This window comes from Calonectris borealis, chromosome 3, assembly GCF_964195595.1.
Source record: "Calonectris borealis chromosome 3, bCalBor7.hap1.2, whole genome shotgun sequence".
Classification (NCBI taxonomy): Eukaryota; Metazoa; Chordata; class Aves; order Procellariiformes; family Procellariidae; genus Calonectris; species Calonectris borealis.
The window spans coordinates 101,773,975-101,918,153 of NC_134314.1; the positions used below are offsets into that span (position 1 = coordinate 101,773,975).

The following is a 144,179-nucleotide window of genomic DNA, read 5'->3' on the forward strand; positions in this document are numbered from 1 at the left end:
AAAGTGTAGCTTTAAAAATCTATAGATCCTGCTTATGAACAAAAAAATTCCTTATACAGCTGTATTGTGTTGTTTCCACATTTGTTTAAACACAGGAGTCTGGCTAAGGAATATACAAACGATTCATAAAAACATGCCTATGTTACACATGTGTGAACCACATGGAGAATAACATGTGGATTTCAAACTCAGGGCATGGGCTTCCCCTTTTATAACTATCCCAAGTAAGAATATTCTAAGTAGGGACATTTTTTCAATAACATTTTTGAAACCTTAACCTCAGAGGGTATCAAAAATGTCTCTCATGAGATATGGGGCCACACATATTGCAGACAGCTGTTTGGAAAAGTTAACACCCGCCTGAAAAAGCAAAAGGGATGAAATCTCCACAGGTCATTCCTTTCAGTAAGCGAGAACCATACCTGGAAGATTGAGCAGATGTACCCTCCATTTACCTCCATATCTATTAACTGCACTTTAAATTCCTGATCAAAATGTAAAAGTTAGCTTATTCTGTTGACACCACATTATATAAAGTCAACGAGGAGATAGAAGTAATAATTCACACAGTCACGGGCAACAATGAGGATCCCCATTTTCACATATGGAAACATTGGGTTTGAGCCTCAGTTCACTAAAATCAGTGCAAGACTTTCCACTGTCTTTGGAAAGCATTGGGTCAATTTGTCTAGCAAGATTAATGTGCCAAAGTTACATGTTTGAAAAATACAACCTTTCAGACTAGTAGTAATTGCTTATATCAAAAAAGGTGCTTATTATTGCCCAAAGAGGTAACAGACAGTTGCTGACTAATAATTCTACTCTCATAGGCTAGGATGTAAGATTGCTCTGTTTATCAGTCACACAAGCATGCAAGGACATTAGCTCCAACACAGCTATGCTCAATGCTCAACCGGTAGAGAGGTCAAATGAAGCTTTATCCTGCTTCGCATGCAGTCTCTGGCACTCTGAGGCCAGGATAGCTGAAGTGGTGGCTGATCCCATGTCCAGAGCTGCCCTGCCCTGTGTCAGCAGACAGGAGACTGTGTGTGCTCCAGTGGAGACATCGAAAGTGCAAGCCACATACGTAACTGTTATCATGGAAAGTGTATATTCCCATTGGCTCCACTGTCAGATACTCTGAAGCCATGGAAAATGCCACAAAAGATAAGCCATACACCTCTTTGTTCATTCCACTTGTTTAAATTGTTGTCTGCTCTGCTCTGCGGGGTCTTTATCAGAGCCATTCGTACAAAAGGCATCAGTCTGCTTCTGATAAGTACTGCTGATATCATTACTGCTGAAGGATTGCTAGGGGCATTTATTTCTGAACAATGAACAATGGGCCATCGACAGCATGTAATCAGTGATTTATCCACTTATCTATTAAGATGCTTACTTAAATTTGAGGTCCCGCTGCCTCTTTGAATTTGAATCAGAACTCCATCTGGTCATAAAAACACTACAGCTTGGAGTGGCGGAGCACTCTGGATCCCACTGCCTCGAACGCAGGACAGCCCAGGACTCAGCGGGGCTTAGCAAGCTGGGAAAACTCTGGTTTTTCCTCTCAGGCTTGGCACCACTTGCAGTGGAGGGCCAAGCAGCGGGAGGAATCCTGGGATCATTATTCATTTTAACAGGACTAAATTTTTATAGCACAAAATGCTGACTCAGAGCAACGTCACTGCATACCTGATAGCAGAAATACTTTTTTGACTTGAATGCCAGCAGAGCAAATAGAAAGAATTTCCTTGGCCTCAAAGGGGAGGGGAGAAGAGGAAGAAGATCAGATCCTGTGTTTGCCGAAGAAGAATTAAAGAGAAGGTATCTCTGCCAGTCTCTCAATGATAGACAAGTACGATATTATCTCAAATACACCAAAGTCACAGACACGCTGTGAGATTCATCAAAGTCAGACTATCTGCTATCCATCTGAATGTTTTTGAAAACTGTAGCTGCAGTGTCATCAAAGAAAAACATTTTTTGTCTGTTCTTTGCTAGCTGGTATAATTTTGAAGAAAATAAAATGGTACTGGAAATTCCCACTGAGCCAATCTGATTATTAAGATGATGTGCCACTTGGTTTCCTACAGTTGCATTAGAGATATCTGGCAGAAAAGGTTACTTCTTGATCTGTATTTAAAAAAAGGTTTTCTCCTCAACCTGCTTCATTAATTTTCAGAGACATTAGCATTAGCAATACTTCATTTAATGTATTTCAAAAATAAAAGTTGAAAAATGATCGGTGGGAGAGTATTTTGTTGATAATTACACAGTGTCAATAATAGCTCTGTAGCTAAAGCTGTTGTAATAAGCCTGGTTTTTAGCTCTTCTTAATTATCCAAGGTAACACAGTTCACTAAGCATGTCACTTGGCACAACTCCTTGCAAAGCAGAATTTCCCTGAAAGGTTTGTTTATAAAAGAGGGAGGGGAAAAAAGGGGGCCTGAAAGTGAAAGACCCAAAGCTGGCAAGCACAATTGCCCATTGACACACCGGCCCTAATCCTACACTGAACAGCTGAGGTATTGCTAGATGAAGCCGTCCGGTTTAGAGCCACGAGACTCTGCCTGGCTTAATGGCAAGACACCACGCTCCCCCACAGTGCGTGGCTCCGAGCTGGGGAGCCATAAAGGACAAGTGCGACTTGGAACTACGGCATTTTGCAGAGATCTCGAGGTTGCCCAAGATAATTTCCTTGTAGCCGGATCGAACTTTAACACCAGACAATATAAAAATGCCCAATCCATCCTGAGTGCACCGTGAATATTTTTGTTGAGTTCACTGAGTTTTGAATCTGATCCATTAAATATGATGAAAACGAACCTGCTACTACCTGTGATAGCCAGGTTTAAAAAAAAAAAAAACAGTTTTACTTCTCTGTGATTGGCACTGCTATGCTTACTAGCGAACATATGCTCGCTGCATGAACAGGTGTAAGAGCAAATAAAATCTTTAAACTTTGCCTTTGTTATCAAGAGACCATCTAGTACTGCCTGCACTCAGAGATGTTTAATTAAAAATAAACGTCTCAGTGTTTAACAGAGCACTCCAATGTTATTATCCACAGAGCTGTATGGGACATAAGACTCATTTAAATACATCTTCCCTCTGAAAGGTTTTTAATTTTTTTTTCTGATGCTAAACGTTTCTTTGACTGCAATTGCATGATACAACAGAGGTTTATACATGTCATCAGTTTGTCTGAATAGTAAAAAATCTTTAGGAACAAAAAAAAAAATATCAGAAATGTTGTAAGAACATTTCTGAATTTCACATTTAATTTTTACATGGGACATTTTCAAATTTAAACAACTTCAACCACTCTACCCAGGTGAATTTTGAACGTGAAATTTTACGTGTTGTAAAATTAAAAAAAAAAAAATTAATGAGTATATTGAGTTTACTATTTAATTAATATTTAGAAGCATTAAATGAGTCCTTGTGACAGGCACATGAATTGAAATTAAAGAGTTTCTACCCAGAATCAAAGATGTGCATCTGATTTTTGCTTTTTTAAAATCTAAGCAGTTTGAAGTAATATGGAGTTAGCAATGAAACTACAGCTATTTCTAATTATTACTGTGTCTGACAGGATGCATATGTTTATGGAATAATCTATGCATAACATGAAAAAGCTCTTTTTTTCTGTTTTTGAAACAGTGTTTACATCAAAGTAAAACATATGTGTGATAAAAGAACAAAGCAGAAATCCCTAGTTGCTAGTCCTATTTGAGAACTATATATAGGATATTTACAACATTTTTTGGTGTGGTGGAACTCTGTGTGTCAGGATGATTAATTCACAGACATGAAAAATTAAAGGACCGTGAAGGGCTGAGGAAGATATAGCATCTCCTAAACTATCAGGATAGGTAGAAAGGAACGCTAGGATTTGTCAGGGGCTTGCTAGGAAGTTTTATTATTACTCAAAGGCACCTGGGCCCAAAGCATCAAGTGGAAGCAATTTTACAAATCAAAGGAGATAAACTATGTGAAAAAATTATGATTAACTAGTTTACTCAAAGGACTCGTAACAGGATCTGGAGCTTTCATCCCAGCCCAATTAACAGTGACCAAGACTAAGTCTCATCAGGAATAAATTGGGCAGATGTTCCCATCACAAAATCACCACTACAGCTGACACCAATTGACTTTCTTATTGGTCATGTCAACAAAGAGCCAATGACTCTGAAATATTGTCCTTCCAGAACGGCTTTAGGATGGCTGAAGAATGATGTCTAGACTGTGTTTAAACTGGGAACAGACATTGCTTAGGCTCCTGTTCAATTACAGAAGAACTGTAATTGGCCTGATTCTTTTATTGGACACAGATATGGTAAATCAGGATTGCTGATTTACAGCAGCTTCAATAATATCCATAGAAATAGTTCAACATAAAATTTGTGGATGGAAAGATCGGGTTGGGTCACTGGGTAGAGGGGGCTCTTCGCCATTTTTCTCACCCAATAAATTGCACACAGTGTCACCTGAGGAAGGAGAGGCTTCCCTGCTGTGCACCCCTTCTATTAAAAGCTCAGCTGGTAAAGCTGTTGAGCAACGAAAGAAGAGTCTGACCAAAACATTTTGTTGGCAAATGGGAAATGCTTTGCTAATGAGCCTTCCAGTTCCTCGATGGGGTAAGAAACACAATGATGAGTATGCCTCCTCTTGCTCTCTGATGACTGGTTTTTAGCCATTCAGATATAAAAAGGCCTATTTTGAATTACTTTAATTTTCCTTCACTTTTTCTTTCATGTTTTCCATACCTTCCATTAGTTCTATAATTAGAATAATATTTAGTTAGCTAAAATGACATGGTTTAAGTGTGACTACTGTGCCTGGAGATAATGTGAGCAAACGTTGGCATAAAATTTATAGGTACAGAAACATAAATAATTCCTTAATGAGTCCTTTCAATCTTAACATAATCAGTGGGAAACTAAACCAGTTGGTTGTGTCCCCCCCCAACTACGGAAATATAAACTCACAGCAGGATTGGCTGATTGCTGAAAAACTTCAATTTGGATAAGAGCCATTTTTAAGCAAAGAGCTGTTTACTTAGCCAGGGAAGTTTGGCTGTAGGGAGTAGACATCAGAATTGTTTATTATTGGAACCCAGAAGCACATTAATTATGTGATTTGAGTGACTGGGTAGCATCAGCCCCGCCGGTTTTGCACGTCAAATGCCCTCATCTCGCATGGCGTAAACTGACCCCTGAAGTGCGCGTCTGTGCACCAGAGGTTAGAGGAGGACTCTCCTCCATCCCCACCCAGGGTCTGCCAGGGTGGCTTGCGCTGCAAATTTATGTTTTGGGGAGATCAGAGCGCTTTGATATACTGCACGGGGCAGCAGCGTAGCTTCAATTTCACTTACATGTTGTGATTTCCTATGAAAGATCATCTGTCATTGGGAGTTCTTGTAACACATTTGCAAATAAGGTCAAACAATTTGTTCAGAGGTGAACACGGTAAGTATAAACACATTGTAAATATTTGAGTATGAGTTTAATGGTGTTTGAGAGGCTCGCACACAAAACCTCACAAATAAAATCTCTATATTTAAAAACAAATTAGAAACTTGCACATTATTTTAGCCTTTGGTGGGCATTCATCATCATTACAGACACTTCTGTTTATTTTGGTTTGCGTTGGGGAAAAGTGAACGTTTAGAAAGGCCCAGCGAGGGCGGGCAGGGCGGTACGGTGATGCCGGCCGGGCCCCGGGGCTCCAGCCAGCCCCTGCAACTAGCAGCTGCCTCCGCAGGCCCGCGCCCGCCGCCGCGCGGGGGACCGGCCGTGCCCTCCCACACGAAAAACCATTAGGCTCACCCGAAAATTATTTTTGGAGAGCGATTATGGCGTATGGGAGCAGCAGCTCTGGTTTGGTGACACTCTTGGGTGGGAAGAGCCCAGCAGTCTTACATCTCCAGCTACTAAACTCTTTGAAACAGAGAACTATGGGTATGTGGAACAGTACCTAAAGCATCTGGTACCTTTAGGGGCACTATAATAGATCATAATTATAATTGTGTATAAATATGCAAATTGCATTATACAAAGAATGTAAAAAACAATGGATTAAAATATAAATATATAGGTGGGACTCCTAGCACCAAAAGCGACCTCTCTGTCCAGTGAAATACTATAAATGGTATAGGTAAAGAATTCCAGTTCATTAATCTTACTTTTGATCTTCTTGAGTGAAATTCACCCCAGGGTTTCATTTGGTCTCTCCTGAAGGCATCCTATAAATCACATGATGTATAGCACACAAAGATAATTATTTTGCTAAGGTTTGGGTTAAGTATTCCACTGCCATGTTGCCATTTTTAAGATTCTTTTTTTCTTTTGTGGCATTATAAATTGCAATGCTCAGATACGCTTCATATCTGTTACAGGGTATGGTTAAAAAAAAATGGATTCTAGGTGCCAAAAAAGCAGGGAGCGCCGGCAGCTGCTTTGGGACCTCTCCATCAGCAAGCCTGTGTGTGGATAGCCCATTTCCTTCATGGCTGCGGCTGGAGGAGCGAGCGCTGCACAGCCTTTCACGGCTCCTTGGGGAAGGGCGAGCTATTGCGTAGGGACTGACCTTCCTGTCAGCCCGTGAGACACCATAAACCAAAACTGGTGGAGGACTGGACTTAAACTGTTTCTTCTCAGCCAAGATCACACCCTTCTGGAGATTGCTTTGTCCCAGCACAGAAGTGTGAGCTGCTGCAGTAATTCTGCCATGAATGAGAGCCTTTCTTTTGAGTCATATACTTTTGTTTCCAGTCTACGGTGTCTTGGCTTACTACTGTGCTGGGGATTATCCCTGCAAAAAGCCAGAGCCTGGAAAATGAGCCATTTTCAGCAGCTATGAAACTTGGTTTTTAAAAAGTGTTTCCCTCTTTATATATATATATAAAAATATACATATAAAAAATTGGTTTCACTACAGTGAAACTAAGTAAATGATTGTAATAATAAAAATAATATAATAACATATTTTAATACTATAATGTAATAGGAAAATGTAGTACCAATAATATTATCATTAATATTATCATTACTAGTAGTAGCATAATACACTTATAGTTAAAGCTTCATTTTTCTGGGTGCCAGTCAAACATAATGAATTAGACGGTCTTTTTTCCAAGCAGCAAAAGCCCCAACCTTAGAGCAAACTCCATGCAGACAAATCCCAAATGAGCACAGAGGGGTCCCTGGCAGCTTGGGGAAATGACCCGGCAATGGCTGCAGCAGGACTGGGATCCAAGTAAGGGCCATAGGAGAACTGATGCGGAAGAAAAGGTGGGAACCATTGCACATGTACAAGGAGATGTTTATATCAACAGTCTGGATTCAGTTCTCTCCTCTCCTACCCTCAAAATCCTACCAAAACTACTGCAGGTAGTAGCAGACTCATACAGCTACAGAGTATAGCAGAGTTTGGCACAGTGTGTTTCTCCATTCCACTGAGCTGGGGTCCCTCAAAAGTCTGATCATCTAATTCATAAATGCCTTCTGTAGTTATATTGTCCTGTATTAATGTAAGTGAGATAATATATTGTTATTGCTTCATAAGATCTAATACAAAGTTAATGAAAAAAAAATCCTTGGCACTGCAGAAGCTGTGAAAGTATACACACTTAAAAGAACAGACTGTAACACAGAGCAGCTCTGAACTCTTTCATGTTTTTAAAAAATTCCTTCAGTCCTGGAGGGTCTCTGGAATTTCTTTCATACTGGAGCACTCCAAAACATTACATGTCACGCACCAGAGACTAGGCTGAAATCATGTCCTTTGCTCATCTTTTTAATGCCTTACTTGTGAGTCTCCCGTGGTTGTACTTTTTTCATCAGGCCCCCTAAAAGAGGACTGACAATGGCACAAACAGATATACCTCTGACTACATCGAATGTTATGTTTCAGCCTTTCTTCATCAGAACAAGACATTTCAGGTTTTGCATTAAATCTTGAAATGCTGTGCCCTGGCTTACAGATATTAGCCCTCCCTCCTCCCCAGCTGCCTTTTAGTAGCACCCTGAAGTGCATGTCAGGCTTAGGGCTCTGTTAATACTCGTTTAACTCACTATTGGCTACAGAAATCCTTAAAAAGCCCCATTCTGCAAGAATATGAACTTTATACAGATGTATCAGACTGAGTGGGGCAATGGGGCTGAAGTGCCAGCAAAGAGAGCAGAGTTCACGTCCGTGAAGATTTGTTTTGCTTCCTTTCTCAGATTTGTTTCAAGCATATGTATATCTGGAGCGGGGGCCCAGAAGAGATGAGTCAGTGGGGTATGCAATTTTAAAAAGGGAAGGAAGGGAAATATTTATGGAAAAGCCAAATGGAAATAAGAAGGAAAGACAAACAAAGAAAGACCACAGGGCGGGGAGAGTGACGGTGCAGGAAAGCCATGAGGAAAACCTGAGGCTGGAAAGAGTATGGAAGCAGGAAGAATGGCCATGCTCTAGTAGGCACAGGACAGTCAAACTAAACTTCCGGAGGTATTACCGCCCCAACTGTTTTCCCTGAAATGAGAGCCAGCTTAAACAATCTGGCTTGAAAAACTGCAGCAGGTCAGCAGCTGAGTCACAAACTGGTCTTTCTTGCTTCAGGATAACGATTCATGACACAAAGGTAGAGTGACTGGTATATCTTCATCCATCCAAATCCAATCCGATGCTGTAAATCTGCCCAAAATCTAGTCTAACAGCTGCACTGAGGGAGGACAAAAAAGATTCTGCCTTTTCTGCCTCAAGACGAAAATGAACTTAACAGAATTAGCTATCTCATGTGAAAAGAAACCCTGCTTGCCAGAATTACATTATTTAAAGCTTTTGATTGACCTGAGAGACTTCCTAAACTTTCTTTCCTCTGCCTCCTACTCCCCACACTATAAGAGTTTATTTTATTTTTAGATGTATCATGACAATAAATTTAAAACTCCTGGATCTCTCAGCTTACTCTTCCTAGTTGGCGCCTCATTTGAGTAATGGGTCATGAAGTTGACATTCCTCCAGTGATGTATTGCTTGTTAGAGTGGCGCTGACCAGGAAAGGCAGGTCAAATAGTCTTTTAATTTAATCTTTTACAGCTAGAGATGAGAACGCTATAAAAAATGCCAAGGAGGATATCCATGTGATACTCTCGCTGGGGAGAGTATCCATGGGGGAAAGAGAGAGAGAACATCAGGAGCCATGGAGAGCTATATCTCAGGAAACATGGCTTATTTTGGGGACGAGCCAAAGGCAAAATAACAAGTGAGAGGGAAATGACGGAGAGGTTCTGGGGAATTTTTCACTAGCTGATTACCTTCTGTTTAAAGGTTTGGCTCCAACTTCTTTTTAGGTGGCTTCATCCAGAATACCCTTCACAGCAGAGGAAAACTGTTACTTCTGGGAAGTTAACACTGAGTACACTAAACCTGGGTTTCTGTCTGTGATTTTGATTAATAGTGTTTCTTAAAATATGTGTTGTTTCTGTTGGGCCATTACTCCTGATGGCATGGTCCTGAAGTTTTTGAGATTGTTGCAATTTATTGCACTGTTTCTTAAAGTGTGTCCTCTTAACTTCATGAGGAACTGGAGTCCACACAAAAAAAAACAAGAATAAAAAAAAAAAAGAAAAGGAAAAAAAAAGTGGATTGCTTAGCAAGCCACTACCACGTTGCCTAGGATTATGAGGCTATGTTAACCATTTAAACAGCCAAATTCAGGATGACATTATTTGTTTTTACCAGTTTCCACTCCACTTGATGGAGTAAAGTTTGTCTGATGCAATTCTATTTGTTATATAATTTGAGTAGACATTCCCCAAAACCAAAGAAGAGACAGTGTTCTTTTTCAAAGTTCTGAATCCCTTCTCCCATCATTACTTTGCCATTTTATTATTCCCTAGGCTGCATACAAGATATGTCCTTGGTTTTTAGCTCCTTCTAGCTTTCCAGTCTCTTCGTCTCTCTTTCACTGAAACACAGTTTTGTAAAACCATCATCAGGAAGCCCATATACCAACACTTGTCTTGAATGAGCAGAGACACATGTGCTTGTGCTTGCTAAGGATATTGCTATAGTTTCAGCAATCTGATTCCAGAAAGGAGATTAATAGTTCTGACAACTGTCATAGATGAAGAGCCATATTTCTGCTCAATCCATAATAGTACTTTTTGTTGTTGTTTCAGCCCCACATATTGTTTATGCTGATCCATCTCTTCATGCAGAAAACCAAACGTCTATATTTCATCTTTGCTGAAGTCACCCTATAACATTTTAAAGTTTGAGGAAGAAATTCTGACACTGCTATTCATTCATCACTGACACTGGAAAATTATGAGATATTATGAGAATGTCTCAAGAAAGAAAAATGTTTATATTTGACTTCTCGTTTCTTGACCCTCTGAGGTTATGTGCTTCATATTTTCAACTTTTATCCACATCCTGGAAGGCTAGCAAGTCGCTCTATTTAATGCAAGCTTAGATTCTCATGAACTTCCCTTATTCCAGCAGCTAGGGCACAGAAAAAAACAAGTATCACAAGACTTTGTGATAAAATTGAAAAACTTGGCAGCACTTTTTCCTCCTGCTGATTAGCTCTTTACTCCGTGAGTAACCTGATATAAACCAATGGAGTAATATCACCAGTAGATAGTATTCACTGTGAGTAAAACTGGCAAAAATATGTCCTGTTTGAAACAAAACACGCTGAAGAAAGCTCCCAACCTGATGGTCTTGGTTATAGGACATACACTGTCTAAAATGTATGCACATATATACACACACATATCCATATACACACATATACCTACACTGTTAAAAACAGTGCACCAGGCTCCGAACTAAATAGAACTACCTGGGTTATGGTTCCAGTATGATCACACCTTGTTAAATAAAACACCAAGCGATTATTTCTCTGTTAATCTTAAATCAAGTGAACTGCATCTGTATGAAAAGAAATGAATTTGTCTCTTAAATGCCAAGCTGCCACAGAAAGAGCACATCTGCGTGATCACAAGATGATACACAACATGAATTGTCACATATATACCAGGTTGGCTAAAGGAAGCTTTGCTTGCATCTTATAATTACAAAATCCTGTTTTTTGGAGCATTTAGATTTCTTGGTTGCATAGATTCCTTGATGTATAATAAATACATGTGGCAGCCTCTCCTTTAGACAGGACTCTTGAAAAACCTCTTTCTCTCTCTTCTACTTGATCACTGATTTTGACACTACTTGCAAGAACTTAATTACCTTTTAAACTTCAGCTGCCTCTTTCAAATCTACTTTGAAAACAGCTAGTGTTGTAAAAAAGATTATTGTGGGGACAGAGAGTATGACTGCAAAATAAGAAAAAAGAGGCATGTATTCAGCTAAAAGAAGTAATTCTGGCTTATTTCTGTATTCTGTCACAAATCCCCATGAGAAGCACTAGCTGGCATTTGTAAATGGCAGCTGCTGCCTATGAGCTAGCGCAATCAATCTTCATGCTACTGCAGCTATCCACGTAAGAATAATTAGTGACTGTGAGTCAACAGGCTGAAGCATGTACCCTTTATTCCTATCCACTTAGAATTATCAAAACAACAGCTCACCAAGGCAGAAAAGAAGGCAGTAGCTTCTTATTTTCATGTCATATCTAATATGAATACAGTAGTTTAATACAGGGCACTTACAAAGTCTCACCTTACACATTTATTGGTTTGATATATTCAGAGACAAATGAAACCAACCCAACGGACAATATTGCATTAATGTCTTAGTTATTCTGAACTTTGATATCAACTGCACTCTGGAAAAACAGTGATTTATAAACTGATATTTGGTTCCAAACATATGATCTTATTTATCAGTAAAGACCAGAGTATGAATTCTCCAGAGCATTTATACTACTGACTGTAGGACAAAGTTCTGCTAAATGATATTATGGAATTGCCATCACTGGTAACATATTTAAGGATAGTTACATGTATGTAGGTTTAGAGAAGATATCTTTCTATTGGGGATGAAAAACAAAAAATAAAGGAAAATAAATAGATGGTAGAATCCTTACCAATCACAAGACTGTATCATTTTGTCAGGAAAAATTGAGGAATTGTCCTAAAACTTAAAATTTCCTGTGTAAATTTGAAAAGCTGAATCAATCCAAACCTTTGTCTACTCAAATACCACAGAGGACCCATATTCAATTTTGAATGTTACGCCCATGTTCTGGCAGTTACATGTGCCAATGACTACTATTAATATTAGATAAAGTAGTGTTTTCTTTAATTCAAATGTCCTAAATGCATTGCATCTGAGTTCAATCAGATGCCTTGATATGTTTATACAGTGGGGCAAAGAAGAAAGAAATGGGTGGCTACTCTTCTCATTGATATTCATTATTTTGTGTTTGAAATCACGTTTTAGTCTCACTTAAGCCAGTCATTTTCAGCTCATGGGCACATGGACTACTGTGTAAAAAGCCTGCAGAAGGTAACTGCAAAAAACAACGTCAACGGCTCTCATGAAAATGGATTCCCATCTCTCATGCTGAAAAGGAATGACCATGCAACTGGTAAGCATATGCTTACCTTAAGCACATAAGAAACCCACAAATTTGAACGTGGGCATTCCAAAGCTTAAATTTAAGAAAGCAAATTTTACCTGATATTTTGTTAACTTTGTCTTTTGGATGTCAAATATCCATAGTCGAAGTAATCATTCATGTGAATCTTCACGTAACGTTGACTGGTTTTGTTATTCTTCTCCAGGCGCTTTCTATACATAGCATGTCCTTTTCTATTAAGGCATCCAAAACTCAACTGTGGTGCAACTGGAAATGTATCACTCATAGTTTTCTATTAAATCATTATTACAGTGAGATATAACTTCTGTAAAGTATTTCTCTAATCCTTTTCTTTGTTAGTTTATTTTGGAAAGGCACATTCATTAAGCTGTAATACTCGCAATGATTCATATCTGTTTCCTCAGGGAACCGTGTTAGATCAAAGTCCATTATGATAATGAGAAGTTTATTATATTTTCTAACACATACTACTTTTCATTAGAGCTGCCAGAATGCTGATAGATGGATGGAAGAATGAATGCTTTGGATGAATACAAGTATTTCTAGGAGTGTCTAGTGGTCCTCTTTAGTTGTTACCGATCCAGAATAATTTGTTAACAAATTGCATTAAATCTCTTTTTCCAAAATAATTCAAATAATAAACAGCAGCCCAACATGTTTTCTCATTGCTCTTTTAGTTTAAAATTGGCTATTTGCTATGAATTCCAGACACCCTATAGGTTGGCAACATGACTTGCTATTTATTTTATTTCAAAGCCTCTCATACAGGTTCCTGTCAGAAGCCTTTTGAAATTCCACATAAATTATGTTCGAAAGATACATTTCATCTCGTACTTTATGCACTTTTTCAAGGAATTCTTGAAAGACAGAGCAGCACAATTTGCCCTTACAGAAGCTGTGTCAGTTGGTCCTTATCGTATTATGCTTATCTTAATGTGTAATCTAGTCTTGAAGTAGATTCCATTTGAGGCCTTATCTTTCCCAACTAGAGTAGATTAAAGAGGAAAGTCTTTGTTCATTGAAGTGCTGTGAGTCACTTGCTCTCAAATCCTTGGAATTCAGAGACAGAGCCCTGCAAGACCGCTGTCTAGCAAAAGGTTTTACGCACTTGCTGAACCCCGAGCACAAGCAGTTCACTGCAGCCAGCGGCCCTCTCTCTTGCCTAAAATTACGTGTGTGATCAAATACCTTCCAAGCTGTATTGAGCAAGTAAAAAACCTGAACTTTGGGTGAAGAAAAACAGCAGAATGCAACCATCTCAGGCAATTAGGACTTTTTTCCCCTTTTCAATATAGTTTTCATAAATCATATTCAACACTCGGATCATTCAGAAGCTTTCTCTTTAAATACCCTGTTTCAGTAGTTCTAACTTCTTCAAACATAGTTTCTGTCATACCTGAGGAACTGCCAAATGTTTCCAAAAGAAGCACATGATGAGAACATTTATTGGTGAGAAAAATGAAAAGAAAACATGTGCCTGACTTTTCCAAAGGCTGTTAGGAGTTCTGCCTAAATTTCTGTTTTCCTCACATGTGCAGCTTCGAAAAGAAGCCTACACCTAACACCAAACTGACAGAATTAGCCTTTTCAACATTTTTCTAGTGACTAGCAGAAAATATGCGCTCTCTACTCCACCTTCTGCTATATCTCTTACTGTGAGGTTGTTTAGTTTCGCTGTGTTAGCATCCAATGCAAGTAATTTTTGCTGCGTGTAACTGGGTCTTTTAACTGTTGTAAACCCTTTGAAGTTTCCTCTTTCTGCCAAGAGGTCAACGCGGTCTTTCTTTTGCCCTTTCAAAAGGACCTTTCATTCATTCCTGTGTTTGGTCAAGTTGTTGTGGGTTCTGCTCTGGCCTGGCACCATGAGTCCTCCCTACACAAGCAATTGCTGCTTTCGTTGCTACTGCTGTTTGTACTCCTTATTGCTTCTTTCATTTATCTTCGCTGACACACCAAAGGAAAGAGGGGGCTGAAAGGGGAGAATTTGGCTGTAAGCTAAATTGATTGCGTGTTATATTTCATGGAAGTCTGGCAGGAAGAGTTGAGTGATCTCAAGAGTTTCAGGAATATTTTCGTTCCTATTGTGCAAATCAATCAAAGCGCGGCTCAGCCGAGGCTGCCCGCCCCCCGGCAGCCCATAGCAGAGCTTGCTGCATTGTCAACAAAGGTTTGAATAGAACAAAAGTCTCCCAAGTGGACACTGCATTCACTTGATGGGGTCACATATTACCCAACATTTAATAAAACTCACATGAATTTGAAAAGGATTCCCAGATAGATAATGACTGGAAAAAGTAGTAAATTTAGCTGGCAGAAGGGATGCCCTAAAATCAAGGTGATGCTGTTACATGTGGCAGTTACTCTTCTGTTTAGATATTAAATGTCATCGGTGTCTTGGGACTATTAGAATAAATTCTTGTCAAATAAACATATCTACCAGTTTCCTGTGATGGTTCCACCCACCCTGGATCTGTCATGGAGGAATTCATTTAGGGTGAGTTGCTTTCTCCCAAGCCTTCATCCGCAGCACCAGCTGAACAGGCTGGTTTGGATCCTCCGCAGCTTTACACGGTTCTCTGTGGCACAAGCGTAAATCTGGCAGAGCTGGCAGCTTCAGAAATGATGAGGCTCAAGCAACGCCTAAGCAATTGTCCCTCTAAATGCTTGGGCAAAGATGTCTCCAGTAGATCATGCTCCCCCCCTTTTAATGCCAGAGCACTGTCTTAACCTTTTCTGAAAAACACAACAACTCCTGCCCTGCCCGTCTCGTCCTGCCTTCTCCTTTTAAGCCCAGGAGATACCCAGGCTCTCCTGAAAGTTATAGCCGCTCTGCTAAGGTAGTCTTCCACCAGAGCCTGATAAAAAGGTAATCTTAGTAATCCTGGTTGCTGCTAAAGTAATGAACTCCTAAATTCTGACACAACGTGTGAGATTTTAATTTTGTGCCTGAAAACAGAGAGTGAGAAATAATGACTCTGCATTCTTTCTTAGCGAATGCACAGCCCTAGGCTATCTAAAGAACATAAAGCCATATGATGTGTCACTGTTCAAAAATTCAAAAGGAATCCAAAGGAGTACCTTGGGCTTGTTCCTCCCACCTTATCTAGTTCACCACTAGCCTTGGCAATCACTGTCACAAGTTAGAGCTGAGGGAATGCTGAGTCTGGAGTCATCACTCAGCTAACAAGTTAGGGCTTCTGCAAGATAGATGGCAACTTGCTGACTGCCAGCACCTTATTTTGGACACAAATCAGACTAGAAAGAGGAACGGATGCCAGAGCTTGCAAAAACGCGTGGCTCTGGGCAGGCCTCCATTCTGCAAAAAATTTCATCCATCCAGTTTGGGTTTTGAAGGGCAAAGCTTGTAAACCTATTTGACAGAACCTCTTGCGTATGGGGGTCATATTAATCACCCCTCTCTGCAGCATGCCACAAAATACATAATTCATTTGGGATGTTTGCTTTTTAGTAATTCATTTTCTCAGAACAAATACATGTCCAATTAACATATTTATGAAAGCAGGACTATGCAGGTACAATTTTAAAGCAATATAAATATGGAATATGGGGAACATAAAGATCAGAAGAAAATCCCTGAAAAGGGACATATAGGGATATACTCTGAATATAAGAAATATTTTCATACTGTTTTCTTCTTTGTAGAATCATAGAATCATTAAGGTTGGAAAAGACCTCTAAGATCATTGAGTCCAACCGTCAACCCAACACCAGCAAGCCCACTAAACCATGTCCTTAAGCGCCTCATCTACACGTCTTTTAAATACTTCCAGGGATGGTGACTCAACCACTTCCCTGGGCAGCCTGTTCCAAGGCCTGATCGCTCTTTCAGTAAAGAAATTTCTCCTAATGTCCAGTCTAAACCTCCCTTGGTGCAACTTGAGGCCATTTCCTCTCGTCCTATCGCTAGTTACTTGGGAGAAGAGACCAACATCCACCTCGCTACAACCTCCTTTCAGGTAGTTGTAGAGCACGATGAGGTCTCCCCTCAGCCTCCTCCTCTCCAGGCTAAACAACCCCAGTTCCCTCAGCCGCTCCTCATAAGACTTGTGCTCCAGGCCCTTCACCAGCTTCGTTGCCCTTCTCCGGACACGCTCCAGCACCTCCATGTCCTTCTTGTGGTGAGGGGCCCAAAACTGAACACAGTATTCGAGGTGCGGCCTCACCAGTGCCGAGTACAGGGGCACGATCACCTCCCTGCTCCTGCTGGCCACACTATTTCTGATACAGGCCAGGATGCCATTGGCCTTCTTGGCCACCTGAGCACACTGCCGGCTCATGTTCAGCCGGCTGTCAACCAGCACCCCCAGGTCCTTTTCCTCTGGGCAGCTTTCCAGCCACTCTTCCCCAAGCCTGTAGCGTTGCATGGGGTTGTTGTGGCCGAAGTGCAGGACCCGGCACTTGGCCTTGTTGAACCTCATACAGTTGGCCTCGGCCCATCGATCCAGCCTGTCCAGGTCCCCCTGCAGAGCCTTCCTACCCTCCAGCAGATCAACACTCCCGCCCAGCTTGGTGTCGTCTGCAAACTGACTGAGGGAGCACTCGATCCCCTCATCCAGATCATTGATAAAGATATTGAACAGGACCGGCCCCAAAACTGAGCCCTGGGGAACACCGCTCGTGACCGGCCGCCAACTGGATTTAACTCCGTTCACCACAACTCTCTGGGCTGGGCCGTCCAGCCAGTTTTTTACCCAGCAAAGAGTGCACCTGTCTAGGCCGTGAGCCGCCAGCTTCTCTAGGAGAATGCTGTGGGAGACAGTGTCAAAGGCTTTACTGAAGTCCAGGTAGACCACATCCACAGCCTTTCCCTCATCCACGAGGCAGGTCACCTGGTCATAGAAGGAGATCAGGTTGGTCAAGCAGGACCTACCTTCCATGAACCCGTGCTGGCTGGGCCTGATTCCCTGGTTGTCCTGGACATGGCTCATGAGCACCCTCAAAACCAACCGCTCCATGATCTTCCCCAGCACCGAGGTCAGGCTGACCAGCCTGTAGTTCCCCGGATCCTCCTTCCGGCCCTTCTTATAGATCGGCGTCACATTGGCAAGCCTCCAGTCGTCCGGGACCTCTCCAGTTAACCAGGACTGCTGGTAAATGATGGAGAGCGGCTCGGCAAGCTCCTCCGCCAGCTCCCTCAGTACCCTCGGGTGGATCCCATCCGGCCCCATAGACTTGTGAGCGTCCAGGTGGCGTAGCAGGTCGTTAACTTCTTCCTCTTGGATTATAGGGGGATTATCCCATCCCTGTCTTCCAGCTCAGGGGGCTGAATACCCTGAGGATAACTGCTCTGACTATTAAAGACTGAGGCAAAGAAGGCATTAAGTACCTCAGCCTTATCCTTGTCCTTGGTGGCAACGTTCCCCCCTGTATCCAATAAAGGATGGAGATTCTCCTCGGCTCTCTTTTTGTCGTTAATATATTTGTAAAAACATATTTTGTTATCTCTTATGACAGCGGCCAGATTGCGTTCTAGCCAGGCTTTTGCCTTTCTAATTTTCTGTCTGCATGACCTAACGAGATCCCTGTACTCTTCTTGAGTTGCCTGCCCCTTCTTCCAAAGGGGATAAACTCTCCTTTTTTTCCTGAGTCCCAGCCAGAGCTCCCCATTCAGCCAGGCCAGTCGTCTTCCCCGCCTGTTCTTCTTACGGCACATGGGGACAGCCCGCTCCTGCGCCTTTAAGACTTCCTTCCTGCAGAACGTCCAGCCTTCCTGGACCCCTTTGCCCTTCAGGACTGTCTCCCACGGGACCCTCTCGACCAGTGTCCTGAGCAGGCCAAAGTCTGCCTCCAGAAGCCCATGGTAGCGGTTTTGCTGGGCCCCCTCCTTACTTCACCAAGAATCGAGAATTCTATCATTTCATGGTCGCTAAGCCCAAACCGGCCTCTGACCACCACACCTCCCACCAGTCCTTCCCTGTGAACAGCAGGTCAAGCGAGGCACCTCCCCTGGTAGGCTCCCTTACCAGCCGCGTCAAGAAGTTATATCTTCCACACACTCCAGGAACCTCCTCGACTGTTTCCTCTCTGCCGTGTGGTATTTCCAGCAGACATCCGAAAAGTTGAAGTCCCCCACGAGAACAAGGGGTAGCGACTGTGAGACATCTGCCAGCCTTTTGTAGAATATTTTGTCCGCCTCTTCATCCTGGCTAGGTGGTCTATAACAGACTCCCAGCAGAATATCTGCCTTGTTGGCCTTCCCCCTCATTCTTACCCATAAGCACTTGACCTTATCATCACAATCGTTGAGCCCTATACAATCGAAATTGTCTTTAAAGAGAAATCATTTATTTTTAGTAGAATATTCAGGATTAAGTTTTCCAGCTGGCTGCCCAAATTCTTTCCATCAGTGCCACGTTTCTGCAGCCAGAACAGCAATAGTGCACAAAATGTGCATAGGCTTGCCCTTTACCCGTTGTTATGCACAGTTACTCTGTAGAGTACTTTCATCTAGGCAGTTCAGAAACCCAAATTTTTACTTTATTGGAAAGGCTGTGATTTTCAGAAGAGCTTAGGGATTGACTCCTACTAAATATAGGTGACAGTTTTTGTCTGGCTGCAATAATCACTTCAAAAATCTCAGCCCAAAAAGCCCATGTGACAGCTATCAGTTCAAGGATCTAGCAGAAAAATTGTATTCTTGCTGGGACTTTGCAGAGGTAGTGAGAAAACCACAGTTAAGAAACATGCAAAAAAACCAGAACAAAACTTTACTCTCTTGCAAAGTGAGTACTTTGATGCCCAGGCATTTCATAAACACTGAATGAAAACGAGATCTTTGAGCAGCATGCACTTTTCCAATATAAAGCCCGCACACCACCACAGGGCAGCCCGCTGTTTGAAGCCACCCGATCCATCCCAGCCTGGTGTATTACACTATAAAAGAAAACGTTATTTCCTGGCACACTTTGGCATTCCAGCAAGGATGTTAACTGTTGAATCCATGGATGCTAAACTAAATGTTGTTACCAAGCAAATGTAAATAATTCACCTAATGTGCACAGCTGTTTTCAAGCTCTTGGATCTATAGATAGAAGAATAAGTACATGGGATATACTTTTACTATTAACCTCAGAGTTAGTTGTTCACTTCTCTGCCTGCACCATCAGTTATCAAACCAACTTTGTTGACTAGTACTGAAGGAGCTGCTATGTACCAGGATTCAAAACAGAGGCGTGCTGATAGGAAAAAATGTGTACCTAAAACTCATCTGCTGTTGAAAAACTTCATGGCATAAGGTAAATACTTCTTTCACTGTGTCTTAAAAGCAATTTATGAAAGAAATATACAAATAAATTATGAACAAAAGATCATGAAAAATATATTGATATTGCATCAACGCATTTTAAAATATTTAAACCTGCTTCTGATTATCTTACGTGCTTGCCATTTGGCATTTACTGTTCCTAATTATCTTACATGCTTTCCATTTAGCATGTAACAAACCCTCTTGAGTCTGATTAAATGTAAGCTAAAATTAAATACTTCCTATTTCCACCAAATACTATTCTGATTTGCATTGTTTTGTTCCTTGGTTAGTTTGGTAACGGAGGTTGGTGGATAGTTTAAAATCTGTTCTCACCAGGAGCTGGAGCACCCCATCAGGGGCAGGAGCAGGGCGAGGGAGCACAGGAAGAGGGGGGAGGAGACAGAGGCAGGCGTGGGACGCACCCATGTCCTGGAGTGCAAACCCCGCAGGAGAAATTACCTTCAGCCTCAGGCAGGGCTGGGGCAAGCCCATAAGAGTTTGTTTGATGAAATTTGCCTCTTTTCTCAATACATGCAAGTCAATCACAACTCAGTCCACTTAATCAGATACGCTTTCAATTTTTGGCTGGAGTCACTGATAAGCACGTTTGGGTTATGCTGCTTAGGGGAGATTGGCCAAAAGGCCTCGGATCGATTTGGCTTTGCTTCTGCACTGAATGTGTGAACGAATACATCCGGAAGGAATCATTTCATGTTTACGTTGAAATCTGTTTCCTCAAGTTTTCCGGTAATCCACTTTCTGCAAATATTTGAGCCAGTAAAGTCTGATCACACAAACATTATGGAAAGAAAACACCAAACAGCTGTGAGCCAAATAAATTAAAATTTAAAATCTGGAGAGGACATTTGCAGAATTCAACTGATACCACTATCTACAGCTCCTGAGAAAAAGAGAGCTCAGTTCCTCTTGCTGAATGTGTGCTATTATTTTGTGTAATTAACTAAGAAGTTGATGGATGAAGGATGTGAGCCCCAAATCTGGGATATACCGTAAGGGCTGAGTAGTGAGGATATTTCTGTCTACTTAAGCTTGGGCTTAGCCTGCAGTGCAACTGTAGTCTCACAGGGCTTTTATGTGTAGGCACTGTGCTGAATCTAGAGCTGTGCAATTATAAAATATCATTATACAATCATTTAAATGTGAGTAATTTAATCTAGGCCTCTTGGTGGTTCCTACACTTTTCCTCCTTTTTTTTTTTTTTAACTTTCTCGATTTAGTTATTTTCTATTAGAATTCTGGAATGTAATCAGCTGGAAAACCAGGCACACAGAAAACAGCGTTGTGGGGCTTCCAGCCAGGTCCTGCGCTGCGCCAGGAATCACTGGGGCACCTTGACTTTGGCTGGTATCAGGAGGCACTCAGCACCTAGCATGGCTGGACAATGTACATGAATGCTGGCAGGAGATTGATACACTGGGATTAAAGGTGATACATAATTAGTCCATATGACTTTTGTTGATAATTATTGCAGGTAACTGGCTGCATTCTGCTAATCCAGATGACTGTCGCTGCGCTGGGGGCATATGCTATCTGCAAAGGTTTCATATTTCGTTTCAAACAAGGAGTTATCCATTAATAAAACAGAAAGCGATTACATTAATGTGCTCTCTGCCAAGCCTGCCTAGCAAAACACGTGCGGAGCTTTTTGCCAGTGCTTCCCCGCTGAGCAGCGCTGCCCCTGCGCCTCCCCTCCGCAGCACAGCCAGGCACGGGAGGGCTCCCAGGGAATGGTAGAAATGCCCGAGTAATTCACTGCGGGGAAACGCAACAAGTAAATACTTGAACGGTGTTGTCCAGTGAAAAGGAAACAAGACCATCTTGCGGTGGGAGAAGGGGCATGAAAAGATGTTAATCGCATGAGCAGTAATCTCTTTGGCTGTTCAGTGTGCCACGCTTGGGCTTTGTTTGCCTTGACTTATCTGGCTTACTTATCCCAATCTGTGTGATCATGGAGGCGGTGGAGGGCCTCTTTAAGTGTGCACGAGATCAGCTACTGGAGAAGGGCAATGAAACGTTAAGGAGGAAAGGTGGTATCATAAAAAAAAGCAACCTTCAAGGCCACCTATCTAGACAAAAGGGCTCAGACAGGCAATAAAAGCAGAAAATCACTGAGACAGCAATGAATTATGAAGGCTATTAAAACCCACAAGTGAATTTACAGAATCAGCTTCCCCTGATGTATTATAAAAATGCTTTTCCCCAGGAACTGGAGATACCAAAATTTGTATTGCAGATTAATTACGGCTTTATTTAGCAGAACCGGGGAGGGGGAGTTCAGCTCAGTCAAAATAGTATGGATATTAATAGTGTTAAACTTTCTGAATCTCAAATACTGCCAGGAAATCATTAACATTACATTTAACAATTTCAGGTACTTCTGGTTTTGAACTCCAATTTTATTATTTATGGAATCTTGATTGCAGAAAAAACATACCGAGCACTTGTATTTAGATTCTGTTTACAAAGGAGCTCTGTGTTCTCCCTGGAACTTGTATAAGAACAGAAAAGTAGATTATGTGGTTTCTTAATAGTTCTTCACAAAGAGTCTTCTGTTTCTTACAAATGGTTTATGCAAATGTATTCTCTGTACTGCTTCAAGCAGTACTCATGGAAAAATGACATTTTGCAATAGGGAACAATGAATATTCAATGCGTCATTTCTTAGGTGAGCTAATGGACAGCTTGTATTCCACGGCCGCTGCCATTCTCTAATTTTGAAATTTTGACAGAGGGCAGGGAAGTATTAACTGGCAGTGGGAACTGAAAAGCACTGGCTTTCAGCCCTTCCAACAGTATTCCAAGAAAGGCAATTTGGGACTTTAAATTGCAGATTGGAAGAAAATTTTCAGTTTCTGCATGCTAAACTGAAGGGCTGGTTTACAAAGGGGCGGTATGGATAAAAATGTAGCTGCATCCTTGAAGTCACAGCTACTGCTAGACTTTGGAAGGGCAAGAAGGTGAAGGCTTCACAAAAGCCTCCCACAGATATTAATCCCTGGTGTGAATGGCACAAAAAAGAGGCAATTTGGAATGTAGAGGCTGTATCTTACAGGCCGTATTCATACAAGCAGGCACACCGAAGTCAATGGCTTTGTTTGTATTGGGCTAGGACTGGCCTGAGAGCAAAGGCTGCATGAGAAGCCCTCATTTTGCAGTCCAGTTCAGAAAGGATGAGTTGGCAGTGGGAATTTGACCTTTTTATGACAAAAGAGACTTAAGTCATCAGTTCACATACAACTGTTATATATGAATGATAGTGTAACACGACAGAGAGCAAGAAACTGAAAGGAGTAAGAAAGGCAAGTTAAGGTAGCCATAATGTAAATGTTTTAAGCCTCCTTTGCCTCTCGTGCACCCCACGTGACAGCAGTAAGCTTTTTGAGTTGGGTCCCATGAGTGAACATAACAGTTTAGGGAAAATAGACAGGCTTCACTCTCTCCTACTCTCTGCTCTGCCGTTTTTCGCAAACATTTCTCTGGTTTAGGAGACAGGACATGAGTTGTTCTCAAGAGTTGTTCTCAAGAGTAAGGGAATCTCAGCTTTTCCAATTCCTTAGCCATTTGTATTTTGTTCTTAGTAGTCTTCTATAGTTACCAGAAAGCTGGATAACTCTATCTTTGAAACTTAGACATTTGGAGATAAAGAATCATTCATAAAATCTTCATGCAGATTGAAAAGAGGATCAGATCTCTTATGTTCATTTACAGCAAAGGTATTCAGTGTATGAAACAGAGTAATTAATACCTTTGATCACTGGGCTTTTCAAGTTTATCACATTAAGTGCAATTGGAGAATGGAAAACAATAACGATTTCACGCATATAAATGTCTTCTAGTAAGTACGTTTGATTAACAGGTGACCTCAAAAGAGAGATTTTGGACATGCTTTAAAACTTGCATTCCAAGCAGTGAATTTAACAGCAATGTTGTAAAAAAATAGACACATTAGATATTTCATATCCACACAGTCATCTCAAGTTAATAGCCCAAATTCAGTGTTCAGTTACCTAACCATAATTTCTGAATTAGTTCAACCTATAATCCATTCATTCAACAAGGTAATTGTGGACCAGAACTCAGCAACTGAGGTTGGAGATCCTGCACTACAGGATCAGATAGCATTGAATCTGCCTCAGCTGTTTTTACAAACTATATGCAGAAAAAGCAGAAACTTAGTCCAGATCTATATAATAGTAATATATGTCAAAAAGAATGCAGTATTGCATGTTTTTTAGTTCTCTCAGCAGAGGTACTTTAAGAAACTTTCCTAACTAACTGTTCAAGAAGTGAATAATAAAAAAATTCCAATCTACACCTAGCAATATTGTCTGCTCCTAGAGGTTTACATTAATTTTCAAGAATGGTGAAAAGCCCTACCTTCTTTGTGGAGCTGAAGTTTTGCTAAATATATGTTTTTAATGGCCTTATGTGGACAGTATGTGCTAATATCAAGATTCTAAGCTGAGCATTGTTTCCAACTTCCCTTGGACCGCATTTCTGGCTGACGAACAAACAAATATTGAAAGTAATTCACAGAGGAAAAAAAATTACTGAAAACACCAAAGACGTGTTCCATTTGTAGATTTAATTAAGATATCATGTCAATAGAAAAGCACTCAGTCACAGAGTAACGATTTCCTGCTGCTATATACGCACCAAGCCAAAGCTGAGGAGTTTATTTTCAAAGGAGGAGATATTGGTCCTGCCAAGACAAGTGATATGACACTCTTGTAGATAATGACTGGAGTTGGTTTAATAATTTAACCTCGTGGAAATGCTGAACTGCTGCTTGACAGAGCGGAGGAGAGTGTCAGAAGAAGGGTCAGGTCCGTACTTACTCTTCCTTTGGGGTCAGTTGCTGGCCACTGTCAGACATCGCAGCCAGGGAGACTGGCTTTTTGGTCAGTCCCATCAGGGTCATTTTGGAGCAGATGAATGTTGCCTGGGTGACAGACTCTCAGTGGGACCACAGTTTTGGATACCTAACTTCATGTGATCCTTTGCAAGCCAACAGGACCTTTCGAAAGCTAATTGCTGCTCAGTGTGGGGGAAGGTACTGGAGTTTGTGTCATCTGCCCAGTTTGCTTACTCGGCCCCATTCAGGAAAAGTCCAACTTATTTCTAAACATAATTTGCGTGGTGAACCTGGGGCTTTCTCACAATGTAAAACCATGGCCAAGAAGCTGCACTGCTCGCAATGGGTCACAGCTGGGAAAGAGAAGGCAATTAGAGAGGGTGGAGAAGGTGGATCACTCCAAAAACCTCCCAGGGGTCCTCTGAGACCTGTACAGAGCCCAAACAGGTAATGAAGGCCTTTCACAACATGTATCTAGGGCCAAAGTGAAAGACAGATTCGGGATGCCGAATCCAGTCCCGATCACTCTTTCCCTCACTGGTGCATTCGGCTCAGGCTACGCACAGCAGAGGCTTTAGACCAGCTAATCTATTTTTAGCAAGTAAAAGGCCAGCTAGGTAATTTTCAGCAAATAAAAATGAGACGTTATTTTGATTTGCGATTTCCAGGGACTATTCCCTTCTGATGAATAAAGAAATGGGTATGTATGCCTCTTAAATACTAAATGGAAGTCCTCAGTTTGCCCAAATTATTGCACGCTTAGTCGCAGCGAAAAAGGCAGTATTCTCATCTCTCCATCAGGCTACTTCATTTGTTATAAATAAAACCTTGATGCAGACAAAACCAGAAAACACTATGTCCCGATAACTTTCCCCAGACAGGCACAGATAGGTATTATTATGTTTGCAAATCACGTCTGACACTGAGCCTAACATGGAGAGAAAATGGCTTAAAACTTGACCAGAATCAATACCAAGACTGTAACAGAAATTGGAGTGTAAATTCAGGCTCCTATTATTGTAACCTCAAAGTTTCTCTCAAATTCCTTCTTGGAAGTCATGCTTGCCCTACTTAGAAAGATACTAAAATACTTCTTGTATAACTGCTCAGGAAAAGCTGTACGTAGGGAATAAACTACTGAGCTGGCATTAATTTCATTTTACTCTAGTGTTTTGCAATATGACATATTTTACATCAGCTCCACTGCGTAAGGTTCTTCTATCTATCAACTTAAAGAGAAAAGTTTGACATTAAATTTATTTCTTGGATAATATACTGGATGCTTCTGAAGTCTACACTGAAGCATGAAGTGATAGTGTCTGTTGAAGCCATCAGTTCTTATTGACAAGTCTGGTTAAATTATCAGGTTGTATGTAATTTTATTTGAGTGTAGGAAAATGAAGGTTATAGCCAAGAGCTTGGTGGGGTTTTCTTTCCTGAGATGATGATTTATTCATTTTGGCTTCAATAGCTACGGTGTCAGGCGTATTTTATATTTTTCCAACTTTGACACTTCAAACATTTGATTTCCCTTTGCAACTTCCAACCTAAAACATGTTTCCCATTATAGATATTCAAGTGACTGCCTTGCACACATTGACTCATGAGGCTGGTTTTTATTTTCACAAAATATATAACCCTATTTGAATAAAATACAGATGGTGTCCAATACATTAAACACAGCAAATTTGCCATTCCCTCCTTCATCCCCTCTGTGTTCCGTTCCCCAGATTTTCTGTGGCTGTATGAAACCTTATCAGCCTCAACAGCTCTGAGAGGACATGGCAACAGAAATTTGATGCCATTCGTATTTGGTTTGCTACAATAAATAATGTGCAGTTTTTTAATTATTAGTATTTTTCTGTAGGATTCTGCATTCGGAGCTCTGCTTTAAAGTGAGCTGCATGCCCCTTGGAAGGTACTGAATAGCCAGCTTCACGCGGTCCTGTGGTAGAGTTTGAATTAAGGGCATTCAACATGGAATATGACACCAAATAACCTTCCTTCCCAGGTGACAGCTGGATCAGATTCAGCAGCCTCTTACATCGCCAAACAATTCGGAAGGAACAAAAATGCATACTAATATGCATTATATACTAATAGTATAGTAAATTAACTGAGTAAATTAGTAAACACTGCTGAAATTAGTTGAAAAATTGTGCTGGGTTTGCTACAAAAGCATAAGGATCATAGTATACACACGTATAGAAGTTACTTGGAATGCACAAGATCTAGGTTTTTGAAAAAGATTCTAACAGCATCACTAGATGGCATTGGAGGGTGCTTTATCTCATCATAGGAGAAAAGTAGCTTTTGTCAGCAGTCCATAGTCATTTTTATTAGGAACACTAGCAGTTAAGGAATTTAATCCAAGCAAGCTGAAGGCATGTTCTATGCAACTTTGGTGAAGGAATTGCAACACGAAGCAAGAACCAAGGCTGGCTAAGCAGTCACTGCACTGCTGCAATTTCCTTCTATCACACACAAGGATACCACCATCTCTGAGCTAGAACTAGAAGACTGAAATTCAGACAGAAATAAATTGCAGAGGGTACCGAAAAAACTGTGAACTGATATTACATGGAGTGGTGAATTCAGAGAGGGAAGAGTTAATCTGTTCCTGAGATTTAGGGTGGAATTTTTGGTACTGCATATTTGTTTTTTCCCCACAGCAAATTATACAAATACTTATTATATAAATGGTATCTCTGTTTTTCTTACACCTTTTTTACTATAATTCTCATGTCCCTTTCCTATTACTTTTAGAATGAGGTATGTTTGCCATCCTGTGATATTTTTGTTTAGCATCAACATCCACTTTGGAATTACTGCTACTTTTAGTTGCGTACACTTGTCCATTGATTGTTACTACAAAGAAGCTGTGCAGAATCAGTTGCACCACAACTACAGTGGTTTCTGAATTGCAAGATTATTATTGCACTTATGGAGTTCTCTTTTATTCATATTCTTTAGTAGTTGGTAAAAAGTAGCAAAGAGGAGTGTGTTCCCATATTAAACACATGATTCTAGGAGCTCGGTCTTTACAAAATGGACTGTATATCAGAACAATTATAGGTCATGGAACATATGCTGCAATATAAGGCAGCAAAATGGTGATTTCTTTTCACATCTGCCACCTTGACCCATAATCTAAGTCATTAAACTTTTCAATTCTCCAGGTAGACTGTGCAGAGTCTGTTTGCAAATTCATTACCTGTACGACAAAACAGGCATTATTTTTTGCCTCTGTAATATTCTCTCTGCTTAAGAGCTGTCTTTTATCTAAATTCTATAATGAATCAGAAATCAGAGCCCTATACAGATGAAAACCTGACATTTCATTGAAGCGTTTCAATTCTTCAAACAGGCTTTTGGTTTGTCACTCTTGGGACTAAAGGCCAGGATGGTAAAACGTGTAGAAATAGTAGCGTCCGCGCTGAACAACAGCTTGTGTCCAAGAATGAGGTAAGACCTGCTAGTAAGTCATGTAGGGTTTTTAATAGGTCATGAACTCGCACAAAGCCAAGGTCTTGTATAAAACGTTAAGCACACTCACTTCTAAAAGTGCCACTGTGCCCCTGGTCATCTATTTGTCTGACTGGCTGCTCCACATTCCTTCTAGTGTATTTATAGAAAGCTGCAATTTGTAAATACCAATTTGTACCGTTATCTTCATACATGCCAGGTCCTTGTAATATTGAAAACTGGAAATTGTTCTTAGGACATACTTGGAAATCAGCACAAGGATGATAAATAAGAATGGCATTATACCTGCAAAACAGTGAGTGTAAATGTGTAGAACTCTTATTCCTTTCCTGAGATTATTTATTAAATAGCATGTCTTTAATTTGCTATGCCTTGCTAAAGCTTCCATCTTAAAGTAAGGGAACTCTTTATGTTGTCGTTGTTTAACTCTCACAGGAACTTACACACATGCTCACGCACACATGGGTGTGTATATATGGGAAAATCAGTGTTTTTTCCTCACTTATATGGTCCAAACATTTAGGTCCAAGAGGCAGGTTTATTTAGCTCCTACTCCAGAGCTACTTTAAAATCTAACAGTCTGATTCCGTTTTATGTGAACATAAATCAAGGATTAACTGAATTACACTGGTAAAATCAAGCTAAGTAAGATCAGACACTGGCTTTATCATTCCAAGTAGCCATCGGATAGTTTAGTCTTCCTTCTTAGCCTCAGAGTCATTTGCTGAAAAACTGTGGTTAGCAGGGATTTTTTGTTTACAAGCCACAATTTCTAATAAATGTGTTGTTTGCCCTCTGGCTTGACATCAAAGACAGTTTCATAATGAGAGTGGCTCCTACTGAATTATATTTCCCTTCAGTTTGCATGGGGAAGTGGAGCACCTATTATACAAAGGCAATTGTTGACTGCATGCAACTACAAAGGGAAGAGATACAACGTCTTGTTTCCTTCATATTTTTAAAATGCAGCTCTTAAAAGTACCCATGTCAACTTGAAAAAAGTAACGTGTACTTACTTGCAAGCAACTTGCTCATTAGAGTTAAAATGCCAAGGTCCATGTCTGTGCTGAAGGATGGATATGGACCCTACGTGCCCTGGGAACTCTCAGAGGCAGTCAGCCCAAGCCAGCGCAATGTGCCTCGCTCCTGCTTAAAGCTCAGAGAGAGAAAAAAACACATTTTCTTAAAAAAAAGGATCAAATTATCACATCTCAAATAACATTAAGCAGAGTATGATTGTAAAGTCTTTATATCCTGCCTGCATTTCGCAAATCTTCCTCTTCTTCTTTGAGACCCATTTTCTTCTTCTGCAGTCGATTGATGAAAACTTCACTCGAGTCTTTTCAACCTGAATCTCTTTGACTTCTTTCAGCAGTGTTTCACATTTCGACCAAAAGGTTAGGGATATGTTTTCCTGGAAAAACTTGTGAACAGTCTTGCCACTCCATTTTTCCTTTTTTTTCCCCCCTAGTAGTAGGTTTTAGTTACTCTTCAAAGAATTTAGTGCTAAAGAATACAAGATAAGGCTCTCTCTACCAAAGTTTGAACATCCCTCTATTCATATATTTCTTTCTGACAGGCAACATAACATGATCTCTGGATGTTCCCTATCACCTTCCATATGCTTTGAATTACAAGTCCTCTAAATCATTTGTTTAATCTAAACTATTATCAACAAGAGTGTCTTTTTTTCTCTAAATAGCAACAGCGCATGAAGGCGTGGGGCCTTATAAACATTAATAGGGTCAGCACCCCACATCCACCAGTAGAAGTGGAATAACCATATATATTTTGCCTCTCTGCAATTCTCCTTGTAATGCATGCCTCCCGCACGTCCCCAGGTTACAGCAGGCTGTGGGAGAGGAGCAGTGCAGGATAATCCCGCAGGGAGCTGCTGGGGCCCTGCGCTCCGTAACCGTAGCAGAGAGCGCCCAGTGGGTAGCTATGTTTTTCAGGATGCTTGCCTGTGACTGCCTGATTAGTCACGAAGTCGACTCCTTTGCTCAGCTGGTATGAACACAAGGCTGCACTGACTTATCATGAACGGTGGTATAAGTTGATAAGGTGAATTTCAGAGGCAGGGACAAGGTCTTCACTGTGCACCTACCATGGTCAGGTCCTGCTCCAGGACAGCGGTCCCCAGCAGTTAACCACACCACATACAGTACTGGCAATAGGAAGACCTGCCTTCACCCCGAACTGCTGTCCTCCCTGCATCCCACTCCTTCTCATAAATCTTACAGGAAACTTGGTGGTCATGGCTGGCAGAAGTACTAAGCAAAATGCCTTAGTGAAGCAGGGAGAGGCAGGGCAAAGCACGTTAGGAATAGTTGTACTTACACTAAACTCCTTTAACTCATGTTGGAAAAACATCTCTCTGACATTCTTCACCAGTGCCTCACTGCCCATCCAACTCCCTTCACTCGCTATACAAACTTACCCGAGCTCCTCAGTTGGCAACAGAGCCCACTTGTTTTCAGGCTTTCTTTCAGGGTGACGAATGCTCCTGGTGATATCACTAATTTCACCACAGATTTCTCTTAGATGTGATGCGAGCTGTAGCAACCTGTTTCTGGAGCCGAATACATGAGACCTCAGCTTTCCACTTAAAAAGATGCATTGAAGTTGGGGAGAAAGCTTTCTCAGAAAAATGACCAGAGAGAAAACAGTAGCTCAGACAAGATACAGAAACATAGAAAAATAGAAGAACACATTTTTATTTTGGTCTAAGCAAAGACCAAAGCTCTAAGCATGTCTCCACTACATCCTTTGGGATGTTGAGCCAGAAGCGATGCCGAGCAGTGCCCGCTTCATTGCCTGGAAGTGGTGGGGCTAGTGTCACCCCTTCACCAAAGCATCATGGAGAGGGAGGGCAGCTCTCGGAGCCGCAGCCCGGCCGGGGCATCGCGGCGCTGGACGGGACCGAACGCTCAGCACAGCCCCTCGCAGAGCCGCAGCATCCACTTCTCCAGACGAACTCAACATCCTGTTTAGCACTTCATTTTGTGCACAGCCAATTGGTTTTTCACTGAGGAAATAAGCTCTCCCTGTTCAGCGTGACACATACATAAATACGTATACACATAGACACACGTGCATGCGCGCACACAGACGTCAGGCGTTTAAAGCCCTGTGGGTCTCTTCTTTCACATTTCTACCTTGTGGCTTAAGGAAGCCAGGAAATGTAAAAAGCAGTCAAAATGTTAGGTGAAAAAACCAGATAGAAATGCCTTTTCCACAGAAAACATGGAGCAGCTCCCAGGCTAACTGGCCCCGACCTGCCAGCTCACTTTGTGCCTTGCTTCCTCCTCCTCCTCCGTGGCTTCTCAGGCGTTTCCATGCCACAAGCGCCAGGCAGGCACTTTGCTGAATCAGACCCATTGCTGCCAAAGACACTCTCTCCCCATAAATCCAGACTTTTGCCAGTGCTTATTACAGCTATTAAATTCACTTATTGTAGTATCACGCCTCTCTTATTAAGATTTTAATCAGCATTTCCACTGGAAAGCCTTACTCTCAAAGAGTTATAAAACTGCCTGTATAAAGTTGATTACCACTGAAATTTAGAATCCAGCTTCTTGGCTCACGGCTACATTTCTTTCTTGCTTACTTGATCTCTGTTTGCAAAAGCTGATGTAAATTGGTTTGGCAAGTTTGTTTAATTTCAGGGATAAACAATTCCTGACTTAAGAGGCATTTTTTTCCGGTGCGCAGAAAGTGATGGAATGAAATTATCCTCAGTTACCTGCCTACAACATTAAAGAATTACCCTGGATATCTTTTTTTTTTTCTTTTAAATGTTCATTTTTTTTACCTAGGAATGCAACTAAAGAATTTAACCGTTCACATTGTTTTTAAACGCTGAGTATTTTTGGAGCAGTGTACAGTGCTTAATGGTAAGGCAATCATGGGAGGTTAAAGACTTTCAAAATACATACCAGCACCTCAGTGCCAACAACCCATATCACTTCAATGAACTGTGCAGTATGTGTTGGCATGATTTATGTAGCAATTTTAAAAGAATCTGTAGTGTTTGTTTATTACCACAGCATGATTGATGGGTTCCTAAGTGCACGGCGACACAATCAGCTGAGCTATTACGGCTGGGAGTTTGATAATTTGTGAGTTACAGCCATTACAGCATGTCATTTCAGTCAATTGCCAGAAGTCGTTAGGGTATCGGTGACCTCAGAGAAACGGCGGTGAGACGAGACCCGCTGCCGACGGTGTCACCATCTCTCCTGCGTAGCCAGTCACACAGGCTATGAGCACTTCTGCCCAGCCTCCCTGGCTCTGCTGCTCTCCTTCTCGGACCCTCCTTGGTAAAGCCCAGCAAGAAAAAACACCATTTAGCCCGATGAGTAATTCCTTCAGGTTCTGCTCTCATTCTCATCCCTTCCAAATGTTAAAAGACAGGTCCCGATGTGACTCAAACTACAGAGAAAGAAAGGCTGCTCAAGCCTTGTCTTCCAATGGTGACTTGGTTTGCGACAGGCAACCGCGTAGACAAAGCTACCGCATACCCCCAGAAACACACCCCTTACTGGGAGCCTCCTCACCCTCAGTTCCTTCCTGGAAAAAATATCCCAGGCTTAAGTTTACATACAATACATTATGTCTAAGTCTTCACTGGATGTAGGCATTTATTTGCAACACAAAAAAATCGAGTATGAAAGAACTTGTATTTATCTTTTATTTTTTTTACAAAAATAAACAATTTGAGAAACAAAAGCACATTTTTCTTCCTGACTGTACAAACTACAAAACAGTATGACATTGGTCACTTTAGCATTTACTTTATTGCTTTCACTGAAAGCAAATTCTCTAGACACACCATGCCTGTAAAACGCATTTTAGATAGAATTAAGGCTAGCAATCATTTGCCATTATTAAGGTCATTTACTTCATTCACTCTAAGAATTAGCAAGCGGTGCCTTAGAAAACCAAGGATTTGATGATAAAAAATACGAATAACTGCAAGATAGTCATTAAACTAGTACCGTTCCACCAGCTGGATTGCTTTGCCAGTCTGTCAAAAGATGTGGCTTCCTGAACAATTCAAACTTGATTCAACAAAAGTCTTAAGCACAGGCTTAATTGTAAGCATATGCTTAGGCCTACCCCTATTCAGCAAAGCACTCGGCACTTGGGTAAGTCCCTACCCTTTCAGTGGGACTATTCATATGCTTATGTGATTTGCTAGACCTACAAAATGGCTCTTTTAAATTAAAAATGAAACCTTATGATAACATTGGAAGCAAAAATGAAAATTAGCTACAGTCTTGCAATTCTAAACATAACCAATTCCTTCCTTTTGACAAATACGCCAGCATTGCATATTTGATAGCTTTAACACAAATGCTGATTGTCTTCAGAAACGTTTGCTATTCAGCTTACAAACTGATATGCTTCAGTTACTCTGTTGTGATTGTACGTGCCCAAATAAATATCAGCGCGGAGGATACAGACTTCCCATAGAACTGATCAACTTTCATCCCTGCGCGCACATGCACAGGTCAGAAACATTATGCTAACCTTGGTTAGAAAAGCCAGAGCTGCCAGCTGATTTATAACCAAAATTATACCCTAACAGTGTATCATATTTTGTATTTTGCTTTGTTTTAAAAAAAATCACATTTTCAAAATGTTGTTTTATTGCACATTCATCCTGGTCATGCAGGTTATTTCTTTAAAGTTTTGTTTAGCACTCTATAGATTAGAATGAGTAATAGTGCAATTATCTCTCCGGCCACAGCCGCCTTATACCTAACAGCTGCCTATATTTATACACAAACAGCTCTTGTCACTCACGCGTCAGACTGAGCCACTTTAGCTGTCAGTCTGTCACCTTCACATATGTTATCTTGTCAGGATCAGGCATGATATGATTTGAGGCCATCTTGAAGAAGACAAGCTGCCGACCTGCACCGAATAGGAAAAGGCAGGGGTAGGAAAAAAAATTAATTAGAAGTGATGAGCAAAAGGTTGCAAACTTTAAAATAGTAACATTTCATATTCTTCTTCAACCTATCCATTCTTCAGGCAATCCAAGAGTGAACCCTTTCTTAACTTCACCTGGTATAAAACTGAAGTGCTTTCGTTAAAATGACACTGAATCTCCCCTGCTTTCAGTATGTTTACTCTTATCTAATTATGGTCAAGATACGGCTGTGCACAGCTAACACGGCAAATGAAGGAACGGTCTGAAGATTTTACAAGTTTCACATGATCTTTAAAAACCGTATTAAAGACTCTTCCACTGATAAAAACAGGCTTGCGTTCAGGGCATTCATTTGTACAGGACCAGAATCATCTTTGCGTGCTTGAATCTTTGCAAAACTGATCAGTGCAATGTATGTTAAACACGACTTTCTCTGAAATAGCTCTTGCTGATCACTTCATAGCTCTGGGTTTTAAACAAGCTGGAACAAGGTTTCTACTCCTCACACAAAAAACATCAGCAAGTGCTAAGAGCCTGGGCAGTGTTGGGCACCTGCCACACAGACACCCGAGGCCAGCAGGGGCTGAATTTGGTGAGGTTTCACTCAGCGGTACTTGTGGGAGCTGCAGCACAGTTCTTCTATCTCCCCACGTGTACTGACCTGGCACCTTACCCAGCCCCTGCCTCTCGATGAGGACCTGCCGTCCCACCGACCCCCACTGTCATTGCTGTTCCTTGGAGCCAAGGCCACAGAGAGACTTTCCACAGCTATTCAACCTCTGCCTTCCCTCCCTCTGAACTTCAGAAAATCAAATGCTATTTACTCCCAGCCTGCCTCTCTAGGGGGCTCCCATAACACTATTTTCTTAAAAAGTATCACACAGCAAACAGGATGCCTCAAATACTGAGCAAATTTCCATGCTGCAGATTCCAGGGACTCGAGTGCTTATGCATCAGGAGCAACAAGGTAAAGGGAATGATAAATAAGACTAGAAATATTGCTCATATGTCTCATTTGCTTTTAATATTATAATCTGAGACAGGAGCTGCTCTGAACTTCCTATGAATTTCCCTGTGCCATAATAATTACTTTTTTAGTGTATTTATTAACTTCAATAGTCTGACTATAAATAGTCTGACATGATGACCTAGTAGTCACCAGTTAGCCACAGGCAAGTTTAATATAAATTAGGTTTTTTCTAGGTTCCACGGAAGTCTCTGTTCAAACCTCTCAGAAGCACAAGAAATGCAGAAAGCCGTAGCAGTACACTGCCTAAAACACTCTGAAAGGTATGAACTGTCTGAAGTTTCTACTTGTTTGTGATGCTTTCAGAGCTGGGGACCTGCTAGACATGTATATAAGCCTGGCTTTGGTGTGTATTTAGTTGTGCTCAGCTGAGCAACATAAAGCACCCAACTGCACACAGGGTAAATTTTGACTTTAAGGTTAAGACATGTCATGATCGCAGATGTACAGACAGAAAGCTGAGCCTCAGAGCCTAAATAACTTGCCACGCTGAAGTCTCTGACAGAGCGATGACTTCAATCAGCTTTCCCAAGGGGTGGCTAGCATCAGCCACCCTTCCTCTCAAAGACAGGAGCAGAGGAGCCAACCCGGCCCTAGCAGAAAACAGCAAACGCAGGCAGGGAAACAGCCCTGTACGTGTTGAGACAACGCACGGAAGAAAAACTCACTCTGACTTCAGCAGGGGTTTTATCTTGGGGGAAGATTACGAAACAACACGGATTTGGTCCACTGCATCTTATAAACACAAACATGTCTTTTTTCTTTACTCTTTGAGGAGTGCAGTCTGCCCAGGGGAACCCTGCCTGCTGAGCCAGCCGGGGCGGCCGCAGGGGCACGCAGCTCTCCTGGGCACGCAGGAAAGGGCCGCAGGGTTGGCAGCCGGCTGTGGCGTTCAGCTCTTTGAACCCCTCAGCCACTCCGGAGCTGCAGCTACCGGAGATTTTTAGCACAGACTTGTAACATTTTTGTTTCTCAGATTGCTCTGGAGTTGCCTGAAATAGGCTCAAGTCTGGTGCAGAAGCAGCGAGCCCGGGCCAATTCTCCACTTGATGTCAACCGGCACTGACTGCCTGCCTTCAGGGGAACCACGTGGGGATTGCCAGGCCCATAGACCTTTTGGAAAATGTATTTCTCTTTTCAACGAGTGTATTCTGTTAGACAAGAAAATGAGTTGTAGTAGCAAATGAGATTTTCCCCTAGAAGTTCTACTTCTACTTCTACTTCTACTTCTACTTCTACTACTTCTACTTCTACCTCTACCTCTACTTCTACTTCTACCTCTACCTCTACCTCTACCTCTACCTCTACCTCTACTTCTACTTCTACCTCTACCTCTATTTCTACCTCTACCTGGTTTTAAACCCTCCCTCCTCACTGTCCTGTAACCAAAGCCCTACTGCTAGAAGCACAGTGTTCCCACCAGTGGCAGGGCACCTCTGACACCAGTCGGGAAGTCCCAGCTAGATGCATGGGAGAACCTGTTTGGTTTTGTGTCAAACCGCAACAACCATATGGATTGGAAAGATTTATTTAAATCCAGATGTTGGACCACATCCTGCACATTTAACTGCGGAAACAGGTCACAGGCTTTTGTTGCTTCCACTGCTGTGTTTTAAAATAAAATTTCAGACCCCACGGTTTGGAGACCTATGGTCCACGTGCTGTAGCCCTCTGGTGCCAGCTCCTTTGAGCCCGCCTGCAGGTTCCTGCTCCCCCGACAGCAGGCAAAGAGAAGCCCCGCCAAAAATCAAACCACCTCAGCTGGAGCTTCAGAAACTTCTAGCTGTGGCTGGTGGCTCCCACAGCCCGGCGCAGCATACTCCCCAAACTGTATTAAAACACTTAAAGCAGTCAGAATACGTGACTCAGATGCTGTTTCTGCTCAGCAGCATCCGCGACCTACCTGTCCAAGTCGTCTGGTTAGTTAAGACGAAAGCTTTGCACTGGGAGTAGCTGTCACAGATCTCAATGGCTTCGCTGACGTCAAACACGGAGAGGAGGCAGCCCTTATGATGGTAAGATGGCCAGCATCTGTAGTTCTCATCAGGAATAAAAGCTTCAGGCACCCGTCTGTACTCTGCAAATAACCACAGCAAAGCAATCATTTTGAAAGCTCTAGCAAACTGCTTGTTTTTAGCAGGCAAGGTTTATTATAACAGCTTAGGAGTGGGATATATGATGGAAAAGGTGACGGGCTAGACAGTACCAGCCCCGGTTTACTCCCAAACGTGTTTATAGCTCTGCACCTTACTTTCCTTTTCCTTTCCTCCTTTCTTCTTCTCACCTTCTTTTCCAGAAAGTGTCTGTAAATAAACAGGCTGTGCACAAAACCCTTTCCCCTTCCCCACTGCGTAGCAGAGGCTTTGGTTTTATTAGGAGTTTTACAGGAAGAATGTCCCATTGAATAAACAGCATCCACTTGAATGAACTGACTCACTGTCCTACTTCTTAACAGTGAGCGGGATTGTCGGGGTGAGACCCGACCAGGCGTTCCCAGCCCTCCCTCTCCCTCAGAAGAGCATGCTATTTTCCTCCGGCCCCTTTAGAGAAGGAAGAAAAGACAGGCTTTTAATTAAGCAAACTTTTTTTGCTTGCTCAGATTAGCACAAAGGGGGAGTTGCTTGATGGGCCTCCGAAGAGAAGGAAAAAAAAAAGCAGGGGAGCATGTCAGCGTGGTCCTCGCCCAGCGCCTCCGCGCTGCCCTGCCGATCGCTCCTCTCCCTTGGCTGCCGTTCAGTCTCACTTGCCTTTATGAGCTGCCTCTTGTTCTCTGTTCACAGCTCCTCTCACTTTCCCAGCCGCTGACGGGGGTTCCTCTAATGAATGCATCAGCAAATTCAACTAATCATTTATAAACATTTCTATTGAGCGTCCAGACGCACAAATTGATGGTTCCCCTCTGTCTCTCTCCCCTACATCCTATTCAAAAAAATAAATAACATTCTATATTTCTTCCAATTGTATCTATTATGGAAACCAGAGCTGCCGGCCCTGACTCACAGCCTATTCTTAAGTCACTTTGGTTCAGGCATTTTCTGCCTGACATTGCAGATTCAGCCTGCTAATATTTCAGGCAGCACATTGTACGAACACCACCGAGTCAGAGGCGAGTGCATGTACTACTCTAAACTGCCAGTATTTCAACTGGGAAAAGAAGTACACATCCACAAGTGCTCGTTCACACCACACAGTCTGAAATAGTGGGAAACAAATGCAGTAAATGCATTCCTTTTTTAAGCCTGGCTCATTAAAAGTATCATAAGAAACATTCACAAACAAGAAGCAAAACCAGAGCTGATCATGTCTCACTTAAATCAAAGGCAAAAAAGTTTTCATTAATTCAGAAAATGCAGACTTACATAGATGGAAGAAAAAAAAACCCAAAATAAAAATGCAGTTTTACATTACAAATGGCCATGACTCCATCGAAAATACGTATGTATTTCTTCTGAAGAAAAGTCACAGCATAAATCAAACTGCTACTGGCTGGATAGGTAAAGTCCCTTTTTTTCAAATTTCTGTATCAATTGTATAGTATAACAATAATTGAATGTAACTGAATAATATTCTCTTATCTCTGTATGGTAACTGCCGAGTATTGATTTGTACCTCACAGCCAAGGTCAGTAAAATGATATGTGCAAATGAAATGCAAAAAAGTCAATATACCCCATACACAACTACCTGTATCGGTGTGTGTGCCATGTTGACTGGATATAAAATGTGACTATTCACAACTTTTCTTTGCACGGCTATAGAAGCGCCACCTAACACTGCACTGCGCCAAACCCCATGCCACAGAGGACCTTCACGGGATGATGGCACTTGCTGCAGCCGCAGAAGATGAAGCAACTGCCTGATTCCCTGTGTCAGCAGGGAGCATGCCCTGGCCCTTCCCGTGGGCGCTCTCGGAGCCTGCCGGGCTCCACGCCGGGGCTGGGAGGGAGCTGCAGCATCCCTCGGCACGCCGTCAGGGCGCTAAGCAGAGCAGCCCCACATCATGTCATGTATTTTTCTCCGTGCAAGGCAGGAGCCCACCTGGAAGACCCTTATTTTGAATTATTGTTCAATTTTTAAACTCTTCTGCGAACAGATATGCCTCTTAATACACCTATAGCACTTACTTTCTTCTCAACGCTGTTCCCGGTACAGCTGTCAGGGGTTAGGCTCTCGGCTGACGTAAACAGATTTCAAAAGAGCAGCAGTGATTTACGTGACCTGAGGCTCTGTCAGAGGTAGGAGATAAAGTTCTCCCTTTCCATTGACGTTTTCAAGGTGACCGAGCCTAGTAAATCGTTTGGGCAGCTTGGACACATTAATTGACGGAGTTGGGCCAGCAATAACTGCGATGGTGATGGCGAGGTCCTGGCTTGCAGGTGCAAGAGAGGATAGAAACCTCCATGCCGGTACTTAGGGTGGTCTCACCATGCAGCAGAGCCCTGTGGCTGTCCCTGCTCTCCCTACCGCTCCCCGCCAGCTCCTACACGAGGGAAATCACCACCACCGGCAACGACTCATGGGAACAGGGTAGCATAGCAGGTACACAGCAGTGCAACCCACGTGCAAAGAGCATTTTCCTTGACTGGCAGATCATCAAGCACCAGACAGGTGAAAATACAGCCACTGGAGTCTAAGTGAAAGCACAGAGTCACACAGGCTCCACAAAGGCAGCTTCTGGCAGCTCCCCTGAACCGGCACAGTCTGCTGAATGCCTGCAGCTTGGGGATCTGTGCCTCCTGCCTACGCTGCCTGCGGGGAGGGGAGTGGGATGCAGCGAGGGGGAAAGGCAGGAAGGCAGCCCCTCTCCCCGCTTGCGTGGCAGGCAGCAGGGATGGTTGCCCAGGAGTGCCTTTCCCCGGGAGCATCCCGATGGGAAGGCGGCCACGAGGAGCAGAGAGTGGGGCAGGCGATGGCCCCCCACCCTGGCTCATGCTCCCAAACGAGCCAGGCGCTCCTGCCGCCCCGGGAAGCCAACACGGGATCTCCTCTTAAACTGTTACAGTCAGAACTGATCAGAAACTCATTGCAACATCAACCAAGTGCTGGCCTGAGGAAACGGCATTTCTCTCCAAAACTCACTTTATCTCGAGCAGAGCAAGGAAGCTGCCTTCTCCGTCTGCATGACGAAGGCAAATATCCCTGGAATCTCTTGTTTACACAGCGACAAATTAGGGAGCTGACCCCTTAGCACTTATTTGTATGAGTTGTGAAGAAATGTGCTCCTCTCGCACGAACTAGAAGGATACCCCTGAAAGATGCCCCTCCATCGAGATGTGCCCCCACAATGACATTACTCCCAGCCTGCGGGAGGGCTGGGCTTCCCCTACACCTTTAAATGATCATCTTGGTCACTACAGTGCAGTTCCTTGCTCAATTAAGCAATACTCCACTGGTTTAAAGACAGCTCCAGCTCAGGTTTTTGTCCTGCCAAGACCTGAAACTTGCTTAAATGGAGTCCATGGAATTTGAAGGCTCACGGCAGTAAATCACATCATAAAAAGGTCAAAGTTCTGGTCGATTTCCAGACTAATGGTGTTTAAAACCAATAAATACTTGCCTAATACTATAAATGCAGCCATAAATTTACACTTTTGCGTACATACATGTAGCTTGACACAGAGTACATAAAGTCTACCAAGGTAATGGCAAGGAATAGATCAGAGAAATGCAAGATGCTCCTGCCAGTATCACAATAGAAAAAGAATCCTTTTCTCCATCTACTGATTTTGTAAGGATTCAAGCAAATAAATATACTGCAGTAAGCCTTGGTGTCAGTTAAGAGAGATTTTCTCCAGCTTACCATATGGGAGCTGATTTGCTGCTCACAGCTATACAATAGGAAACATCTTTCCTGCCCTGTAAACTTTTTGAAACTTCAAAATCTCTTGCTATGCTGAATCTGGGCAATCCTCAAAAGTTTTGTTTTGCGATATTTTTAATAGTTTTAAAATATTTTTACAAGTTTGCTCTGGTCAAGCAAAATATGCTGTTTCAATCAGGTCAAAATATTGAAGTTTCTTAGAGTGCTAGCCAGCCCCCACAGCAGCCACAGCAATTTTCCAAACAAGCATCTTCTCCTGACAGGTAAGAGGCATCTTTAAAAGCAACCTGCAGCATCCCTGACCAGGGCAAGAGCTACAAAAGAAAGTCAATGCTTTAAAATCTTGTTCTAAATTTTTTCCATCAAAAATCACCTGCGTTGTCCCAAAGCCGACTACAATCTATAAACATGCTCATTTTCACTGTGCTAGACTGAATCATATAAATAACTCCACAAGTATATAATAAACTATGTGAAACCGCCTGTGGTTTCCCCCTTTTAGCTTGTTTGAATCACCCTAAATCTGACTTTAATCAGTCCTAATGACCGTTTATTTCAGCCACAGCAGCCAGATTGCATTTTTACTACCAACTACAGCTACTCGTTGGAAATTTGCCCAGTTCTCTTTTCTAGTTATCACCTGCCAATGCACCAAGGGTCAATGACACAGACACAGTAATGTTCATCCTTGAGAGAGAAATCATGTTGCTCCTTTTCCTCCCTCCTCTTTTCCTCCACTCTCGAGAGGAACACTGGCAGTCGACTCTGGATTTGCTTTTAATTGCTTTGCTTACAAGTAAGCAGAAAGAGCCTGATCTTGCCAATCTCAGCAAAAAGTGGTATTGAGCAGTGTTTTGCTCTACAAACAGTCCCCACCGATTCCCAGGGAGCTTATGGAGAACAGCATCGGATCCTAAATAGACAATAACACACTTATGTTTTTAGTACGCTTCATTTTATGCCGAAATTTTCCTCATGCTTCAATACCTCACATTTAAACATGCTTCTGACAACGAGCCTCGCAAAGCCCTATGCGCAGTTGCACTACAGAAAGCTATTTTTTGGTATGTCTGAGAAAATGACATGCGAGGCGTATCCCGCGCGTCTCTGCTTTCAATCATTTCTGACGAATCCCAACTGTTTGGAAGGACAGACAGGCCTGGCAGGACACGGGTTTGCCGTCAGACCGGGAGATAGCCCTGCTTCTCTGGTGAGTATTTCCGTCCTTTGGCTGTTTCCCGCATGCAGGCTGGAAGCGAAGTAGGGCTTGCCTCTTTTCATACGCTTCTATTGTGCTTACAGTAGATCCATATTTAAATTGGTATGCAGGCTGTCACCGAAACACAAATAAATAAGGAGAAGAACGACATGTTCCCTTACATTTTATTCCCGTTAACATGACACAGCTGGAGTCTCTTTCCTGCCTCACGTCCCAGGGCTGCACACCGGGCTGCGGAGCTGCTCTGCACCCACTGCCACCTCTGTGGTGCTCACCCATTTACTGAAGGCAACTAGCCCGAACTAGTGCCACAGACGCTTGTAAGCTGCATCTGGCCCACTGGCTCATAAAAACAAGGATGCTGATGATGGATGAGCCAAAAGGTGTCTAGGGTCACGTGTGCGGGATATTTAGGCTTAAAGACAGATGCCTACAGGATTTGTAAAAGACACTCGGTGACTTCTTTAGTGTTCCTGAAAGGAGCTGAGGACCTAACCCATCAGCAGAAAGCATTTTGCTGTACGCTGCCAAGTTGGACCTACAGAAGTTTAGACAGCAGAAGACATCATTGCTCAGTGAATAGGGTATATGGTTTGCACGACGGTGGAGATACGCGTGAGCAACAACCAACCGGTCACTATACAGCTATACAGCCCCACTGTATTTCCAGTGCCGTATAGGTGCAAAGGAACCTGCTCCTGCATTCCTCTGCGTGCTGGCGTTGCCCGGCTGCTGAGCCCTCTGTGCAAGGCAGGGCGTAGAGGGAGACTTTCTGCCCGTGCATGCAGCCCTGTGCACCTTTCCCCCTCAGCTGGCCACAAAGCAGCCTCGACGTCCCTGGGAAAGAAAACAGCAATGGCACAAGTGCCAGATAAAGCAGGAATCTGGGCTGCAAGGACTGGGCTGCAGTATGTTCCTGGCTGAGCCTTCAAGCGCCTTCAGCAGCACGCTTTTAGCCTTCGCACTGTGGCCTGCTGTAGGATATACAAACTGCCTCAAACAATCTTTTGCAATAACCTTGCAAAATTTCTCTCTCGCGCATACACGTGTGCACAAACACCACCACCGCCCCCCCCCCATCCCCGATTTCAATAATTCTTGGGTGGATTTACAATTTCCTAAGCAGGTTGCCATAGTGACCCTGCAGAACATTTTTTCAAAACACTGTTGTACTGTAAATGTTTACATACAGCATAATCCTGCCAAATTGTCTTAAGACAAAGGAAAACATGAAGTGTCTTTGCTTTATGTCCAGCCTTCCAGCTTTTTTAGCACTGAGAATGTACTTTCAACTAACAGCAGCAGCTAATTATGCCTTTCTGTGGGCTTGCACACCCTCAGGCCTAATAATGGGTCATCTATTAGCTTTAATGAATAACAAAGCTATCGGATTTACTAGCGTTAGCTGATTTCACGCATTTCTGAGTAAATTCTGAGTTAACTGAAGGGCTGGGGCTTAGCTCAAGGGCCAGACACCCAGTTGGTACAAATCAGTGTCACTTGATTGAAGCAATAAAAATGTTGATACTGGGGCAGGACTTTACTGATGAACATCAGTAGATTTTTTTTATAGTCTTCTTAATCTGGATAATTAATGGAATGATTTAATAATTTTTAGATAACATATGTCAGAAAAAATACATGGTTCCTGTTTTAACTCACATTCTTCTGGATTCCAGCAAGAGAGACCAACAGTCCATGGAATATAAAAGTATTTGCTCATGGTGTTGTTTTAAACACTGTAATGTTCCTGCATCAACATTAACAGTAGTGTGATTTATGATTACAGAACACATACATAGCTATCAAATGTCTCCTGCGCCTCTACTCTGTTTCTAAGATACTAAAGCAAAGTCCAGAGCATAATATAATTTACAGCACTATAAAATCTTTTACAACTGAAGCACAGTGAAAGCTTAATATCCAAGACCTTCTGTAATATGACTATGTCATCTTGTTAAACTTTATTTATGGGAACACTAGGGTTGACAAGAACTCTCTTCATGTCACTTCCCTACTGATTATCAATATCACCTTTCTCACTTCATGAGTGTTCACAGGAGGAGGTCTTCCTTTCAAAAACACAGGTTCAGATAGATAACAGACTGTTTCCTCAAAGTTTATGTTTTGGTTACGGCCTTAGATCACTTGCCCAAGATCATGATCTCTTCTTTCCCAGTACAAATTTACAATGCTCTATCCAAGGCAATGGATAATTCAAAGCATTTAGACCCAAGACAAATTCTGAAGCACCATTACCTGAACCTTCTCCGATTTCTTTTCCAAACAAAACAAAACAAAACAAAACAAAACAAAACCTTGTGATTCTTGGATCTGAATTCTCCTCCAGTTCTGCTTTTAGGATTTCCAACATAGATCATACACCAGAAAGGCCTTATTTTGTCACAACCCTTTAGATGCCAGAGGACACTGGCATCCTTAATTCTTGTCATTTCTACTGCTTGAGAGAGCAAAAATCTTGGGAGCCAGTCACCTTGTGAGACTTCCATCATCTGGAGCAAAATCGATGCGAACTTGTGCCTGCCTGATCTTGGCACAAAGACGCATAAATGCAAAGCTCTGATTAACTCTGATGTGGCCTGAGACCCAAACCATCATCTCTAGTTTTATCTTAACCTAGCACTGGGTTGAAAAACACTGTCCTTGAACTTTCACTATGCTGTAGAGCAAGGCAGAAAAGTTTTTTAAAAATCCAACAATCTTAAAAATATTTTTTCTTTGCTTTCAGAGAGTAACACAGTGTCCTCCTAGACATCAAACAGAGCCAAAGCAAAACCTCAGCTGACAGCTTAGGAAAGTATCATGGTTGTCCCTTTTCAACACCCATCTCTCCCTCTACCACCCACCAGGAGTTACACAAATTATTCGATCTGCTCAGCGTTTCAGCCCTGCTTTCGCTGGTCAGGATGTCAGCTCAGCTGGGAACGTCCTGCCAGTGGGAAGAGGCTGAACACTTGGACACCAGTCCTTTCCAGCACCACTGCCACTCTCTCCTGCAACTTCATCGTACTGCCAAGAGAATTTCTCATTCCATAATCTCTGGATAATTTCTAATTAATAATTTCTAATTCCATAATCCCTGGACTGAGAATATTAAAAATTAATTCTAGCATGGTATTACCAATCACATACTGGTTGAGGAAGGAATGTGTTCAGAATAAAAGTGATACAAATGAGTAGGTAGGCATATTTTCACCGTCACAATATGACTTCTTCATACTTTTATGGTAAGCAAAGGGAGCCTTAAAATAGAAATAAATTACAACCCCTTTTCTGTTTCGTTAAAGTAGCCTTAGAACAAACAAGAAACAGGTCTGCACATCTTGAAGGCATGGCAGCTAAGTCTGAAAACACATCTCATCTAAGTGTAATTTCCACTAAGATACCTGATTCCTCAGGCTTGCCGTTGGTTGAGAACATTTTCCTACCAAGGAATTCAATATTACACTCACAGTTTTTAACGTAGACTGGCCAAATATGTTACACAAAGCATCTACGGATTTTCAACATCTTTGCTTATGTTGTAGAGTGCCTAAGTCCGTGAGCAGTGTCCCACAAATAAAAAGGGCTCCTTGCACAGAAGGGCGTTACTAACCATGAACAGGGGTGGCGGATTCTGCATTACATTATCCAGGACTCTACGGAATTAAACTAACACAAAAACGTGTAATTATTACAGTAGCCAAATATACACGGAGCTCTACTCCATATTAGTAGAAACCTGCACTGTTACATTTACTACTGCTGTCCTAAGCTTCAATCCCCGAGATTCTTTATAAACATGACAGCCCTCTACAATTCAAAACTTCATCTTGTCCTGATACGGCAGTTAAATCTGGAATCAACCAGCATCACAGAAAAACTTCAGCCCTCCTGGCACTTCTTCAACAAAGGACGTGTTTGTACTATTGATTGTACTGCTGAAAATAATTTTGCTGTGTTGACAGGCCTCACTCAGCACAGATTGTGATGAAAAGCTGAAAATTAGAAAGTTAAATGAACACCTGCAACAATTTTCCTGCCAATTTTACAACAAAATAAATATTGAATTATTCTGATAAGTGGGTCAAATTCATCCTTGGTGTCATGGCCCTTTGAGGTTAACAGCGCTACGACAGGAATGAATTTGGCTCCTGTGTCTCTTTCACAGAGCAAATGCTTCACTGAACTTTTCAAACCCCCTGTGCCAACATTCATCTTCATTTAGAACCCATCTTTCCCTCTTTTCTGAGCTTTTGCAGCAAAGCCATAATTTTCCTATCAACTTGCAGTCAATTATGTTGACAGTTTGACATTAATATTGTAAGTACACAAAAATAATTTGCAAAACAGCTTTTTCAATTGTTAGACTTAACAGTCATTTCCATCATACATAATCTTCTTTGACGTGCATAATTCCACAAGCTATCCTTCTGGGAAGAATATGCATCCCTCCGTATCATAGCTGCTTGAATAGCATATTACATACCTGTGGTGCTGCAGAGATTTTATGAAAAAGATACTAATATGCAGCTTTGTTTTCATCTTGTCCTTTTTCTCCTTTTTTATTCTGTTGCTAGCAGAAGCTGAGGGACACATTTTTTTTCTCTTGCAATGCAAGCAAAAATTTTATTCTTCCAATCTACAAGTGCTTACGTAGCAAGAAATTCCTGAAAGTCCCAGGAAATCCACAGAGGGTTACGGCATCTTGATTAGATTCCCCCCAACTGATGTTTGGGGAGGTTCGGATACTCCAGCAGCAGAGAAGCGTGTGGATGTGACGAAAAACATTTTCCGCAGATCTGCCACGGAGAGCAATCCTCCATTGGATTTCCTTATCCCCATTACAGCCTGCTCACACTTACGGATGTCCAGCTACCTCATGTAGTGAGAAGGGCTTCAGAAGGCACCCAGGAAGCAAAACGCAGACAACAGATTATCATGTCCGTGATTTCAAGGGCCATTGAGCCCCATTTTCTGCACATTTGCCCTTTCAAACCTCAAATAAAAGACAAAGCAGAGTTTCTGTTTTCAAGTTTCGAGAAAGACTACTTTACCAGCTTTCGGCATCCGGGTCGTGTTTTGTAGGTACTCTCCACTCTTATACAGATTCAAAACTCTCTCTAGCTGAGCAGCCGTCTCATCTATTCCCCAGTGAAGTTCTCCTTTAAAAGCACAGAAAAAGAATGTGTTAGATGAGAAGCAACCTGCACAGAACACATCGAGGTTGCATTTGAATAAAGCCCTAAGCATCAGACCCAGCGGTGCCCGACTCTACAGCGGCATTGTGATGGGGACGTGAAGTCCATGAGGTACTACAAATTGGGTTTCATACTGACAGCATCCCCAGGGCTCAGTACTGGGGCCGGTCCTGTTCAATATCTTTATCAATGATCTGGACGAGGGGATCGAGTGCTCCCTCAGTCAGTTTGCAGACGACACCAAGCTGGGCGGGAGTGTTGATCTGCTCGAGGGTAGGAAGGCTCTGCAGAGGGACCTGGACAGGCTGGATCGATGGGCTGAGGCCAACTGTATGAGGTTCAACAAGGCCAAGTGCCAGGTCCTGCACTTTGGCCACAACAACCCCAGGCAACGCTACAGGCTTGGGGAAGAGTGGCTGGAAAGCTGCCCAGAGGAAAAGGACCTGGGGGTGCTGGTTGACAGCCGGCTGAACATGAGCCGGCAGTGTGCCCAGGTGGCCAAGAAGGCCAACGGCATCCTGGCCTGTATCAGAAATAGCGTGGCCAGCAGGAGCAGGGAGGTGATCGTGCCCCTGTACTCGGCACTGGTGAGGCCGCACCTCGAATACTGTGTTCAGTTTTGGGCCCCTCACTACAAGAAGGACATGGAGGTGCTGGAGCGTGTCCAGAGGAGGGCAACAAAGCTGGTGAAGGGCCTGGAGCACAAGTCTTATGAGGAGCGGCTGAGGGAACTGGGGTTGTTTAGCCTGGAGAAGAGGAGGCTGAGGGGAGACCTCATCGCGCTCTACAACTCCCTGAAAGGAGGTTGTAGCGAGGTGGGTGTTGGTCTCTTCTCCCAAGTAACCAGCGATAGGACGAGAGGAAATGGCCTCAAGTTGCGCCACGGGAGGTTTAGACTGGACATTAGGGGAAATTTCTTTACTGAAAGAGTGGTCAGGCCTTGGAACAGGCTGCCCAGGGAAGTGGTGGAGTCACCATCCCTGGAAGTATTTAAAAGACGTGTAGATGAGGCGCTTAGGGACATGGTTTAGTGGGCATGGTGGTGTTGGGTTGGACTTGATGATCTTAGAGGTCTTTTCCAACCTTAATGATTCTATGATTTTATGATTCTAGGAGCCAGGCATGTCAAAGGCTGGCTCGTCCAGCTGGGAATCCCAGGCCTGCAGGCAGAAAACACTGCAGTGAGCCCCCCACGAGGGACGAACTTTAGCCAGTATAGGGAACTCCAAAGGCTTTGCTTGTTAATTAGCTATAGCCCAGATCATTAACTTCCCCGTTGAATACACAGAGTACAAGGTATAAAACCCCTAGAATAATGCGCCAAAAACCCTCAAATCAGATTTACAGGCACATGCAACTACTTGTCCCAAAAGACACTACCTTGGTAATTAGTAAAGACCTATGGTAATGTCACTTGCCTCTGGCTTCTGAGGTATAGAAGCACCACGGGTACCATTGGCAATGGGGAAGTATCCTGTTTTTATCATTGAAATTCCCCTTGCCAGAGACAGAGCTCCTCCAGATCCCACAAGGAATTGCATTCTGATGCAGTTCACCCCAGTGAACTATTGCAGTGAACGTAAAAACAGCATTCCCCACATCCCAAATGTGATAGTCACACTAAAAATGGAAATACTTGGCATTACCATGTTTATTGCGATTACCTGTTGCATTGACTATCTTATCCAGTAATGGTCTCAGTGAGGATGGAGCACTGTGTGGAAGAAGATATGTAAAAAAAAACCTGCAAAGGAAAAGTAATCCATATTGAAAAATTAAAAAAAAAAAGTTTACAAATGTCTGGTAACTACTGAACAACATAAGGAATAAAATTCCTATTGCTTATAAGCCACTGACCCATTCAGGAAATATAATCATATTCTATAGTCAAATAAATATATAGCTGAGACTCACACAGCTGTCTGGCATACCTAGACCACACTGTTATATACAAGGCTGCCTTGTAACTACGTGTAAATGTTCCATTAATACAGAAATTTGCTATGAAGCCCCGTGGATTGTGACTATTTGCAAAGCTGTCTGCACTTCAATAAACTAAACGGATGCCATCAACCCAGAAGTCTTGGGGTTTTTTCCAAACCTTGAAAGCGCATAAATCAAATTTCTGCTCATTTCAAATAATTGGCTATTATTTTCTACCCTTTTCTTAGATTTTCAAATGAATTGCCAGGAGACAGCCTTCTTCTATTGCTTTAATGCCACTGCAATTCAAAATGTCTTCTCTATTCTCATCATTTATCTAAATTCAAGATGCATTCATGTAGATATCCATCGATGGATGTATAGTCTCCATTTTAAACATTTTTAATTACAAAAGAAAAGACAATATGCCTTTACCATCACTTGAAGTAGATTGAATTTTCACATTATTCCTTTAAGTTTCTATTACTCTGCCAATATTACTACCCACTGCAAACTCAGTGTCAGAGCAGCCTAAGATGGAGATGGACAGTTCAGGATCTGACAATATAAGCAGAACTATCAGACATAAGTATCAGGTAATAAACAGAACAGGAACACAACTGGAAAATTGCCCTGCTTTACATCTAACCTGCAAAGCAAAGTAAACGCTTTTTCATATTCAGGGGCTACATTGTCAAACAGAAACCTCCAGGGACTCATGCCCAGGAGGGAGACTAGCAGACGTCTCACATAAGCACAAATTAAAAAATTAAGTTACCAATAGCAAAAATTGATCATAGACATAGGTATTATTGAGCTGACATATTCCACTTACACAATGAATATTTCCTTGAGATTTTAACTCCCTTTTTCATCCCTTACAAAAATCGTATTTATGATTTTCCCAGGCAGGATTATCACCAGGTAGGTTTTCTTAGCAATGAGTATGAAACAGCCAATACAAATACCTACAGAAATCTAAAGAGCAGCATAACATTTGTAATGAATAATTCGTCTGGTAAATTTTACCTCATTTTTTTTGCTTCGAGATTATCTATAAAGCAGAGTCCGACTGATTGTGAACAGTTCTTTGCAAAAATTCAGTAGCTGTCATTTACTTTGCTAAACGCTGGATGGATGCGAGTCACGGAGGTTATTGTTTTTGCGTGGCTATAGAAATATATGACTTGTTCCAATGCAAACACCCACATGTGAAATTCTGACGTGTAGAGACACTGGCGCCTGCACGACTTAATTGCAGCAACATTTGTTATTCATCGATTGCAGGGCCAGTGGCATCCCTTGTGATCTGCATAATACAGATTGTCAGATCCTTTTACATTTGTTCCTCCAGCCTTTTTTTTCCTTTCTTTTTTCTTTTTGAGAACTATCTGATCTTAATTTAACAATGGTCAGTGATGGAGAATTCATCTCAGCCATTGGTTAGTAGTTCAAAATGTTAATTATCCTTACTCTTAAAACTGTCCAGTGCTTTGAAAATCGTTCCTCCAAACATTTGGAGGAAAACCCATAGAGACACATTTGTGACAGAAGGTAACCATCTGAAAGTCCTGATGGGCCAGTTTTTGCATAGCAGAGTTTCTTCCAAAATGTTTTCTCTCCTTTAATTATTTACCTCATAAAGAAACCAGCTAGATAGGCTAATTAGGCTTTCAAGGCTACGGCCTGCTATATTTTAAAATTACAAGGGGTTTATGCACTGTTTGACATATTGTTGCTTTTGACTTCTACCTAACAGCACCAGCAACCCTTTACTGAGAGCAATCTCTAACCCTACAGCAGCAGAGTGCATCCATGAAAATATGGAATTGAGTAGCCTATACCTAACGAACTGAAGATTTAGCCTTCCAAGACAAGTGCACAGCGTCTGTTGCTAATGCCCTAGCACGGGTGGTCGCAGCCTACTATAGTATGAATCTGCTGTTGAACAAAAACCCACTGTCTATTGAGCGAAGCAAAAGCAGGGGCTGAAAACACTGGGGCACTGTGCGTGCGTTACACACCAGTGCGCGGTTCAAAGGCAATATTAAGAACTGTAATAGAAAAAGACTGCTTCCTTCAGCGAGACCAGCAACCTGCCGCAAGCCCACCGCACCGCAGACATATCCCCACTTACAACCAAGATGGATGGGTGCCTATTAAAGGTTTCTTAGCCACACCAGCAAAATAGTCTTAACCCAAAGCTAGCAAGCTAAGCAGGATCTTTAAGCCAACCAAATGGAAACGGAAAATTTTGCAGGACACACTAAAAACTGCGCTGCACAACTGCAGATGGCTGTCATGTGGTGCAGCCCATTTCAGTGTGGTCAGCTAATGCAACACACATGCTGGTGAGCGCCCTGGGACCAAAGCAGAAGACTCTCTTTGGAGCAGCCTCTCCTCGCTGTGGTCTGGCAGGCAGTGAATGGCATGATACTTGAAAGGGAAGTCTAAGAAATGAGCACACCATTATGGCATTGCTTTGAGATCCTCCATCCTCCTATCTGGATCAGACAAGGCGGCCGCCTGCCCCAGCAGTGCACGTCAGCCAGAGCGGCAGCGGCGGCGGCGGCAGGAGGAGGCGGCACTGAGCATCGGCTACTGGCTCCCTGGAAGGCAGCGACACGGCTCCCCCAGCATCCTGCACAGCCCTCCAAAGGGAGCCATGGCTAACGGGGGACAGCCGAGACCACAAACACAAAGCCATCGCCCAGGAGGACTCCGCTGTAAATTCGGAGAAACCCTTAAAATCAAATTCGGAAGACAGGTGCGTCGGCTGAACGCTTTCTTCAGCGTGGCCGACTGGTCTGGCATGACCCGTCACCTATGCGTGACCTACGCGCTCCCTGCCACGGGCACAGCGCTGCCGCGGAGCGGGAGCAGCACCGGGAGCAAGTCCCCCAGCGCCTGCCCACGCAGAGACCAGGGGCTGCGGGCAGAGGGGAGGGGGGCAAAAGGGAAAAAGGGAGCACCCCTTGCTTTCAAAGGTTTGAGATTACGCCCCATATCATCAGCACCTGAGGGTCTCAGCAGCCCCGTGGCAGCACCGGGGACTGTTATCACCGTCCCGAGGCAGGCTCCGGTGAGGCAGGCAGCACTGAGCCGGAGTGCAGGATGAGAGCTGAGCTCTAACTCTGCCTGTGAAGCCAGTCCTTTCCTCAGCCGGCGGTGGAGAACATGTGATGACCCCTCGTAACTCACACTGAAGAAGAGCTGCCTGAATCGTCTCACCACAGAGCAAATGGGCCCCCATCTCCACAGGCACCTCTCTTTCACTCCTATGAAAATCTCCACTTGTGTGAAGAATTCAGTGGAATGAAACCAATGTAAAATTAGACTAGAAGTGATGAATCACACTCCAAGTATGCAAAACATTTCCAAAGTTATAAATGCTACGTATTTTCACAAATGAAACAATTATTCATGGCTTCACTTACTCTTGGGTAATGGTTCTGAGACAATATGTACTCGTTGATGTGAATAACTATAGAGGATGCTGGAGACTTTTGGTCTACTCTTAATTCTCTTTTATCTTATCCGATCATGTACCTGTAGGCGTTGTAGAGATTCCTCTTTTCGTTCATACTCTGACACCGTCCCTCAACCGAACAGGGCAGGGTGAAGTTCCTCGCGGGGAATTCCATAAAGCAGTCGCTGTTACTGGTGCAAGAGCTCTCCTCGATGCTGGCATCGTCAAGATCCGTCACCTTCAGTTCCCCATCCACGATCACAAACTGCCGAGGGCGAAAATCCAGTAATGTCACGGAGCCAAGAGGAGAATGAGCCAAATAATGCAGAAGCCGAACTAAGCTGAGACATATCTGAAATGCAAAAACATGGGTACCTTGCATTATTTTCTCAGTTCAAAGTATATAAATGAAACCACTTTAGCTGAAGATATATTCATAAATATATGACTTAATATAAGCATTATAACTTATCTCAAAACTGAATGTTGCAACTAAGGTATTTTTCAAAGGATTAACATAGTTGACTGTAAAACCCTTCGAGACTTGAAACAAAAATAAGCTGCTTTACCCGTGCTTTCCCACACCATTCTTGAAGCAGGGCTCATTGTTGCTATTCTTACTTTTAATAGAAATAAAAGCATTAACTTTTAATAACACATTACGCACAGGCCTTGACCACGCAGCCTGATTCTGCTCTTTTACAAACTCCAGGTCTGGAAGTTTTGGCCGGACTGCCCTGCGCCCGTGCCTGGAGCTCCAGCTGCAGACGGTGTCTGTATTGCCTCCATAGTGATCCTGCCTTTTGACTGCTTTTATAATTTTTTTCCACTGACTCCTCTTACGTTTGCCTTTTTCCAGGGGAGAAGGAAGCAAATTCCCAGAAAGAGTAGCTCCACAGCTCCTCTGTAACTCTTCACTGTACCGCAGGGTAAGCACATATATCCATCTACCTTGGTGGGTCTACTTTGGTGGACCCTCATGTGCTACTTTGAGGCTGGGGTGGGAGCTCTGTCCTGATCCTGCGCTTTTCAATTGCACGTTAGAAACCTGCGTAACTACTACTAGACAGCAAACTCGATGAACGCTGAACTCAGCCCCTTTACCAAAGTATTGTTCATGCATTCCTTTAGAGTCCAATATGTAACATACTAATGCAAACGTAGCATTAATATGAACGCAGTTAAACACTGGAATTTTTATTCTATGTATTAAATTAATAACAGGTCTTATTCAGCCTAGCAAGCTTTTTATTGTTTATATATAATCTTTGTTTTCTGTCAAAATACACTGTTAAGGCCATGTGCATTGAAGTAGTCAAATCCAAATTCAGTCTTGGGGCACAAAACGGTATATTCAGGGGAGCACCTAAATGCACCCTTCATAAGCAAGCTGAGCATGTCTGAAGTTATCCCTCACAGACCCTTCACCTGTTGGACATCAGGACTATCTCACGCTTCTATAATCATTCTCCTGCTTGACTAGACTAGAACATTTTTATCCTGCTTACAAGGTACCACAGTTCACATGGAGATGCCTGTAGGTGTAGATGAACACAGGCCTGGTTATGGGATGCCAGACTTGACCACCCTTTCCTCCCTCTGGAAGGACACAGGTTTCACGTACGTGCCATCCCACAGTACGCTGTATATAAAAGGCACATCCAGCCCAAACTAACCTATAATACACGTACCTCCAATTGCCAGTCAACCCAGAATTTAGCTGGAATAAAACCACAGGCTATCATCTGAAATTACTGCCTTTTCTCAAATGCCAAAAAGCCCCTGCTCCTGCACTGGCAGCCTCTGTGCCCAGGCTGAGCCCCGATGAGCTGCTGCCCTCTGTACCTGCTGCCAGGCTGGGACTGCCAATGCCCCTCTACGACAAGCTTTAAGCACACAGACGAAGGCTTTGCGCAGTATCACACACCTCTGCTGAGCACAGAAGTGCTGGGCAGCAAGCTGACTGCCGAGTCCTTCAACAAGGAAATTATTTGTAGGAATAAGGTCAAATATTTAGGCAGCCGTTTTCAGGACTGGACCACAAACAAGCCTCATGTATCAAGAAGACATGGTTTTATTTCCTCCTCCTTCTCTGCATTAGTTGCATTCTAGACAAGCTAATGAGCATGACATTACCTAAGACGTCATTACAGCGGTCACAGGAATGTTTCGTCTGTAATTCCACCTCTGTGAATCAGCTCAGCACCTTCATCTAATTCTCCTTCATCTCCCTTTGCAATTGCTCACTCAGAAATACCCGTGCTGGAAGGAAACTCCCCTGTTTATTACCCATAATCTAACATATCTCTTGGTCACTTCCTTTGTATGTAGTTGCCATCACAGTCCATTATTTGCATTCCCTGGATGAGATGGGCCGAAGACAGATCCTGTATTTCGGGAGCCGTGATGAGTACCTCTACCACCTATTAAGACCGTACTTCTTTCAGGAAAAGGGAGCTGAAGCTTAGCGCAGGGAACACAGTTGCTCCATCTATATTAGTAAAATAAACTCTGCCAGGGAACATTCCTGGGCACAGACACTTAATCCCACACGCGCGCTTGCTAGCACGGTCTCTGGCCCGGGTCTGCCCGGGACCAAGGCTGCTCTCCTGCACACCCAGAGGCGACCCAGCAGGCAGCACAGCCCAGGGACCATTTCCGACGGGCGTCCTGCGTGCAGGCACCCGGCCGTCAGCGGGTGCGAGGAGTCAATAGTACAGACGTGGGCTGCACCTTGCTGGTTCGTCTCCGAGGTCAGTCAGGCGCACTTCTACTCTTCTGGCGCAGAGGTAGCCAGGCAATCCAAGGTGTTTTGGATGAAGACTGCTGCTGCCTTCCAACGTCTTAGGGAGTTAACCTCAGCCGACGACGCACCCCAATATACACTGAGCGAGACAGTGCTGTCTTGATCAAAGCGTCGCTGCAGTCTGGCTTCATTTTGGACAAATTAAGTGTGACCTTCATGCTCCTGGTAAATGGCCAGTGCGGTGGACAACCGGGTTTGAGATTTGTGTACATTTATTTCATGCTTTGCCCAGTAAAAGATGAACAGAGCAGGAAGCAGTAGAAAACAATTATAAACCCAACCTATGATAAGGATCAGGAGAGAAATGTAACATCCTTCTATTGTTTAAATCCCAGCTGCAGAGTACAACGCTCAGCGCCAAAAATCCTGGGCCTCGAGCTTTAACAAGTAAGAAATGTTTGAAGATATCATGAAAAAAGCATATAACCAGCTACAATTAGATAACTTCGACAGACAAAATAGCACAGTATCTTAAACACTGCAGAAAGGGAGTGCTAAATGTTGTTTCTAAACCAAGATGTAATCATAAGCAAAGCAAACGTTAAATAAATGTGAACTGCACTGCATAGTACGTTATCCCCGTTCCATGCTTGATGTTATTTTGTGTTCATCGCTCTCTTAAAAGTCCTTTTAAAACAGTTGTTACTCACTCGGAATCTGTCTTCCCAGGAAGTCTGTAAAAGCTGAATCATCTCTAAAGGCGAGCCTAGTTCAGTGATGGTCGTCAGCGTGTCTGGGATGTCATTGCTATCTTGGTAACAATAGCCATAGAGCTGAAAAAAATGACAACCAGGCAACATCAGCATAACATATCTTAGCATGCTTTTAAGTTTCTCCATGGATGAGGTGCAAAGTGAGCATTTCTTACAAGGCTCTGAGCTCTACACACTGTCTTGCCTTGAAGTCCCCCCGACAGCTTTTGTAACTTCTCATTTGAGTGATGCTCCCTTGAAACTCCCAAATTCGCCAGCAGGGTCTCTTGTGGCCGTCATACAGCACAAGGCCAGTGAAGTGCCCCCTGTATACCCCTCTGTACAGGATCTTACACCAATGAACGTTTAAGAGAAAAAAAAAATTAAAATATCCATGACTGCAGAAACAGAGTTCTACCTGAGGAAAAGTAGTTTAGTCTATGCAATACTTGGCTAAGTGAGACTGATTTTCTGCTTAAAAGACATCGCAAAATAGCTTTCAATGACATTTCCCAGAGGACTACTGTTTGCACATTGAGTGGCAATGTGTATTTCAATGACACGGTAGCTTGAAAAGCAATTGAAATGCCAAAACTTATCTTTTCCCAGCCAGAAATTGCCTCTTGGACTTTTGTGTGCAGTATCGTTAAAGAATGGCACATACTCCAAAATATTATCTGCCAGTAGCTTCTTCAATTTAAAAGCATTTAACTGGCAATGTCGGCCATGCTCCAGCTCCTTGTATTTGGTTTCCAAGAACATTTGAATGATTAATTTTCACTTGCACAAATAATTGCACAAGAAGAATATTTAAAGGCTGTGGAGAAGAGATGTCTTGCTTTATATGGAGTGGGACAATGTCTGACAGGGCTGGGGGACAGGCTTTTACAAACTCCCTGCCAAGCCCTGGCAGAGAGGCAGTTAAATGAGCCTGATAAGGATCTGATTGCAACTTTCCAGCCAGAACAGCATGCACATGGAATAAAATTAAATTAAAATTTGCCCCCAGTCAAATAAACCATACAGTAAAAGGGTCTGTGTGAAAACGCAGCATTAAAAAATGCCCTGCTGCTATTCCTCTACTGCTTTGCCCTCAGCAATTAGACTTTTCAAACCTCTTTTACTTTTAAAAAGCTCAGGGAAGATGATGGGGGTCTCCTCCGAGCTGAGGGGACTTGGCTATGGCCCTGCAAGAAGAAGCCGGGCTCATGCAGACCAGAACGGGGACCGACCCTAATTCACCAGGAAAGTGGAGAGCCAGACTGGTGAGTGCCATCGCTGGAGGGAGCGGGGTGAGGCCGAACGCAACCGCTGCGAGCAGATTCGAGTATCAAGCACATTCTGACCCTCCCAGGCAGAAAAGCAAAGACCAGGCTAAAGTCAGCAAATACGGGATTTGTTATGAACCGTTCTGCTAGCTCTGACTGTAGCCGTCTACATTTAAAGGAAAAAAGGGTGCCAAAAAATGTAAAAAAAGTAAACAATTTTTCTTTTTGGTGTAAAAATGGTGCTGTATTTCAAAACAGCTGCTTAAACACGGACATTAACCTAAACAAAAAAAAGAGCTAGAAGATTTTGTTTTAAAACATGCCGAAAAGATTTTGGCATCGATGCACAACAGAGAATTTGTGATAGATGCCGGTATGAACATTTGAAATAGGAAAAGGGACCTTTCTCTTTACTGCCACAACCATGACAAAGATTGCAACAGCAATCATTTCTTAATCTAGAGCCATTCAGACCGGAGTTGGGTTTGCTCCTTATCATCTGTGACACCATTTTGTGCAGCTTATGGACAGGAGTTAAATCTTCCTGTGCTGCAAACTCTTAGAGGATCACATCAGCACAATTCTGTTTAAGCCTTCTGAACTAATAAAAAATGAAATTAAATGAAAATATTTAATACAATATGTATCTTTTCTCAGAGACAAGCTGGATTCTGCAGTTCTTACTAGGTATTTCACGTCTCTCTTGTGTGGGGCCAGACTAAGAAGGCAGGATGAAGTTCGGCAGGTTTGAAAACCCTCACTTCTGAGTGTCAAAATCTAACATCTGCTTCTGTATCAACTGCAGAGTTCAGCGCTTGTCTTTAGCACAGTAATACTATCCATTGGGGAAAAGCCATAAGGGAAATCAGCAAGCAATCCAGACTGGGAAATGACAGTATCGCAGTAACTGTTGGTTCACAGAAACACTGAATACAAAAAAGGTATCAGTCTTCATCAGACATTCTCAACGTTTGTGAAAACCATTCCAGGAATAGAAATACAGAAGACAAACAACAATTACACAGTCATTTGATTATAAAAACATCATATATACACATCTGTACACACCAAATATTGAGAAATTAGTCTTATCTATTTACGTGCATATGAACACATAAGTAGAAATGAATTACAGCATCTATTTCTGTCTATTTTATCTCAATCCATGAATGCCAATAGTAATAATAATGATTTAGATTTGTTCTCAGAGAGCTGGAACTTTGCTCACAAATAATTCTTTCATTTTAGTATCCAATTTGTACCTTGGCAAAAGTCTTCACTGCCCAAGTATCTGAGTATTCGGTGTATATTTTACTACATTAATACATATTTAATCACTTCAGTCATTGTGGAAGCTTAAATGACCTGATCCAGTTTTGGTTTCTTATTAAATTGCTCTTTATTCTCACAAGAAAATTTTCTTGCACAAGTACTGCTGAACTTAATCAATCTTACAAGCTGAAAAACACAGTACTGAGCAAGATAGTGTAGGTCTAACTCAAAAAATATATAATCTAACCTGAGCTCTTTATTGCTTTTACTTAAGTGAAACCTCTCCAGATGCAGTGTTATTACATAATTATATAGAGTTATAAAAGCACAGAAGTCTGAGATATAAAGGATTTATTGGTCCACATTTATACTTTTCTAAATGAACTCCTGAAACTAAATGCAAAAATGCACATGTAATTACATGGCCATATCTGTATGTGCAATTACCATGATTACAAACTGGGCAAGTCCCAACAGCCAGTTAAGCATCTAAAATGGTTACATTCATCCCCTCCTGATGAACCACCACCCAGCATACAGATGTTACAATATACAGAAAATATATATAGATGCAAAATATTCCAAGACAGTAACTCTTAGGCCTTTCGTTTAAGAAGCTGACTTATTAAGACACAGAAACAAGTACAGAGGTACTACCCAAAATACTTTTTTTTTCCTTCCTTTTGTTTTTTTCCAATCCATTTTAAGGTCTGAAATGAGACAAAATGGTTTGTATTCCCAGACGGTGAAGTAAGAAACAGATAGCTGGATGCATACAATAACAAGAAAAATATCCACACGGGGAAACTGAATATAGCTGGAAGCAAAAGATGAGCCAAAATATCTCCTCTATCTGAAACTCTATTAGGTTGGACATCATTCTCAGCGTCGCAAAGCTACACTTTAGATATATTCAAGAGTGATGGTTTTCATACGCCTTTTCAGCATGGTTCCAATTAAATGAATGGAAAGAAATACAATCCCACATCTTTTTGCTATCTCCAGTCACTGCATTTAAATGCCACCCCAATATATTTTTGTGTAGAATCTAATAGCAAACAGTCACAATATTGGGATGCCTTTCTGTCTGCTTAGAAAAACGTATGCCAGATATGAAATGTTGACCTGTTCTCACATCGTTTGCCACAATTCATTTCGAGTAGCCCTGTTTACCGGATCCTTCCCTCACTGTTTGGATTTTCTCAGTCATAAAGGCTCGGTCCTGCGTTAGTGGTCGTGCACCCAGAACTCCCCCTGACTTCAATAGTTTTTAGGCACGCTGGGCACACAGGGACAGCCCTTGCCAAAGTTACATTGCTTTGTAGGAGCCCGTGTCCCTGCAGCCGGTCAGTTCACCTCCCTTCACAATTCCCTTTTGCTACAAATTACGGGGACAGAGGTGCCCCTTTCAGAGGAGCTGGGGTGGGGGGGAGGGCGAAAGCAGAGGTCAGCCCCTACACAAAAGCTGACAAGCGTACTGAATAAAAACACGAAATAAAGGAGCTTATTAAGCTGTCATCAGCAGGGTGAGTCTGTGCAAACAACGGGCCCTCCTGCATTAGCGTAGGCTCCCTAGCTGGATTTTCAGAAAAATAAACGTCAACCCAGAACCTCCGCCGAAGTGATACATTTCATTTACAGAGGTTGCTCAGGCAGGAACGGTAGGACCGGCCACCCCCCCGCTCCGGCCACCCCCTCAGCCGGGGCTCCGGCCACCGCCCCCAGCCGGGGCTCTGCCCACCCCCCCAGCCGGGGCTCCGGCCACCCCCCCAGCCGGGGCTCTGCCGGCTCGGCTCTGCCCGGTTGCAGAATCGCTGCCCCGGCTACTGGAGGGCAAAACTCCCCCGCACAGATCATGCGATTTCCCCCAAAATGACAACGTACTGTGAATCTTTTTCTTTGCCTTGCTAGGTTTCACCCTTAATGTTCACAATCTTTAGATTTTTCTCTACAACCACAAAAGCTGGAAATTTCCCCCTTTTTTCTTTAATGAACATGAGATTTCCATGACTCCAGGAACAGGAACTTCGAGAACACTATTTCCAGCTGTCAGGTAAGTGACACACTCAACTGCATCACACCAGAAGTAATTTCTAGAAACCTAATTCTCTTTTTTAATTTGGCCTTGCCCAAACTAACTACAGAAAGGCCTTAACTGCTGCCCACAATAGAAAAGTGCAATTAAAAAAAATCTCACTTTCATGCACAGCAACAGTAGTCAACACTTGCCACAGCCTTTAATTTCAAAAATACACGGACACAGGGTGACTTAATCAAAACTAGTTGTGTCAAGATTGTATTTTGCAGTGGCTTCGTGCCCATGGGAAATAAAAAGCTCCCACATTGCTAGCCATTTGATGAGCCCTTTGTTTGAGCTGCTACATGTCAAAACCAGAACAGCACATTTTAGCAGCTCTTGCCACTTTATCGCTATCAAAGTGAATGTAAGGTTTTCTATGCAACCAATCCTTGGATTCACCTTTCATTCCTGGAGCACTGGGGCAGTCCCTGCGAGAGCAGGAACATACAGCACTGCCTGATACAGCTGTGATTTACCAGCACATGATCTGAGACTTTTATGTCACTCTAAGATCTAGTCAACCCTCGGGTTTTAAGTATTTCCCTTCATTGCTGATGGTATATATACATATATAAATATACACATCTCACGGTATATACATATATAAATACACATATACACACAAGCACATATAGATGTGTGTATGTATGACATATATGTATATGTGTTTCTATATACACATAATATTCTATATACACATAATATTTGTATCTATATTTTAATATGTTTATATAGATACATAAATATATATTAAAATACTTTTATATATTGCCACACCTACTCAGCCCAAAAGCATCTGCAAACCTGTAACATGCAGCTCCCTGGAAAAAGGATGGGTTCCCTGAAAGGCCTAAACTTAATAATTAAGATCGATCCAACATCAGCCTTCCTGCTACAGGATCTATACAGCTGATGCATGAGAAGTGAATTGATTTTCCTCGTTGAAATCTAGCAATCAAGCCCTGCCAAGCGCTGAGCTTCACTGGAAAAAGACTTTCACCCAGGGCGTCCCCAGCACCACGCAGAACCTTTTAAGAGCGGGACCAAACCTGTGTGCTGACAGCTGCGAGGCAGGATTTCCTTTGCTGCTGGATACTGGAACCGAGAGCAAGCAGTGGGTAATTCAAGTATTAAACTAAATTCACAGCTCTGCCTAGGCTTTTATTTATAAAGGCATTATTATGATTAGCACTAAACTCCAGAAGAGCTAGAAGGTACAAGAATCTCAGACCTGGCACTGTTACTAAACATGGAACTTCATTAATAGAAAAATTGGAATGTATTATTTAGAAACACACACGTATGTATATCTAACCGTATCTGTCGGTATATCCACAGAGGTCCACAGATATTTCCATATATTTTATATGTATGTGTGTATATACATATCCATATATAGCTGCTGTTCTGACACATATGATGTCGGCTATAATCTTATGATTTAGTAACGTTATCTCCCTTTTACTCTCCCTGCTTTCCTTACACTCTGCAGTGGAAAATTCTCCTACTAAAAACATCTACAGCACTTTAAATTTGCATTGCACTGCAAGCTCAAGGCCCAACCCTGCAAATATTTAGTCATGCAAGTAGCCTACTCTTGTAAAGCCTTCCAGTGAAGGCAAATAGATCACTCATACAACCATGATTTCAGTGGAAAGGGGCTGGTGTCACTGGAGGCACAGTTCATTATCTTGTAAATAGCCAGACCAGAAGCTCCCCTGACCTCCACCCACAGGACTGCATTCAGTGCCACTGCACCACCAGATTAACCCTTCGTTATGACGTGGTTTTGCACTACAAAACTATCAACCTCTGTGCGTCGCATGTTCGGAAAAGCTTGACTTGGATCCATTAGACCTATCTGTGTAATTCTTCTTTCTAAGGTATCTGAGCCATATCACTGTGTACTTTATCATGGCGAGCTTTAAAATAAGCTTGGAGTCTATCTGCAGCTACATAGCCCAAGAAAAAATCAACTCTTTCCAAACTATGTCATTCCAAATTTGGCCTAAAACAATATAAAACATCCATGTTTGGTGTCTACTACCTAAACTGAGTGGTTCAGCTGAGTGTGACAAAAAATAACAACTCCTTTAAAATTAGTCTAGAGTCAATATTAGTGTTAGCATAGTGCCTGTGAGAACTAGTTCTTGTCAAGTTTTTCGTGGCCATCACAGAAAGGAAAAATTGCAATGGGAGTTAGATGTCACAAAGCACCGATCTGAACCATCAGAGGACTTGTGTTGGCACAAAAATCCATGAAAAAACCCAGTTTGTGTATCTGACACAGACACTTCATAAACCAGGGCTGCATTCTAAGTGTGGGCCAGCTCACTCCTGAGTCCACCAATGCTCTCTGTGTCTGTGCAGTGAGCAGAGGGCCAGAGGAGCAGAGCTCTGCCAGCCCTGGTGTGCCCTTCCAGGAGCCACCTCCTGCCTCCGTGGGTAACCACCACAGCCCTACCAGCCCTTCTCAAAATATGGCTGCAACGAGAAGACAGAGCATGTACAAAAGGGCCACAACCATCCCTTGCAAGGATAGGATACGATAGAATAGAACAGAATAGAATAGAATAGAATAGAATAGAATAGAATAGAATAGAATAGAATAGAATAGAATAGAATAGAATAGAATAGAATAGAATAGAAAAGAAAAATTGGAAGGGATCTAAAATGATCATCTAGTCCAACTGCCTGACCACTTCAGAGCTGATCAAAAGTTAAAGCATGTTATTACGGGCATTGTCCAAATGCCTCTTAAACACGGACAGGCTTTGGGCATCGACCACCTCTCTAGGAAGCCTGTTGCAGTGTTTGACCACCCTCTCGGTAAAGAAATGCTTCCTAATGTCCAGTCTAAACCTCCCCTGGCGCAGCTTTGAACCATTCCCCCGCGTCCTATCACTGGATACCAGGGAGAAGAGGTTTACCTAGCTACTCCGCATTTGGAGGGGTGGGGGGAGTGAAAAGAGAAACTCTAAAAAACGTGTGCTTTCCCTTGCAATTCTGCCCTGGTCGTAACTAATTTCCAGGCCAGGATATTTACAGGGTGGAGTGGCCTTGTTCACTCATTGTCGCTCCTATGAAAAAAGGCAAGCAGCGAGGGAGAACTTGATCGTACCCACAGCATCCTGTGGTGACCAGTGATCTCCCCGAGCTGCTGCGCAGAAGGAGCAGTGCTGGGCTCCCCTGAAGGAAACTGGATGAGGTTGCAAGTCATCAGCTCCCATAAAGGAGGCAGAAATTCAAACCAGAGTCTTCTGGAATGATTTACATGGCACATAAAACTGAGAAGCAATCATAGAAATCATTCAACAAATGATTGGGATTAGTTTTATGAATGCTGCTTTCAAAAGGACGGACGATGTAGCCCTTTCAACTTACGCGATGGCACGTGCCTTATGGAAAGCTGTTCCTGCCAACAGCTTTGCAAGTCGAACATCCTCTGCCATCCCATGCAATTCAATGGGAAAAAACATTATTTGGCGACTTCAGCATCAAGACATACAGCTTGCCTTCCAGTGACACGAACGGTTAGAGTTGGTTTGCAATTGTATCAGCTCTGTGCTTCCAGCAGCTCTGGAGTTCTTGTTAACAGATCCTTTCTTCACTCTTAAAAGTGCAGGATAACATCTGGGCCTTTTGGGAAGCAGTCTCGCAATAAAGAAGCACTTTGTGTAATTCTTCTTTCCTCGCCAAACCGCATCTGTCTGCTCTCTCTGCCCTTCTCCACTCCACCCCGAAGCTCCTTGGGGCTGTGGGGACATCTGTTAGCAGCAGCAAGCTGTCTCCACCGAGCCATCAGTAGGTGGCACTGCCTGCTTTTTTTCTCTCCACCCACATAAGTGTCCAGTGCTGACACCCTATATCGACCACCACCAACAATTTTGAAGGATGCCCAAGTGACTTAGATGCCTCGTGTCCTGCAAGGTGCACCTACAGCGATGTCAAGCAGTGGAGTGACTGGGACAAAGAAGCAGTTCCATCTCTGCTCGCCGGGCAGCGGTGGTGGCAGCTTTACCAGAGGAACGAGGTGGCAAGCAAGCAGTGCGAACCTCTTCTGCCGCCCCACCAGGATTCGGCAAGCTCATCTGCCCGTGACCTGAAGCTCCTCTGATCCTAACGCCAGTTAAACAGATGGTGTCAGCCTGGTCTCGCACCATGTGTGGCGGGCTCATTCATCTTTAGCCAACCTGTCCCAAGAGCAGCTCAACTGAGCTACTTTAGAAAAGCATTAGAAAAAATGCCTGGTCTAAACCGACCCTCTTACTTGCAGCAGTCCCCTACTGATGACTGCATGTGGAGCGCATGGTCAGACCTCAGCTCAGCCAGCCCCAGCCCCAGCCTGGAAGGTTAATTCTCATTAGGTGCTTGGTTTTGAAAGGTTTGCTCCCAAGAGCTGTGAACCTCTGCTGCCCCATCCAAAATTCAGAATGACAAATTGTCCATGTAGTCACCCACCAGCTGGTATCAGCAATCACAGCACTCTTCTCAGGCCAGCCGTTCCCAAAGCTGTCATGGTCAAATGCCAGCCAACTGCAGAACAAGGCTTGTTGCTGGGAATCTGGCACCGTTGCCACCACAAAGGGGATTCAATGCCCACCCGCTGGCAACAGAGAGGAGGTCCCCAAGTAGTTGTTTCCACCATGGCTTGATCTCCGCTTCCCCCTTCCTTTCTGTCAAAACAACAGTGGACTCATGCAAGAAGGATGGGGAAGGACCAGACCTTCAAGAGCCCATACACTCCCTACGCAAATGTATTTGCACTGGAAATTAATTGTATATTGATTTTCTCCAGACTTGGAAAGACTGTCTACTTCCACTTAGAATAAGCAAACTGTATACAAAGCTTTACTATTTTAATTCTCTCATTAAAATTAAAACTGCCCTATCCTGGTGGCTACACATATGTATAGGGAAACCATCAGGGTAAAATGTCTGTTAATTATCAATCACATGTAAAGAAAAGAAAATCTTATTTAAAAATAGGTATTTAAAAATATCATGACCGGCTAGCACATCTTAAGTCTACTGAACTTGTCAACAGCAAGTAATGTATTATTTTCAGTACTATTTAATTCAATAAGTTTTCTAAGTGATAAACATTCTCACTGTAATCATGACCATTTAAAACAAATCAGTAACAAATACACTAGAGCTAACTGAACCAATTCATATAGGAACTGCTCTGACATCATAACTTGGATGGTGACTTTTTTAGTGTTGATGCCATCTCAGTATTTCATCTGCGTGTTTTAACTTTACACTAAAGCTAAATAAGCCAAATGAAATGGCCTTGTCTGGGCAGTCAGCAACCAGTGGTTCTCTTAGCAGCTGGTGTCTTCCACTGGCTTCAGACAGAGCCAACCCTTTTCCTGGAGCTTTTGTGTTTGTTTTTGAGAAAGCGGTAGCTCCTTCTTAAAAGAATCATTGTGAACTCACACTGGAAGTGCCGATAAATAGCTGTCACAGAAATAAGCTTGCACTTTTCCAAATGTCTGCACTTTAAAACCTTCCCTCCCCTCTCTTCAGCTTCAGCAATGCAAAGGAAGGAAGAATTCCTCCAAAGAACTGCTTATGCCCATGAATGGCAACACCCTTAATTCTGATACTCCAGGGCTATAATTACATTATTACAGTAAATCAAACATTGCCTTTGTGTCTTTACAATCACGCTCATTGTTTGAAATTAACTGCAAATGGTTTGATTTTCTTTTCTTCCTCAAATACGGTCAGGGAGGAATTAAAGCACACTAAATCATCTTCCCCACTAAAATGCACAGAAAGCCAGGATTCAGACAGCAGCATTTGAACTTTGCAAGAAAAGAAACCGCAGCACGGAGGGAAAGGAAGAGATCAGGCACCGCATTTGACACAGAGCGACTGCAAAGCAATTAGCGGGCCGCTAAATCCTCTGTTACAATAAATCAGTGACCCGGTTCCCCCTCTTCGCCAGTGCCCTTCATTATAAAATCAACTTTAATGAACTACCCCTCTCTTCCCCACTCCAAAGCAAACGCATTTCCACTGCAGTCTGCACCTGCCCTTCCCAGCCGCTGCCGCACCAGGGAGCCTCGGAGAGCCGCAGCGGGCCAGGGGCTGCCTCAGACTGTGGGGGCAAGGGCGGCGATGGCCCGGTGCTGGCACTTTGGTGGGCATGCAAGTGATGGGCAGAGCACAGAAATAAAAATAGGAAGGCAAGCTGCCTTCATCTCAGCGTTGGCTAATGCGAAACCACTCTCCCTCTTGCCGGTTTTCCACGTTTCTTTTGATAGACTTGATTCGCCACATCTGCCGGAGCTGACACATCTGGCTCCTTCCCCAGGCGGAGGGCACGGTGGATATGTCAACATGTTGTCTGAAGGCGGTGGTACTTTCTGGAAAGAGCTCTTTTCCCCTCTATCATATATTGTACAATAATCAAGTCCTTTAAAAGGATGGCTAAAAAAAAAAAAAAAGCTGATTTTGACAAGAGACAGGCCAGAATGGGAACTGCTGAGACAGTAAAGAACAAGCCTGTTATCTTACAAACTACACTTCAGGCTGTCAGCTGCCAGAGATTTACAGGAAAACCCCCTTTCCTGGGACCGAACCTACACGAAACTGTATTTCCAGCAAAAGAAACCCATGACGCATTCACCCCGAATAGCCCCTGACCGGGGCCGGGGATGCTGCGGAGCGGCAGGGCGCGGAGGAGGACCCGGCAGCCCGGGGGAGGGCGGCCGTCGCCGCCGCCCCGCCGCTCCCCTACCCACGGCGTTTCGGCGGCATGCGTGGATGGGTCGCCGGGTGTAGGGGACGCCTCCCCCACACCCCCCAGCCTCCCGCGGCGGGGGTAGGCTGAGGAAGCCCTCCCGCTTGCCTCAAGCCAGCCCCGGTTCGCCTCCAGCCCCGGGCGGGCGGCTGCGGGGATCGCGGGGGCAGGCTGGCGGGCAGCCGGGCGGTGCTGGCAGGTGGCGGCGCGGGCGGGAAGCAGCATCGCTCCGTACCTAAAACCCTCTCGGCTCCCCCCCTCCTGCCCCGAGCCGGGGCCGCTGCAGGCTGCCCGCCAGCCCTGCCCTCCCCCAGCACGGCAGGGTGGCAGGGGGGTGGCATGGCCTTCGCGCTATTTATAGCAGCCGGCTTGTATTTGAGTATGCCGGGAGCCGCCGGGGGGGGGCGAAGGAGCAAAAAAAAAAAGAGGTAAGGGGGAAAGGCAGAAAAGCTCTCGGCCTTTGCGGGCCCAGTAGATGTTGTGTGGTGCCTGTGGCATCTGTAGGCAGTATGGGTCCTACTGCCCCAATGGAAGCTGAAGCGCCTGTCAAAAGCCAGAGGCGAGGGGAGGAGATTTTGAACCGATTTCCTCTCCCTCCGCCGCAAACCCTGGACAGTGATTTCTAAGCCCTGGGCCAGCTTCCGCTGAAAACAAGCTAAAAATCAGTCTTGAGGTTGGTAGATCCTGTCCCCTTTGAGATTTTAACAGAGACGTAATCAATAAATCTCACGTTGCTCGCTGGTGCCAATTTTCTGCACCGGTTTTTTACGACTCCAGCGTGATATCAGAGACCTATTCCCAGCCCATACGGCTGCCCCGACCGCGCCTAGATAAAGCCTGTCAGGTCGATTTTTGTAGTCTCCTTTCAAGGTAATGCCTTATCAAACGTTTATCCCTCACTCACACCGCAGTAACCTCGCCCCGTGCGTCCCTAGAATGATATATGATGTTAAACAAAAAGGTCGGTGATGTACGGGGGCTGAGGGCTCTTCTGATCTCAGCCAGGCAGCTCTGCCAGGGGCTGATGGAGACGGAGGGCAGACAAAAGAAAACGCGATGACAAAATCGGAATGAAACTGAAAACATGTTTCTGATTTAAGTGTAATCTATTTTTAAATTGGGTGGCATGTAAATATGAAGCCCTAATTAACACGCGGGATTTTTGCCCATGAGAGCATGTTCCCAGCACGGAGGCTGGGCGTGTTTCCCCTCCCGGCGCTTGTGGAAGCGCCTGCTCATCCTCCAGCTGCTGCAGCCGCGGCCCTCTTCGCCGAGGGACACCCCACATCTCGCCTTCGCTTCCCCCTCCAGAGTCCGCCTGACATCACGAAACGGAGTGAAATACTGCGGTTCCTCTACGGGTTGCTGCGGGGGGAGCGGTGCTCCAGGCAGCCTCGGCAGCGCAGCCCGCGCTGCCAGCCCGCTGCCGGCGGTCCCGCTGCCCACACAAGCAGGAACACCACGGCGGCTGCTGGGGACCCTTCACGGACAACGCATTTTGTGAGAAGGACGAGCTATTTACAAATTAATCTTTCCAGAGCAGAAAACTACACACGAGTAACACGGGTAAGAAACACCAGTGCCCACCAAAATGACCCGCAAGTTTAAAAACACACGCTTCAAGCTCGACCTGGCCAGCTCGCTTCCACTGAGCAAGAAAAACAATCTTGGGGAAAAAAAAAAATCCCCTTCGCGTTTACAACTGTAGAGTGTGTTTCCTGCTGTCAACTCAATCAGTAACGATAGCTGCACCCAAGCACGGGTTTCCCAACAAGAATTCATCACAGCAACAGAAGAGCAAGTAACATCCTTGCTAGGAGCACAGCTCTTTGCAACCTCCTAGATGTTGTTCTCCTTATGTATTACAGTTAGACCTGGCACCACTGAGGAAAGAATATGGAAACAGGAAGGAAGGAAGGAAGGAATTTTAATATCTATTTTCTTGTCGTGGATAAATCATGACTACCCTTTCTTTGAACAGTATATGAAACTCGAGAGCTTTGATCGTTGGGATCTGAAGTTCTCGTGGGGGAGCTGGTACTCCTGCTGCTGCTGCTGAAGAAACACAAAACTCCTTTACTCGATTCAGTTCAAAAAGCACCTACTGTGAGACGGTCTGGTCTAACGTTCATTTTTTATTCTACTGCAACGCTCATGCTATGCGAAACGCAATCGGAATTTCCACACCAGCATTTACATCCAAATGGACCCGTTGAGATTCATGCCGATGTGTAACACTCCTACTATGCAGCCCTTCTGGCAAGTGCCGCGGTGCCGGCGCACTGACTAACGAGACTAACGCTCGGCCTGTCCCACTCGGTTACCCCGTGGGCTGATCCGTGTGCCAGGGCTGCGCGTACCCAGCGCGGCGCCGGCTCCGCGGCTGCGCCCGCCGAGAGCGGCCGCAGAGGCTGCCAGGGGTGCCCGGAGCAAGCGGCGCTTGCACCCAAGACGGCCTTTACTTCCTACAGTCGGGGAGCGCTTCTCGGTCTCCGAGTCCTCCCTAAGCCCTCTCCCTTGCCCCCTTCCTCACCTCGGTGTTACGTACCAGGAAGAGCGATCAGAGAGCAAGCCGCACGGCCGGCCGCGGCGGGAGGACGCCGGTGAGGCTAGCCCTGCACCAGGCGGCATCCCGCACCCTTCCTCGGCCTTGCCCCCGGGACCGCCGCGCCCCGCCGGGGCGAATCACTTGTCGGCGGGGGGTGAGCACCGCTGATGGTGCCCGGCTGCCGGCGGAAAGCGCCCATCGACGCGCCTCCTGCCTTCCCCGGGGGACTCGCGATGCGGAGGGGAGGTGGGGAGCCGCCGTGCCCGCAGGGACCTCTGTCTCTGCACCGCCGGCCCCCACCGCACCTCTCGTCGGGGCTGCGGCTCCCCGCGAGGGGGGTGCAAACTCTCGAGGGCTCCGGGGCACGGCCCCAGCCCGCTCCCCGCTCACGCTCGGGCCAGCAGCACGGACAGGTTGCCGGCGGCGGGGCCAAGAAAGCGGCGGAAAAACCCAGCGCAACCCACCCGCCTCGGCGGGGCTCCGCGGCCGCCCGCGCAGGAGCCGCGCAGGGCCCGCGTACCTGCAGGACGTTGGCGTGGCGCAGCCGCTGCAGCAGGATCATCTCCTTGACGATCTTGTAGGCGGCCAGGCGGTAGCAGTCCCCCAGGGCGGAGAACTGCCGCACGCAGTGGGCGATGTCGTGCCCGCCGAAATCCACCGCCTTCAGCGCCACGGCCAGTGTGCGGTTGAGGACCGCCTTGTAGACCGCCTTGGTGTACCCCGAGCCCAAGTACTGCACGCCGCTGACATTGCGGATGTCGCGGCAGCCCAGCAACGGCGGCTCCAGCGAGAGCTCGGCCGAGGCGCCGGCCCGCGGCCCCGCCGCCGCCGCCGCTCGGCCCCGCGGTCCCGGCGGCCGCGGCTGCTCCGCCGAGGTGCGCGGCGGCGCCAGGTCCATCAGGCGCCGCTCCCGCGGCCGCAGCGGCCGCCGCCCCGCCGCCGCCGCCCGGTGCTGCCGGTAGCGCAGCACCTCCTCGTAGCGCTCGCGGATCTGCCGCGCCAGGGCGGCCCGGCCGCCGCCGCCGCCGCCCTCCTCCTCCGGCGGGTAGAGGGGGGCGGCGGGCGGGGAGGGGGGCGCCCCGTCGCGGGGCGGCGGGTGCTCGGAGCCAGGGATGAAGAGGACGTTGAGCAGGGTGCCCAGGAGGAAGGCGAGGCAGCAGCCGGCCGCCACCGCCGTCTTCCTGCGCCTCATCGCCACTTCGCTGCCGGCTTGTCCAGCCTTTCGGGCTTCTCTCCTCTCGCCCCTTCCCCGGGAACCAGCTCCGAGGCTTTTTTTTTTCTCCTTTCTTCCCCCCCCCCTTTTTTTTTTTCCGGGCTGTGCCGGCGGCAGAGCGGACCCGGGCGCTCAGCCGGAGCTCAGCCCCTTACGGCGCGCCCGCATGACACTTGCCTCCCCGCTCTTAAGCCTCTGAAGCACTTATTATTAGCGGGACGCGGAGGAGGGCGGGGGGGCGGGGGGGATCCCCGGCTCGCTACCCCCGCCGACGCGCGCTGATTGACAGCCCGGCCCTTCCCGCGGCCCGGCCGAGCAGCAGGGGGGCCTGGGAAACGTAGTCCCCCGCGGAAGCCCCGCCGGCCTCCGGCGAGCCCGGGAGCCGGGACTACATCTCCCAGGCTCGGCCGAGCCCCCCTGGCGGGGAAGGCGCGGCGCGGGGCGGGGCGGGGCGGGGCGGGGCGGGGCGGGGCGGAGCGGGCGGGCGGACCCCCCCGACGGGCGCCGCGGTCGCGGTGCCGGCCCCGGCGCTGGAGCTGGGGGCGCCGCCGGCGGGGACTGTCGGGCAGGGCGACCCCGGGCGCTGCCGCCGGGCGAGGCGGGAGCTGCGCGGCCGTGGTCCTTCCCACGCGTGTCCGCGCGGCGCGGTGAAAGTCGTGCCGGCAGCGGTGTGTACGGGATGACCTGTTCCCGTACCCGGCAGCCGAGCCGCGGGGGGGGCACAGGCACCCACGCACCCACAGAGCCACAGAAAGGAGGGGGCTTCCGATACCTTTTCCCGGCCCAAGGCGGGCGCGGAGGAGGGATGGGCAGGGGAGCGGAGCGGTGGGCTCGGGGTGCGTGTCACGCACACGAGACTACAGTCACAAATCACGGTCTCGGCATGGGGTAGCCCCTGCCCTGTTGGAAATGTGAATTGCAGGGGTGAGTGCTAATGACATGGTTATCCATCAAGCCCGCATTACGATGCTGTTAGCAACTAATTAACAAACACAATCAGCCCGCGAAACTTCCACAAAGGAAAGCCCATCAACAAGAGAAAAGCCGTAAAGAGTCAGGCGAGGCAAAGTTCACCACAATGGAAGCGGGAAATCATTTCCAATAAGGGAAAGGGACGAGCCATTTAGGTAATACACATCGGACATACCAAAAAAAAAAAAAAAGAGGAAAAAAAAAAAGTAAAAAGAAATCGGCGACGGCTCCCAGGAGCCAGCGTGCCGTGATCGCCAGCGTTTCCTCCAGAGCCGACAGAAAGCGGAGCTCGGGGACGCTCAGCCCCCAGCCCCTGCCCGCCCGCTGCCGGCGCCCGGATCCGCGGGGAAGCGCTCGGGGGCTTGGAGGCAGCGGCGAGACCGGGAGGAGGCGGGCGGAGGCAGCCTCCGGGGAGGATGTAGGAGATCCACCGTCCCTCCCAGCAGCCTCGCCCTTCTGTCGCTGCCTCCCGAGAGCCCTCCGCGGCACGGCCCACCCGCGGCCCCGCACACGGGGCGAGCAGAGGCGCGGGCAGCTCTCCCTTCCCAGCGGGACTCCCGGAGCCCGGCACTAAGCACCACATAAAAATAACGGGGGCCGCGTAATCACCAATTAAAATAAAAATAACACCGAGGGGAGGGTGCCCGGCGGGGCAGCAGGCTCCCGGGCGCGGCGTGCCTCCCAGCCCCGCGGCCGCTGCGCGCCCGCCCGCGGTACTTGCTCCGCGGTACTCGCTCCGCCCGCCGGGGCGGTGCCACCTGCCCTCCCCGCGGCTGCGGGGGACCACGGGCGGGGGTGGGAGGGAAGCTCGCTAGGCGTGTTGAACAGCCGGGCTTTTATGCTTGCTGTATCGCGGGGGATTGCCGGGGTTTGTTTTTTTCTTTTCTTGGGGGGGGGGGGGGGGGCGTGGGGTTTTTTGTTGTTTGAGTTTTGGAGGGATTTGGGGTCTTCCCCCCCACCCCAATCGTTTCTGTTCTTACCTAGCGGGAGCAGCGGGTTTTTTACCTTTCAGCCACGCCAGGGCAGCTTCGTTGCAGATTTCCCGAGCCAGCCCCTATTCCTGCTGCGCTCGGTGGGATTTCACGGGTGTAAAGGAGGACAGGGTTGCAGGCCGGGATAATTTTTTGCAGAGTAAGCAGGTTCATAACGATATGAAATGCGTTTCCAAAGCTGTTAGGACACCTGCAGCCCTCCCTGTTTTGAATGGGATCCCCCCCCACCGCCGCAGGCGGCGGGAGGCTCGGATTGCCTTCCCGCGGTAGGTTTGGGAGATCTGAATGTACCGGATCTCCCCCCGGCAGGGCAGAGGGCTCCTGGGCAGACACGATGCGATATTATCCAGTCGGTCATCTTATCGCACGTTGCGGATCAAGTCACCGCGGAGGGGTTCGCCAGTGCGCGCTTCCCGAGCCGAGCGCAGCCGCCGCGCAGCAGGCGCGCAGCCCGCCGTCCTGCGCGCCCTCCGGGGAAATCACGGCGATTTGCCCGTGAGCACTTCAAACGTGCACGCTCGGCTGGATTTATGGCTTGGTTGATGTTAGCCAACACTTTCTATTACTGCACAGATTGAGTCAGGATAAAGTCGGAGCGGTTGTGCAAGCCGAGAAAGGAGGAGACGCTGGAAACGTTACCAGCAAGCGGTGTGATGTCAGCGGAACATTTCTTACAGCCAAACCGGGGGCGACACGAGGCCAACAGCCTCTTGGCGGGGGGAACCGGCTCTCCCGAGGGGCCATGCCCGCCAGGAAAGCGGATGGTGCCCCGGATGGGCCCTCGGCAGCTGAGAGGGCGGGAAGCTTGCATTGCCAGGTACCTCGCACGGCACCTGCACCCCTGGATGCTTTGGGGGCGGGTGTGTTTGGGGGGGGGTGTACATCTCCGCGAGGTGGAGGCAGTGCCCTCTCTTCTTGCAGGACGGGACGGAGAGGGTCTGCAGCGAAATGCGGGAGTCGGGCTTTGCTTGTCACCGTGAGGAGGCAGTGATTTAAAGAGCAGCCCAAAAGGCCGGGGAGCAGAGCCGCCCTTTCTCTGCCTTCCCCTTTACCTGTCCCCAGAAACGCGCCGCTTCGGGCCGGGCAGCGCCTGGGGCCGCGGAGGCTGCGCGCCCGGGGAGCTTGCGCGCCCGCCGCCGGCCCGCCGTGTTTGCGCAGTTTACGGGAACACAACCGGACTGCAAAACAGATGCTCCGCAACCCATTAAAGCGGGCCACCTGTTTTTCACATCATGCCCCATCTCAAAGCCGGTTTTCTTCATTATATCCCTCCCGACAGATACCATGAAATACATCACTCATTTAGATATGGGAGCCGACCTCTGGAGGACGACTTGCGCGGAGCACTTTGATGTTGAGAGACAGATTTCAAAAGACAGAAAGCCCCTTCCATGTTTCTAATTACCCCGCGCCCGGGGTCTGCCACTGATTAGGACGGCGGTGCTGGGGCGAGGCGGGCGGGCGGGCGGGCGGCCCGGCCCGAGCCGACCCGGCCCGGCTCGACGAGGAGGGGCTGCCAGCCTCCTTAAGCCGCGCTGCCAGGAAAACCAACACGGGTGCGTAAACACAGCTACCGACTAAAGTCAACAGCGAGCTGCGGCGAACGGCAAACAGCCCGTGCCGGCGTGAAAACGGAGCAAAAGCCTTTTCTGCATCCCCACCCGCACCCCCGGCCTCCCCGCCGCTGGAGGAGATTTAGGAGTAGACGGGATCTGCTCCCGCAGCCAAGGCTCTTTTGCAAGACGGTGCGCTGAAAGCATTACAGACCTTGCTAACACTTCTGCTCACATGCGAGCCTTTTATCTCGGCAGCGCAGTTGGAAAAGCTGAATCACCGCGGAGAGAGTGAGGACTGAAGGGTATTTTTTCATACGCAACAGGCTGCTCTTTATTTCATCTTCACAGCCCCTATTTCTATCAATATTCCTAAAGCTGGGGGATCAAACACGGAAAAATTAAAACCATGCTACCACGCTAAATAAGATTAAGATCGTGGCAATATATTGACTGCTCCTTGGGGAAATCATTTTGTTGCTGCAGGAGCCATGGCCGTCCTGGAGGCAAAGCTTGTGTTTCAGAAGTGGGCGACGCGAAAGAGAGGTTTGGGAATCTGCATCCAAACCCGGCCAGGAGCAATCTCAAGTGCCCGTGCTCCTGTCCCCCTCTGTGCTCCCAGCCCGCTGTTGGTCTCAAGGGATTTTGACTCCAGGCCCCAAAAGAGAAGTCCCACATTTTCAAGCGTGGGTGGCTTCAAGATCTCACTTAAAAACCACAACTGGAAACATGTTTGTGGGAGCTGGAATCCTTCAGAGCTTCTGCTGGGGAAGTTTGTTCTTTCAGAAGTGTTCTGCGCTCACATCACTCCCCTTTGACACTTAGGAGTTAATTTTTTTGAAAGGACTTCATAACCTTTCGAATTCCTGGCCACCTGTTCTGGCTGCTTAAGTGGAAGGAGAGCTTTTTTTTGGAAAGCCCAGCCTCAGCCATGAGGCCAGAAGTCCCTTGAAAACGCAAGTCCATGTCCTGCATGCCTTTTCACTGAGGGCTCCTCCATGTCCAACCTCTCCGTCATTCTCTGCTTTGCCAAGGTCTTGTCAGCTTTCAGGGCAGGGTGGAAAGCCTCTCTTTCCTCAGGGATGTGGGGCCGGAGGTGGGCCCTTGCACGTGTATATTTTGTAGCCTTTTCTAAGTTTTCTTACATGGCAAAATCTTTGTAGTGCTTTTTACTTTAAACAAGATCTCTTTTTTTGATGTTGTTTCTTCCTTTTCTCTCAGGAAACCCACTCCCTTGTATATTTGAAGCAAGCTGAGATGCAGCCAATTGTGTTAGTTCTGGCTGGAGCAAAAATGCATAATGAAACACTGGATGTGTGGTGTGAGTCCAAAATAAATGGTCACTAGCAGAGCCAGCAAAAACCTGCAAGCACAGACAGTCTGCAAAAAAGGAAAAGCTTGGACCCTACCTGCGGTGCTCTGCATTTTTGCAAAGGGAAAAATGAACCTGGGGTTTAGAGAGCTTGGGAAGAGACACTGGGATACTGTGCCTTTTTGATTACGTTTGTGAATTGTGTTGATTCTTGCATTTTTTGTGAATACAGCATCTGTAAGTGGGAGAAGGTGTTTTATCTCCTAACCTGTATTCTCAGAGCACAGCATTTTGGTTTTTATGTGCCAGATGTCAGTGTGCCCTGATTCTTCAGGCAGTTTGGATTAAAGCTTCCCTGTATCAGAGAGGTGTTACAAGGATAACTCCATTAATGCATGTGGAAATCTGGTACTGCAGCGATAAAGACCCTGTAAATATTTACACAGACAGGCGAGCTCATGGAAATTTTACATTATTAGCTTAACTTCATTACAGGGAAGTAGTTGAGAAAGTCGGCGGTTTATTACATTCGCTTTTATTTTTAATTAAACATTGACAACATATCTGGTGCTGCTTCAAGCCACAAGATTCAGAGAGTCGCTGCTCTAAATATTTTACAATCTGCAGGGAAATATCAAGTCTCAAGCAAAGGAAAAAAGTAACATAGCCGCTATAAGAATAAATCTTGCCAGTCAGACCGTTTACACTATTAAGAGTTAATAAAATAGTAGGTAAAGAACAACCAGAGGATATAATTTATTTGGACATTCAAAAGCCTTTTGATAAACACCCATACAAGAAACTGTTAAGGAAACTTGGTAACCACAAAGTGAGAGGTAAAGTCCTGTCATGGATTAAAATCTGGTTATAAATGGGTATGGAATAAATGGCCAATTCTAGTAGGGAAAGAGATTAATAACGAGGTGCCCTAGAGAGCAGGACTCAGACCAATATTGTTTAATGCTGTATTAATAACCTGGGGGTGAATAGTGAAGTGGCAAAAGTTGATGTCAATAGAAAAGTACTTAGCTTAGGTCAGGAGCAACTTCAGAAGAATTTAATAAAATGGCAGGACCATGTGCAGAAGTATGAGGGCAGCTTGGAAAGTGCCTTCAAAACCTACAGCAGCACTCCCACTCCTTCTGGCACGCTGGGACTGGCAAAGGGACAGGGCCTGTCCCATGTCTCTACGAAAGTGAGGATAGGTAAGCTGAGGACAGGCAGATGTTTCCAGGCATCTCAAGTACTTTTTCACTCCTCCTGGTTGCTGCCCAGCTCCCCTAGTTCGTTATGCCGGGAGGAAACACAGCTCCCGTATGGCAGGCCTCTCTACCAGTCTGTGAATAATAGCCCCACGAACTCCTCCAGAAATTGTTTAAAAAAGCTGCTGTGAGTTCCCATGGCTGATTCTTCCCTGAGGACATGCCAAAGGCTCTAGGTCACCTCTCACAGGCATTTCAAAAATTACGTGTTTGGTCTGATGCGAGTGACGTGGCAGCAAGCCTCAGGTCCGCTTAGTCTAAGAACGTAAGCTCCTGGGTGCTGCCTGGCACCGGAAAAACACCCCCAGCACAGCTGGGGTGCAAATATCTATATGCAAATAGTAGTCACATCATCTAGCGTGTAACAGGGTAAAGGCACCGGCAGCTGCCTGAAGTTACTGCCACTGAGTGTTTGGGTGAGTCGTTCAAGGTGAGTTGTTTACTCTGTGGCTTTTTCTTCCCACTGGTTTCACTCGTGGTGTGGCTGTGTCTTGCTAGACCTTGTTGATGTGAACTGCAGCATCATGACCTGGCGCAGGCCTGAATTCACATTGCAAGCTCTTTATTTGAGCCTGACATGTGGAGAAATGTACTTACCAGCAGTCTGGAGGACATCTGATGGTATCTTTGTGTAATCTCATTGCTGCCAGTCCTCTGTTCCAACTGTTCTGTCTTCTCCACAGTGCCACCCAAACACAGCACAGGCTCCCATGGCTTTTGAAAGTAATGACATTCATGGAAATTCAAACGGCTGTTTTTCACAGGGATTTATTATTGTTTTGTTTTTACCCAGTGGGTCATTTCCAAGGATACTATTCTGGAAAAGAAAGCAACTCATAAAGAAAGATTTTTAAAAATCCTCTTGATATGACTTGTAAAGTATTTTGAAGTACCAGCCACAAAAGAAATTGTTTTTAAATCCCCTCTTTCATCTGATGATTTATATTGCATTAGAAATGCTCTGTGTCCCCAGCGTCAGGACCCCCAGAGTAGTAGATGGGGTGCCAGTGCTGCTCGCAGAGGGCTCTCTTCCCGAAGGGACCTGGAAGGAGTCACACCCCGGGTGGGAAGTGGGAAGTCCACACGCACTTGGGAAGTGACTTCTCTCCGATCCTGCAGCACCCAGGAGACAACCCAGGGCTCCCTCCTCTCAGTGAATCACAGCGCCTTGCCTTGTCCTTGCGTTTGTAGTTCAATCCAAGCTCTTCATGGCTTGTGGGCAGTCTTTGGATTCTTACTTTTACTTCTTTTTTTTTATAATCTGAAATGAACAACCACACACACATGCACATAATATCCATTCAGCCTAATGAACAATAACCTAGTACTTTAATGCAGGGGGATGGGCTCCAGGTGTGAATAGGCTTCGTTTGTGCAGCTTTATGAATTGACGTCAAATGAGGACCTGCTCAGAAGTGAAGGAACAGCTTGAGCAGCACAGGGTCTAACCCCCCAGCACGTGTAACCAGGGGTTCTGCCAAGGATCAGGTCGGAAAGGAGCGATTTTGCAGGCCAGGGGCGCGTGCTGTATTTGGTGCTAAGCCTGAGGCGCAATTCTCTCTGGCCATGGTTCACTGAGTTATTACGGGAAGCAAAATGTTCAGGCAACATCACGGTAACGTTTGCAGTAAGTATGATACTACATGAGCATAGTGCGCAGTCATGCAAACGTGGAGGTGACTGAATGGCTTGGGATTGATGGTTTAAAATTGGTACATTTTACCATTACCACCATTACTTTTTTCCATAAGTACCATTCAAAGAAAAGCTTTGTGAGCTTGTTCTGAGGAATCAGGATAGGCCGGAGTCTGGGACAACCCATGGCTCCCGGCAGCTGCAGCGTTAAAGCAAGAAAGACTAAAACTCAAGTATTTGACTTCAAAATGCAGAGGCAGAGCCCTGGTGTTTCTCTGGAAGTGGCTGCCCTCTGCCTGCCTCGCAGCCCCGGTGCGGCGGGAGGTACGGCTGCCTCCGCTGCGTCTTCAGTGCTCATCTCTCCAGGCTCCGCTTGTGGTTGTCTTTCCCATCTTCAGCTGAGCCTGCTTCTCCCAGCACACCCCCTTTTCCCTCTCTGCAGCAAGCCCCCCCGGTCATCGCTTCTGCTCCTTCCTCCTGCCAGCGGAGAAAATGGCACTTTTTCAACCCTGGCCTCCTTCTCCTCCTCAGGGCTTTTGAGGGCTGCAGCGACCGAGCCACTTCCAGCAGGGCAATGCTGATTCCTTTTCTCCTGACTCCCAGAACGATTAGCAAAGGCTGGCATTTTGTTAATCCAGGCATAATTAATCACCACCAATGTTTTTATTTGAATTCCTCTGTTTCCATAGTCTTGAAGAGCTTTAGGAGCTGTGAGCTTTTATATGTGTTTGTAGAAGATACTGATGCGAATATTTTGCCAGGCCATAAAATCCTTTGCAGCAGTAGTAGTTTTTTTAGAGAGCTTAAACAATTTTGGATTAAAATCAGGACAGAAATACAAGGGCCAGGCTGGAGAGGTACAGAAGGAGGTTGCCTGATCTTAGTTGTTCCAGCAGCATAGAGTAATGGAAAGGATTAGGAGCAGAGTATTTTGTACTCAGAAGACGATTTCTTGCTATCTACCAGTTCACAAAAACGTGGCAAAGAGGGAGACCTGGATCTGTAGTTTATTCCTGTGCCTTTGGTATCTACCTCCAAGGGTGCTGGCAGGATAATTGCAGCAGTGAGGTTCTTAGAGATGGCAATGTGGTACTTTCTATGAGAGTACCCAGGACTGCGTCTGGGAAAGATGTCAGGTCGCTTTACAGCCTCTCGTTTGAATAGACAAGATGTTTGAATTGTTTCTCAGAGTCACTAAAAAAAAAAGGCATGTGAAAATGTCAGAGAATTTCCTCTTTCCCTTTCCCACCCAAATACAAAATCAAATAAAAGCAAACACATGGGACAAATACAAGAGCAGCCCCCTCTGCACGTATTCTCTGTGATACACAGGCTGTTTCCAGATGTATGGATTAGACCTCATCCAACTACTGCTTAAAGCTCAGCTTTAGCATATTGATTGAATACTTACTGAGTCGGAAACTTCTGGGAAAACTAATGCACTCGGTGGTCAGTCTCCCACTTTCTGCAGTGATACTGGTCGCTGCGTCTATTCTGTGACCCTGTTGCCGTCTCTTCATTCCAGTTAGACCATTTTCAAGCCTGCTAAGGTATAGATTTAAAGTCCCTGGAATGTAATTAGAAATGAAAAATAAAATCTGTGATATTTTTGTCTTTTGCCTGAATATTTTTTAATCAATTGTTGCTATAGTGTAGCAAATATGTAGCCCTGACAGCATGAGCAGTGAAGTACACTCATGGTGAAAAAGCACAGCATCAACACTGAATCATGTATAAAAAACCAACCGCATCATGTCAAAAAAAACTCCACAAGTGTTTAAAAGCACTTCAGGATCTGCACTCAGAAACAGTCCAGGATTTTCACGCATCATGTGGATGAACATCTCACATAGCTACTTTTACTAATTGAGTATTTGTGTTTGTGGTTGGACTCCAGATGAGAACTTTCCAGACATAAATAGGCCTGCAGTAATAGTAAGTACATGGTCAACAGGGCATGGCTGTACTTGTGCAGGGGTCATGCCCCAGGCTGTAGTTGTTATTGCTGCCTAACATGGTGCTTAGTATTTTTGGTCCTGATTCCGATCCTAACCTGCTTCAGCTCTGATCTCTTATTTTTGAGTGATATTGGTATGAACAGGACTAGATCAAGGTTCTTGTGGCACTAGATGTACAAGAGGCACCTCAGCTTTACAACACCCAAGTTTACAGTGCCGTGTCACTCACAGGATTTTTATCTTCACATTATCCACCAGGAGAGCCTGGGCATCCCAAGAAAGAGAACAGCCTCCGAATGGGGGTCAAGAACACCGTCAGGCTGAGAAAAGAGCTGCTTAAGCTCATCAGCAAGTACAGAATGCAATATAGGGCTAGGTGCCTGGCTTAAGGCTGAAAGGTGATGCCTCTGCACTTGGGGTTCAGACCCTGGAGCAGCCCTGGGCAGGTGGCTCCTGTGAAAGGGCAGGGACTGAGGCTCTGAGCTGCGACCTCGTCGTGTAACCTGGTGGTTAGGAGTGTCACCTGCCTTCCAGGAGACCGGCATACCCGAGTCCCTGTGCTGCCTGACCAGAGTTCATCCCTCGCCCCTCACCTCTGGCTGGAGTACTCTGGCAGGAGAGTACAAGATAGGATTCCCTCCGTCATGACTACTCAAATTGGGCTGTGTATTACAAACTATTACAGAAATTATTCTGTACTCTGGTGGGTTTTATCAGCTGCTGCGTAAGCGAATTGAGAGTCAGTCCCTGGTTAAATGATGAGCAGAAGCAGCAGAGACACGCAGCACACATGCTTCCAGCAGTTGGGTCACGTTTAACTCTAAGATCACAAAAGGTGGATTTAAGGGCCCGTCTGCTGACGTCGGCTTTAGGAAAGTGAATGCCCTGACTCAGAGACGCCCAGCGGCGCTCTGCGAGGCCGGCTGAGCCCCCAGGGTGGTTGCAGAGCCAGGCCCTCCCCATCTGCTCCCACCTGCACGGTTCTGCACGTGCCCCGCGGGGCCGGGAGCACCCCGCAGCCTTGGCTGGCTGAGACTGACCTGCCGGCGGGGTTTGGGCACCTCTGGGTTAAGGGTTGGAAGAGTTTCTGAGGATTTTTCAGGTTCTGAAGATTTCAGGTGCTTAGAGAGGCAGTTAATGACTCCATCTCTCTGTGGAGGTGGTGTTCTCACAAGATTTTGCAGATGTCTTATGGATGTACCCTCAGCCAAATGTGGTTACACTTTGCAGGGGGCTTTTTATTCCCACCTTTGTCTAAAGCGTAATAGATACCAGCCAATAAAGTCAGCAGCGTCGTTTTGCAAGTAGAAAAAAAATGTTATTCATAAAATATTCCTTGATAATTTGGCTCTATTTATCCTGAGAATTAAAAAAAAATTAAAATGCTGTTACTCAAGAAAAAAAACACTTAAAAATTGTTTTAGTCCTCAAATCTAAGTCAAAGACTGGAGCCACCTTTGAATCTAGCAAAATCACGTTGATCTCAACTGCTTTTCCAGAAATGCTGAGAATTTTATATTCTTTGAGCACCCCGATGGGCTGAAAATATTCCTGAGAGATTAGATGGCTCTCAGCTACTGCTCCAATTCATAGAAATTAAACCTCCCATCATCTGGTTTTTATATTTGGAAAATGTCAGCTATACTTCCTATCACGTATATTGTTGTTTCAATGCACTGAGCCTTCTGTGAATTTCAAAACACATAACTCAGCTCTCAAGCATTTCTTTTGTAAATATTGATAATGGTTTCAAGTTCTTTATTAAATAACTTTTTAATGAGTTTGAGGACAAAGAACTATTTTTTCACAGTCTCACAAAGATAAGAATCATAACATATCTTTCTGTACCATGGAACACATGGTTCTCAATACCTCATTGTGCAGCATAGGTTTTCCTCACTTTTAAAAAGTTTACATTAACAAAAAGAAAGCCCCACAATTCTAAGAAATAAAATCTAAGCAAGCCATACTAAAATGTCCAAAATCGCATGCAAATGCTATGTGACAGCTTTGCAGGTCAGTGCGTGCTGGCGTTTGGAATAGCATTAGAAAGCTCCCTTTACCCCTTTAATCCGACAGCAAGAAGAACTACAAAATGCCACCATCACTCCTTAATAAGGTTCAATGTATAAACCTCTCCTTGCTCAGCATTATTTATTGCCTGCATTTTTACCAGAAAGGATCCCTGTGTATACACTTAGGATCGAAGACAATAAAATATTACGGCGAGGTTCGCCGGGGGAAGTTTCCAGGGAGAGGTTTTTTATCAGTTTATAGGCATGGTCAAAGTCCTGCAGGGGAGTTCCTCTTTGGAGCAGGCTGTAAACAATTTACATGGGGTAGGTAAGAGGAAGTCTTTAGGGTGCCTTGAAAAATATTAAGTTATAGAAGTTCTGACCTCTGTCTTCTAGACCTGGCCCAGAGGACTGATGCTTACTAGCAAGCATGTGGCTCTCCAGGAAACTGCATACTGTCAGTGGAAGGAGGCTTATTTTTTTCATACGTTTCAATTAGAAGTTGGACTGGGTAGCAGTATACTAATTCAAATATGCTGTACAACTAATTTTCTCTATAAAAAACCAAATGTTTACCTTTGAACTTAAAAATGTTGCCTTCAGGCATATAGTGTTCCAGCCAGCTGTAGTTGAAACTCATGGTGCAGGTTCTGTAGCTTGCTGCTTCATTCAACACTCAAAATCATTCATGTTTGCTAAGCGGAATTAAAAGCCGGCTAGGAACAGATTACTGGTCCCCTGATATTAGCCTTTCTTCTCACACATTCCCTTGAAGACTTTCAAGTCTAATAATAACATTTTCCTGTGCTGGTCCTATTGACAGCTTGAAACCTTAATGACGATCCATCTGAAATGTAAATACTTGGTCTTATTTGCATGTTTATTCAAGGGAATTTGTATTGAGTCATTTAGCTGTGACTATGAACAGAGGTCAAGAGACAAACAAGCAAGTTTAGGTGATTTTAGATGGTGTTTTAGGCCTGGCCCATGGCTGGACATGTTGCCAAAATCGTGCTTTCCCAGAAGGCTGGGAGAGACATCTCAGCCTCTCCAGTCTCCACCTGTGCAATTTTTCTTGTTAAAATTAAATACAAGGGCATGCATTGGCACTGCTGGTTGGTTTTGGGTTTTGTTGTTTGGGTTTTTTTTTTCCTGCAGTCAGGATGGCAACAAAGCCACAGAACATTTCTTAAACATGCAACCAAAAGATAAGGGTTGGGAAAGGAGCTGCTGTTGATTACTGGCTAGCAGGTTCTTATTTGCATCTATTATTTTAACGATGCTGAGACTTGGCTATGGTGTTTAGGACGTGTCAGGGCACCGAGAGCATTCCAAAGGTACCTTTTCAGCCGTTTCCAGTTAAGGAGTATATATTATTGAGTTGTGAATTAGAAGAACCATTCAATCTTCCATCTTTGTCATTGTGCCAACACACGGGAAATGACCTCGTCCTAAAAGCTGAGCACCTGCAACTCTCATTAAGATCCGTCTAATGTCACCCGTTGCTTTTCAGACTCCTAAAAGGGCCTCTTACAATCTACCTGCTTCAAATTCCCCGAGGATTTATTGGCTCAGAACACAGATGACTTGTCTTGGTATCAGGGATTTCCTTTCTTTTGAACAGGAACATAAAAACACAAAGAAAGTCTAAACTCAAGTAATGTGAAAATATTGTGTTTGATTCCAACCCATACATTCAAAGTTACAGCTGAATGTCTGACTTTAACTTGAAATGCGATGCCTTGACTCTGCATATGATCTTACGGCATATAAAATGTTTGGAAGCCTTTGAAAAAACGGAAATATTCTTGGCTTTGGTTGCGCTCTTATTATTATGCTTTCTTTAATGCATTTATAGTTGGCTCAATTGATCTTTGCATTTATCAAGCTCAGGTAGCAAGTTTCAGGACTCGTGAAATCTGTGTCGTTACTGATTGTAATGGTAGTACACTGTCAGGTCTGTTGTGCACTTTACAGATGAGGTATCTTTAGGTGAGAGGATCCTCACACATAAATGGTATAGTCCAAAAGCTTGATCCAAATCTTCCTGAAACCTTTCCGTTTTATTTCAGTGACATGCAGCACTGAAATTTATTTCAGTGATATGCAGGACTAGAAGTTTGAAATGCTGAGCTCTCCTTTCTTAAGAGGTGAGCAGTAAAGTATAGGCACCTGCGACTTTACGCTGGTCTGAAATTACCCTACTTTTGCCCTTTTAAATTCAGACAAAGCAGTGAAATTTAATGTATACATGCACTTACTGCATTAAAATTAATGGTTTCATTTCCAGACTGGTTACTGACCATAAGCTTAAATGAAATTAGTTCTCCTAGAAGATGGCTAAGTACCCTTAGAAATGAATACTGTTTTTCAGACATAGTTAAACTGCAGCATAGAGAGCAATGAAAATTTCATGCTCAACATGCTCAAATGCCTTAGTGATCTCAGGTTTTTTTGATAGGTCTTGACAAGAAATAATCTCTGAGCTCCATTCAACAGCTCACTCAAGTTTGAGTTAAAAGGAAAAAAATATCAGTTGTCTTGAAAGGTTTTAATGTAATCCCTTCTAATGAATATTTTTTTCCATTGCTCTATGTTCACTTTTAATCCTATCAGAAGTCTTCTGTAAGAACACTTAAGCAACTTTATACGTGGCTTATTTTAAAGAAGAGATCGTACATTCATCGAGCATGTTCAGCAATGTTCTCCCAAGGGTGACTTTTGTGTTATGAGAGTAAAACTTTAAAGCACATAAGTAATTAGCAGTCAGAGCTGCTAGCTGGATGTGAATGAAAGTGAAGAGCTTGCAATCAGACCAAATTAATACAGTCACGTAGTCTGCAGAGCCTGCAAGCTTATGGTTCCATTCAGCCAGATACTGTGTGACTCCTGGAAGGGGGCAGTCCCTATCCCACAAGTCTGTTATTGAAGAGAAACCCTTTGCCATTCTGTGAAGCGATCTTCAAGGATTTTAAACAATCCAAAAGCTGATAGTTACCCATACAAGTACTGATCAGTGGTTCACTCTTCAATCAGTCGACTTGAAATGCATGGAATTCCTCAAAGGCTGGAGTATGAATCAAGGGGAATGAATGTGTTCTTAGGAGAACATTGGGAAAAGATATCTGAACTAGGAGATGACTGGAGAACATAGTGTCAAATAACCTTGTACTGTAATTTCACTGGGACCCCATAAGCTGTGAAATCAAAGCTAGTTCCTCTGAATGCTGTCTGTGCTCACAGTCCTATTCAAAAGTTGGCAAAGTATTATCTTCCCAGCTAGTCATGGTGAACAGTTGAAGTGTGATGGCATTGTGTTTATGCATGGACTGTTTATTATACTTGCAACACTTCCTAATATAGTAATCTTTCCTCAGTTTTGCATTCATTACATGTGCTCATAATAGATGAGCCGTGTTGCAAAATGTGGGTTGTGTATCAAACTTTGCAGAAACATTAGGAATATAGGGGCTCTCCCCATGCATCTTCTGTCTAACATGTTGATAGACATACATGCAGGCTACATACTTAGCACTCAACATCTAGCAGCCTTCACGAGTTTAGCAATCAACATCTGGCAAGTTGGCAGAACCAAGCTCGGGATTTGGATTACAGCTTTTTTCACAAGGTGTGCAATTGTCCTAGGCAAATAAAGCCCTTAAGCCCCATAAGGAGCTTTAGAGTATGCAATTACTTTAAAAGACAACCATTTAAAGGACACTGAAAGCCTCACAAAGTTTTACAGACTGTGTGGCAAGACCTTCTTGGCTCTTAACTGCCAAACTCAAACCAATGATAACAGTTTGTCTCATGAGGAAAAAAATATCCTGACGGATGTTCCTAGTCCTACACATAGTTCAGCAGTTGGGGATCTTTGGATGGAAGAGCACAGGTATTTTTCTTTAGTTCCTTCTATTAGTTACCTGCCGGGAAAAAAGAGTTGTGCAGGTAACCCAACCCTTATTTTCTCCCTGCGTATGAGCTCCACAGTGGTGCCAGAGGACAGAAGTGTCTTTATATTACATCGCAACAACGGACCGAAGGACATACTCGTGAACCTAATCACCGTACGTAAGAAAGGCAGCATTGTATCTAGGACCCAGAGGGAAGAAGCCCACAAAGTTCTTTTGTAGGCTGTTTTCTTGTGGAAAGGATTCAAAAACGCTGCTGCTGAGCAGCTGATGCCTTATTTACTTTCCTGTTTTTGTTTTAACCCAGACTGTCTTACATGAAAGGAGCCTCCAACACACTCGCCCAGCGCTTCTCGCCTGGGGCGAGGAACCTAGCAATTTCATCTATCAATTACACCAAACCACAGCACACTTTTCTAAGCTTAGCTTGTTATTGTCTTTCAGGCTGCAGAATAACCCAGGGCAATGGAACAGTTACTGGCACTATAAATGTTTTCAGACACTGAAGCTAGTAATATGCAACCTTATTTGAATTAAATTACCTCTCTGAGAGAGTCTGAAACCGGATGACTTCATATAATTCATTATGTTTAAGAAGGCGGTTTAGTGTGGCAAGTTAAAACCCATTAAATTGCTCTGTAGTTTTCTTGGCTGTGGTTGTTTTTCTTAAGTGAAAGTAATTAAACATAAATATTTACTAATATCCCAGGCTGTGAAACTCTATAGCCAGTAAGAGGAACAAGGAGAACCGACCCAGCGTTGGCTTCCTATGTTAATACCCCACGCTGGCTGAAACGTGCTTGCTGACTTTTCCACAAACAGGGCCAGCCAATGTGGAGCTCTGGTGGGGAATTCAGAAGCTGAGCAGTTGAATTTATTTAAACAAGGGGAGGAAACCACTACTCAAATGTGATCTTTTTTTTTATATGCAGGATTAATGTGATGGGCCATAAGACACCACAAGTAAATTGGCTTTTTCCCTGCTGACCCTGTCAAAAGACCTGCTTCAAAAATCTGTTGATGTCAATGGAAAAAGCCCAGCTGAGTTGCGTGGGTCCTGCATCACGACCCTACTTTCTCAAGCACTGTAAATAAGCATGGGCGGGCCCAGCTACAGAGGGACCACTGCCTTCTCCTGCCCTAGCCACCCCATCGCACTGCTGCTAAACCATCTCCCTCTGGCCAGCACGAGTGTTGCTGTGGTCACACGGGGAACCGATACCAGCAAATACTGAGCAGGGTTGGTGCTGCCAGGTTAGCTTAAGGTCTCTGTTGCTGTAAAGCAAAAGCTCCCCCTTGCAAAGCTACTGCCAAGCTGGTGAGATGGCAGACACTGGTAGAGGCAGCTAGTCTAAATAATAGAAACTTCCAGCACGTATGTTCTTGAAGGGCCTGCTGGGATGCCAAGGAATGGGTCCAGACTGGCCCAACATGCTCAGTGAACATCTCAGGGTTAATATTCCAGCTGAGACTTCTTCAGATCTGATTTCCAGGGACAGGTATATGGGACTTAGCCTTGAAATAGTACTCTCTACTCTCTCTTTGTACTCCATTTGAAACTAAGGGGCCTCTTGTATCTCTTTAGGACTCCAAGGTAACAGAATCAAGCAGAGTTAAATTATTTATATGCTGTGGTACTTCACTAAGTTGATCTATGGACAGATTTTGCCCTTTCTATACAGACCGGGTCCACTTCATGCTTATAGTAAGACCTCTCTTTCCCAGCATCTGGTAAAAGGACCCTCATAAAAGACCCAAGTGCTCCTACATTGTCAGAAAAATACGAATCTGCTTAGCTTGAAGAAGGTATCAATTGCTGGCCCAGGGGCACTACTCCCAAAGCGAGGTACCATGCACCGTGAAAAAGAGCAACAAAACCCTAAAGCAGATGGTGATTAGGGATGGACATATGCCTGATCCTCCATCTTCTCCGTACCTGCTGCTTTCTGTTGCGCGCACGTGGCGGGACGCGAGGGGGGGTCAGTGCCCCGCAGCATTGGGCTGGGGCAGCGCAGCCTTTGCAGAGCAGGGGTTGCGGGAGGGTTTCCCAGCCCCGAGGGTGGGTGCTCAACCCTCTGCCCCCAACACAGCACCTCCATCACCCAAGCTGCAGCGGGGCGCCCCGGGGCCACAGCAGCACCCCTCAACTGAGGACTCGGTCTAGCAACGTTATTAAAAATCTCATGAAGCTCTAAACCCAAGGAGCTCGTCTGGAGCAGGTGTCAGGCAGGGGGAGAGCTTGAACTACGTGGACAGGGGAGGTTTATTAGCAAACCCTTCCGTTGAGCTTTTACGCAGAGATCTTGTTGCTGCATGTTTAATACTGCTGATGTCGCTGTGCTGTTTTAAGGCGAATGAGGGGACACTAAGTTGTCACATTCATATTTGCCATCCACATCTGCCCAGAACAGACCGTGGAAGGTTTGCCTGACAGGGTGCTCAGCGGGCGGGCGGGGAAGAGGATTAGAACAAGAGTAATAAATTTGTGGAGTGACTTTTTTTGTCCTGTGAAGTAACAGCCCCGTAAACTATCTCCCCTGCCGGTCCAGCAAGGAGATGTCACATGAAGAGTGACGCTGCCCTCTTCCCCCCTCCCCGCCGACCCCTCAGAAGACACACTGAGAGGGTTCAAGTCACCCCTGGACCAGTGTTTCTTTGCATCTCCTGCCAAGCAGGGTGGCAGCTCGCACAAAGCATGCTGTTAAGACACATGATGTATTTCAGTCATGGTTAAGTCCAAAACCTTCTGCCAAGAACGAGCCTGTTAAAAGCTGCTTTAGTCAGAAAGATGAAATACTAAGCTGCCTGCCTTTACAAGACAATAGCTCATAGGAGCTGAAATTCAGACATTTTCCTTTGGAATAAGCTGGCTGGATCATTTCAGTCTTTTGGGGGTATAAAGCACAAAGAAACTGCCAAAATGATTAAAAAATTGAGTTATATACGTGGTTGGGAAGCGATCTGTGTGTTCTGCTGGAAGCGATTACCCCACGCGTGCTCCCAGCCCTGCCCTGCCAGCCAGGCACCGCGGCTCCCAGCCCTCCTCCGCGTCCAGCCTCTCGCCGGCCTTTCGCTGATGCTCCGCCTTGGCTCGTGGCGGGTAAAGGCCAGTTTAACACAGGAGCCCCGCTCTCTTTGGCAGCACTAAGGGGCTACGTTTTCTGCCGATAAGGATTGACAGCGAAAGAGGACATCTGACGTTTGCTGAGGCTGTTGGGTATATAGGAAGAAAACCTGTTAAAACTGCATTTATTGCATGAAAATTAAATCAGAGAGAGCGGCCTTCAGCCATATTGCCCCAGGCTGAATTTTTCTCAGATTTTTTTCACCAATTCAGTAGGGTTTGATCAGATTGATAACTTGAAGGCAAATCGCCAACAAAAATTCAGGTCCGAAAGTGATAATTCAGTAGATGGCATGTTTCTATCCGAGATATTACTAAGCGAATACCGAGAGCCAGGCTTAGTACTTTTATTTGAAATCTGGAAGGCAGCTTTCCACACTCTGAGAGTGTAATCATCTCCTTTCAGCACAGAGAGGACTCCTGGGGTCCGAGATGCTTCATTTAGGAGTATGCTCAAATCTGAACCCTTCCTATTCCTCCAGGAGAAAGATACAAGCGGAGCAACCTCTGGCCGCTTCTCAGACCCGGGGAGCGAGCCTGCAGCTGCCCTAAAGCTGTCAGCGAGCGGGGGGACAGGGCAAGCCTCCTGCGGAGCTGGGCTCCGCACCGGAGCTCCTGTGCCAGCGCGGTGTTGCTGAGCAAGCCCTGGCCTGCCGCGCTGGCTGGCGGGTGGCACGGAGAGCAGGGGCCGAGCCACAGCCCTACGAACTGCCGTGGCATTGCCGGACAGGACAGAGATTAAAACCCCTGCTAAGTCTTGAGAAAACTTCCATGCATTTATGTCCCGGGTGAATTTGGTTCTTAGTGCTGCCTGACAGAGAGCGAAGCTGCTTTTTTTCACTCGTTTTCTCGTCCAAAGGCTCTGCCAAACCCTCGCTAGATGTTCTAGCAAATCTGATGCCAGCAAATTTGATAATTTCTGAACCTTCAGGGATTCTTCTACAAATTTATCCTTTTATTCTAATTGCTATTGGATATTCCGCTTCACAATGTAATTCAACCAAGCAAATCAAGAAGAAAGATGAAAAGGATAAAAGTTTCTTCCCGTTGCATTTAATTGGGAGTTTCCCCACAACCTGTGTGGCAGTAATAGGCTTAGAGTCTTATTTGTACAGTAATGCTTGATTTACTTGTTTCTCCCCTTCTTCCTTTCTCTTCCCATGGTGGCACATTATTGTTTCAAACCGCTGGTCTTTGCTGTGGTCTCTTGTTTCCCACAACTTGCATTGCTGGGATGTTTACTTCCTGGATTTAATTCTAATTTAGCTACTACACTAATCCTTAAATAAATCTTTTTCAGTTCAACTCTTTCCCTTAACCCTATACACCAATGTTTACACTAATTTAAATAGGCAGGATATTAGATTAAAGTTAATTGAGGGAGTCAACATACTAATCCAGTTTCTACAGGTTTACACCCCTGAAGAAAATATTAAGAGCAGCCCTATAAATTCCTCTTTCTCATAGTCAGGGTGAGGGAGAATACGTTTGGAGGGTGGCCCACTATTAGGTTTTGGAAACCCAAGTCATTTGTATCATATGTTTCTCAAATCGTCAAACATAATGTAAGACAAGACATGCAGCTAAGCTGAATTCTCTCGCTTCCCCCTTTCGAGGCTGACAGCTCAGGAAAGCCCTCTCAACGTAGCTGGAGAAACTACAGGTTTTCACGAGAGCAAATGACAACATATTATCAAAGCGTAACAATCCATATAGTATCTCCAAACAGTACAACTAAAATGAAAAAACCACACCAAAACCCAACAAGTTGAATTACATGTTTTGGATGTTATGGTTTTTTAAAGAGGCAAAACTGAATTTTTAAAACTGCTAATCTAGCAATCCGACTTCCAGCTCACAAGTTATTTACACCAATAACTGTTGGTGCAAATTTTCACCTGTAATTATGTGCAAGTATAATCTAAAGCATACAAGCATCTAAAAGCCAATACAGTGACATCTATATGATAAAAACATCATCAGATTTAATACAGACAAAACCAAGCACAACATCACCCCAATATTTTAAAAATTCTGTTCAATAGCCTTTTTTTGACTAAAGATAAGTTTATCCATCTTCTGTGTCTGCTGCAGGTTCTAGTTATTTTCTTGCATTGTGACAGAATGGAAGGCTGTGATGGGAACATTTTGCTGGTTGGGTTCTTTTGTGATTTAACATTGGCACTGAGATAGCAACTTCAAGTAATACTTTCAATGTGTGCTGTATTGCACAGGCATATACGAAAATGGCTTATGAGTATTACTGCAGCTGTGTATTTAATTTCTGTCTTTAAGAGAGTTACAAAAATGCCTAGCAATGGAGAGGATGCAGAGCTACATATAAAATAAATGTAGTTAATTCTACTCTACAATCAATACCTATGAAACGTCTCCTTTTGAAAAATCAAAGTCCACTTTTGACTATGACAGTCTGAAGTTCCTGGAGCTGAAAGCCACACAGAGTCACATCCCTCTCCTTTTAAACTGCAAACGCCTACCTTTCTTTCATGTCCCCTTGTAACGAGTTGGGTGCTGACTTCCACCAATTAATAACGTGACCCAGGGTGAAAATCAGCAGCGAATGGCAGCAAATCAAATTCTGAACTCCTCCTATCAATCGCTTGTCCATAGTCCGTGCGCATATTTATGTAATAAATTCACTCACTGTAGTACACCGAATCCTGTTAAACCCTGAACGCTCTGGGGCAGAAGTTGTAGCTTTTCCCTGCCAGGTAGGTGTTTACGAGCCTGGTAGCACCAGAAGCGTTTCTGGAGCCCACAAACATAATTTAGCTGCAGTAATGTGAAATTACTGAGCCTGTCTCGTGCCGACATGTGTTACACGCAATTGTAAAAAGGAAAAAAAGTTTAACAGCTTAGCCACAAAGGAATGTTTATATCTGATTACACTAACTGCTAATTTAATGGTAGTTAATCAGTGGCATGTAATACAAGCCGAGCAGCCCAATGGATTTATTGATGAATGGCATTTAAAGTTGTTGTTAGAAAACTGGTGCAGTTGTTACATTAAACAAGCAGGCGCAGAGCCCTATCAAACAGGAGCGCGTTTGCTAAGGGCAAATATCTGCTTCAGCTTACAGTCCTTCAAATCCTGAGTCGCTCCAAATTTACACCGAAGCGTGAGCTGCAGGCCCAGTCCTGCACAGGGCAGAAGAGATCCCCTGAGGTTGATACCAGTAAGGGCCACATTGCTGGGACGGGCTCTGAGTTTCAGCGAAAAGCAGGCACCCTCCCGGAGCCTGGGTGCTGCTCCTACCTGCCTTCAGCCACTGCGACAAAAAATACCGTGAGCAGCGAGTCACCAGGGCTGCAACTTGAGGCTTAAACACTGGAGTGGGATTTTTAGCCTTTCTTTTTCAGGTGTGCCCGTGCCGCTCCACACCAGCTATAGGTGTATAAGCTGCAAGGAGCACATTTCTTCCCCCCTGAAGTCAGTGGGGGCTGAGAAATTGATGCAGCCCTGGTGCGAATGCAGTGCTGGCAGCTGCACAACAGCATCACTTCCCAGTGTGGGCCTGCGTACGCCTGGGCTGAGCGAGGCTGATTTAGGGGAGACGGAAAGAAAGATACAGCCGCCTTATCCCCCCTGGCAAGTATTGATTTGCCTGGATGCACACTCTTCACCTCCCCAAACCTGACCCATACAGCTGCCACGTACCACACAGCTTGTTTTCCTTAGCATGAAATATGAGCAAAGGGAGTCTGCGAAGCAGCGCTGGAAGCAGATTCCCGTGGAGTGCATCCATGCCCGAGATTAAAAAACAGAGAAAAGCTTTTTAAAGAAGCTCAGACTGAACCTTTTTACTCACGGAGGCTTCTCCGAGCGGCCGCTGCTGCCTGCTCCCCCCAGAGCGCTGCAGCATCCAGCCTCAGCCTCCTGACCCTTCGGCCAGCTGAAATCATTGGGAGTTTTTACTCCTGTCTTGGCTGGGATGAGGCCAGCTGCCAAGCGAGAGGCATCTGTAAAGGAGTAAAAAGTTTAAAATTATGTCAGTTATTTATTAATGGGAGACAGTTTACTGAATGCTGCCAAAATTTAAGAGCTTCTGTTTCTTTGCGAGCTTCAGTTCCTTCTTGTGCAACTGTCAGGAATGTGTCCAACATTGCCTATTTCATGAATGATTTTCTTTTATCATTTAACTGGAAGATTTCAAGGACGGTGAGTTTTCAGGCTATTAGCAATGGCCACAAGAAGAGCAGGTAAAGAAAAAAATACTGCATTTGGAGAGACCTGCTAAATGAGGTGCCTTGTGACCCAGCGCTGTAACGATGGGGTGTTGGAGAAAGGCCCACTTGAAACATAAAACCCAGTCAAAACCTGGATAGTGTATTAAATTCACCCCGATGATATTATTGCAGGGAAAACAGAAAAACTAGCATGGCAGTAATTTCTTGTTCAGAATTAAGTGTAAGCCAACCCTTAGGGGAAGCAGTTCATTAAATCACCTCTCGGCTTGAGGGCAAGTGTGGGGAGCCTCAGTAGGCTTCCAGTTCCTGATGGAAATAGTAAACCATGCTAAACCAATTGCACCCTCCTGGCACAATTTATTTATTAATAAAATCTACTATTAACATTATAACTCATGTTTGATCCTGCGTAACACAGGTATAGAAATGCACACCTGAAAGTAAAAAAAAAAAACAAGACAGGAGACACAGGGGAATTAGATCTGTCAGACATGGGAGCTTGCTGGGGATTTTCCAGATGACCCTCCCATGGTGGCAGGATTGGACACATAAAGCAGGGGCTTATTAGTAAGAAAGACTTGCAAATTCTGCATGCATCCTCACAAAACTCATTTGCCACTACTTCACATGGTAACCCCAGTGAGGCTGGTGCACGCAGGCATATGGGCACTCACGAAGGACTGGGAGAGGTGGGATGGGATTCCTCTGCCTTCTGCTTAGTCAATGAGAAGTCCGATATCTAATGCAAGGCTACTCATCTAGGCTTCCTCTGTAATCAGTAGTCCATAGATGAGGTGGGGTGAGACACTGCTGAGATGCTTTTTGCCCATTTCTGTGTCTAGTTAGAAGAATCACCCTCGGGAGATGCCTCTTCTCTTCAACAGATGTTAAGGGCGCAGAGCTGAGTAGCTTCAGCTCCCTTAGCTGACTAGCAGTAGGTGAAATAATCCCCTTTTGGATGGGTATTGCTCAACCTTATGCCCTTTCTCATTGCACTCCTCCCTGGGGTCACAGCTGGGAAAGCACACAGGCAGCTGCAGGGCCAGAATCGAAAGAAAATCAAAATGTATTTGGAGTTAAATGTCAAATGCAAACAAAACTACTGAAGTGTGCAAAAGAATATATAGATCTGAAGGTTTAGGCATCAAGCTTGCATTTTCCAGAAACAATGAGATATTTCTGATCTCCTGGGATCCACGCTCACCCAGCACAGGGCTAAGGTCCCCGGTGGCATCAGGACAGTCAGCATCTTTCTTGAGGGGTTTGCTGGGACCAGCAAGATAAGCAAGTTAAAGACAGGCTTTCCCCCTCATCTTCCCTCCAACTGGCAGCACCCTTTCTGGGAAAGTGCAGGAGCAGAGGAGGAATGCCGTGGTGGTCGGTGGGGAGCTGGGGCCCAAGACATCCTTCATTTTGGGATGAATCCCATAGGGAAGGACCCTGACAGCTCAGATCAGCAGGGGGTTGCTGAGAGCAGCAGGACAGAAACCAACCTTCTCCCACAGCCTTACAGGAACCCACCGATCTGTGGCCAAGAAGCTTTCTAGTCGCATTGCAAATGCTTATCCATGTCGTGAAGGATACAAATAGCATTGCTCATCCAGGGCGGGAGACCCGAGCTCTGTACGTAGCTCTGTCAGAGCAACCCATACAGTCATTTAGAAGAGAAACACTTGAATTAAATTAAACATGGGAATCTTTGCATTTGTGGAGCTGGAACCAGCTACACCATGAGCTACGTGCACTGCAAACCTGTGTTTGCAGCTGAAATAGAGACCGAGAAGTGCTTACAAACGGGTCTTCTGTGTCCCCTGTAGATGGAGACAAACATCAACTCGGACTGTTCACTTTCTTCTCAGCTCTTCCCCATCATTTGCCATTCGCGTTGTGCTGGGCTAATTTCCCATGCTGTATATTTTTGAAAGACCATTAAAAAGTTATGGTGCTGGTCACTTCTCAGGCAAGAGGGAATACTCCGTACATAGGAGGGTTTGTTGCTTGTTTATTTCCAGAGCCAGTTTTTTATTTCTTTCCAGCTCTGCAGATATAAAAGAGCAGCAGTGGTAGACACAGACCGTGCTGTGGAATTTGTTGCCGGTCTGGTATAAACAGCCCGTCCTGTGTATTGACCTAATGTAAACAGCCAGTAGCCTATATAAACAACCAGCAGTTGAGCTCAGGCTAAATGAAGCCCCAAAGTATGTTTGAGCAGCAAGAAATCAAATGTCAATACATATATTTCCAACTTGTAAACTGTTGTTTCTCTGCTTCCCAGAAAGAATTCTCTTTTTTTGTGAATTTCTTGGAAGTTTGGCATCACACAGTTTCCCCAAAGAGCAGGGTGCCGGGAGACACTGCTGCTGTCTCACAGCCCTCCCTGCGCCCGTGTCCGAGCATCTCCCAAAATCAGGCTGCCAGGGGAAGGGGGAGCACAGCGGCAGGGGCCGAAGGAGCCTCGGGAGGGGCGGGTCCAGCCCCAACATCCCAAAGGGGATTCTGCGAGTTTCAGAACTTCCCATTGGAAAAAATTAAGTCAAACTGATTTGTCAGACAACATTTGCATATATGATTATCCATAGAGTCATCTCCTTTAAAAACTGGACTGTCCTAAACAGTTGTCTCACTTCTTAGAAAACTCCTTTTTATTTGGGATAGAAGTCTATGAGAAAACAGCAGTCTTTCAAATCATGCCTTTTTTTTTCCCCTTTGAGATACAGCGCTTTCTTTGAAAATCCCAGCCATTCTTAAAGAAATATATGAAATATTATATAAAATTCTGTTCACAGATCAAGATTAATCTTTACTCTAGATTTGACTACGCAGCTATTTCACTGATTTACTCAGAGGAAAATACTGAACTGAGCTGGAATTAAATGGAAAGGGAAGGGAGGGGGCGCAAAGGGTAAATGGATAGAAAAGCGGGCTAAAAGGGGGACCCTTATATAGCTATACTTAGTAACGGCAGGGAAAAAAATAAATAGATGCAGTTATTTCGGGTGGCTGAGAGAAACTACAGAAAGAAAACAAGCCTTTTATCTTGAAATAATCCATCTGACTTCAGCCCACCTTGGCAGATAGCTGTTTGCTCTCTGAGGAGAAAGGAACCAGATGGTTCTCATATGTCTAATGGCTGCATATCTACATGACAAACACCATCTCGGAGGTTAGCAATAACTGCTGGAAGCTTCATTGGCATGTGGGGGGCGGGGGGGGGAAATGATTAAGAGAACATGAACATTTTCTTGTCTTCTTTTTTTTTTCCTCCTCCTTTTTACTTTTTTTTTTTTTTATTCCTCCCCTAAACCAGTCTGGGACGGGAAACACCCTCCCAGCGAGGGCTGCACATCAGACACCCAGGCTGCATCTGCACCTTCATGGTGTGGATGGAGGACTCTGGTTTGGTGTCAGTTCAGCACTTTTCACTAACTGGTTTCATTGCAAGTGTACAGAGATGGTCCAAAGATGAGCTGTCTAGTGTAACCATGCCTCTTGCGAGACTGTTGTCTTTTTGCATCCATACCAAGAGTAAAAATCAGATAGAATTCAGCCTGAGGTGAACCCTGCTGGGGCATAATGCATTAGGTTTCTGTACTGCTGAACCATGTAATGAATCCCAGGGTTGGTGCTAATGCAAAACTAGTGGTGATGTGCTAAATGGTTTAACTGCTCATAAAATGGTGGCTAACCACCTGTCCAGTTATTGTCAGGCAGAGGAAGTTTAGCAGTAGTAATAAAACCATACTATATTAAGTTACGGTGGCTAGCTCTAAACAAAAGGAGAAAAAAAAATTAAAACTTAATTAAAATAGTTATGTTACAAATCAGGAGTCCGAGGGGAAAGCAGGCTGAAGTCTTCCGCTTACTGTCCTGAAGGAAACAGGTTCTCATTCAGAAGAAGGTTTCACAGCAAAAATGACACTTCACACTATTTTAAAGCTACCTTGAGCTCTGTTTAACTATTCATAGGAATTGATTAGAGTGAATGTTAAGAATCCACTTCCTCCAAAGCCTATCAGGATAGCTGCACCATTCAACCCTGCTTGGGGTAGCAACCGTATTTTCATTACAAAACCAAGATTTTGCCTCAAATTGCTGTGCTGTGTGAAAGAAATGCTCTGGGTGGCTTTTGAGAATGGAAAACTGTGTCCATCCTACTTCAGTTACATTTTCACAAAATGAAAAATAAAATGCACTGTTAAAATAAGCTTCCTTGAATATTAAATAAAAACAGGAAAGAAAAAAAAAAAAGAAAAAAAAAAAGACATGCCTTAGCAAATATGAAACCTCACAGGCAGAATGGTTACTGCTGGAGCAAGACTTAGAAATAATAAGCTAAGTTCGTATTTTTAGGACTAACTGAAAAATTAAGATAGAAACATTACTACTCTATGTTGTGGACTCTCCAAGCACTTCCTGTACCAGTAACTGCATTCCCCCAGGTGCTTAGAAGAAGAAAGTTGTGTATATTTATGAGATTCTGTGGTCTCCTGCATCACTCCATATGTACCAGCTTACCCTCATATTGTAAGAAAAGTCATATACTGAACTGCAAGGTCATCAGTTTTTAAGAGAACTTACATAACTTCACTGCTTAATCCTTTACCTCCATATTTCTTAAACTGCGGGTGAGAACCACCAGTAAAATCAAAGGTACCCACAAAGGTTCAGAAGCATCTTACAGTTTATGTAAGGCTTTTTACTTTTCTAAAAGTACTAGTTATAATTAAGACCCTTTATTATTATGAAATTTAAAAAGCAAAAAAAATTAATTCATATAAACTCTTACTGTCAACAGCTCAGTTCCTCCAGGTCAGAAAAGTGAGAAATCAGGCATTGCCACAACTAAGGAATGACCACTCATCTTTAACCATTAGTAAATCCCAGCTCCTTGAGGACTGCAGTGGGTGTATAAATTCAGATCTGTTAATTACAGCTGCTTCCTATTTCCTCTACAGGACTAAAGATAGCAAGCTCCTGGCAGACAGTAATGATGAGGATCACTTGAGAAGAGGTGTGCTCCTAATAGGTCACACTTGCAAAAAAAAATCAGAAAAACTCATCAACAACATAATTCTGAAGAGAATCTGAAAACCTGCATGATTTTTCTAATAATAATATTATGTGGTGTGTATATATATATGTATAAAGATTATTCTCTCTCCTTACACAATTTGTTCACATTAAAAAAATGGCCTTCAATGAGTTCTTTGCCAAAGCTTGGAAATCTTGAGTAAGACCTCCCAGCCTTGGGAGGGGAGCAAGCAAATGATATTTCACTCTTCTCTTTTTACAACAGCACCGTTGCTGCTGTCACCTCCATGCTGAGGTTGTCCTCCCTTGCAGGTGATACATTGCTCTCTGCAGTTGCTGCAGGGTGGGGAACCTGGGCACTAACATCCCTCACCAAACCGGCACTGCAAATAATTACTTGCAAGCACAACAGAGCTGCTTAAAGCTGCTTTTATCATATTCTTGACTTTATGGCAATGGTTTTTTTAACCTAGAATTTCCAGAGGGAGTCTTCAGCAGCGTCTGAAATTCAAAACAAGTGGATATGGAAGTGATATAGCTATTTTAAAAGAGAATGTTGGTGTGGTAATTATCATTTGTTTAAAGGATGAAGGTACCATTAAGGCACTTATGGAATACAGATTTCAGCCAAGCGCAACAGTCTTCAAGGTTTTCTGTGGATGAATTCAGTCCTTTAAGGGTATCAGAAGAGCAAGGCCACAGCTAAATATATGTTGTATCAATATTAACTGTGCAACTGAAAAATTGCAAGTAAACAGCCTAGAATTATCTACTTTTACTGCTCACATGTTACAGAAAGCCAGCATGACACTGCTTCCAAGTTTTAAACCACGGGTAGCCTTTGGGGACTAGTTCAGGCTGCAGTGAAGCTTTCTAACACACACAGGAGCAAAGCGTCGAGGCGGCTGGAGAAGGACAGCCTTGCCCTGTGCCCCGTGCCCTGCTTGGCGAGGGCACATCTGAGGGTGCCTGCGTTGCTCGGGGACAGGGCTGGGGACCGAGCTCAGCCCTGCTCCTGGCTTGCCGGCACTGCCTCACTGCTGGCTTTTCTCTGGCTGTTTGGGGGGGCTCCAGCTGGGGTTTGCACAGGCAGCCCAGCCGTGGAAGGGCAGCTTTGAGCCGTGGGGACCTGAGCTGGGGTGCACCATGCTCCTGCGGGGCAGGAGTTTGACTCCAAACCTCTTAGCAGCACCGGCATGGCCAGCTGAGACCCTGACCAGGTCAACACGTTAGCACAAACAAAAAATTATCATGTATAACGATAATCTTGACATTGGCTTCTTCTAGGTTGGTGGGCTTTTGTGCATGGGTTGCTAAATCATGGTGCTCCCCTCAGGGAGGTCAGTGTTTTGGCATTACCTACTGGAGACGCTAGGGCTTATAGAAGCAGTCTGTCCAAGCTGCGCTGTGGGCTGAGGTGGTGGTAGGTCTCAAGCGTCCTTGGGATCTGACAACATATGCACCGCCGTACTCATGCTTATTAATTCCCATCGTTTTAATAAATTCACAAATTAAAAATATTGCAATGATTAAGGAGTGCATTCTATTAGAAACATAGGGGTTTGAAGATTTTCATCTTCATCTTTAGGAATCAGCTTTGTGTTCTTTTGCGTTCATGATTCCAACAGCTTTAGCGTGATGGACATGCAGCAGAATGTAATTTGAAAGGAGAGGCTAAGTAGTGTGAAATCAGGAATAACTGAAATTAAAGCTTGACTAGAAAAGCAAAACCTTCATAATTAAACTCATTTCAGTATGATGGATGTTTTTGATTTGCATAGACAGCTCTGTGAGCATACATCTGGGTAATACCAAACTACTGTCCAGAAAATATGTCAGATGCTTTAGATTAGGGATTATATTTTTAGTCTTTCCTTAGTTCCCTTGTTATACATATCATTTCAAGGCTGTTGATTTGCCAGTTGCCATAAACCCTGTTTAAATATTCTGCGTGTCTAACGATATCACCAAAGGAAAGCCAAGTACTGAAAACCACCCTGGCCCCGCGTGACCTTTTTCCTCTGGAGAGCCTGTAAATGCTGCTCTCACGGCAGCAACACCTGGCTCCGCAGTGGACTTTGCAGAGCAGTTGTGTTTCTAACAGTTCACATGGTTCAGATCTGGTCACGTATGTATTGTTTCAGAGGTTTCAATGACAGATCCAAATCTTGGAACTCTATACCGAACATGATGCTTATCATATGGCAAAGGGATAGAGACTCTTGTTTATTATTAATAGCAGCCCATATAAACACAAGCCAAGCCCAGTCAGAGGTGCTGCTCCCCACCCAGCATTGCTGTAGGTTACATTTGCCTGCTGCTTTTTACATTACTGTTATTCATAGTCCTTCATTTCGCTTGGTTGTGAATGATGGACGGAAATGGACAATGCCTGAGGGTTTGGAGTGTGGATTTTAAAACATGTGGGAAGAATAGAAATGATGTATCTATGGATGCTCCCTCAGAGGGTCTCAGCTCTAACACCACAAAAGAGGGACTCTGGGCAGTGTGTCCTTCCTGGCAAGGAGGCTGAGGGAGGCAGAAGTTACAGCACCCAGTTTACACTCTTGGAGACTGCAGATTTTCACTTGGCAGACACTTGGAGCGTTAATACAAGTCTGGCCAGTGTTACCTGCCTGGTTGGGTCTTCTGCCTTCAGTGCAAGGAAGTAGAGATATATTTTGATCTAAAGATATACGTGCATATGTGTTTATACATATGCATACATATGATTAATCCACGGTTTTCCTTGTATACAAAATACTGGTTTTCAAGCCTAAGCTTGACCCCTTTTACTGGGCCCTCTACTTCATCCTCTGAGGAGCTCACGGTCTCCTTTGAAACCAAAGGGCATCATCTGAATTTGTACATATTTATGTCCCTCAGTGTGTATATATATATTTATATGTCCGTCTCTCTCTCTCTCCGCCCCCCGTATGTATATTTAAATGGTCTTAAGTACTTATTGTCAGCTCTTTCGCTGATGTGCACCACCAGCACAGGCAGTGGAAATAAATTCATAATACCTCATAAGGATCAGACCATTAAATATGGAGATACAAATTCATCTTACTGAATTGTGGTTTTATAGGCCACCTATCACTTAACGATGATATATCTGAATAGACATAATGCTTTGAGATAATAAGGCTAAGCTACCACACTGAGGAATGCAGTGTAAATCTAGATGGGTAGAAAAAATAGAATGGGGTTAGTGATGTTTTACAGCTCGTGGAAGACAGGAAAATATACATCAGTAACTTCTAAAAAAGTTGTACAAAATTCCAAGTTCAAAAACTGGTATTCTTGCTCAATTATCTGTCTCCTTTCAGCCTTTCTATTTATAAATGTTATTGTTGTGTGTGTCTTCATCAGTCCCTTTTGAGAATAATCTTTAAAAGGTCAGTGCGTTCGTATTATATTAATACAGTATGCTTAAAAACTTTCAACATTCTGCTACCCATAGAAATAGGTTGTTCTGATGGGTAAATATTTCAAGCAAAGCAGGTAAATTAGATTTTGCTGAGCTGGCCAGATGCATCCAAAAATTGGATGTTTTGGGAGGCAGGCTCAATGAAGATTTTGTACCTTAAAATTCTTTTTATTTATAGCCTGTGATTTGATTACACCGTTGGATACCAATTATTCCAGAAGTTAATGAGCTGTGTAATTTCCCATAAAACAACAATCTCATGCAAAATATGTTAGTAAAGGAAACACTATAATTGGGGGAAAAGTTTTTTTTTCCTTTTTTGTTTTCCATAAAATAAACAAAAGGAAATGATTTCAAAGCACTTTTTTGAAATGATGTATAGTTAATAATTAACTATGCAAAACCGCTCAGCATGAGATAGATTCTCTAAGGAGTGGTAGAGTGAGGAGGAAAAAAATCCTCAAAGTTAAACAGAGAGTGAATTACATCCAGCAAAAGCTGCGGCCCAGGCTCCAAGGACTCTCCCAGGAAGAGCAGGATGCTGTGTAAAAATGCTTTCCGTCTTCTCCCATGACCTTTTGGGCAGCAGGTCTCTAACAGCTGCAGCTCCTTCCTTTCTCTGAAAAGGAGCTACCATCTTCCCTACGTGACAGATCCAGACTGGAGTCCGTCTGGATGCTGCAAGATGTGCTCTTGCTGTGCCCAAGGTGAAATAAAGTGCATCTGGGACTACATTTCCCCAAACTTCCTCCTACCATGGGCGGCTCCGCACCTGCTGCCTGGTGCTGTGGAGTTCGTTCCATGAAGAGTGCCTGCACCCTGGCCCGGCAGCACTGGACATTTGCTCAGAATAGCTTGCTGTGTATCTGGACATTTTTAAGGTAGTGAATTATACCCATCGTTGCCATAGAGAAAAATCACCAGCTTTCTTCTCTGGATAACTTAAGAGAAGGGGTTTGAGCTGAAGATGGTTCAGATGAACAAAATGCCCGGAGCAGAGAAAAGATAATTTTTCCTGTTCAAATGGCACAGACCAAAATATTCTCTCAAACACCTCATTATTCCTATTAAGGTAACATTTTGATTTGAAACATCTGCGGGTTCTTGAGACCTGACTGAACCTGACATTCTCAACCTTTGGCAACTGTATTACGCCTGGCATGCATTTGTGCGTACATGTGCCTTGGGGGAAAGGCAAGGAAGGGCTGAAAGTTCTGGTAAAGTGGGATCCCTCTCCAAACTCCTTCTGAGTATAGGGTACCAGCAACGCCCCAGTCCTTCTGTCTGTGGGCAGTCCTGATGTTTGAAGAACCCAAGTTATACCTCCAAAAGGATTTCCATAGAGGTAATTTCTGCCATTTCACCCAAAAGGGGCTACTGCCTTCCTTTACCACTGCTGGATGACAGATCCAGGCTGAAGCCCATCTGGCTGCTGCAAAAACAGATTCCTGCATTTCCTTCCCAAACAAAGCAGGTATCTTATCTACCAGCATTATCCTTCTTTTCCAAGATCATGAAGATTTTGACTACAAGCAGGAGGGGGAAAAAAAAAACCAAACCAACCAAAAAACACAAACATTAATTAACAGCAAAAAACGGAAAAAAATTCTTTCAGACACAAGTATAATTTAAAGCCCTACAACATAAAGGCATTTCTGAATAACTAACTAGACTTGTCTCTGGTTAGCATAAAGGCATGCCTACTGCTAGGTCTGTGTATAGAAATCCTTGAGGAGGAAAAGATATATTCTCAGCAAAATAAAATGTTGTCAGCTCTTTAAGCCGTAGTGGGAACTGAAAATGTCAAGCTTATACCTGTTAGGCATCATTTAAATTGAAATATGGACCTTCTTCAGTCTTCAAAGTAATGCACTTCAGGTGATAATGATGGATTAACGTTGAGAGAAAATGACCTAGCAGCCTGTTAGTTACTTTTTTCAATTGAGTGGGAGCACACCAAATTTTTCATCGATCTGCCAATTGGAGACAGCTGAGAAATGACGACTACACTTACTACAGGCTTCATACATAAATATTCACTGATGAGCACATTAAAATATGGGAAGGCAGTGGAAAAGTTTGTTCAGATTCTGCTGCGTTTAGACTCATGTTCAAACAGCTATATATTTCTAAACAGTGAGGGTTTACAAGTTCAAAGAGCTGCCCCCTTCACAGTCAAGTTTCTTATAAGTTTCTTACAACATCACACAAATGCGTTTTACAAGGCAACTCCGTTACTCACAAGATTAATTCAGTGCCCTTTAAACTGTGGGAGTCGTATTCAAATGTGGTTTAGATTAAAGTGATTTAGCATTATTCCAACATCCAACAACATGAATGTATGTTTTCAATGGATGAATCTGAAATCAGCTGTTCTGCATTGTTAAGCCTCTTACAACAAGCTGTTTGGATTGCTGGCTGCTCAGCACCCCAAAGGGACAGATTAATCTCTGAACTCTGTGGCTGACTCCTATTTGGAGTTCTCAAGCGTCTGCTGTTCATCTGGGCAGCCCTCAGACAAATAAGACAATTTACAGGAATCAATAACAAGCAATTCCAGACAGCAGTGAATTGAAGATAACTCTCGCCCTAGGCAGATGCAGAGACGATAGCTGCACTCTTTGCTTTGTAAAACCCACCCTTGAGGTTGTTGGGGTAATCCTCCCTGAGCAGGGAAGAGTCATCTTGAGTACTGAGAGCACAGAGTCTCACCAAAATAATGAGGATTTTGCCTAAAATGTGGCACACACCGTACAGCCCAAAGTGATGCTGTGAAGAGCACGTTCGCTTGGGAGCATAGCAAAAAGCCCATGAATGCACACTGTGATACACCCCAGCAGCAGCACCAAGAACATAGACACAACGGCAAACCCTTCATAATGTCGTTAGTCATAAGTAATAAAGTAGGAACAAAAGGGGGTTTCTTTCTGAAGGGAACAGTTAGCTTTTCCACTTCAGAGACCAGAGAGAGATGACTTTTGTTACCTGGAGCACTGAAATGTGCAGGAAATGGAGCTCCGTGGATCACTCAGGCATTAAGCCTGTGAACCTGAGATCTTTTCCAGAGAGACAAGTAAAAAGCACGAGAAAATAAATGTAATTCAATAACTGTTCAGAAGAGAAGAGCTTTGCCTCTGCTTACCAGTGAAACCTAACAGTAATAGCAGGTGCATGAAAAGCAAATCCACCACATGCATAAACGTGAAGCAGGGACACCTTACTGACATATTTGGGTCAAAATATCAGAGGGAGCCCTTTAGATCATTAGTAAACAATTTCACCAATCTGTTGATAAATAAAGAGTTTGAATACAAGCTGGTTGTTTTTTCAGGGAGTCCTATTACCTACTATCATCGGCTACTGAGATGAATTCCTATATATTAGTGCACATGTGAACCACAGTTGCTTACTGCAGTTCCTGTGGGTCGGCATGCACATCAGTTTGAGAATGGAGGATTTCGCCAGCGGGATCTTCCAGCACCGCGTACATCGCCTCTCGAGGCGTCCTGCCAGCATTCGTGGTCCTCTGCGTGCCTCGCTCAGCTTTTTGAGAGCTCTGAAAAATGGAGGCAACCGATAAATCATGAGATAAAAAATAGACAGGAGATCCACGGTGGCTACAATAGCTCAAAGAACCACAGGGCAAATAAGCAGCCTTTCTTTTCTGAGTACCTATTAGGACAGATGACATTAAAGGTGACTGGTAAGAAACACGTTTCCTGGACACGAGAGTTTCCAGTGGGTAGGTCAGCAACTGCACTGCTCTTCTTCTGAACCTGGTCTTTCACCAGCCTGCTGGTGCTTCACACACATTTGCTCACTGCAGACGCGGGATTCAGGCACAAGGCTGACGCAGCCAGGCCAAGGCGCCGGTGCTCTGACGGAGCCTGCGGTGAAACTCGGAGGCGAGGTACCTGATCCACCGAAGCAGGTGGGGATATGCTACATGATCCAATGCAAGGATTCTTTCTGTAGGCCTAGTTTGGCCTTTTAATGCTCTAGTTAATAATTAATGGCAAACAAGTTTCTAGTGAATAATACAGAGTGAGTAGAAAATAAAGGCAAGCTGTAATGAAGCAATGAACGTGACTTCTTATCGGACAGAGGGGGAAGTTTGGTACTCTGTCCTTTACTGCCATTTTTCCCAAAGATTGTTTTTTTTCTTGTGGAATGAATTATTTCAAATCAAGCTAAGGAGAAGCTTACTTCTTCTCAAGCCACAGACAGGGCCCCCAGGACCTTGTTTTGATTTCTCACATGTGTCCTTTGAAACAGAGTTTCAAATTCTAATAACCCACTCTTTGTAGGAGGGGCAGGATGAGGAGCAGGATTTTTTGCAAATTACGGAATTTCTTTGGGATGGTGAAAATCTTATCCCCACAGCCGTGCATATCTGCATAGGATATCCTAATCATTAGTCCTTTAAGCTGTCTTGTACCCATGCTGAGATTTCTGCTACATCCAGTTATGGCAAGGAGACCCTAGGCGACAAGACATGATGCTGGCATTGCTTAACAAGTAGATAACCCCACTGCTATTTTTGTATTGGGAGGCTGACCAGGGACTCTCTGGGGAAGAACAACTCTTTCTTTGTATTCAGTGGCTGAAACCCAGTCCTTGCTGTCTGCATAGCAAATCCCAAAACCCCCAGCAGGGCCATGGTGACACCACACCAGAAGAGTCCCAGCGTGTTGGCTGGGCAAAGGCAGTGTCAAAGGTCCAGTGGAGGTGAGAGCCTACAGGAGAGACATGTAGGTCAGGCAAGGAGCACAAATGATGGGCCTCATCAGAGAGGTGTCATTGTGGTGATGGAAAGATCAATACCTGAGTTATGAGAAGGGCTTTTTCTAGGAGCTGCACCAGTTTAGAGAACACTCCGGGTGCTCTGCGCACGCTGGTGGCTGCCTTGGCAGGGAAACGCATGTGGCTTCACCTCAGTCCCGGGGGAGGAGTGAGGCTCCTTCCCTCCATGGCCTGGCTTGGAGGACTTTTCCCTTCACCTTGCAGTGCTTATCCCAGTGGGAGACTAATGAGTTCTAGCTGCAGTACCCAGAATGGCTCGTTTTGGTCACCAGCTGCTGTACCTGAGGTATTGGCGCTGGTCTCGGCATCTGACCTCAGCAGAGGTCAGCTTGAATGCAGTTGTGAAAACTGTTGGCAGAACCAAAGGCTGGGCCGGTTTTTCTTCAGCATGGGAGTTTGTGTCCTCCTGCCTGAGGACACCACAACCTGATATTTCATGGTTTCAGAGAAGGGGTGGAGATGAGGGGGGTAAGAGTACAAGGCCACCAAGTGGAATATGGGCTTTTAACAGGCAGAAGGGGAGGTTACTGTATCCTTTAGGGGATCAGTCAGCTGCAGGATGGATGGGACCGGAGGCTCAGTTTCAGTTTTCCCTTCGGCAAGAGGGAGGAGGAGTTGGAGGAGTTGTACTGCGGGGTTGTAAAGGCTGCCCAGCAGTGAAATCTGGTCCAGGCACTTCTCACTTTGAGGAAGCAGGAGACTGACTCTGAAGAGCTGTAAATCCGAAGATGTACAAGAAGTGCTTGTGCTAAAAACAATGAGCAGGTCAATTAACTGGTGAGGTCCTGTGCCTCCACCAAAGCAGATGGGAAGGGACTGAAGGAAGACCCTGCTGCCTTCTCATTGTTGCCTCCTCATCTGCAAGAGCTTCAGAGGCCCAGAGCAGCTGGGCGAGGCTGATAGCTACCCCACTGTCGGATGCATGCTGCCCATGTCCACCAGCCCTGCGGTCTCCATTCAGATGCTCACGGAGGACCCAGCAGATTTCATGAGTTTGCGCTGAAGAGACGTGGTATGCTGCTCTTTGCTGTGCGCTCTGTGTCGGTGTGTCACTGTTCTCATGCTGGAGTTTTTAGTTATCTACCTGGGGAAGGGAGAACCAATCTTCCTCTGCAAACAGGAATTGTCAAATTGTCCATAACTAAAATCTCCATCCCTAACTCCACGCTCTCTTGGGAGTAATGGCAACACCTTAATCTCTCTTTCTCTCCGTGGATCTCAAAGGAGACCACAATATTAAGTTAGTCCATTTAAAAAATTTGCCATCTAACCTGTCCCAGCATTATTAATTAGTTATCAGTTCAGCTCCGCACTCAGAGCCCCACCTGCCTTCCTCACAGAGACGGGCTGGTGGAAGGATGGGGAGAGGGAGAGCAAGCGACCCCGGGGCTACCCTAACAACTGTGAGTGCGAATGAAAGGCAACAGCCTCGCTCAATGCTAAAGGCAAGACAGGTAACGCGGAGCAGGACCAAGGGGCACCGCAGAGGGGAGTGAGAACCGCGAATGCAGCCCATCTTTCTGCCCCCACTGCGTCCATACCCTCAGTTCATTAGGCTAAATTGCCCCATAGATGTCAGCACACTTCAGGACTTGCCTGTGACCTTCCCAAGGGCCGGGCAAAGAAAGAAGCCGAGCTGCAGCTGTGACTGAAACTTTAGTTTCCCTAAGAATAGCAACGGGAATCAAGAATACAGTTATTTTCTCCTATCAAAAACTCTCCTCAGATTTGATACAGTGACTTAACTCTGCTCTCGTACTTCCACTCCCACCGCAGGCACCAGACAGGACCTTCTGAAACTGATCAGATGTTGAACTTTCACAGTAGATCTCGCCGGAACAGCGTAGGACAGTCATTTTGATATGCTGGAAAAAGTCAGAGTCTTAAATAGGGATAAAATATGCCTCTGTGGTTGGGTCTGTGTTTGCATTTTTGTTCAGACTTCATACCATGACTTTCTCTCAACCCCCGGGTCACTCCGCTAGCAGTTGCAACAGTAGGAGCATTTTTGTGGACTGCTGAACTGTTCACAGCTGGTGCCTTATCACATGGGTGCTTTTCCCACTCTTCCCATTGCTATCATTAATGCAGCTTATGCATAGAATTGGATACCTTCAAAATATTGAGCTCTAACAAGTTTTGTAGCTCCCATGTTTTTAACTGTCTGGTTTCTTTATGAAATTACCACTTATGAAAACCTTTGATTTCAAAATAAATGTGAAATATGGCTGGCATAAATACTACCTGGAAACAATAAATAAAATCTGTGCAGTAATGACAGTCTTGTTCTTCCCAGCTGTGTGAATATTCCTGTGGGATTCAAGCTGGTATAAGCTAGAACAGCCTTAAGGCAGCTCTAATATGCACCTAGGAGGTGATGGATCGGACGGCTGGTGTAGGAACAGAGGAATTTCAAGATTACCATAGTTACTGTTTACTCACCATCCCTGGCCCTACACAAAGCACAGATCATGTGGAACTAGGGGTGGAAGCCAGAAACTTTAATATAGAATTAAATTATGGCTAGCAAGGAACAAGCATCAGAAGTCTGGCAACTAGTTCAGCTTACATAATCTCCTCAAAGTCCAGCTGCTTAGCAGAATTATCCAAAGTAAACTACCGCTGGTATTCCTTCTTTTTACAAAAATAAATTAATTTTTTTAAAATAACCAAACTAATCCTCGTGTGCAGACTTTATGCCTAATTGGATGTACCTGTTTATTTTCACCCAAGCAAAACTTCTCAATTCAGTGAGAGGTTTGCCTTGGACACAGTTATGAATCGTGTGAGTTTTTGTCATACACTTTAACTTGCATCATTATGCTACCCATTAAAAAATGAGCATTTATCCTGTACCTAAAATGTGTCAAACCCTTGGTGCAATAACACAATCAGTATACTCTATAAGATAGAGGACACACAAAAGAGGAAGGAGAAAGGTACAAAGTAAATGAAATTTTTTAAAGACAAGTGTGGACAAAAGCAATGAGGAAAGACTTTGAGTCACATTATTTCCACATACTGCCCTAAATTGGCTTACCTCGGTATGTGTCTGAGTCCTGGGCTGGCAAGAGGCTGTGAACCTTGGAAAACCTGGGGCGTCTTTTGGCTTTGAATTTCAATTTGGAAGTGAAATCAGACACTGAGCAAGTTTCACCTGGTTTCAGGTTTCAGTGGAAAAGGGGGAAGTGAATGAGGAAATGCAGGTACCTGTCAGAAGGCAATTGCAGTGAAAGACAGAAGATTGCGAGCCACAGCGGCGCGGGGAGCGTGTTCATGTTGCAAACAGAAAAGCACCGTCAGGTGAGGAGCATCCGTATCCCTGAGTGTAGGATGCTGATGCTGCTGTGTCTAATAGGGACGCGCAGAAACTGGGCGCAGTGAAGTGGTTTTGGCGGTCTTTAGCCAAATGCCTTTCTGTACGTGACCTTTCTAAACGGCGGGGAGACAAACCGCTTCATCCCATAGCGTGTCAGAAGGCACAGCCAGACTCCGCAGATTTTCCCACAAATATTGTCTGCCCTGCAACTCCATTCCAAAAAAAGTTATGGGATGATAAAGTATTTGTCCGATAGTAAGATAAATGCACAACAGCTGGAATGCGAGACCTGGCACCAGAGGGCTTTTGCCAGCAGGCCAAGGAAAAGTGCGCAAAGCAAGTAGGAATGAAATTACATGCCTTGTCTGTCCACGCCGCGTAAGAGCACGGGGCTAACCCGGAGTGATAGATCAGTAATTCGTCATTGTAAGGGAAGCAGTTTACAAAGAGCACCAGAATCCTTGAAAGATGTGTAACACATTGCTTGAATTCCCCGAATAATATTTTACCGCTAAGAAAAACCCAAGTGAGATTTAATTATATACCCCCCCCAAAAAAAAAAAAAGAATTAAGCATTACAGCTGCTTCATTCCGCCCTTCCCAATTGCTGATTTTTATCAGGAGATTAAAACGCTTCCAGCTGAAAGGCTAATTAACTGATTTCATGTTTTCTGCCTGTCCTGATCACAGGGGAAGTCTGCAGTCCAAGGGAAGCACAGTTATAAGCGACTGGAAGGATTACTGCCCACGCTGTGTGATTTCCAATGACAGAAAACGTGTTGGCCTTCAGCTCTCCATCCCACTCTCTTACGTTCATGCACTCAAAAGCTGCAGTGTCTGTCCTCTAGCTGATAGTGCTCCTTTGTCGCAAGCTCTCCCTCCTCCCCATTAAACACTTTCTCTCTCTTCTCTCCATGAACAGATCTTATTCTTAGAAGAATTGAGTTGTAAACATGGAAAAGGTTGGGGAAAAAAACCCTGCTTTTGCAGGTATAAATGCATGGCAGGTTATGCTGCAGCCTTTCAGAGAACAGACTTATTACTATAGCACCAAAGCACTACAGGCATAGAATCACATCCCAGGGTGTGTCTCTGCACTTGAAAAATATTCCAACCAGCTTTTATTAGGCTTTTTGCGTTTTCCAACCATTTTCCAAATTTGACCGTGTGAAAATCTTAATCGCTGAATCACACTAAATGCAGAGATGATAGGGGTAGATATTTTTCTACGCCCTTCAGTACCCTCAGTAAACCACCTACATATTTATAAAAAATATCTAAAAATGTCTAATTGTATAACAGTTTACAAATTCACACATTAACGGAACTCCTTTCTGGCAGACGTAGCACTATGAATGTTTTGGACTAGCATTTAGTTGTCTGTGTGTTTTTCTATATTATATATCCACAGACACACACATATCAGTCCAAAACATTCACAGCCTGCATAAGAATATCATCCTGTTTTTAATTTTGAGGAATATTTTGTTTCATTTTTACTCTGGTTTCCTCCTCCTTTTTTTTTTTTCTTTATTTCTTTTTTTCTTTGTTTTGGTGCGGTTGCATTTATAGTGCAGAACATCATCTTTAATGAAAAATGGGAAAGCTCCACAAAGGAACACTCTGGACTAAGTCATATGAGCTTTTGACTTAACAAATTAAGGTCTGGTGCTGCACGTTCTTTATTTCATGTTCTGTGTGCAGCAGTGGGTCTGCTGAATGTGTGAAGTCAAGCATATATTTTGGTAGTTTAATATTAAAAAAGCCAGATCCTTAGTATATATTGCATAGCATTCATTGAAACAAGACCAATATTGCACCAGTTTGGAATATGGTCTAAATCAATTCTATATAACCTGTCTAAACATATATATGTATAAAATACATATACATATATATACATTTTATGCATAAATAATATAGAAGCTGGAATAATATTGACATAATTATTTGATACATCTGGTCATTTCTGAGTTTTTCAAACTATACTGTTCAAAGCAGAGCCCAAACTCAGCATTCAAACAAGAAAACACACCCTGGATGGCTCTTATTTAACAGATTTGTGACACATGTTCTGTGCAAGTAAATAAATAATTTGAATGTGTGAAAAATTTTGCAATATAGAAGTCTGGATTAGTTGGATTTTCCTTTACATACTGGAATAAGCATAAATTTTTCTTCCCCTAATATTTTAAAGTGAAAGAATGACACAACAGCATTTGGCAAGAGAGCTTTTGTCAGTCTCCTTTTGCTGGAGCAGGGTACCAATTTCCAGGCACTCTCAGGCTTCCATCATCTCAATTTTAGCAATTTGTGTCTATGGCCCATCCCCCAGATACCTGCACGTGGCAGCCCCGGCTGGCTGCTCAGGGGAGGGCAGGGGGGGTTGCACAGCCTGGGCTACCATCCAGCCAGGTAAACGCTCAGCATGGTACCTGGCCAGCTAACACATCCCTCCCAAAAATCCCCCGGCGTACTTCAGTGCTTATCACGGGCCAGCGAGCATCCCATACGGCCGCCCGGCTGAGGGATCAGATCATGGCTTACTTGAGTGTATAGTGTGGAGGTAGCCAGATCCAGCCCTCCCAAGAACCCCAGCCCAGACATCACCAACGGGAGGACGGGGAGGGATGCAACGGGCTTCGTAAAAATGCTGACGTACCCCGAGCACAGCTGAGGCATGGCAGCCTCACCACCCTGCCACCACCACCAGGACTATATACACCAGAAGAATGTTACTCTTGACATAGGTTCAATATCATCTAAAAAAATCTTTAAAAAAAGAAACAGCACAACATTTAGAAACCACTACGTCTATATTTTGCTCGAAAAATAAGTGTTATTTGCACTCCACTACAAGATGTCATCACGACTGCAGCATGGTATGTAATGAGAGAGTAACTCCAAGCTGCCAACAGAGATGATCCAAAATAAGCAGCACAAAGTAAATCCACAAATAGAAAAATTAGGGCTTTCACTTACTTTTTTCCTCTGGACATAGCCTAAAATTGCACTGAAATTACCTTTATCAACATGGCTCTGAAACCCTGATCTAAACCAGTCTGTGAGGGTGAGGGGAAAGAGTAGGCATCTCTTACCACACTTCACAGCCATCACTCTGGGAAGCCACCTATTTTCAGCATGCGAGTAAAAACCACGCAAAAGTTGAAGACTTTGAAACGCCACATCTAGATCCTAATATTCCATGACAGAGAGGCCACTCAAGAGTTACAAAGTCAGATTGCAAGCCAGGTACTCACACGTTGCCAGCCTTGCAGACCGTCTGGCTGAAAAGGGTTTCACGGCGGCACTGGCCTTCACACCGCTCCTCTGCTGTCAGCGGTCCCTGGCATCTCACAGGCACCAGCCACATCCAAGCCACTTCTGGAAGTGGGATGGGAGAATTTTTGAACACAAAATAACTTTTTTTACTTTTAGATCTATCTATGCCAAATGTTTTGGATAGAAGGTTTATGCTGAAACAAGCATTTACAAGGATCTGAGGCTAAAACGTCAGGGGACAATTTTTACAACGCACTACGAGGCTGAATCCTGCATCAGTTCAAGATAAAATGTGTTCTCTATTCTTAACTCCCACAAACTTCACGAGGAATAGAGTAACACATGCTGGAAAAAGTGGCAGTGTTTTCTAATTAAATCCTAATGGGAGCTATTTTCTGGGAACTGCATTTAAATTCACGATAAATGAAGCTGTTGATAATGCAAGGTATTTTCTTTTGTACATAGTAAAAGAGAGAAAGGTTACAAATTTGGTGACTTCCAGCTAAGCAGCTCTTTTATACCTTTTCAGCTTTAAGACTCCAGCCCTGCAAAGACAAAGCATGTGTTTGGCTTTATTTATTACATTGACTCCAGTGTGGTTACTTACCATATCTAAAAGTTAATCAATTAAATAAGGTTCTGCCTGGTTGAGATTAATTCTCTGGGACACACAGTATAGTTTATTTTATGAGAAACAATTGCTATCTTAATTTGCTGATTTAATTTTTAAAAATATTGACAGCTGTGCTATTCAGCAAACGCAGAAGTGCATCACAAGGAAGAATTTATTCTTGGATGTTGGATTTTAGCCCTGCTAACATCAGCCATGCTATTTGCATGCCCTGGTGTAAGACAGGGAAGAATCAGGTATAGGGTCATTTAATTCTCTCTAATTTAAAGCTTGATTCAGTTTTATGGACACAAAGTGTCACTGCCTGCAGTCATGGAGAAATCAAGCATTAAAGATTAAACTTTACTGTAGCGGTCTTCTCAGCTGCATTTTCTGCTGGATGTACTGTGTTTTGTTTATTTTATTGTTGCTTGCGTTAAAGAAAAAAAGTATTCTTTTGCTTCCTGGGAATTTTTTCTTAAACTGTTCACAAAAGACTTCAGTGACAAAGCTCTGCTTAAATGTTCATGTTTCATTTTGATGTTGTTTGGCTGTTTATTTTCATCATCCACTTCACTGGACTATTTTACCCTCCAAAAAAGACTGTACGTCAGCAGTTTTCCCCCCCCCCCCCCCCCGAAAAGCGGTCCCAAGCTTGGTTTAAAAATACCATGAGCAGAAAGCCTGACAACTCTGGGGAAGAAGGAAAAACAAAAGCAAAAAAAAGATGCAAAGCGATGTCCCACCGACTTCCTCATCTGTCTGTCAGACATCAGCCCTGGCACTGGCGTAGCCGGGCCACCCACATCCCCGAGGAAAGCCGTGTTAAACGGGGCCACCTCCAGCAGGGAGACTGTCACTGCCTCAGTGTGGCGTTGACCTAATGTAACAACGGGAGGAGGAGAAGCAATAAATCAGACGCCGGAGGGAGGTGGCTCTCGGTGGGGCTGTCGAGGGAGCTCCCAGAGGGTGCCGCAAGATAAGAAAGGGGTTGGCGTAATCCTAAGGGCTGTTTCGGTAATCCTAAGGGCTGTTGGGACTCTTGTGCGTGCATGAGGAGAGCTGCTGGGAAACGCGGGTTTCAAAGGCTGGAGAGCAAAGCAGGCAACAGTTCTCCTCGGGAATAATAAGAATAAATATTTCTATGGTCTACAAATACTGGAGGCTGGGTTAGAGTAGCCTCCCCGAGCTCTGGAAGGCAGCTGAGAGCTCAAAGAGGATCCCAGGAGGGCACGTGATGGGGTTATGGTGCCCCGAGTCAGCTCCTGTCAGCCCTCGCCAAACTTCTGGAGGCATGAAATCCCCCTCCAGGCACAGCCTTTTGCCAGAGTCCACCTCCAAACCATGCTCGCGTGGAGGATCATAAATCCAAGGAATTTCAGGGCAACAGCAATTTGGCTTGGTCCCAGCATCTTAACGCCTGACATTGATGGGGAAGGGTTTTTTCTTGGTCAGAACTGCAGAATCAAACTCTTAACAGCCAGAGTGCCTGATTTTATAGATGTAGACTTTAAAAACACAATACAGGCAGGAATTCACAGGAATCATATTCCCATTGAGAGTTTTAATATTTGTAAACAATAACACAGGCTTATGAAGGGATCCTGAAAAAAAAAAAAGATACTTGAGATGCTTCCTGAAGAGAGGAGGAGGTTAGGAGAGCTGACAGGCAGAGAGAAAACAGCTCCTGAAAACTTTCAGCAGAAATTAAATAAGTAAACAACAGTCTTTGATTTTCTGGGGTTTTGTCAAAAAGTGATTTATTTGGGTTTTTGTTTGGGGCAACAACAAAAAAGCCCCAAACAACCCCACAACATTTTCAGCTTTCGCTTTTTTTATTTCATGAAAACCTTTTAAAAAATTATGTGCATACATTTCTTATAAGAAAGAATTCAAGGAAATCTAGGGAGCATCCAGGAGACATTTTATGTCCTTATTGCATATTGAAGAAGAAAAAGTGCCTCATGTAATAAGTAAGCCCTGATTTTTGCAGGCAAAAATTTTTCTTGCCAAGATTCACACTGGAACAAACTGCAGATCTCCCATATATTTTCTTGGGAATTTTTGCCAAATTAGAAGATACAGTTTGCTTGCAAGTACCACCTGCTGATTTTGTGGAAAACAGGAAAAACTCAAGTTTGACATGCGACCTCCGAAAATTTTTCTTTTTTTACAAACAAAACAGAAAACACTTCTCCAGCATCATCACATCCCAAACCAATATAATTTGCAAAAAGTTAGAGCATTTTTTCTTTTAACTGAAAACACTCTTTGGTTGTTTCCACAGAAACCACATGCAAATGTTTGACAACTTTTGTCTTATACTTTCAGACAGAAGTCAAGAAAGAAGTAGTACTTTTTCTTTAATTATTTTAATGTGATATAGCAATTAACATTAAAAAAAATCCAGTATAATTCTTTTTTTTCTAAATGCTTGTGCAACTAACCAATTGTGATAGTTAAGTTTTTTAAAAAATTAGTAAACTGTTCAGGTTTTTTCCTTCATTTAAATGTATTTTGTTCAAGTTTGGTTTAAATCTAGTAAGTGCCTTCGTTTCTAGCACTCTAAAGTGGCTGCCATAGCTTCACAGCTCCCTGTAGGTTTGGTTTTTTTTTTCCCCTGTACAGTCACTGGCATTTGAAAGAAGAGCTGCAGTGTTTCTGCCTAACATATTAATCGCCTCTGCTACTAGTAATTCATCTTTTCCGATGTCTACATAAAATAAATGACTTGTAATGGCAACAAAAATAGCTATCGAATATACGGCACTGTCCCACTCCGTATTAGTAAAGCCTCATTTTAACATGAGTGCAGATCCTCTTGGTCTCACCTGCTCAGCTATTAGTTTCAATTTGTCTCCCAATGCTTGCCAACACGCTGGGGTGTGTGAGCAGTCCCAGAAGACCTCTTTGGAAAAATCTCACTACATTCCCACACCTCTGACAGTATTTCACTATACCTCAGGGTAATGCTAAACAATCTTTGCATTGTCCTGTGCCATCTGTTCAGTATTTTTAAGCATAACTGCTCCATATTGGCGTCTCATGCATTGTAACCAGTTTCTGTTATACCATACCATTCGTTTTTGTCATACCCTTTCCTTCCAGTTCATTTCTTTTTCATCGCTAGCCAGCACCGGGTATCGCACAAATGCGCTGCACGACGCAGCCAGGAAACTGAGGGAGCTCAGTGGAGGGAGCATCGCCTTGCTCTTTATTATTGCCAGAAGCAGTGTATTCTCAGCTCCCTACCTAGGGGGATCAGCCCACATAGCTTCCAGGAAAGCCAGTGGGTATCGTGTGACAAATCCCATGGCTAATAACAGGATGGCGTGCCCAAGCAAGAGGAATACTGCACAGGCACTGAATCAAATACAGGTAAGGCACTGCTGTTGCAAACTCAGCATGGACCATCACAGTCCGGTTGTGCCCAGGTGTCTTGCACCACAGGGAGGGAGCACAGCCAGCTGAGTGGTACTTCCATTCAATTTAAAACCAGTTTGGGTTTTAAAGTTGCTGGAGTCCCGGGGGCTCAGAGCCAGCCACAGGCACTGTCCCCACTGGGCGACCCGGGCTTGGCACTGGCTGGGGAGCATGGAACCCAGCGCGCCCTCTTGGCCCCGCTAATAGCTGGCTCTGGGTCTTTAGCCCTGCACTTAAATAGAGATAAATTACATCAGGCTGCCTCATTTTAAAATGAGGATGATGCATATCCATATTTGGGAAGTATTTTGGAGTCAAGAGTGAGGATATTATATATTATATAAATGCTAAAAACATTACTACTGCACTTTCACTGCTTGAATTAGTCTAACATTTTAAATGGAAGTATTTTATTTAAAACCTCCTAGCTTTTAGGCTCTTCAGTAGACAACATCAGTGAATACTTTCCCTAATAATTCGTATCTTCAAGTGCTCGACTGGTATCCTAAGTGAGTGCATTTCCAGTACCTGAGGAATAATAACAAGGTTTCATACCAAGTTGAGATCAAACTCCCCCTGGAAGAGATAGGAGTCTATCTGTAGTCATACCTGAATTCAAGAAGGCCTTAATATTAATTTAAAAAGGCTAAAGTTGTTCTGAATATTCATGCATTGTTTATTCAGTTCTGGAACAAATAATAAATTAATTGAAAGGCCAGCTGAATTTGCCTAATCAATATCCTGAGCTTGTCCCAAAAAAATAAGTTGTTGTATTTTTTTTTTTTATTTCTTTGCCTTTCCATAACACTGTTCACTAACCTCAAGCCTGACCATCGCTATTTTTCCAAACGAGCACACGTGGTGACATCCATCTCCCGTAACTGTTGACCTCAGAAAGTTAAGAAAACAAACGGTTTCAAAACCACACTGTGAAATATGGCTGCTAAGATGGCCAGCACATTCTTCTCATTTTTCATTAGCCTCTCCTGTAGCTGTCGCAGGACAAATCATCTGGCAGGAAACAGCAGCCGTGTCTCAATACGGCAAAGTCTGGTTAGGCTTAAATCTATGGATAGACTTTTTCCATAAAACCTCATGGTAGAAATGCAAGTAGCATCTCTTAGGCACATTCTAAACCTGGCATTCAGAGGGAAGTGAGTGGATTTGGGGCAAAGGCTCCTGAAGGGCGTATCATGGAGCCATCATCCCCCTGGGGTCCCAAGCTGCCCCCCAGACAGAGCCAGGCACCCTGCACTGCTCAGGCCCCCCCAGATGCCCAGGGAGCCACTTGGACAATGCCGTCTTCAGCTCCTTACGATCCTATGCTTGAGCACCCATAAGGGAAATTTGATTTGGCAATTTTTCTGCATTGGTGGGGTTCTCTTTTATATATGACCATGCCCGTGCAGCTCAGTCTCACTGTGATTATTCATCCGAGATATTGAGATGGAAAAGACTATTCGCTATTTCCTACTCCCTATTTCTGCACGCATATGTGTATTACCATCGTATCAGATGCCAAGTCTAAGACGTCATCTTTCTCCCCTTCTCGGTACTGGCCTCCAAAACACTGGCTGTGATGCTCTCAAACTCACACCGTTTGCGTAGGCCAGTAAAGGTGGAAGGGATGGCAGCCCTCAGTCTGCAGAGGGAGAAGTGAGATGTGTCACCGTCCCTGGCGGTATTTAAAAGACATGTAGACATGGTGCTTAGGGACATGGTTCAGCGGTGGACTTGGCAGTGTTAGGTTAACAGTTGGACTCGATGATGTTAAGGGTCTTTTCCAACCTAAGTGATTCTCTGATGCAGTGAGAGGGAGGGAACAACTCAGTGGCCTGTCCCCGGGAGTGCGGGATGCAGGCAGCACGGTGCCCGGGCAGCTCAAGCCCTGCCCCGGGGCCAGGCAGGCAGCCAGGCACTGCTGGGGGACAGTCTTGGAGCCGGGTTAAATTACTCTGCCAGGAGATGAAGCAGTACTCTGCTTGCCTGCGACAGGAGGGACTGGCCGTCCCGCACCGGTGGGGAAATGCAAACCACCACCAATAGGTGTTAATGGTTTCAGCCAAGGGGATGCTTAATGGGAGCTACTTAGCTTTGCTCCCAATAAACAAAGATAACTCTGCTCTGGTGTGACTCTCTATACTTGTTAATTGGAGGCTTAATTGTGTCCTTAAGGCAGAAGCCTTGTGTTTGGGCTTTTTTGTGCAGAGGCATATCCATAGGGAATCTAGTGAGGTTTGTTTAAATTTTTTGAATCTGAACAGACAGTGTCATTGTTGTTAGGTGAGTCCCAGAGGGAATTTCAAGACAGCAAGGAAGGATGAATCAGAGCCAGCCACTGAGGAAAATAATGTACTTCACACCTAACGAGTGGTAAATTCTCAGGCAGAAAGGTCCTTGAAGCTGTACTTTTAATCCAGCCCGTAGCCTCAGTGTAAGTGCTGAAAGGTAAGCAGGTGTTCAGATCCGTTTGAGGTCATCAGTTTTTCCATAGCCAGAATTGCCTTATGCCTTGCACAGAGTAAAGGACTAATATCCTCTAGTTTCTGTACTAGCAGAGGTGAGGGTCCTCAGTCTAGCAGTGACTGCCATGTCAACTATACCTATTCACAAGCAAAAGAGCTAAAGACAACACCATCAATATTTTAAAACATCTAACCTGAATAATGTTGCTTCCACATCAAAAAGTCCCATTTCCAGAAACTACTGCTAGCTGTTGGTTTGAATTGGGGAATTCATTTGACTGACATTAGGCTGCTCAGGACAAGCAGGTGTCTGCCATTATTATTCATATCCAGGCTTATGAGATATGAAATGCATAAATGTGAATAATTCTGTGCAAACCCCTTGGAAATAAAACACATGTATTAGCCAACAGCATGTTTTAATAATTAGAGGACAGCAGCCAAGGCATAGCATAGTGGTATTCAGAATGTATCACAACCACTTTTTCTTTCCCTTTTTCTTAACTCTCTTCCTCTCTCATTTCTGTTGCTGTCATCTTGCCTTTCAGGAGGGAAGGAAAGCGTTTCTAAGCCTCTAACCTTTGGTGCCTGAGGAAAGCTCATCCCCTGCTTCCAAACTGTGCTTCACACTCCCCAAATGGGAATGAGGATTCATATGAAATGCAGCAAAATCGGATCAGAGAGCGCACATGACAGGGCCATTCTGCGGGTTTGTGTGACTCCTCTTTCAGAGGCTTCTCAGAACCAGGCCAGAGAAAAGCCAAAGGATTCAAAAAACATTGACTCAGTCTTAAAAAATTCAGGACATTGGCCTAAAAATCACCAATGTCTCTGAAAAAGAAACCAGAGCAAAGCAACAACCCCTTCTAATTCTTTCATTTGCCTCCTGGTTTCCAAGAGATTTGTATTCACATACCATATTTAAGCTTTGTTCCTTAAGGACTAGATGTACTCACAAATAATAAGAAGAAGAAACAAGAACAACCCTAAGAGATTCTTATGTAATTACACATGTCCAGGAACTAAGACTTTAAAAAACAGAGGAAAATATGGATACCCTAATAAAATTACGAGTTGGCAGTAATCAGCTCACCCTTCATTTGGTCACCTTTCAGTGAAGTTTTTGTTCATGTGACAAGCAGGGTCTTCTCCCGGCATTGGCACTAAAATCCACATTCTTTGATGTAACATCCAATGATATCTCAAAAATATATTCCCCTTCTTCCATACATCCCTCTAATGGTGTTTCATAGAGTGTCTTTTGGACCAGCACAATAATCTCAAACCTGGTTATTTTCAGTCTGCTAATTGCATCCTTCACAGGGTGGTAGCTACAATTCAGACCATGTTTTCTTCTCTCAGGGGTTTTAGCCCGAGACCCAGTTGTCCCCTGCGTGTTCAGCTTTTCACCTTTTCACCTAGCTGCCCCACACTGCCTGCATCATCCAGAGTCCCTGCCAGCAGCGCTTGTTCATCAGCCAGCTCCTTCGTCCCACAAGCCTGGTCCTGCACCATCTATGTCCAAGAGCTAGAATTTGACTCACAGGCCTTGATCACAACCCTGCCAAATCTTTGGGAATTTTGCTATAGATGTCAGGAGGTATTGGACAGTAAATAGCATGTAATTGTGTGAAAAAAGAACAGCAGCATCATTTACTTTTTATGTGGACTAACAGACAGCACATTGGCATGTGAACAGGAGAAATCCAAGTTCTTCTTTCCATTCTGTTGAAAGCCAGAAGAAAACCATATCATCTCTGCATGCCTCTCTATGCCCTTCCAGTTTTTTTATTTATCTTCCTGTATTGCAAGCTTCCTTAGGGTATGGGCTATCTTGCTATCTGCCTTTATGTTGCACACCAGGAAATCATTTGGGGTCAGATTTCTGGACACTGCTCCGTATTGCGATACAAGTAATCAGAATTTAAAAAAAAAAAAGCCCATCAACTAAACACACCTCTTTTCCTCAGATTCCTGGTCGGGAGAAGCTCAGCGATAAGGAGACCTGCACTGTGAACTGCAGAAAGTTCAAACAGCAAGAGCCTGCTGCAAAGCCTTATTTACTGCAATTCTAATCTACTTCTAATCCACCTTGCCCTAAAGACCACTGCACAGCATAACACAGGGCCTTCCGATTACACAGTTACAAAAACCCATTGATTTCTCTGAGCAACATAAGCTGCCAAAAACGCATTCAGCCTCTGTGGAAGAGACCTTCACCTCTGGATAGAGCCCATCGGTGCACACCCTGTTAGCTATTGCCAGCTCTGAGAAAATGACTTTCATCTGGCTGCAGAAAACACGTATGTAAAAGCGAGCCTGGCAGCCCTTCTCAGCTTTATTCACTGCAGCTTACATGAGATAACCAGCCGTCATGCCACTGTGCACACCAGTCCTGCGTCTTGATTACACACAGCATCTGCCATACATGAGAGATGCTTTGGGTAGCCTACCCAAAGCATCTTTTTACTATCTTTTTACTAACCTTCAGGCAAATACTTATGCCCGGCATTTATTTCCTCTGTTCTATGGATAGAGATGGGGGCAGGGTTTCCAGTCTCCCTTACTGTTCTCATTGGTAACTAAGGGGTTTTGTTATTTCTTTTTTTCTTATAGGATGGTGCACAGTGAACGGCTCCTCAAAGTGTTCAGTTGTTTGCCTCACCTAGGCATTGTTTTCACTCATTAAAGACAAACCTCGAAGGACTGAAATTATTTGGTTCTTATCAGCACACAGAAGTAATTATAATGAAAGTAGAGTAGTAGGAAAAAAAAAAAAGAAGAAACTTTTGTTACAGCATTACTGCCGTGAATATTTGCTTAACAGTGTATGCCCTTCATGCACACAGCATCTGGGTACTCCCTTAAAGGAGATGCCGTTCTCTTCTACCACCTGCCTCTTGTTCCTGAGATGCCTCCAGCTCTCTGCATGTGGTATGTGCTACTCCTCTGCATCTCAGTGCCAGTTTTAACTGGGCATCAGTTTTCCTTAACCAAACAATTTGACAGCTGTCTGAGGCTTGCCTCAGGCTCTGCCCAGCACCACCAGTGACAAAGAGTGCTCAGGGACAGAGCTGCAGAGCTGGCCCAACAAACCTTGAGCCATTAGCTGTCTCTTGCTCACAGAAGCTGATGTCTTTTAGGCAGTGTCAGACCTTGTTCTTTGAAGCTGGGGAGCTCAGACAAGCCCCAAAAATACAACTTTTCTGGTAGGTAATGAGAGCAAGGAAAACTAGGTTCAGTAGATCCAGGTTTTGTCTTGACAAAGTCGATAATCTGCCCTTTACCAAGCAGTTTGAAAAAACACACTTTCATGCCACAAACAGGCAGAACTTCACACTTGCTAAAACATCAGACTTCAAACTTATGTATGATGTTATCAGTGCAATATTGCCTTTGCTCAATGAGGTGACTCTCTCATGTAAGTAAAAGCAATAAATGCTCAACTACTGTATGTCATTTATTCATTTCCTAATTCACTTGGAAAGGAGTGTTAAGATCAAATCACACAGAGGAAGTGTTCGGGATAGCAGCAAGAAGTCTGAGTTCTGAGAAACTGTTTGCACAGTGTCATGAGTATTGCCAGAGAAATTATTGAAACTTGTCTGAGTCGCTTAAAACAGAACAGGCGCAATAAACACACAAACAAACAAATTCTTTTGCAGCCATCAGGTTTTATGCTCTTCATCACTATCCTGATGCATATGGAGAACTTACTAGCCCATGAAGGTCACCAGAAGATATTTGATCCACCTGAACATCTATCTTATCAGTATAAGTAGCTATTTTGAAGGGTGCCCCAGTACCTTGGCTTCCCCTTGGAACAGTGCGTCAAGGGATTGTGCATGTTCCTGTATCCCAAATTTAAGGAGGGCCACACGGAAAGAATGGAAAGTCTTTTCCATTCATCTTAACGTAGTTTGTAGGTTACAGATAAATACAAATAAACAACTTATTCATAAACTCCAAATACAGATATTTCTGCTTCAATACTTGTAGAAGCAGGTGAACAGACATGAAAACAATACTACGTGTGGCTAAGGGGTATTTAGATTTATATGTAGGTTTCTCTTGCCCTGCCTTTGTAAGAATCAACAGACATTTCACATTTTGCTGTCTAGGGAGCTAGTTTTTGAGCAAGCCTTTGTTCCTAGGAAAGTAATCTATCTTAAATAACTCTATATTCATGAATGACTATTAGGACTTAGACAAACATCCTTCATAGTATTTGTTCTAGCCCTGGAGAATATTAATATTCATGTCTTCCTCCACACCATCGCATCCAAAGATTTCTTCACCTGTACTCTGTCAGGAAAGGGTTTTGACCTTCCATGCACTAATTCATTGGCTGCCACATTCAGGCTATAACTAAGTGCAATTTTCACCTGTCCAGCGAGTAAATGGAGTCAAGTAATGAGTATTTGACTAAGCCATTTGTCAGATAAATCCATGGAAGAACAGCCTGTGGTGGGTAATGGTCTAATCCTGGAATGATGTTTCGCTTTATGTTATGGACTTTACACCCCCTGCCATTTTATACCTTCTTAATCATACTTTAATCTCATAATCAGACACAATGATAACTAATCCCTCTGAAGTGATAACAGGTTTAAAGCTCAGTCTGAAAGATACCATAATGAAAAGGAACTAGGGACTAACCTTCAACATCCCATCTTGCACTAGCGGGAGAAGGGCATGTGTGCATGTGAAGTAATTTCTAGTCTTTTTTCCCATCACTCTCACTAGGTAGTAACAGCAATCGCTAAAGAGAGAAGATAGTAATCACTGAAGGTACATGAGAATTAAGCCAGGCATGAACCGGGGCTGAAGGGTTCAGATCCAATTTAAAACTAATGCAGGTCTTCAAGGCACAGCTATAGGTAGAGATCATGTGGAATGGTATCAGTCCACTCTAATGTTAGCATGCAGGATGAGCCAGGCTGTTGCTTGACAACTTGCTTATGTATTACACAAGCCTAATCCTGCACTGTGGACCAACATGGAAAGAGTCATGACTTGCTTCCTACCTTTAGGGTGTTACCACAGTCAATGGAACAGGGAAGGAAAAGAAAAAAAAAAAAAACCAGAAAAAAAGGAACTTCCCTGGCAATGCTCAAACCCTTTGAAAAAAACAGCTTCCCAGATTTCTCTTTGATCATAATTTTGTTTGCTTTATATGTTTTTGAAGGCTCTCTGATGTGACAAACTCCTATTCTGCTGCTTGCATCCAGATACAGTTTTGTGATGAAAAGCTTTGTTCTCCTCCAATATTGCAAGATTTGTGATTGTTAATCTACTCTGTTATTCAACTCTGCATGAAGTTATCAGACCTTATTCTTTACTGGCTTCCACTGATGTACATCAGGAATCTTTCCAAAGATATGACACTCTAATATTGAAGTAAACGAAAGGAGGTCCAGACCTTGCATGCTTCCTAGAAGCTACTTCAAGATGAGGGCACTTTGTTCTTTATTTTGTTGTGATTGTCTTTCTGCAATGAATCTAAAAAAAGTTTAAGTTTTCTAGGCAATTTTAGCTGGCATTCAGCCACTACTCTACGGGGAGTATGGAGTGGGTAGGTAAGGCATTGTGTCACCGCTGCAGATAAAACAGTAAGATCATAGTCATGCTTTTTTATATTGTTAGCTCTAAGATTCGACCAGTTTTAACATACCAGTGATTCAAAATGTCTTACATGCTGGCATTGCTCACAGTAATGCTCTCTAACTCATTCCTGTTGAACCATACAAAGCAGATGACTGGAAGCGATTAGAGTCTTCATCTGCCCTCCAGCCCCAGCGGTGTCATTCAGGCAAGAGGTTCTGAGCCCTTTCAAGCCCACCACACATTCCCCATATTGGAGATTTTTGAGGAATAAACTCTCATTTTTAGCACAAAGCCACTGGATGCCAAGAACTGCCATTGTGCAAATGACATGCTCCAAGACGTATTTTACTGTTCAGATCCCAAATCCCCCGTTTCCTGTTGACTCTCATTGCTTAAGCTAATATCATTCAGCCTATTCTTTCAACTGGGTAGAAGGGCTTAGTCAAACCCCACTGCAGTCAGAGGAATACAGTGCACATGTGTAACAGAGTAGAAATTGTTGGCTCGCAGCATATTCATTTGTTGTGTGTAACTCAGTAATAAAAAACAAATGCAGAGACTTCATTTTATGTATAATAAAAATACTGCAATATTTTATGTGTCTCATTTTAGCAGCCTGTTTTTAAATAACAACCTTATTTTTTTCCAATTGCAAATCTCTGAACAGAGGAGCAAAACATTAATGTATTTTTAGTTTATGGGCTAAACGTCCAGCCCAGCAGTTTGCTAGTAATATATGTATACTGATAATAACCACAACTAGCAGGGGATGCAATGCAGCCTCAGTTATTTCTCTGCAAGAACATACTCCTTCTGTTAAGAATTCAGATGTCAGCCAGGATTGCTAACTGCATCGGTTCACACTTCCCTGAAGAGAAGCAAAATGGTAGATTGTTCTTTGAAATACCACAAAGCGTTTCTGAACACCACAGCTCAGCTGCTGAGGGAACTGAGGGAACAGCACTGAAATTTTAATTTTTCTTCTTAAGATAGTTGTTTTTAATCACTAAGCAGGGTACTGTTGGAAACTGGTCATTTTGAAATAGGTACACTTCTCTGAGCACCTAAGGTTGTGGGTCCTTCTCCAGGGAACGCCAGTGATACTGAGGGACCTCCTGAGCTTAAAAAGACATTCACTAGAGTTTAAAGATAAGGAAGTGGAAATCACTTTGCACGTAAACACATCCCGCCTTTCCAGAACATGTGCTTTTATCTCCTGAGAGTACACCGATTCTCTGCCGAGCACGGGCACGGCGTGGGTCTGACCCCCAGCTGGCTGATGTGGGCAGGAGTCCCTCAGGCAGAGCCCATGCGCAGGGCTCCTCGAGGCACGGGCAGGGACACCCAGCACCACCGATGGGCAGGTAAAAGGTTCTGTGCTGCCTTAGGTAAAACGTTAAGGGTGCTGTGCAATGAATGCACTATGAGTGAAGTACCACTAGAGAAGTCAGCCCGGAGCTGCCAAAACATGCAGAAAATTCAGTGTTAATTACGATGTGTCACAGCAGCATTTTTGTACTATCAAACTGAATTTGCAATTTCCACAGAGACTCTCCAAATCATCTTGGTATCATTCTGGTAAAATCTGTAGTGAAAGACAATAACTCTCCTGGAAGCAGATGGGCTTAACACCTTCAAAAATGAATTCGTCAGCAGGGCCAGGCACCAGCTCTCCCTAGTTTACTCCCGAATCACATAACCAGTGTTGACACTACAATACTTTTTTCCCTGCTTCCAGTTGCTGTATTTCGATTAGGATGTGTTTTCGGATACCATGACCGTCGGAAAAGAATAATCATCATCCTCTAAAACATGTACCTCAGTCCCTACAGAGGCTGAATTGGGAGAACTGGAACCAAGTGGCCCTTTTCATTTTCCCAAGCCAGAGGGTTTGGAGTGAGCAGGATGTATTGTTTCCCTCCGGTCTTCGGAGGTGAAGACAAATTAGCCTTTGCTTCTGACAAATTGGCTTCTTGTTTTCAATAACAAAGTCTCCTAACTGAAAACTAAAACCCCGATTTGAAAATCCCTTGTGTTTTCACACTTTGCTTTTATCTTATTTGTGCTTCTTTACTTCATCATCTTTGAAAAGCATTTATGGAAAATGAGCTAGCCCCAATGTCTCCCGTTAAAATAATGATAATCACCACTGATAGGCATGACTTTACAGGTGGGGATAGATGAATGTATTCAGAATCACAGACAGAAAACAGTTTTTACCAGCAGCCTCTTTCCCCTATTGTGTACTTTCAGTAGCAATTAAGTTGTCCTGTTTATACAGAGGGGAGTGTCCTGGAATGAAATACTGGTCAAAGTGGGAAAACATTGGTGAATCTCTCACTAGGAAAGTACTGTACTATTGTTATTTTCCCCCACTTAAGTGTCAAAACCAACAGAGCCACACGCTACACAGTGGAGCGGAGCTGGAAAGCGCTGCTGGGCTCAGCAGTCCCAGGGCTCGCTCTGCCTTTTCCTTCTGCTCCCAGTACAATGCCAGCAAGCCAGCTCCGGACTTCTGATTGTTGCTTCAAGAAAAGGGTCTGAGAGGGCTCTGCTGAAGTTTGCTTTGTTGATAAATGTCTGAGAAGTGCTCTGGGATCCAAGGCTTAAGCGACTATCTGGAAGATGGTGCAAACCAACTCGCTCCTCTTCCAAAAGAGGAGAGCGAGAGAAGGATGTGCTCTCCCCACAGTGATTTGCTTGGCGTGGGGAAATAGGGCGCTCCTCGAGAGAGGAGCAATGTCACATCTTCCCTTCACATTTTCTTTGGGCCGTGGAAAGCGCTCAGTAATTAGACGGTTGCGCTGCCCCGGAGAAACAATGAACAAACGAGCCAATTAGCCCCAATTCATTGTTAAGCTTGAAGCCAACCCACAGCAGCACTTTTCAGAGCAAATTTCCTTACTGGTGACTTTATTTTGTTACCATTTTTACTGCCATCTAATTGAAGCCACTGATGGCTAATTGCTTCATTTATCATCAAGTTTACAGGCCACACACTGCAAAACTAATTAGAGACCAGACATTGTGTTTCAGCCTCCCTTTGAAATATTGCTGGCATTTACATGTAATTCCAATTCATTATGTTTCAAAGAAGCTGAGAGAGTGGGAATGAGAAGATTATTTCTAAAAAACAGCACTGAGATTAGGCAGGCCCAGACTGCGCTCTAACATAGCTATTTTAAGCTTATTGGGAAAGGGGGTGGAGGAGAATTAGCAGTTTCCCCCCCAGTTTCTGACACTACCTAGCGCAAACCCAAAACCCACATAATGAATCTTGTATAAACGCTAGCAGCGAGCTCTGCTCCGCCCGCACAGTTCTCAACCGTACCGATTTTCACAGGGAAGTGGTGAATTTTGCACTTGAGGTGAGAAATACTGCCCTAAGGATTTAAATCTGACAAGTGCCAAGGTCTTGTGAAGGTTCCTCTGTTTGGCGTGGAAAGAGGGGAAGGCAGACCTCGGCATTCGCCACGCATTGATTCAACAATAAATCACCCAAAGCCTGCAGACATTTGGCAGACCTGCAAGAATTGTTGTTATTTTAACTGAAATCTGATAGATTTTCTACTTCTAAGGCATTTTCAGATAAATGCCTCCAATTTGGAGCCAGCTTCGCTCTTGCCTTGCGCAGGTTTCCCCACTAACTTCACTGGGGCTACTCTTTGGACTGAGGTACGCAGGACCCGGCCCCGAGCAAGAACAAAGCTTATTCTCTTTCCTGCTTGCTGTTTGATATTCTCCTGTGGCAACTATTCTTCTTCCTTCCCCTTTTTAGGTCCCCTACATCCTGACGGGCTCATTTCTCCCTAAATAAACTTAAAGCACAGAAGTGAAATGCATTTGTTGCCTGGGAAACATGCAATTCAGTATATGAGGTGGCCATCCTAAGAGAGCCATAGACCTCCAAGGAAGTTTTTATATCATAATTGTAACCAACCAGAAATACCAGGTTAGTATAACATTCCCTGCTACTTGCTTGTTACTTTTCAAAATGTTTGACGAGTTCCTCATTATAGCCCATGATTTATTTTGGTTTTATGTAGGGCCTTGGTCTTCATTTCAGAAGCGTTTTACTATAAGAGTGAGAGAATTTGACAGTTTCAGAAGGGAGCAGAAATCACTGGCTGAGGATTACTGGTCAACTCTTCATTGTATCATCACTCTGTCTCATTAGCTCCCCTTTTTCGCTTTGATTCAATGACTTTTCTGTAACACACTGCTCCTTTGAAAGAGTCCCATCTCCTCAGGCCTTCTAAATGCCACTAAATATATTGCAATAGCATATGATATTCTCCTTCTGGCACTGGTAGTACACTATCAACAACAAACCCTCTCTCTCTTTCTCTCCCCCTCCCCAGGAAAATATTCACACCACTATTTTCCCCTAAGAACTACTCGGAGGGGTGTCCCCCCTGGGGAGACTGACTGCGTGTGCTCTAAGAAACCCTCCGCCACCTCACACTATGGGGTTATTTTCCAGTTAAGTTGTGATGGTTCCTAAAGACCCCAGCAATGATCATTTTGCTTTTTGCCAGGTAAGGAAACTATTATTAGCAGGGCAATAATATTATATATTTTCTCAGATATGAATCTAGGGGCATACATTAAGTTCAGTCATGCATCAAGCCACTGCAATGCAAACTCTGAGAGTATCTAATATGACGCATCATGGAAGTAATTATGTATTGATACACAGTTTATTATACTTATCAAGAATTTCTCCCAACTAGTTCACAGTGCTTGCTAATGAAAGCAAAGCCAGAAAGGGACAGCATCCACCACTAAGAGACAACCACAACCTCTCAGACAACAGCACTAAAAAAAGTAAGTGCAGAGAGCCTTGTGCTTGTAGCAGAGAATCTTGCAGTAACCAAAGTAAGAAGCCAGGTAATTGTACCAAGAACCTAGTCCCAAAATAAAGGTTACAATGGGTTTGAAAGGTGATCTTGGTCTGTAATTAAAGGATCATATGTAAGGACTCATCCTGGTTGAATGGGGAGTTTTCTGAACTGGGAACAGGAGATCCTCAAATGGTTTACAGGGCTGCCTCCAGCTTTCTTTACCAGTGAGCACCCTTTCCTCTGTCTTTTCTTCAAGTCAGAGCCAACTCTAATCCTTTTTGGATTTTTTTTTTTTGTGTGTATTAGTGTTATTGCCACAAGGCCTCAAGAGAGTATCTCAAGAGCGCCAGTTGAAAGCAAGGCTGAGATGGCATCTACATATAGATTCCAGCACAGCCAAAAAAAAAAAAACCAAAACCAAAATCTTAACTGTTCTATAGCCCTCACAGGTATCCTGGCCATCGCAGGCAATGATAACAGCTTTGAAAACCTCAGCTTTAAGCATCGCCTTGTAATAGAAAAGCCGTTTTCCCAAACTACCTTTTCACCAAGATTGATAAGCAAGTTTTAAAAGAAAAAAACCTAATGGGCTTTATCAACAACACAGAGACCTAACCTTTCCCGCTTCCTCCAGCCTGAACCAGTTTTCTGCTTTAACATTCTTCTCCAACATCCAAGCTCCATGCTGTAACTTGATCCCTCCAGTGACAATAAGAAAAGACGTCTATGTTGCTGCATAAGAAAAATAAACCAGCAATTAACAAGTTCCTATATGTTTCCTGTTTACATAATACAGCTCTTTCGCAGGGCAAAAGCCCGGAAGAAACTGATAGGCCTGGAAAACATTTGCAATAAAGGCTATTTGAAATACCCACCGATGCAACTAGACCTGTTGTTTCCTCCGCAAAGAGTGTAAAAGGATGGATTTAAACGTGGATTTAAATGCTGTCAGGACCAGCTAGAGGTGGCAGCAGGGAGAGCTTTCTATAGGTGACACCTGTGGGAAAGCTGTTCTGCACCACTACTAGTGAGTAGGGACATTTCCCATCACAACTACTTTATTTAAAAAAGACTATGTGCAAAGTGTATACACTTCACAAATGCATTAGAAATGACCATTTTTTAAATAGGATAATAGCGGTCTTGTCACGTCTCCAAGACAAAAAGTTGTGCTTGATCTTCAGTGAACACTACTACACACGTTGCCATTTGGCTCCTGTGCTTGAGTACCTAATCAAACAAACTAAGCTGTACTCGCTGTTATGCAGGACATTACGTTCTAAGGCCTTCAGTGATATACCCATTATGGCTTACACGTCTCGGAGGATTTTTTTTTCCTGTTATTTATGGAGTCTTAAGCAAACTGCTAGCCTCTTGAAACACTCGTTGTATTGGGTACTTCCCCCCTCACCCCAGTCACATGTTTGACATCTTTAGTTTTAGTTGTCTCCCTGAGCAGAATTTTAAATTGAGAGAGCGAGCTTTCATTTCAAGAGAAGGCATGAACCGCAACAGGAGCTTAGACAGCTCTCTTCTTTAGGTAGGGCCAAGGAACAGACCATACAGGAGCAGACCGTAGTCCGACTGTCTCTGATAGTAAGCAGCATCAGCGAGGCACTGGTGTAACAGCTAATTCACCACATGAAGAGTCGTCTTCAGTCCTATTCCTGCCATTAGCTTGCTGGATAACCTTTCCACCACACTGTACCATGATTTCTCATTTAACAGGAGCTTAGCATTGCCAGTCTTTTTTGTAAAAAAATTCAAGAGGAAAAGTCCCGTAGAAGATTCAGGTACAATCTTTTTGCTACAATTGCATTAGCAGAAGATATTGAAAACCCTACTGCTGGAAATGTAGTTAGTGCTAATATTCCTGGCTTGTCTTATTTTGATTTTAGATAGTTCCAGTTATGAACAAAGTTTGACATCATTCCAGAAAATTTAACTACATATCAGAATAGCTGCAATGTTTTTTTGTGTTTTCCTTTTTTTTCTAAACTATTAGCTCAAGAACTAGAAAGTCATATAAAACCACCCAAAGTTCAAAAGAGCTACAACATTTCGTTCTGATCCTCACTTTAAGATCAACTGAGCCATGGAAAAAGGTTTGGGATAGTCAACTTATTTTTAGAAATTGAAAACCAAACTGCTGGGACAAAATTTGATGTGCACATGTCATGCAGGAGAAGAGCGCAAGTTCTGGTCAAAAAAGACAGAAGCCCATGCTTGAAAATGTGCTTTAAAACTTCCCTGAACGTGGCCTAATTAAGAGAAATTTAATCAAACTGACAGGCCGTTCCCCACTGATTTCAGTGGGAGTTGGGTCAGAGGCCTTATGTACCGCAGGCTCCGGCTCCCCGTGCAGCTACAGGGTCCCACAGAGTTAGGGTTGGCCTCAGGTGTGTCTGCTCCAGAACCATAACTTCATGCATCCACGTTAAATGGATGAAAAGAGGAATTTAATCTTTAAGCTTGGCTTTTTCATAATTTTTTAAGCTTTAGTTTTCTGATACGCACTCGTGGACTGCCAGATCTAGACAAAGAAGCTGCAAGCCTGAGGACAGTTGCTGTGTTCAGCATCCAAACTTTTCTGAAGAGATAACTTCGTGTGGTTGCACAATAGTAAGTACAGTGACTTCAGCATTGTTCTTCTATCTTTCCAGAGATCTTTTATTCCACTATTTGTTTGTTATATTTATTATACATTAAGCCAGCAGTTTCTCCTCTTGCAGTTTCTTGGGACTATTATTAACAAAGGTTTAACATATACAAAATTATTCCTCAGATGTCCACGCCAAGTTTGCAGACTGTGCATTAAGAAGTTTCCAAGTAAACTGCTGGCAAGAAAAGGCTGGATAAATTAAAAATGGGGAAAAGATTAATTTCCCATATTCTAGTTCAAAAAACAGTGGAACAGATTTCATTCACATTTCCCAGGACGCTACTGAAGAGAATAGTTTCAAATCAAAATGATTGCTTAACCTTAACTGTAGAGTTATGACATGAAAAAGCTATAATCATCAAATTAAAGGGGTAAAATTTAGGAAAAGTGTGGGATGAACAGTCCTAGGATATATGGTCAGTCCTATGATGTGAAGTGGGATATGGAAAAGGAATAACATAATAATAACATACATTTTTAGTATCTTTCATCCACAAGAATTTCAAAATGCTTCCCAGACTAAACATGAAAGTCCAGATTCTGATTTCTGCTCCCCTGGTGTAAATCCAAAGTGATTTAACTGAAGCTATTAGAGTCAACTCTTCATTTACAAAATTGAAATTGAGATCAGAGGTTTGGCCCTATTGTAGGCATACAGTAATGGGTTTCATTTGTGCACTGGTCTCATTCAAACAGCTATAATTTGAAGCAAATTCGTTTTCCAGCATTGGGAGAACTAGAACTGATAAATCTGGCACTCAAATATATACAGCAAGAAAGAAAAAGCAGTAATGCAACTTTTTAACATTCATCCAGAGATGTAAAACAGGCAACTATCCCTGTGAGTATAAAATATTATTGCTTTAATTCAGATCAGTAAAAAGCCTCTCCAAGAAAACACTGAAGTAAAAGAGTGGGAGGAGGCAGAAAGAAGGAATATATTAAAGCACATTAATTTAAAATACAAAGATGCTCTCTGTCCAGTCCACTCAAGAACTCTTTTTTGACAAGAAAATAAGCTTTTTCTGGTGCAGCACCCCTTATTCCCAACCACACCCAGGTCCTTGTATGAAGATCTAGTTTTCTTAGCTCTACAATCACTGTGTCTATAATTTTATTGTGCTGTGAGAATTAAAAGCAAGAGATCCTTCATGACTACCAACATTTTCCAAGTTGGCTTGGGAAGACATTGCAGCAGATCTGCAAGGTTTTTTTTGTTTGTTGTTGTTGGTTTTTGGTTTTGTTTTTTTTGTTGTTTGTGTTTTTTTTTTTTTTTTTTTTTTTTTTTTTTTTAAAGCCTGAGCCCTATCCTAAAGTTTTGCTTTCTGGACCCAGTCTGATGCCTGCTGAAGTTCACTACAGTTTCTCTGGTAATTACAGTGAGGCTTAGACTGGGGTCTTCTATGACCATAGAGCTGAAGTAGATTTTTTTAGGCTTCTTCATGAGAAGAAAGCTGCTAGACCATTTTTTACACACCCAGCAAAAATGCTCCACCAACCTTCTTTCCAGGCAAAGACCAAGGGTCAAAGATCTTTCGTGGAGAGGAACATCTCTGCTTTTGTCTGCTTTTGCACAAAATTGTACCCTGCCTAACCCAACTGTGTGTCAGCAAATAACTTAAAACTTCCCAGGAGAGTATTTATCTGATCTCAGGTCAGTAAGAGTGGCTTTAGAACTTAAACTGCTGGTATGCAAAGAGCAACAAACCCTGCAGTTTATTTGAGCAATAGGGTCAGAAAGCAAGCATGAACCTAGAGGAAAAAGTTATAAAAAGTTCCCTTTGAATGATGAACATTAAACTATCTGCTGTTATTTAAATAAACAGGGTTTGCACACACCATTGATCAAGATTGAAAAAGTCCCCTTGTATTTCTGGGCTTCTGATTTCAGACAACCAGGGGTCACCACCAACTCAAGTCACCATCTAGTAAGTGAGTTCGCCCGTTCTTGGCCTTCTCTAATTCATCTTTTTTTTAAAAAAAAAAAAGATGATACGGTGGTACTGCAAATTAATGATGCTACCAGTCCAAAGTTCAGTAGCCTAAGATTTAAATTAATTACAGTCAAAAAGGGGACAGTGGTAACTGACACAAACCCTTTAGAAGTTTTTCCACATCTGACACAGAAACCCTCATCTAATTAATATCCAGGGAGCAATTCTCTGGTTGCATTACTGTACAACTAAGCCCTGAAACAAAGACTGAATTTAAGAAAAATATTGTGGTTTATATACAGGCTGTCATGGGGACTGCTAAAATTGAATAAAAGTCATTGAATAGTCCTTCATGGTGATTTTGTAATGGCTAATGTTAATTAAGATACAATTTCTTTATACTGACTTAGGGAGGCCCCTTATAGCCTGCCCATTAAACACACCTTGCCAACTAAAAACACACAGAAATACAAAGGAATGAGATTTTTAAGCAAGCCTTTCTCTGTCTGGCCCTGTGTTCTTTCCCGTCTGGGCCAAATACGTACTCCAAGGGTGTATTCTATTTGAAGAAATAAAATTCTTTAATAGTCTGTTCGGTGGTAACCTTGCCTCATCACTCAGCATGGCAATATTTGCTGAAGCAGGGACCAGTGCCTGAGCAACTCTACTCGTCCAAGGAAAGGAAAGGGGACTGATTTTAGCCTCTACCACTCTCTCGCCAGGATTTTACCCACCTGGACTCTGTTGCTAGTCTCTACCAGCCCCCAGGACACAAGGAGCATGCAGCAGCCCTGGGGAAGGAGCAGGGGGAGGCACGGCCAGGCTGTGGCTCTACTACCCAGCCACAACCCTCTGGCTGCTGCTGGCTTGCAACCCTCTGGCTTGCTGCGGGCTCCCAATCCTTCAACCCTGGACAAAGCTAAAAGCAAGTGCTTTCTTGAGCAAGGTACCCTGCAAAAGCAGCCCTTCATTTCTGAGGAAAAAAAAAAGCCCACCTGCTGCCATTTGCTGCGTGCAGAAACACAGGACTTGGCATACGTTCTCCATAAAAATACAGGATTGCAACAAGGAGGAATGTTTGAATTATACAGTTTGGGGGGTTTCCTCCTTTCAATGAAACAATTCTGACAAGGCTTAAATATTTCTCAAATCAAAAAGAGATAACACTAGAGACAGGTAGGTTCTGATTTGTAAGGTAAAGCATCTGGAGTTCCCACTGACTTCAATTAGAGCTTCAATTGCCCACTCCTCCCTCAAGCCAGACCTTCCCCTTGATGCAGAGCTGGGAACTGCTCTGAGCAGTTCGGAGAGTTTTTAGAATGTGTAAAAAAAGTCACTGCTCTCCTGTTCATTTCTGCAACAAATATAACAAGCTGGATTTTTAGTTACAAGCATTTTTTAACAGAGCAAAGGAGCTAAGACCCGAGTGCAAATGGCAATGTTACAATCTGACAGGACGGGATCTGGATAGAGCCGTCTCCTCTCCTACATCTAAAAAGTGCCTGTTGTCAGCGCATACAAAGGGAAACATGCACCCCATGCATTTGTTTCCTTCCCTGGCTCAGGTCATCATCATGAGTAACAAAAGTGAACAACAGATTCTAGCACCTCCCTAATGGTCTCCACCTGTCTTTGCTGCATGCAATATGGAAAGGAAAATATTCTCCAGCATCCCTGTGGGGATGTGTCAAAAGATATCAATGCACACTCATCATTAAAATCCTTCTATGTATTTCTAGAGTGCCTGGGCTATTTGTACAAAATGAATTAAAATTTAGTTGTTATGCCCACTGCCTTTAACTGGGTTTGGGAGCAACCTACAGACAAAAGATGTGTTTGGTGCAAGCCCTTATCACCTTGAAGCAGGATCTTAACTTAAAGATGGAAAATCTATTGCAGGTGAATTCAAGAGTGGTTTATAAATCCATTTTAAGGGGAATCATTTCTTCACTCTACTCCTCAGCATTCTCCTCCCAAAAAGCATTCTGAAACTCAGACGTGTATATTACACCAGTTAAGACTTGTTCTTTGGAATATGTCTTCTACCAGGTTGCATGTACATATTCATTTCAGTAGAACTACTTATTTAAAGTACCAGGCAGCACAGATGCCACTGCTAAATCCTAAATGAATACACAGTAAAATTGCTTTTTGGATTATTAACAGATAATCAAAACCCTTCAGAGGACTGAAGTATCCTTCTGATACTGCCAACATTGGCTTTCTTGGGCACTTCCCCTGAGTTTCTGTAAAAAACCCAGATGGGTCTGACCCACCTTTCGGAGTTACTCACCCCTAGATGCAGGAAGCTAGTCCAAGTCTTAAGGAGGAGAGAAGCATGGAAAGGGTGGATGGCATGTGGGGACCTATATAGCTTGTAAATGCCTAATGAAAGTTAATTAACTAATTAATTAATCACTCAGGACCTGAAGGGCTGCCTCTGAAGTGACCCAGAAAACTCCCACGTCCTTGAACAATCTGGAGTTTTGGCCCCACCTACAATCACTTGGTGTTTGTTATTATTTTCTCCTTCTAATGTCTTTGGACTCTCAGCGCTGTAATCCAAATAAGGTTTGCAACACAGGTTGTTTGCAGATTACTGTGGAAATGAGGGGCTGTGTAGTCTCCTGACCAGAGGAAAGAATCTGGAGTACCCTTTTTTGCATTTATAGCCCCATCCTGGGAGGTCTTCAGGGAAATCAGTGAAGCTGCCTGTGTCTATTTTACCCTTCATAACACTACCACCTGCCTGTGGCAAGCCCTACTTCGCATTTGAAAAGTGTTTGAGACGGCCAAATAAAGGAAGTACTAGAACTACAAAAATAACTTAGTCAATAGGGTATCAAACCAAATGCTGAGTACTCTTTGGCATAAGAACCAGCGATACATTTTCCATGTGATACGCTAAAGAGCTGAAGTTGAAATCTAGTGCATTGAGTCAGGAAAATGGTCTTGAAGTGGGATGTTAGCTATACGGAGCAGATGTTTTTACAACTGGCTGTATGGAAAAGCTGATATGTAGCCTATCAGTACGGAGATTTGCATTGTCCATTTATAAATATATCCCCTTACTCATGCTACAGTCTCATTCAAATGGGAATTTCCATTGCTTTTACAGTGCGTGGGTCATATTAATTTCCTTGACAAAGTAGGTTTTTTGTGTGAGTGAGTTGATCTTCAGGAACCAAACACAATTTTGTGAGGAGAGGGAAAGGAATATATTCCTATGGTAAGTTATTACAGAACAGGTCAATTTAACACCACCTCTGTGCCAGTTTTGCACCTCTCAGCCAGGGTTTGGCTTATTTACTCCAGCATCTTGGAGTGCTTACTCCAGCACCACAGACCAAATCCTGCAAAATGGGAAGAGCCGGCACAGAAACCCAGCAGTGGGACAGTGGAAGCATCGCTTGCCCATGGCTATTCCTGGAAGACATTCAGCGCTGTACTACCTCAGAAGGGACTGCAATGCTTCTTATGCGTATGCAAATATTGCACGTTTTCCCACATGCCAAATGGTGTTGGATTTGCCCAGAGCAACGGCTAAGGAGGCCTAAATATTTGGCCAGGGCTTTGTCACGGTCTTTCCTCTCATGCCAGATTTGCTATTAACATTTTCTTCATTTTGGAAATGACTCAGCGAAAGGAGGGAAGAGTGCCACTCCGTACCGCAGGCTTGCAAGTAACTAAAACATTTCTTATGTCACTGGCAAAGGACCCATCAATGTTTTCTTCTTCAACATAAATCCCGCGCTGTGACAGCCTACTGCCCCCCCTCACCTTCTCTGTCCTCTGTTTTTCTCCTGACAAAACCAGTGACATGACAGTTCTTAAATAAATCAGCCCGCGGTTGTGCTTTATGATGTCATGGTGAGCGCAGGCCTGACCCTTAGTAATCAGCATCTCGGCACACCGGGAAGCTTCCTGCTTTAACTGCTCTAGCAGCCAAGCAAACTTGCCTACACTGCAGAAATGATGTGAATTACCTCACCTCTGTGTATCGTAATAACCCTTACCACACATTATGCCAAATGTTCAGCACTGAGCTGCAAGGAGCCAAAATGCAGACAAAAAAACCAATAATGTCTAAAACAGAGTTCAAGTGAAGCTGGGTCCATGCCAGGCTGCGGAGATCGTTCTTCATGTCAGCCTCAGATCTGACTCTTGTGCATATGAACTAACGAAAGGGGCAGGGAATAAAACAGCATTTGAGTTATTCTCACAGAGCAGGTACTTAATAATATCCACATTTCCAGCATTTGAACGTTATACTTTTATTAAGCAAAAAACCACTCCCACCAAATATCCCTCAGTTGCAGTAAAGGCTGTGAGCATGATTTTATTTCAGCCTGTGAACAAAGCCATATGGATTTCATCTGAGGGATTTGGGGGTTTTGATTCTTATAAAAGTCGTGATGTCAAACAAAACTTCAGATCAGTCCCAAAACATATGCAGTGTGACAGCCGACAATGGAAACTACACAATGACATTCTTCGGCCCAGCAACATCTTCAGCTCAGCAAGGAATCGAGCACAAATGTGGATGGGCTTCAGCTTTCCAAATCCCAACGAAAGGCGGCGTCTGACACTTGAATTATGCTGTCCCACAGCTGGGGACACATTTTGACAAACACGTTTCTCATGGCCACAAGCCATTCTCAAACCTCTTAGAAGACTGAGTATTCTGAAGAAACTGCAGTCCCATGCCTCTCGCCACACAGCCTTTCCTACTTTTGAATATCCCTCCATTCATCTCGTCAACCGTAACCTGCAATATGAACTTTATAATGCCCATAGTTTTTGCACAGTGCACAGTTCAAAGTACAGCACTGTTCCTCAGAGGGCTTGGGCTCGTAATCAGTGAGCGTCTCTAGCGCTTTCCAGTTACTTCCTTGACATGAATCCAGAAGGAAAAGAGTCCTACTCCAAAAATACATGTCAGGTTCTTCAAAAACCAGGTCTCAAGGGTCTACAAGAAATGTCTTTTAAGCTGTGGCTACAGCCGGTGGGAGGGTAACTGGGAAAGCAAAATATAACATCAAAAGAACTTTTAAACATAGCAAAATAACTACCTATTTTTGCATCTTGTGAGCAGTTGCTTGGAAACACAACAATACATTTAGTGTTATTATGCATTCAAAACAAAATTCAGCATATGAAACAAGATCTAGGTTTATTGGCTATGTGCTTTCCTATTCAACCTAGCCAAAAAAACAAAAAAAGGCCTGTTTATTTTTAATGCCAAAAAAATTACTAAAACATTCGTAGCAGCTGGTCATACTACTGAACAAACCACTCAATTAATCAGCTAACTACTGTATGTTTGAAAGAGACAATGCAAGTTTCCATTCCTAATAAAGTGCAAAATATTGATTAGTTCCGGGACAACACATGAATAAATTACTCGTGTTCGTAATTAGGCTTTGCAGGGTCCAGAAATTCTAGGTACTTTTCACACATCATTTATCAATATTCTTTCTTTCACTTCTCTTTGCTTTTACCCTAGGTTTTTTAGAATGGTGGCCAAAATAAACAGAATATTTCCTTATAGTTCCCTCTCTCACTTCCTGCTTATGAAAGAATTTTCACTCATGGCCTCTTGCACTTCTTGGAATCAAATTTCTTCCAGAAATCTGCAGCACTGTTTTCCCCAGCAGCTAGAATGCAGCATTTTAATTATGAGTATTATTACAATCTCCCTTTCACTCCCCCATCCCACATTCCTCCTTCTCTGTCCTAATGGCTGGTCCCTCCCAAACCAGCTGTTAGAGGCAAACCTACAAATTTACTGCTTGCTTCCTTAGTATAATGCCCTCTCAACACTGCTTTATGAGTGCTGGTCTCTCAAAAAATAGAAAAAAAAACGGAAAAGCCCCTGAAATTCGTGACATAGCTCTTCCGTGTGGTCTATTTTTAGGTGCACTTTATAGGTTGTGAAAGGCTTCATCTGTCCCCGTATGCTGGAGTGCCACAGCTGGCGGCAGTGGCGTCCCCCAACACAGCCAACGAATACAAGGGCTCAGGGATCCCCGCGCTCACTGCGGGCTTAGCCGGGCTGCGGCAGCCACGCTGCAGCCATCAGCGAAGGCCACGTGGGTGACGCAATGCACGTGGGTCCTCTAGGCACAGATTATGTCACTAATGCCTACAGTAAACAGGTAATTCTATAATTGATTTCCAGAACTGCTTATTGGAGTTGAAAGAGATTTCATGGTCAAGTATGAGTTTCCCAAATGATGAAAAAGTTCGAAGGATTGGGGAGGGGGAATTCCTTACGAGGACAACGGAGCTCTGCTTCCAGAGGCATTGCAAACGAAGCTGCCGAAACCATCTGAGAACTGTCTTCAGATTGAACTTCTTGCCAAGGAAGGACTCAGATAACACTGTCTATATGAGAAAATATTCCAGGCAATATCCCATCACATTTTAAGTTAAAACCATAGATTTTATTTTTTGATAGTGCTGACAACAGATGTATTTTAGCTTACAGAACCGTCCAGGATGGAACTGAAGGAGACCACAGGCATAATGTTTACTCTAATTTCTAGTAATGCATAGGAACAAATCTCTCTCTTGTGATTATTTAATTGCCCGGACTTTCTTCCTGCAGTATGAGCATGCGTGTGAGCTGATATGTATATTTATGTACAAATACATATAAAAATAAATATATATTTATATATATGCCTTTGGAGCAGACCATTCCAAAAGAAATCTGAGAATGACAGTAACACAGTACTCACTCTCAACTGCACTCCACGAAAGGGTCGTAGGAGTTGAATACAGAATTTTTTTCATCTGGCACTTTGCAAGACACACACGTAAATTCAATTTCTTAGGAAGACTCTACAGAGTTGGAACTAACAAGGTAAATGCATTCAGTCATGCAAAGGTTTTTCTTAACCTGCCACACCTTTTTCTGAGTTATTTTCCTATTCATTGTATTCTTTACAAGAACGTCACTGTCCCCATAACTTAAAAGCTTGAGGTTAGATAGAGGAAGGGTGATAAAAATATTGGGTGCCTTGCACAGGAAAGTTACATGAGACTGGCACCAAATATGAAAGAATAAAGTGATTTCTGATAGTGCAGAGATTAATTTAGGTAGATGCTTCTCAGAATAATGTCTTCACCAAACCACTTCAGTGTCCTTTACTTCAGCAGCTAGAATGTGCCATTTCATGTGCATTTTAACAAAAAAATTTTAACAAACTAATAATCCTAGCACGTCATATTATTTTTAGAGTATTGTAGTACTGCATTAGTATAACAGACAGGACAGAGACAGAAGTAAGCAAAGTACATACATTTAATACTCTTTGAATTCAGGTGTTTGAATTTTCCAGTGTCAAAACACTCTGAAAAAAAAAAAAGAGTTAAAGTGTCCTTTAGCTTTGGGGGAATTCTAGTTGTGTTTCATCTTCTGTATGCTCACAAAGAAAATTCTTTTCTGTAAAGATCTGTTGAACATGTATCTTGGGCCAATAGTAGAAGTTGGCTTAATAAATAAATTGAATTGAACACATAGGAAGCAGAGAAGCAGAGATACTTTACAAACACATAAATCATCCAGCCAAACATGCAAATGGAGTTATGATCAATCACAAACCTTGGATAAGCGAATTCAGAGTAGCAAGTACAAACTGTGTATGTGCAGTTCCCAGATTAAATATGTTTGCAAACCTCACAAACTCAAGAATTACAAATGTCAAAAGTAGGATTATAAAGAAACTGTTCAAGAGCCAAGAAAAGGGCTCATTGAATAAACAGTTTGCAGTGATTATTATGATCAGCTTTAGCCCAAGACATGCTTTAGGATGGTGATTGTCCTTTCAAGAGAGAGCAAGGTTGCTAGAAGATTTTGTCAGATTGCCTGATATTGTTGAATAAACGGGCACACTTTTAAGCACAAAATCCCTTCTTGGAGTTTGAAAAAAAAAAGAAAAAATGTCAAGTTAAATACAGCTTGGGAAGAATTGCTCCAAAGCTTCACTGACTTATGTTGCTCACTTGAAGACGGGCTTGTATACCTGATAGCTTATCCTTTTTCCCATCTACACACAAGCTATTTCTCCCCATAAGGCTTACCAGTCCTGTGTGCTCAGCCCATCATGGAGCTACAACAACAGGCTACTACTGCTTTAAGGGCAGTGATGGCGAGAAAGCAGCTCAGCATTTTAAAAGTCTAGAAAGGTTTTCCATGAGCAACTGTTTTCAAGGTTTCAGTTTGAGTCACTTTGTTTCCTGATGAAACAACTTCAGCCCAGAGAGCCAAAACACTATCCAGCCTGGCCAAGTAAATCGAGGTCACCTAAGAAAATCTTGAAGCAATCTTGAACAAAGACCATACATCCCTGAGTAAAATCGAAGAACAAGTAAGAATTATGAAGATGAGATTAATATCTC

General features: G+C 43.9%; 1 protein-coding gene across 1 annotated transcript; it reads right to left on the bottom strand.

Annotated features, from left to right (window-relative positions):
• Window positions 1-32,860: 32,860 nt before the first annotated feature.
• On the bottom strand, window positions 32,861-71,645 carry PKDCC (protein kinase domain containing, cytoplasmic). The gene is made up of 7 exons (XM_075146956.1): window positions 70,725-71,645; window positions 56,241-56,363; window positions 52,865-53,136; window positions 49,057-49,136; window positions 47,249-47,356; window positions 37,056-37,229; window positions 32,861-34,106 (listed from the first exon to the last, which is right to left on the bottom strand). The coding sequence occupies exons 1-7, from the start codon at window positions 71,394-71,396 to the stop codon at window positions 34,021-34,023; spliced, it is 1,515 nt and encodes a 504-aa protein (XP_075003057.1). The 5' UTR covers window positions 71,397-71,645; the 3' UTR covers window positions 32,861-34,020.
• Between the last annotated feature and the right edge of the window lie 72,534 nt (window positions 71,646-144,179).

Excerpts from the sequence above, each read along its gene's own strand:
- PKDCC (XM_075146956.1), bottom strand. The coding sequence starts at position 71,396 with ATGAGGCGCAGGAAGACGGCGGTGGCGGCCGGCTGCTGCCTCGCCTTC. Across the intron at positions 56,364-70,724 it reads GCCACGCCAACGTCCTGCAG|CTCTATGGCTATTGTTACCA; the intron begins GTACGCGGGCCC and ends CATTTTTTTCAG. Across the intron at positions 34,107-37,055 it reads TAACCAGACGACTTGGACAG|GTCGGCAGCTTGTCTTCTTC; the intron begins GTAGGTCGCGGA and ends TATTCGGTGCAG.